This window comes from Vicia villosa, linkage group LG4 (assembly GCF_029867415.1).
Source record: "Vicia villosa cultivar HV-30 ecotype Madison, WI linkage group LG4, Vvil1.0, whole genome shotgun sequence".
Lineage (NCBI taxonomy): Eukaryota > Viridiplantae > Streptophyta > Magnoliopsida > Fabales > Fabaceae > Vicia > Vicia villosa.
The window spans coordinates 153,552,067-153,696,245 of NC_081183.1; the positions used below are offsets into that span (position 1 = coordinate 153,552,067).

General features: G+C 34.6%; 6 protein-coding genes and 3 long non-coding RNA genes across 14 annotated transcripts; 4 read left to right on the forward strand and 5 right to left on the reverse strand.

Annotated features, from left to right (window-relative positions):
- The first annotated feature begins 6,909 nt into the window (after positions 1–6,909).
- LOC131599983 (uncharacterized) lies at positions 6,910–8,269 on the forward strand. The gene has a single exon (XM_058872215.1). It carries the CDS (start codon positions 7,293–7,295, stop codon positions 8,091–8,093), a length of 801 nt encoding a protein of 266 aa, XP_058728198.1. The 5' UTR covers positions 6,910–7,292; the 3' UTR covers positions 8,094–8,269.
- Positions 8,270–9,901: 1,632 nt separating this feature from the next.
- Positions 9,902–12,708, forward strand: LOC131599985 (protease Do-like 5, chloroplastic). Its single transcript, XM_058872216.1, has 8 exons — positions 9,902–10,229; positions 10,353–10,502; positions 10,747–10,809; positions 10,901–10,990; positions 11,885–12,007; positions 12,151–12,238; positions 12,311–12,385; positions 12,475–12,708. The coding sequence occupies exons 1-8, from the start codon at positions 10,005–10,007 to the stop codon at positions 12,579–12,581; spliced, it is 921 nt and encodes a 306-aa protein (XP_058728199.1). The 5' UTR covers positions 9,902–10,004; the 3' UTR covers positions 12,582–12,708.
- Positions 12,709–53,530: 40,822 nt separating this feature from the next.
- LOC131595556 (polyribonucleotide nucleotidyltransferase 2, mitochondrial) lies at positions 53,531–61,609 on the forward strand. The gene is made up of 16 exons (XM_058867923.1): positions 53,531–53,978; positions 54,366–54,521; positions 54,599–54,769; positions 55,052–55,177; positions 55,255–55,416; positions 55,522–55,641; positions 56,666–56,803; positions 56,917–57,079; positions 57,271–57,396; positions 57,663–57,793; positions 58,088–58,307; positions 58,420–58,503; positions 59,515–59,594; positions 59,912–60,055; positions 60,134–60,835; positions 61,031–61,609. Exons 1-16 carry the CDS (start codon positions 53,703–53,705, stop codon positions 61,133–61,135), a joined length of 2,904 nt encoding a protein of 967 aa, XP_058723906.1. The 5' UTR covers positions 53,531–53,702; the 3' UTR covers positions 61,136–61,609.
- A 550-nt stretch (positions 61,610–62,159) lies between these two features.
- On the reverse strand, positions 62,160–64,662 carry LOC131599986 (sirohydrochlorin ferrochelatase, chloroplastic-like). Of its 5 annotated transcripts, none has more exons than XM_058872219.1 (7): positions 64,592–64,662; positions 64,247–64,298; positions 63,929–64,116; positions 63,781–63,842; positions 63,067–63,177; positions 62,835–62,927; positions 62,160–62,603 (listed from the first exon to the last, which is right to left on the reverse strand). In XM_058872219.1, the coding sequence occupies exons 2-7, from the start codon at positions 64,288–64,290 to the stop codon at positions 62,499–62,501; spliced, it is 603 nt and encodes a 200-aa protein (XP_058728202.1). In that variant the 5' UTR covers positions 64,291–64,298; positions 64,592–64,662; the 3' UTR covers positions 62,160–62,498. The 5 variants fall into 5 exon arrangements, with proteins under 5 accessions (XP_058728202.1, XP_058728201.1, XP_058728203.1 ...); XM_058872218.1 differs by lacking the exon at positions 64,592–64,662 and adding an exon at positions 64,498–64,560 and having other exon boundaries at positions 63,929–64,149; XM_058872220.1 differs by lacking the exon at positions 64,592–64,662 and adding an exon at positions 64,498–64,515.
- An 8,575-nt stretch (positions 64,663–73,237) lies between these two features.
- Positions 73,238–75,623, reverse strand: LOC131599987 (uncharacterized). Of its 2 annotated transcripts, XR_009282973.1 has the most exons (6): positions 75,316–75,623; positions 75,188–75,245; positions 74,597–74,709; positions 74,204–74,403; positions 73,620–73,686; positions 73,238–73,540 (listed from the first exon to the last, which is right to left on the reverse strand). It is a non-coding gene; the product is annotated as an uncharacterized LOC131599987 (long non-coding RNA). The 2 variants fall into 2 exon arrangements; XR_009282974.1 differs by lacking the exon at positions 73,620–73,686.
- Positions 75,624–86,193: 10,570 nt separating this feature from the next.
- Positions 86,194–87,284, reverse strand: LOC131599988 (uncharacterized). The gene is made up of 2 exons (XM_058872222.1): positions 87,128–87,284; positions 86,194–86,824 (listed from the first exon to the last, which is right to left on the reverse strand). The coding sequence occupies exon 2, from the start codon at positions 86,803–86,805 to the stop codon at positions 86,455–86,457; it is 351 nt and encodes a 116-aa protein (XP_058728205.1). The 5' UTR covers positions 86,806–86,824; positions 87,128–87,284; the 3' UTR covers positions 86,194–86,454.
- Positions 87,285–91,262: 3,978 nt separating this feature from the next.
- On the forward strand, positions 91,263–97,447 carry LOC131595557 (KH domain-containing protein At4g18375-like). Its single transcript, XM_058867924.1, has 8 exons — positions 91,263–91,416; positions 91,810–92,429; positions 93,105–93,596; positions 94,638–94,877; positions 94,961–95,230; positions 95,971–96,026; positions 96,168–96,270; positions 96,953–97,447. The coding sequence occupies exons 2-8, from the start codon at positions 91,833–91,835 to the stop codon at positions 97,082–97,084; spliced, it is 1,890 nt and encodes a 629-aa protein (XP_058723907.1). The 5' UTR covers positions 91,263–91,416; positions 91,810–91,832; the 3' UTR covers positions 97,085–97,447.
- Positions 97,448–107,939: 10,492 nt separating this feature from the next.
- Positions 107,940–108,658, reverse strand: LOC131595559 (uncharacterized). The gene is made up of 2 exons (XR_009281945.1): positions 108,519–108,658; positions 107,940–108,414 (listed from the first exon to the last, which is right to left on the reverse strand). It is a non-coding gene; the product is annotated as an uncharacterized LOC131595559 (long non-coding RNA).
- Positions 108,659–120,463: 11,805 nt separating this feature from the next.
- Positions 120,464–121,182, reverse strand: LOC131595558 (uncharacterized). The gene is made up of 2 exons (XR_009281944.1): positions 121,043–121,182; positions 120,464–120,938 (listed from the first exon to the last, which is right to left on the reverse strand). It is a non-coding gene; the product is annotated as an uncharacterized LOC131595558 (long non-coding RNA).
- Positions 121,183–144,179: the final 22,997 nt, after the last annotated feature.

Here is a 144,179-nt window from a genome sequence, read left to right on the forward strand (position 1 = left end):
ATCAATAATTTGAATGGTTGTATTTGTTTAGTGAGGTGTATGGAAAAACAAGCAATCTACTATTATATAAAAACTCAGAGTACTTTCCACAATGGTTATTTGTTGTAAATGTGGTGAATTGTTAATTATATTCCAAATAAATTGTTGTAGCTGGGTTGCAACTCCATGATATATATATATATATATATATATATATATATATATATATATATATATATATATATATATATATATATATATATATATATATATATATATATCACAACGGTTATTTAGTGTAACTGTTTTGATAAGTAGCGCACTACAAGACTTATTATCACGGTCGTGCGACCGTGATGGGAAGCACCAGACATACAACCACTCTTTACCTCACAACGGTTGATCAGGCATTATGGTATCCATTTTCCAACTGTTGTGGTATGACTTTTTCGTAGTTGTGGGAGAGCAGGTAGTGAAATGTTCCGGTGACAAGAAAATATTTAATGCTTATGTTCCTTACAACCTTTTTAACTCACTCCAATCATTTCATTTTCTATTCACCCGGACAACATCTTTGGAGGCCGGCAGAATGATTAAAACCTTCCTCGGCTCTTTTAATGCCCGACAAAGCCTTGGTGGTAACTATTCTAGATCAGGCCAGGACCTAAATAGCAAAGGTTTAATTCATGCCAAATTCACTCTATTGGATCCAAGGTATAAAATCAATTCACACAGAAGGCAGGGTACACTCTATGATTCGTGAACGGAATAAAAGTAATTAAAGATGAGGTATAATTACTCTATGATGATACATTTGTTGTAATTACTAGAAGATGAGGTCTAATTACTCTATGATGATACATATGTTGTAATTACCAGAGGATCCAATTTCTCAACCCCTTAATTTCCAAGCTTTCTGTTGGCTCAAACACTTGATGGATACGAAAAACTACTTCATCAATACATGTCAATACAACACTAGTCATATTTACAATATCCTATCATTACAATAATAATGATTTTAAAATGATTCATATTAAGTATATCATACACACAAACACTAGTCATATTTACAACATCCTATCATTACAATAATAATGATTTTAAAATGATTCATATTAAGTATATCATACACACAAGCACTTTAGCAAAGAAAAAAATGGAAATCCGTCAAAAATATAAAATGACTTAGAGTAAGAAAATAATAATTAGTATAATTTTGTATTGGCGTGAAATGTATTCAGATATCCGAATGAGAAATCAATAAAAGTTCATCTAACAAGTTACAAATTAAACTAATAGATCCAAATCTTAAGAAAAAAATGAATATATTAACGAAAAATAGGAAAAAATGCTTTAAAGTCGCACTTGATTGACTTTATGAATACAACCCACATGCCTTTTTTGATAATCTTATTTTCAAACATAAAGTAGAAAATCAACCTTTATTTTCAAGAATCATAATTTCAACCCTAATTTGTATAAATTAGAAGCGAAAATAAATTTGCAGTTACCTTTGATTAAAGCATAAATGACTCCCTACTCAAATTGGTCGACTCCATTGATTTAAAATGGTCCAATTTTATAAATTTGCATGTTCAATTGTTTTGGTTAATATGCATCGTTTCAAATTCACTGAAACTAAAAATATACAAAGCATTGCTCATCATATTCAACCTCTCTCTATTCATACACACAACAATTACACATAATTATTTTTGTTGGGTACCATATAAATTTAGATTGATAAGGTCCAATTTAGGATTGTTGTAATTAAAATTGGGTTGAGAATTCTTTGGAGGTTTCTAGATATATCCAATTGGGGTTTTCCTCTAAGATCAATGATTGATTTGGGGGTTTTTCCACAAGATTATGCAATTTGGATTCACTCGAGTGAAATCTTTGAAGAAATACGTTTCTATCAAAGGAGTAATGGTAACCAGATGACCACTTTGGTAATCTTGGGTCACGATACGTTCTCAATTTGGGTTTAGCCGGGTGAAAGCTTTAAAGAAAAGGGTTATGTCGAAGGAGTAATGCATATTTGGTCTTTTCAATAACGGTTTGGGATAGACGATTTTTAATCTGGGATTGTTTTTGCACGCCATAGTCAAACACTTTTCAAAATAGAATTTTAATAAAAAAAAATTCATTTGCACTATATTCACCCCCTCAAAATCGTAGACTATCTTCTAATATAAGTTAAAGGCCATTTTTATTATTATTTTAAAAGTTTACATAACATTATAGAAAAATAAGCACAAGAAGTGTTTATCTAAGAAAAATTCATGAATGACATCGATCTATCAAAAAGGTCGATTAAAGAAAAAGATATACAATATGATTGATTTAAGTGTAAGTGGTTAGTTTTACATTGACTATGAATAAATTGAATATTGAATATATATATATATATATATATATATATATATATATATATATATATATATATATATATATATATATATATATATATATATATATATATATATATATATATATGGGACATATCAAATGAGAATTTTAGTTATTATAAGAACTGAGAACTTTTAATAATAACCCTACGATTTAAAATCAATACTCAGATTTGCATTTATGTGATATATATTTAAACTAGAATCTATCTATTAATTATTGTCTCTCAAAATCTAAAGGAAATCTGAGGCATTGATTTTAAATCGTATGGTTATTATTAAAAGTTCTCAGTTTTCATAATAACTAAAATTCTCATTTGATACGAGAAATGAGAACAATGAATCACAACCATTAAATTTTGATTTTGTTGATTTTAATGGATATGATTGGTTTCTCTTTCTATGTTTTAATTAAATTAAATATTAAGGATCATATATATATATGACATATCTAGTGAGAATGGATAAATTATATGAGAATGTGAAAATGAATCTGAACCATTAAATTTGAAAATAAATGGTGGAGATTATGTGTCACTTTTTTTCTTTCTCCTCCATCATTTATTTTAATAATGGATGAGAGAGAAAAAAAGAATGACACATTATCTCAGCCATTTATTTTAAAATCGATTGGTTCAAATTCATTCTCATATTCTCATATAACTTACTCATTCTCATAATATATATATCTTATGCCTTGAGGTTTTAGTTATGATGTATCTCTCTATTGTGGTCATGGAGCATTCATTCCTAATGTTCCCGTGGCATCCAATCAAGTGTTATCAAATTCTTGGTTCGGCTTGGTAGGGAGCAAAAGTATACTCTAATATTGGATCTTATTATATGAGGCTTAGTGTGGATTCAAACCGAATCTAAGTCATTTGCGAATATTCGGTTCGGTGGCTTATAGACATGTGTCGGGTCAACTAAGAAAGAAGTTGGACGACAAAGGAGAGGAAATGATATTCGTTGGATATCACTCTACAGGCGGTTACAAACTGTTCGATGCGAGAAATCGGAAGATTCTGATTAGTCGGGATGTTATTTTTGAAGAAAATAACAGCAGCAGTCACAGCGTAACCGGTTACGGCCAGCCAGTACAAACTGGCGTAACCAGTTACAGACAGGAAAAACAGAGCATGAATTCTGCAGAGAACAGCGTAATCGGTTACGGCCAGCCAGTTCAAACAGGCGTAACCGGTTACGAGCAGAACATAATCCCAACTGCTATGTTTTTTGATGATCCAATCAGTCCCGAAACAGTTCCGCAGCCCCCGAATGATGTTCAAACTGAAGAAAATCGTAGAAGATCAACAAGGCAAAGGGTGTTGCCCTCTAGACTCCAAGAATGCGAGAGATTCCAAGATAATGAAGTTAATAATGAAGGTGATTTCGTCCATTTTGCGCTTATGGCCGAATCCGAACCGGTGAATACGGAGAAGGCTCTAAGGGATCCAAAATGGATTTGTGCAATGAAAGAGGAGCTGGAATCAATCGAGAAAAATGGTACTTGGGAGCTAGTTGATCTACCTCATGGTAAAAAGCCGATTGGTGTACGTTGGGTCTATAAAGTGAAAGCAAATCCGAAGGGCGAGATAATCAAGTATAAGGCTCGATTAGTAGCAAAAGGATTTTTGCAACGTGAAGGAATAGACTTTGAGGAGGTGTTTGCTCCTGTAGCTAGGCTTGAGACCATCCGGTTGGTTGTTGGTATTGCAAACAACAACAATTGGAGCGTTTATCAAATGGATGTCAAATCTTCATTTTTGAACGGTCCACTTGATGAGGAGGTTTATGTTGGACAGCCACCCGGTTTTGTAGTGAAGAATCAAGAGATGAGATACTACAAGTTGCATAAAGCCTTGTATGGTTTGAAACAAGCTCCAAGAGCTTGGAACAAACGCATAGATGGTTTTCTTGTCGACATTAACTTCAAGCGTTGTGTGTCCGAACATGGCGTGTATGTGAGATCGAATGCTAAGGATGGTGTGATAATTCTTTGCCTATATGTGGACGATCTCTTGATTACCGGCAGCTATGAGGAGAGTATTTCAAGGTTCAAGAAGGAACTCATGAGTGAGTTTGAGATGACGGACCTTGGCATCATGAAATACTTCCTTGGGATAGAGTTCCAAAAGTCAAAAATGGGACTGCTCATGCACCAAAGGAAGTACGCACTTGATATCTTGAAGAGGTGTGAAATGGAGCATTGTAATGTTGTCATTACACCATGTGAGGCAAGACTATAGTTGTCCAAGAGTGAGGATGAGCAAGATGTTGATCCAACTCAATATCGAAGATTGATTGGATCATTGTGGTATTTGTGCAATATGCGACCGGACTTGGCATCTAGTGTCGGTATTGCGAGTAGATTCATGGAGAGACCAAAGGTATCTCATATGGAAGCTGTCAAGAGGATCCTTAGATATATTAAAGGGACTCTTGGTTGTGGAATTCTCTTTCCGGCATCGGATACGGGCCGAAAGTGTGATTTACTTGGTTTCACCGATTCCAATTGGTGTGGTGATAAGGATGATAGAAAGTCAACGGCTGGATACATCTTTATGCTAGGTAGAACCCCAATCTCTTGGTGTTCGAAAAAGGAACCGGTGGTAGCACTCTCATCTTGTGAGGCCGAGTATATTGTGGCATCGTTGTGTGCTTACCAAGCCATGTGGCTTATGAATCTATTGAAGGAGCTTAATAGTAGTGAGGGTGAGGCTATTACTCTCCTTGTTGATAATGTTTCTGCGATTAAGCTTGCGAAGAATCCGATTGCACACGGAAGGAGAAAGCATATAGAGATGCGGTTTCATTATTTGAGGGAGTTAGTGAGCGATGGAAAGTTACGATTGGGATATTGTCGAAGCGAAGATCAAGTGGCTGACTTGTTGACCAAGGGGGTGACAAATGAAGTGTTCAAGAGGCTGAGAATGAAGCTGAGCATGCTTGATTTGGACCAACTGAAGTGAGGTGGTGTGTTGAAACTGCTGTTTTTACCACTTCAGTTGGCGTAACCGGTTACGGTGGTTGTCGTAACCGGTTACGAACCCGTGAAACAGAGTTACTGGAGGTGTTGAAGTTGCGTAACCGGTTACGCTGTTTGCCGTAACCGGTACACTGAAGCTTAACTGTTTTTCTGTTTCTGTTTTGGGTGTTTTAATTCATTTCAATCATTTTGTAATGTGTACTATATAAAGAGCTCACTACTCCTATTTGTTGTTAATGCCAATTTATCATCTCACCCTTAATTACTCTCTCTCTCTCTCTCTCTCTCTTATTTTACTCTCTATTCTCTAAACTTCATCTTCTTCAATTCATCATTTTCTCCATTAAAGAAACCTTAATTTGATTCGTATGTTCCAACAACTCGTGTAGAGAATGTTGGGCTTAAGTGTGAGTTATTAAGTATTGCATCGACAATGAATTAAATAAATTGGATAGATAAATAGATAACTCATATATCTAATGATATGAGTATTGGTTCTTTGTTGCTCTGGACACGCTTCTTTACTCCCCTAACAAGTGGTATTAAAGCTCTAGTTCGATTTGATGATGAAGAGGGAGGGATCCTAATAATAGATCCTGTAATAGGATATGGGAAAGTTTCACTTGTGAGAGAGATTTTTTAGTTCAAGTATAGATTGTTAGCCTTACATCGACTACTAATGAGTTGAAAGTTTAATATATAAGAGATATTATTTATATACTTAATGTCTTAAAAATTTTCTTAAAAATGATAGTGTCTCTCCCTTGTGATCCTATATATTGGTCTGTTTTTGTCCCCGACGTTTATCCATGCTCTTCAACCACATAATGATACTTGAACACAAATACATGTGTCTAACGGTTAAATACAGCAATATAGCAAGCTTCCATTAACACCTAACTAAGAGGATTATTAATTATCATCGCAATCAAATCTTCTATCTTTATACTTGAGTTATAAGTTATAGCTAAAATGGTAAATTGATTTTTATATCAGACAAAGTTATAATAACACAAAAAATATAATACACAACCGTGAGAGGCAAGATTAAAACTTTTGATATTTATTTTAACTTAACAATATCTTCTTTTTGCAATTGTGTTAAGATTTATAGATGATATATCAATCTTAATAACTTAAGAAATTAATTTTATGCTTTCCGTTTAGAAATGTAGGTTTGGTGGCCTTGTTGGCGCATGAATGTGTTTGAGAAATTATTAGTAAATTGAATTATTTATTTAATTAATGACAATCATTAGAGCTTAATCAAGACTTGGCAGACACTTTGCTCCGCAAAACAATACCAACTTATAATGACATTTATCATATTCTATTTTGACTTCACCATTGTTTCCTTTTCTTTTCACTTTCATGCATATAATAATAATCTTTACTTGTTACATATCTATCATTGTAAAATAATTGAGAAAAGGTAGCAAAAAAATAGACACCTAAAAGTAACCTTTAATCATGTTCCAATTATTATGCATATAATTTATCTTCCTTGTTATTTTATATATAGTTATATTAATTATCACATTCATTTCCATAACATATGGCTAAAATAATTAACATAGTTATCATATTCTTGTGGTCTAGCAATAGGAAAACTCCAACAAAATATAGTAGAATCGAAGATATGTTCAACTCAAACACATCATAGATTTTAATTATTCACCATGTTATATAGGTGGCATATTTTTAATTCATTGGATCATTATTCAAATGACATGAGAAGGAAAACTTGCCACAAGAGAGAGAGAAGAGGGTATATTAGTAAATGCATAGTATCAATTATTTGACATATACTCAATCAAACTACATATATAAGCTCTATTTCATAACTTATTTTCTACTCCCACCAAACCTCAATCTTCATAGATACACTCTCATTCTTCTAGCCTTAAATTATGGCCAAATCACCATATCTAGAGGAAGATTGTATGAAAAACAACAAATTAAAAAATCATAGTAGTAGCCATAATAAGGCAAAGAATTTATCTTTTTTTGCTTCTATATTCTCTCTTTTCATCTACATATGTATCTTCTATATCTTCAACCTTTCTCCTTCTTCTCTCTTAAACAACAATATCTTTTGGTTTATCATTTCCAACACCTTAATCCTCATCATAGCTATTGACTATGAAGCATTCTCTTCATCAAAACAAAAACAAGAACATCTTCATGAAGAGTATGTAAAACATAGTCATGAAACTAGATACTATGCCTCATCAATTCCAACATATGTTCAAGTTGAACAAGTTGATAAACAATGCATTATCAATCCAAAACAAGAGCTAGAACATGTTAAGAAAGACACAATTGTCCCTCAAAGTGTGTTGGAAAGTGTGTTACAAAATCAACCAAAGAAAAGTACTAATGATGATAGTACAAATGAGAAGAAGAATTCAATACTTCACTTGCAAGTAGATGATGATGATGGTCATGAGAAACATGAAGAGAAAGTAAAACCTCCTACAAGATCAATTTTCAGAAGAAGTAAATCTTATAGACACAATAGAGCCAAACATGTTGTGATTGATGAAAGAAGGAATTCAGTGAGAAGGTTAGATTCTATGAAGATAGAACCAAAAGTAGAAGAAGAAAATGAGTTTTCTATGATGTCAAATGAGGATCTTAATAAGAGAGTGGAAGAGTTTATTCAGAAATTCAATAAGCAGATTAGACTTCAAGCATCAAGTATAAATTGATGTCTATATCAAATTAAGATGGTCTTTTCAGTGTTAGAAAGAATCAAAGACTGTTCCTAACTTTTTGATGTCTTGTAGCTTGTGTACTTGTTTAATTAATGTTGCACTTTGATATAGAAGTTCTTAGTCCTATCTTTTTCTTAAAGTGTTTCACTTGTCTATTTTCTATGGATTTTATGCATGCACCATAATGTTCCCTTTCATCCTTTTAACTTTTTTCTTATTAGACAAATTGAAAAATTGAGACATTCTTTTTTAAGGGAAAGAAGTGTTAATTAAAATATTAGTTACTAACTTTGTAAATTATGAGTTTTTTTAATCTTTTCCTTCCAATTTTAAAGAAAATAATTGTTTAAAGTTCAATTGAAAAATATATAAAATTTGATTAATTATTGTTTAAATTATATGTTTAATTCAAGTTCTTTCAAATAATTTGTGGGGGAGATGGCCATGTGGGTCAGCTTCCACAATGCATGGTAGAGCGGGGCCAAGCTAGCCAAATTTGAGGAAAAAGACTTAAGACTCTAAGGGTTTCACTAGATCTAAAGGGCTATTATACTTACTCTAGGGTTAAATCAAGAGAGATCACATTCACAAATCATTAATGAGAGAACTCATTTGTGGTGAGAAATAAAAAATAATAATAGAAATAAATTGTATTGATTAATGTACTTGTTAAAAGTACAATACAGAACAACCTCTAATAATTAAGAGGTGGCTGAAGCTTTTAGGATTTATCGTGAGGTTTAGAGCTAGTTCATGCGAGGAGATGAAAAACTCTGTACATGGTATCTACGTAAATGAGATTGATCCCCTCAGACTCTCAGGAAGTAGCAATCACTTCTAGGAGCATGGAAAAAGGGATAGTTAGCCCTTATTATTCAGGATAACGTAATTAATTCTCCTTGACTCATTCTTCGCATCGTTGTAGGTTAGGACACATCAGTTCTCAAGTTAATTCTCACGCGTCGGGCGAATCATTTAGGGAGTGAACAATATATTTGAGAAATAAGTATCACATCCAAATAATAGACGCTTGATCTAGTAGACGGATGATCACAAAGTTGTTGGGGCGATGTGTTACAACATTCTCCTTTCACGTTGCCCCTTATAAAACTTTTGCTAATATATCAATATAATGGAATATATCAAATTTGCATTTATTAGAATCAACATAGAATTTTGAATTAAAAGATTAAAGATACAAGATTTAATATCAAAGTTTACTTGACAATTAATGTCAAAAGATCCTAACTTTATATTGAATCGTTTTAATAGACCAAATGAATTTAACCATATATAAGTCAAATTCAATTCATTTATTTTATCAACTTAGATTTAGACTCAAAATACAACTTATTTAATCGATGAATTAAGGGTGCGTTTGATTTGCAAAATATAAAGTATTGGATAGAACAGTACTAGAGAATACAAGACACCTTTTTGTATTGTACTCTGTTTGATGGTTACTATTATACTAGACAATTTTTTTTGATAATTTGTATTCCGAATAAAAAGTTGTTCTATAATTTAGTGGGACTAGAATTCATGGTTTTGTCAAATCTCTTGTCATATTTTTTTTCCAATATTATAATTAGTTTCTTCATCATACCGAATATAAAAAAATTATTCTCTCCAGATACCTCATTTTTCAACAAATCAAATGCACCCTAAATTCAACAAGTTAAGTTAATTATTGGTCACGAATGCTTGGATGCTGAATTTTTTTTACTTCAGAAATATGGGTCAGACATATATTTACGGGGAGAAAAGAAATACATATTTAATCATAATTTAAATTATTACAACGGTTAAGATAGAAACATTCGAGAAAAAGGAATGGCTATCTCGTTTTCTCCCTAATCAACACGAATCCGAAGAAAAAAGCTTGGGACAATCGCAACCATAACAATGTTTTCTCTCCAAATGAACCTCTTTCCCTCACCAATGCTACCAACGCAATCCTCAACAAAAACCCTTCCCACCACCACCACCACCAGGCGACGAGCAATACTCTTCAATTCAAGCCTCGTAGTTGCCTCATGGCTCAATCTCCTCAATCCCACTTCATCACTATCACAGCAGCTGCAAGATGAACTTCAACAACAAGAAGACCACCTTGTGCAACTTTTTCAGGTCTTTCACTTTTATTGTTAACGTATCGTTGGTTGTGGTGAAAATGGAAATAAATTTTAAATTTTTTTGCTTTTCTTCATGTGTAATCAATCACATTTGGCAATTGAATTGGGGTTGTTACAGGAAACTTCACCATCAGTTGTTTCCATTAAAGATATTGAATTGGCCAAAGACCCCAAGAACCCTTCTAATTTCGCCGTGCTAGATGACGATGAAGATGCGAAAGTGGAAGGCACTGGTTCAGGCTTCATTTGGGATAAATTTGGTCACATAGTAAGAAATAAAAACAAATCAGAAAGGGGAATTTTTTTTTGTCTCACTTAATTTGATTATGAGATGACACTAACACGTGTAATTACATTCAAACGCTTATATTTTCTTCAATTATTATCGATATTTACATATCAGTGTCTAAGTCAGTGTTTCATGGAAGCGTAACTATAGTCTTTGATTGCACAGGTTACCAAAATTTCAAACTTTGAAAGTAGTCATTTGGTTTTTCATTTTTTATGGACAGGTTACAAATTACCATGTTGTAGCTAAACTGGCTACTGATACGAGTGGTTTACAACGTTGTAAGGTTTTTTCTTGTGCTGTTAATTCTGTTAAAAGTTTTTTATTTTAGATGGGAGAAATATATTTTATATTGGAATGTATACTTCTATCTGCAGGTTTTCCTAGTTGATGCTAAAGGGAATAGATTTTCAAGGGAAGGGAAAATAGTTGGTTTTGATCCATCATATGATCTAGCTGTTTTGAAGGTATAACATTCCAATTATCTATTTTTCTATTGATTATTTTTCTCTCAGAAGATTTTGATTTCTATGTTACTCGTATGGGATTTTTCTATATGCTCTCAATCATAATTGTCGCACTTTCCACTTGAACACAAGCATTTTTTATTTATCTAAGGTTTTGAAGGTCATTAATAGGGACTATCATCAAAATCTTAAAATCAATCTTATCGCTGCTAGTACAAAGTTTCTTTTGAGCATGTTGATTTGTGCAAGAATTCATGGCTATCAGTATGAATATCTAGTGTCTATCTATTAAGACTTGTAACGTTTCCTGAATCCTGATTCATTCGAATGAACTACTATTTTAAGACCTTAGATAATTTAGGAGGAAACTTTGGTTAAGAGCTGTCTCCATAGGACACGACCAATTGAGCTAACATGGGGTTTTAGAGCTCCTCTTTTCAAGGAGACTCCTCCACCTGGGCCATTTTAATATGATGAGGATAAGACGAGCCGCCACGCATGGCTTCTGTGTCACCTGACACTACACCTCACTTGCTCCGTCCAAGAAGCTGTCTAACCTTATGTAACTATTTGGAAAATAGGTTGTAACACGGGATATTTTGCATTAGTTGATGCAACTCTGACTAAAGTGGTCTGGATATGATATTGACCATAATACGGATCTCCCGTTATGTATGTCTCATCTTATGAGTTATGATATTGACACAGATCATTACTTCTTACAATACTCTTGGTATACTCTACTAGAGACTAGCAAAAGTTAAAAGACACTAAGATTTATCACCTTCCCAATGACAACATGTATTACGGGTCGTGAAGTATTTAATTTTTGCATTCTTTTTTTATCTCACTATAGGCCACCGGAGAAATGCATGACACTTGGTCTATTTGCAGGTTGATGTTGATGGATACGAAATAAATCCTGTTCTTCTTGGTGAATCTAAGAATTTACTTGTCGGGCAGAGTTGCTTTGCCATTGGGAATCCTTATGGATATGAGAATACTCTCACAACAGGGGTAATTAATCTCTTTTAATAAATTGAATCTAACATGGTAAACCTTTAGAAAGCCTCTGAATCTTCTAAGACCTCTATCTAATCATGCTAAATAGAAATTTCTAATTTACCAAAACTGTTATGCGATCGTTGTGTATTATGCAGGTGGTCAGTGGTTTAGGCCGCGAGATACCTTCCCCGAACGGAGGGGCTATCAAAGGAGCTATTCAAACAGACGCAGCTATTAATGCAGGTAAGATACACCCTTAATCGAGATTGGTTGTGTTAGTATATTGATCTTACGTGCTTGCGTGAATGTGAACAGGAAATTCGGGTGGACCATTGATTGACTCTCATGGCCATGTTGTTGGAGTAAACACTGCCACCTTCACAAGGAAAGGTAGTATGAAATCTAGAAGTTGAGATAAAAAAAACCCTTCTGTCTACTGCATTAACTTTAAAGAATGTTTTGTTTTGGATTTATTTCAGGGACTGGAGCTTCATCAGGTGTTAACTTTGCAATTCCCATAGACAGTGTAATCAGAAGTGTACCATACCTTATTGTATATGGAACACCTTATAGTAATAGGTTTTGAATGTCCATGTGTAATCAACTTTTTTGTGGAACACCTTAGAGAAACTCTTGATCTCATCATATTCACATTCAAGTTTTACATAGTATATATGCAATAAAATTCACTTACATGCTTTTCAAAAATATGTATTGTAGACAAACAAATAATAGTTTTGCATAGCTTACATGTTTTGGTCCTTCATTCATATGTTTGGTAAGACCAAAAAAAGAACTTTACAATGGTTGAACTAAGACCACGAACATTATGTATCTAACCCTTGCACAAGGTAAAATGAATGAGTGTCATTATTTAGGTGTCTATTAGCTCTGCTATTGAGAAATTGAAGCATGACTTTCCTATTCATACAATTTTGATTCTCATTTGAATGGGCATGCTCTAAAAGATCAACTGGTGCAATTTATTGTTATTTAGCAAAATCATGGTGGCACTGTGATTTGCAAGTGCACTATAGCTTGTAGACTTTTTTTTATGCTTTTAGTCTAGAATCAATTGATATAAGAAATGGATTAGTGATCATAAACCATGTGGTTAATTAACTTATTATTTTGAATGGTTATACTAGTTGCTGAAAAGAGTTTCAGTCAATAATTCACTTTATTTCTATTAGTGTGATTGATGACAGTGTATTCATCTTTAACAAACAAAATGTAATAAGTGTGTTCAACCAATTGAATCAAATCTAAACCAGTTGGATACCATCCAATTAAGGTTTTATCGAGAAAACGATTGCGACAGAATGATATAGAAAGTCTCTATTACATATTTTTCTTGTTTTTGAAGAGTGAAAAAATTGTGTCTTGAACAAACAAAATAAGTGTGTTCAACCAAACCAATTGAATCAAAATAAGTGAACTTGTGTTCAACCAATTGATAGTGTCTTCATCTTTAACAAACAAAACATAAAAAGTGTGTCCAACCAATTGAATCAGAATTAAAACAGAAGAATTTGTTAAACCAATTAAAGTAACAAAATACACTCATTCAATTTGTACATGCTCAATTGCATCACCATAGTCCATAATACAAGCCCCATAAACAAAACACATTCAAACACCTGAGAAAATACATCAAAACTATCAATATCTTAAAATCTCAATTCTACACTAACAACAACAAGCTACACAGTAAAAATCTTTCACCAATTTTACACAATGAACATAAAAAAATTTTCAAGATTAAATGTGGAAAATATTTTTTTTAGAATATATAAAGAAATTGATTCCGGTTTAAAAAAAAAAACTAAACACTTTAAATAATCTCCTTTATTTTTCTTTCCTTCTCTCTATCTCTTAATTTCATTCTCTCTTGATTATATTTTATTTTTTAAATGATGAGTGAGAGTGAGATTAAGAGAGATAAAAAAGATGGAGAGAAAAGAAAAGAAAAATAAAAGAGAGGATACAAGTCGTAAACTAAGGATGTGTTTGGTTTTGGGTATATGGGGAGAGGGGGGAAATTTATAATTAATTATGTTTGATTCAAATTTTATGAGGGGAAGGGAGGGGAGCAAAATCCCCCCAAAACATATATTTGCATCCCTCCGAATTGAAGGATTTGGAAGGGATGAGAGGGAATTTGAGTTTAAAATATTATTATATTTACTAAAATATCTTCAGTTAAATTCTAGTATTGTAAAATGGTATTGCTTCTCTTCTATGTAACTTTTTTTCAATTGTTTCCATCTACTTATTGTTCTCCACCTTCAAATTATTTTTGAATTTTTGTACTTAATATAAATCATAATTATTATATTTTTTTTATAATTTTGTTATTTTTATTTATGTTGATATTTTTCTTCTTATTTTGTTATGTATCCTATTATATTTCTTTTATATCAATTTTTCACCCATTTATTTTATTTTTTATTTATTTTATTAAAAAATGTAAACTATTAATATTTAATAATAAATTATTTTATGTATTTGTTTTGTTAAATGATTCATCACGATTTAAAAGTTGTTATCAGCATATAATTTAGTTTCAAGTGTCCTCAATTTTTTAACTTATGTGATAAATTATAACTTATTTTATCACTCAATATTATAAATTTTATAACTAAAAAAATATGTATGAAATTTTCACATTTGATATTGTATCACTTATATAAGACTATATGGATAAAAATGTAAATTATTAATAAAACACCTCTCTTCCTTTTTGAACCAAACATATTTTTAATTAAATTACCTCCCCTCCTCTCTTTCAAACCAAATAATTCTCTTATTAAAATAATTTCTCCCCTCCCTTTCCCTTCCCTTTCCTCCATTAAAATTTCTCTCTCCTCCCTTCGTTTGAATAAAACACACCCAAAAACAGTAAAAAAATTGAAAATGTGGGCAGAGGGCGGGAAGATCAGAGATGATGTGGAGAGAGGTTTGCAAGATTAGAGAACAAGACAGAGAGAATTAAACAATAACAAAAAAAATTAAAAGAAAAATATATTAATTTTAAGGTGACGTCTAGAATGAGGGATCAATTAAATCCCTCTTCGATGAAGATTTGTGATAAAGCAATTCAGAGTATAAAAAAAACTGTCACCTAATTGATTAACCTTATTCCCGTTTCCTTCTCCCATGCTTAGGCTAGAATTCACGTATATCAAGCTTCGTTACCGGTATCATACTTAATATGGCAAATTGACACTAAGGTATTAACAAAGTATGTTTCCTTCTCCTATGCTTAGGCTAGAACTCACATATATCAAGCTTCGATACCGGTATCATACTTAATATGGCAAATTGATACTAAGGTATTAACAAAGTATGGCAATTCGGAAATCAAAACAACAAAAATCATTCAAGCTATCATTACCGATTAATACACACCATATTATTTCAAAAGTCAAAAATCTATGCCAAGAGTATGGCCTATGTCAAAATACCCTGTACTAAATTCTATGAGTAAATCAATCAAACACTTTGAGTGCTAAGCTTGTATGCTAAAATTTAATGTCCACAATCACAACACAACTCTCTTGCACAGTAACACAGACACTTTGTATGTAAGAGTTAACACAAGATTCTACATCCTAATTATACTAATCAATTCACCAATTCTTGTTAGATCTAACAATATTAACAAAACAATAAGAACGAGTTGAATTGTTAAAAATTTTGAATTCGAACTTTGGACCAATAGTTTCTTTAACTCAGTTAACATCCACTCCATATAAATTTCCAGGAAATCATTGTTTCCTTTTTCTTTTACTTTTATTTTCATTAAAATTCTATATTTATTGGCGGTGCCACTTTGTTAGAAGTATTTGTATAAACCGTTAATATTTAGCATGACATTATGGATTTTATTTTTGTTAATTTGATTGAGTAATACCTTTTAAACTTTTGTTGAATAGTTTGACGGATAAAAAATTAGATTCATTGTGTAAAATGTGAAGAGAAGTTTGATAATTCCATTTTGTAAATTTTGGATGCAAATTTTTTGATTTGGGGTAGTACTAGTGTCATCATTTTAAATTTAACAAATCTCACCCATAAATATAATCCAAAGATTTAATTTAAATGAATCACCCATGAGATACTTACTAGGTGGAACATCTTAGATATCACTTAATTTTAAAACATAAATTATATTTGTGTCCCTTACTTTTTACTTTTTAAAAAATATATATTTTTTGTCCTAATAAAAATATTTTAATTACTAAAATAGACATTCATAAAAATGAATATATATATATATATATATATATATATATATATATATATATATATATATATATATATATATATATATATATATATATATATATATATATATATATATATAGAGGAGGGATTATAGATTAAGCTCAAACTTTATAGGTATGATCTATATGATATTATGTTTCAATCCAACGGTTGAATTTAAAAAATATCATTTCGAGATGTAGTTATTGAACGAGTGTAACTCGTGGTGTAACTCTTCGGGTGTAATTTGATCCCTCATATATATATATATATATATATATATATATATATATATATATATATATATATATATATATATATATATATATATATATATATATATATAAGGAGGGATCAAATTACACCCGAAGAGTTACACCACGAGTTACACTCGTTCAATAACTACATCTCGAAATGATATTTTTTAAATTCAACCGTTGAATTGAAACATAATATCATATAGATCATACCTATAAAGTTTGAGCTTAATCTATAATGATTTACTATATCATCAAGATATCCAAAGATTAACGTCAAAATGAGCTTTCATATAACGTTAATTTTGATGTTATTCAATGACATAGTAAATCATTATAGATTAAGCTCAAACTTTATAGGAATGATCTATATGATATTATGTTTCAATCCAACGGTTGAATTTAAAAAATATTATTTCGAGATGTAGTTATTGAACGAGTGTAACTCGTGGTGTAACTCTTCGGGTGTAATTTGATCCCTCCTTATATATATATATATATATATATATATATATATATATATATATATATATATATATATATATATATATATATATATATATATATATATATATATATATATATATATATATATATATATTCGCATTAACCTACGAAATGATGGAATGTTTAATTTTTTTTAGTAACATTCAAATTACATACTTCATGATGAATTTTGAGATAGTGTTGATAATTTTCAAGTTAGTGAAAGACCGGGAGGGATCAAGAAGATCAATCAAAATGAAAGAAATTCATATAACTGAATTCAAAATTACAAAATTATTATTTCATGTATCTCATTAAAATTTTATATATAAGTTTTTAGTATATTTTTGTTAAATAAAAATTAATTTAATTTAATAATATAATAAGATAATAAAATCACTAATTTTTTAATTAAGAATGTCTTTTTTTAAAATAATTTGCTAATTTTCTCAAACAATATATTCAAATTGCATTTACTATTTTATGAATCATGCTTTTATTATTGTTGAAATTGATAGTTGTATCGTTGGTGTTTGTTTGAAATTCCACGTTATTTAAGTTTTCGAGCGGCTGAATGCATAAATATGTGAGAGCTTAATTAATGTGTCTTGCTTTTTTTTCTATTTTATTTCATTCCTAATTTTATTAGTTTATTAATCATTATCTATATTATTTTTGTAGATGTAGTTTTTTTTTTTTGTACAAGGGAGGGCCTAGGCCCAAAAAGCAAGAAAACTAAACAGGAATAGTCCTAACACCAGAGACACCATTATTATCCCTATCCATAAGATGAAGCATCCAAGGAGGAGCATTACTATAGAAAATGAATTCTTCTTTCAACTTCTTACCCTCAAGCGCAAGAAGGTTAGTACACCCATTAGCCTCTCGATAAATATGATAGATCTCCACTTTGTCTAACCGGAGCATCAAATTCCTAATGTTATTAATCAAGCTTCCCATAGTCACGTTGTTATTGTTGCCCTTGATAACACGATCAACAACTTTGTGAGAATCGGACTCAATGACAAATTTTTTAAAACCAAGATCAATAGTCATTTTAGTGCCAGTGTAAATGCCCCATATTTCTGCCATTAGGGTACTGCAATAACCGATCTTCTTGGAAAAACCACCTAGCCAGTCGCTTGATTGTTCCTAAGAATCCCTCCACAACCAGAAATACCATTATTACCACGGGTTCCATCCACATTAAGCTTCACAAAGGGAGTAACTGGGGCACTCCAACGAACGAGTTGTTGCTCCATATTTCTCTCCATGACTTTAATCCTCATGAGCATAGCCTGCTTGTATTGGAAAACTTTGTCGTATATCACCTCTCGAGCCATTGAAGGTCTTGCATAGTTTCTATCATGGACTTCTTTGTTTCTCCAAGACCATAGAGTATGGCAACTAGTAGCCCAAACATTGCACTAGTTGGGATACTCAACAGGATTACTGAAAATATTAAGCTTGATCCAGTCGGGGCAACCTGCATTAAAGAAATCATACGTTAGTGAAAAAGGGATAATACTATCCCAAAAGCCCTTCACAATGGAGCAGTCCCGCAATGTATGCATGGATGTATCGCTAACAGCTCCACTCAAAGGACAACCATCTAGCCCAAAACCGGAGGCATTGATACGGTGGTTGGTGAGTAAACGGTCATGTTGAAGGATCCACACAAAGATCCTGACTCTTTTAGGCACCTCTAATTTCTAGACTTTCTTCCACATCTTACAATTAGATTCATCCCCTATGTCATCCAGCATCTTGAACATACGGCTGATAGAGAAAGTACCATCGTCATCGTTTGCAACAACAAACTTATCACTGCTATTGTCCACCATTGGAGGCAGCACAGCAGCAATCTTCAAATGCACATTATAAGGAAGCCAGCTCAAGAGATTCCAGTTCCATCCTCCTGAACCATCAATTAAATCACTAGGTATAACATCCACCGAATCAGCAATAATCAAGCCTTTCTCGATCCAGTATTGCTTCCACGAATTGGTAGAAGCACCATCTCCTATTCTCCAAATGCCAAGGTCCATTAAATGAGTAGAAGTCCTTACAATCTCCTTCCAAAGTTGAGAATCTGACTGCTTAGCATGAATGCTGCCACTGTTATTACTAGTCAGGTATTTACTTCTCATAACAGTGCACCACAAGTCTTCCTCTCCATTAACGATTTTGCAGCCAAGCTTCAAAATGCAAACTTTGTTCATTGTGTTAAGGTCCCTAATCCCAAGGCCTCCATCGCATTTGGCTCTGGTAACCTTCTCCCAGCTAACAGCATGGAATTTCCTTTTGTCATCAGTGTCACCCCAGATAAAAGCTCTCTGAATCTTTTGGATATCCTTGATACAAGCTTTAGGGAGAGAGTTCGTCATCATAGGATAAACAGGGATGGCTTCGATGACGCTTTTTGCTAAAGTCACCCTACCAGCAAAGGACATGGTTCTTGCTTTCCAACCAGAAAGTTTACTGGCCACTTGATCAATAACATATTGGAAATCATGCTTCTTATTGGCCTTTCCTTTGAGAGGAATTCCTAAATACTTTCCAAAAGTATGAGTCTCTCTAAAGCCGAGAGAAGAACCAACTTACTCCTCACGTTACGAGAAACATTTTCTGAAAATAGAATGTTTGATTTCTCCTTACTAATCTCCTGCTCCGACATACTACAAAACTGATCAAGAATTCTCTTCACATAATTCACCTGGGCTTCACTTGCTTCTCCAAATATTAACAAGTCATCAACAAACATGAGATGTGAAATATAGGTTTGACTTCTACCAATCTGAAAGGGCTTCCAGTGCTTCATTTAGATAGCATACTCGATTAGGTGAGTTAACTTATCCATGCAAAGAACAAAGAGGTAAGGAGATATAGGATCTCCTTGTCTGATTCCTCGTTGCGGACGAAAGAACTCATTTTTGTTCCCATTCCAGTTTACATTAGTTTCAACGCTTGTCACTCCATGCATAATATCCTTTGGCAGCTCTATTTCCTCAAGACTTCTCCAAATGAACTCCCAATTCAGCTTATCATATGCTTTCAAAAGATCTATTTTAATGACAAAATAACCTTTCCTCCCTTTCTTCTTTTGCATGGAATGCATGACTTCCTTAGTTATGATGATATTTTCATGTATAGATCTGCCTGGGACAAATCCTGTTTGGAGAGGGGACACCAGCTGGGACATGAGTGGTTTAAGTCTAGCAACAACCACTTTACTAATAACTTTATACATCGTGTTACACAAGGAAATAGGACGGAACTCTGTCACAGAACTGGGTTGCTCAACTTTAGGAATAAGACAAATATCTTTTTTGTTGAACTCTGACATTATACTAGGGTTCTTCCAAACATCTCGAACAAAACGGATCAAATCTGAGCCTAAAGTTTTCCAGGACTTTTGATAAAACCCCGGAGGAAACCCATCAGGGCCAGGAGCTTTCCATGGCTTCATGGAGAAAAAAGCTTGTTTAACTTCCATATCTCTAATGTCTCCCTTTAGAGGCTGCTAGTTCTCATCAGTAAGCTTAGGGAATGTGATAGGCATTTGACTCCAGCTACACCAACTATGAGGACAAGAAAATAAGTTTTTATAGAACATAATAACATGCATTTTTAGCTCTTCATGATCAGTAATCCAGTTTCTATTATCATCTTTGAGTGTCACTATTTTATTCTTTCTTCTTCTATTTAAGGTTTTCATATGGTAATATTTAGTGTTACGATCACCGTCGGCTAACCACATTGTTTGAGAACGCTGAAACCGCATCATTTCTTCTTTACTCAAAATATCGCTTAATTCCTTGTGTAGCTGTTTCTCAAGTTTCCTCATGCCACCATAATTATCCTTACACTAAAGCTTAACTTGTACACCTTCTAGACGTCTCATCAAACTCTTCTTTTTTTCTTTTAACTTGATTAAATGATTCAAATTTCCACTTATCAATACCTTTGACCACATTACTGAGATTATGTGTGAGGGACTGATCCTTTTGCCAAACTTCTTGCATCATGTGTTGATAAGAGTCATGCATGAGCCAAGCACTTTCAAACCTAAAAGGCCTCTTCTGAAATTGATGATGATTATCTTGCAGATGAATGAGAATAGGATGATGATCTGAGAAATCAACACGCACCAAGACCTGGACGAAAGCATCAGGGAACTGAAATTTCCATTCATCATTGCTCAGGGCTCTATCTAGTTTTTCATAAATTCGTTGTCCACCATGGTAAATCAGACCTCTCCACGTGAATTTAGGACCACGGGCCTCCATATTATTCAACTTGCAATCCTCCATTATGTCCCTCATCTTTTGACATCTGAGAATAGAAGCGGGCAAACCACCTTTCTTGTCTTGAATCGCATCAATATCGTTAAAATCACCAGCAACCATCCAACCACCAATTAAGTTCCTCGATAAAGTCTTCAACTCCTCCCAAAGCATCTTCTTATAATTATCATTTGGGCTAGCATAAACGACCGTTAACCACCACTCCTCCATATGATTCATCTGCACTTTAGAGTGAATGAATTGATTGTGTGTCTTGTGAATCTGTATACTAATGTTATTAGACTTCCAAGCTATAACAATACCACCAGCAAACCCCAAATTCTGTGAATATTCCATAGAATTAAAACCCAGCTTCACTAACACCTTAATTTTAATAGGATCGCACCTTGTCTCCATGATTATTAACACACTAGGATTATGATTATCCAAGTACTGTTTACAATATCTATAAAAAGCTTTACCTGCAGCTCCTCTACAGTTCCAACACATAATATTAATGTTTGTACTCATCATAAAAACAAATCTGCAAGGTGAATAAAAGATCCCAGCTTAGCAAGGAGTCTATTTGATAATCTCAATATCCTCATCATATCCAACTGGTTCATCAACAATAGTATCCCCATCAGCCTCTTTTGAGTGCTCCCTAGAAGGAGGATCCGCAAAAGGAAAGGAGGAAATGCTACGAACATTTTTGTTAATGTCTGGGGGTTTATCAATTGCAATATCTTCTTCTTCTATTGCATGGTTATCCGCCACAACATGCATGCCACTTGTTCCTATTACTTCTCTGTTCTCTCTCCTCTTTAAGCTAAAAAGTCATATTTATTTGTCTCGATAGCATCACCAGATAAAAGGTTTCCAAGAATTTCCTCCTCCCTTGATCTACTAACTCCACTAGCTTTCTCCTTCAGTTGTTTTCTTACTTTTAGCATTCAGCTTTTGCTTTCTGTTACCGATTCTATGTCCCATGTTACCATTTAATGCTTCTCCGACCCCACCACTTATTCCCATATTCGTTAGCGAATCTAGGATATCTTGTTAGAACAAGATTTGTTCTTATCAATTATCTTAGTTTTGATGATAACAATAATATGAATTTTGCTTAAGATAATATGGTACTCTAATCCAATGCAATTTCCCTTTCAGGAAATATATATAAAGAGTACGCATAATTCAGCGCTCAGAAGTTGTGTCTCAAATGGTTCAGCATGCAACATCAGAACATGGTCTGGCAAGACATCAGAAGATGGTCGAAGCAGAATCAGAACATGGGTCTATGGAAGCATCAGAAGAACATGAGATCAGAAGCACTGAAGATCAGAAGATGGTATCACGCAACAGAAGCACTTCAAGATCAGAAGATGCTATGCACCAAGCTGTTTTGACTCTGATGATATTCAAACGTCGTATTCACAAACATCAGATCAGAAGGAAGTACAGGTGGCAGACTACGCTGACTGACAAAAGGAACGTTAAAGCTACTAAAGGCAACGTCAGTAGACACAGCGTGAACAAGGCTCGAGGTAGTTGACAAAAGCGTATAACATTAAATGCAATGCTGTACGGAACACGCAAAGCATTAAATACATTCAACGGTCATCTTCTCCAACGCCTATAAATATGAAGTTCTGATGAGAAGCAAAGTTAACGATCCTGAACAATATAATTCAAATTAACTTGCTGAAACTCTGTTCAAATCAAAACTCAGAATCTTCATCTTCATCAAAGCTCACTACATTGCTGTTGTAATATATTAGTGAGATTAAGCTTAAACGATTAAGAGAAATATCACAGTTGTGATTATCGCTTTTAAGAAGCATTTGTAATACTCTTAGATTGATTACATTAAGTTGTAAGGAACTAGAGTGATCGTGTGATCAGTATACTCTAGGAAGTCTTGGCAGTTGGCTGAGCAGTTTGTAACTAGAGTGATCAGGTTGATCAGTAGACTCTAGAAAAGTCTTAGGAGTGAACTAAGCAGTTGTTCCTGGAGTGATCAAGTTGTGATCAGAATACTCTGGAAGACTTAGTCGTGGACTAAGTGGAAAACCATTGTAATCCGTGCGATTAGTGGATTAAATCCTCAGTTGAGGTAAATCATCTCTGCGGGGGTGGACTGGAGTAGCTTCGTTAACAGCGAACCAGGATAAAAATAATTGTGCAATTTATTTTTATCGTCCAAGATTTAAAGTCACACTTATTCAATCCCCCCCTTTCTAAGTGTTTTTCTATCCTTCAATTGGCATCAGAGCGCCGGTTCTAAGGTGCAAGCACTTAACCGTGTTTAGAAAAGATTCAGGAAGAGAAAAACGCTTCATTTAAAAGATGGCTGGTGAAACTCCGACAAATCCACCTGCATCTACATCTGGCTCTGCTGAGCAATACAACGGTAACAATGGTTATACAAGACCGCCGGTATTTGAGGGTGAAAACTTTGAATACTGGAAAGATAAACTGGAAAGTTACTTTCTTGGTCTAGATGGTGATCTATGGGATCTTCTGATGGATGGTTACAAACATCCAGTAAATGCCAGTGGCGTAAAGCTGACAAGGCAAGAAATGAATGATGATCAAAAGAAGCATTTCAGGAATCATCATAAATGCAGAACTGTTTTGCTGAATGCTATTTCTCATGTTGAGTATGAGAAAATATCAAACAGGGAAACAGCCTATGATATATATGAGTCCTTGAAAATGACTCATGAAGGAAATGCTCAAGTCAAGGAGACAAAAGCTCTTGCCTTAATCCAGAAGTATGAAGCCTTCAAGATGGAGGATGATGAAGACATTGAAAAGATGTTTTCGAGATTTCAAACTCTGACTGCTGGATTGAGAGTTCTTGACAAAGGATACACCAAGGCTGATCATGTGAAGAAGATCATCAGAAGCTTACCCAGAAGATGGGGTCCTATGGTGACTGCATTCAAGATTGCAAAGAATCTGAATGAAGTTTCTCTGGAAGAGCTGATCAGTGCCTTGAGAAGCCATGAGATTGAGCTGGATGCAAATGAGCCTCAAAAGAAAAGTAAATCTATTGCATTAAAATCTAATATCAAGAAATGCACTAACGCTTTTCAGGCCAAAGAAGAAGATCCTGAAGAATCAGAATCTGAAGAAGAAGATGAACTGTCCATGATTTCCAGAAGGGTAAATCAACTCTGGAAGAGCAAGCAAAGGAAGTTCAGAGGCTTCAGAAGTTCAAAGAGATTTGAACATGGAGAATCTTCTGATGACAGAAGATCTGACAAGAAGAAGGTCATGTGCTATGAATGCAATGAACCAGGACACTTCAGGAATGAATGTCCAAATCTTCAGAAGGAGAATCCCAAGAAGAAGTTTCATAAGAAGAAAGGTTTTATGGCAACCTGGGATGAGTCAGAAGATGATTCAGAAGATGAGCAGGCTAACTGTGCGCTGATGGCGACAGAAGATGACGGATCAGAATCTACATCAGAATCAGATTCTGAAGAGGTATTTTCTGAACTTACTAGAGATGAGTTAGTTTCCGGATTAACTGAACTTCTGGAATCCAAGTCTCAGATTTGTATTAAATACAAAAAGCTGAAAAAGCTATTTGAATTTGAAACAAAGAGGCTTGAATTGGAAAATTCTGAATTGAAAGATAAACTTTTAAAATTATCCAATGATGTTGGATCTCCTTCTAATTCAGAAAAATCCACTCCTAGTCTAAACCATATTCTGAAAGAATATGATTTAAGTTTCAGGAAGTTCTTATCTAGAAGTATTGGCAGAAGTCAGCTAGCTTCTATGATATATGCCGTATCTGGAAACAAAAGAGTTGGCATTGGTTATGAGGGTGAAACCCCATACAAACTTGAACCTGTTGATGAAATGAAACTCACATACAAGCCATTGTATGATCAGTTCAAGTATGGCCACTCTCATGATATTAGGCACACTTCACATGCACAAAGTTTTCACATAACACACACCAAGAAGCATGTGACACAACCTAGGAAATATCATGAAACTCATATTAAAAATTATCATGCTGTTCCTCCCATTGCTTATAATGTCAAACCCAAGTTCAATCAGAACTTGAGAAAATCTAACAAGAAAGGACCCAAGAAAATGTGGGTACCTTGTCGCACCCCAATTTTTGACCCATATATTTCATTCATTTGATTATCGCATTCGCATTTCATGTGCATCCAATCATCGCATTTGGCATATCTTGAAAAAAATTGACTTTTTATTAAAGTCAACAAAAAATAATTTTAGATAGTTTAGATTAATTTAAGTTTTAACATTATCTTATTTTTAATTTAGATTTAATTTAAATTATTTTTATTTCATTATTTATTTATTATTATTATTAACTTTTTTTGTTATTATCATTATTATTATTGCCTTTTTTTTTTTTTATTCAAATGGTTGTATATATAAAAAAATAGTAAGAATTACAAATAAGGAGGCTTTGTGTGTTTAGGCCCATTGATCATTTTGGTTAAAGCCCATTTACTATTTATTTTTGTTATTACACCAAACAAGTCAAAAACATGACAGAAAAAAATAATAGCAAAGTTTGTCTTCACATCTCTGCTATCCCATGCCAAACACTACCCTCCAAACTGCTGCCATGCCATGTCCCTTTCACCTCTATGCACCATAATCAGGCCAAAACTCTGCTACTATAAACTGCTCAACCTGCACATAACAAACCAACATTTGCACCAACTTGATCAAGTCAAAACCTGCATAATAAAGGCCACAAATCAGCATACCAATGTGTTCAAATTGACCCCAATTTCCCCCCAAAACCTCTCAAATTCATCTATAAAAAGACAGCAATGATACAATGAAAGGGGGAGGAAGAAAAAGCTATAAAAAATTCTGCAAAATATTGAGAAAACTTCCTCCATTTTGATTCATTCACATAACCTTCAAAACCATCACGTCCCAACAAAACAACCCTCTATAAACCACCATATTCGTCTCTCAAAACCACAAAGTCCTCACAGAAGCTCCATAACCTTTGTTGAAATATCACACGAAAAAACAACCGGGAAATCACCACTCAAAACCTCTGCCAAAGTTTATCGAACAAACCATCACAACCTTCATACCACACACAAATCACCAACCTCACAACCTTCATCAAATCACTTCATCTGCAAATCCATTCTCCATAAACCTTCACTTCATCCCTCAACATACACAAACAGAGTAACAACAGAACAACACAACACCACTCGTCTGCCACTCATCATCACTGGGACGTTTAACGCAACTCAGCATCATCGTTACCACATCAACGACACGCGCACGGAGCTTCATGAGTATGCAACATCAACTCGGCGAAGTTGAAACAGAAATTTGAAGGAAGAGGGAAGAGATATTCGGACAACACACCTGAGTAATTATTACAAAAGCTGCCTCTCCGAATCAGGTTTCTTCGATCATCTCATGATTTTTATCGTTGTTGAAATCAATTCCTCGGTTAATTGTGTTGTGGATCCCAATCTATGCTTGAAAATGTGTAACCTGTGTTGATTTCCCTCTTTTATATGTGTGATTGTTGTGCGTTTTGTTGTTCGTTCATGGTGACCGATAGATGAAATCGAGAGAAGTAGAGAGGACCGAGAGAGCAATTTCGAGAGAGAACGATTGTGAGGTCATTGTGTTTTTACGCCATTGTTATTGTTGTTTCGTTTGGTTGATTTGAGTAGATGAGGGAGTATTTGAGATTAGGAATCGTGAAAGCAAGAACAGGGGAGTATTTCACGTGAAAATTGGTGGGAGGCGGTACACTCCAACTTTTGTTTTAGGGTTTTTGTCAATCTTAGTTGTGGGCCTCTTACCCCATCCAGAGCCCAACGTTTCACTTACCCTGTACACCCAATTTCCAGCGATTTTACCCATGTGGACTGTTTCCATATAATTTTATCTCGGGCCTTTACCTTTTGGGCTCAGCATTTTCCTTTATTTGCTCATTCCTGTTTAATATTTTTTTTTTTTGTTAGCCTTTTTGCTATTTGTTAATTTGATAATATATAAAAATACAAAAAAATATGTCTTAAGTTTAATTTTTTTATTTATTTTCCTTTTAACATCTAAAAACCCCAAAAAATAAGTTCTCATTCAATAATTTCTCGATCCAATGTCGATTTTTCTTCTTTACAAAAATTCTTTAAACCATACCGAAAGATCGAGTGACAAGAAGTGTACACCTCTTGAATACCTCGATTCTTTTGGATTAACACCTTTTTTTTAAACCTTTTTTAATCAAATCAAAACGATCAAGTGACAAGAAGTGAACACCTCTTGAATACCTTGATCTTTTGAATTAAAATACACTAATAAAAACAAAGCGATCAAGTGACAAGAAGTGAACACCTCTTGAATACCTTGATCCTTTGAATCAAAATACATTAATCAAATCAAGAGATTAAGTGACAAGGGGTGCACACCTCTTGAATACCTTAATCTTTTGAATTAAAACACCTTAATCAAATCAAAGTGATCAAGTGACAAGAAGTGAACACCTCTTGAATACCTTCGATCCTTTGAATCAAACAATAAAAAGCTTCTTTAATCAAACCAAAAGGTTAAGTGACAAGGGGTGCACACCTCTTGAATACCTTGATCTTTTGAAACTAAAACACATTAATCAAACCGAAAGATCCTGTGACAAGAAGTGTACACCTCTTGAATACCTTGATCTTTCGAATCTTTTTTAATCAAATCAAAAGATTAAGTGACAAGGGGTGCACACCTCTTGAATACCTTGATCTTTTGAATTAAAACACTTTAAGCAAACCAAGAGGTTAAGTGACAAGGGGTGCACACCTCTTGAATACCTTGATCTTTTGAATACATTAATTAACAAGGACAACAAGTGACAATGGGGCTCGCTCCTGTTCAATACCTTGGGTAAAGACGCGCTAGGTGCACACCTATGCTCAAACCTTTGCTAAATGTCCCCTTTAAAACACATCTCAATTTCATTCAAACATTTTTGCCTCATGGCTTTTAAAACTCTTTTCATAAACGAGACACTTATCCAATTTTCAATACGAACATACCTCCACATGTGAAGATCGAATATCTTCCACTCGAATGCGATGATGGCCAAAATCATGTCTTATCTTGATTTAGTCATCCATTCTTGTAGTGATCTCATATCCATGTGCGCATAGTATTTCCATTTGAAAGCGATCGAGTACCTCTCGCTAAAATCAATTAACAAACTTTCGTGGTTCTTAGCCCGAACTACGATTGCTCTGACTTTCCCATTGCACTAGGGAATACGTAGGCACAAGATACAAACGTCTTGGCGAGCATAATAATAAAAAATCTTTTCTTTTTCCTTCATAATAATAAAAAACCCTAAAAAACATTTCTTTCATCTTTTCTCGATTAATAAAGCATAAGAACACAAGAACGCAAACAAAAACACTAACACTCAAACACAAAACTAACTAAATGGGTCCCATCGAGTACGATGGAGGTGAGGGGTGCTAACACCTTCCCCTTGCTTAACCGACTCCCGAACCCTAATTTGGTTGCGATGACCATCTTATCCATTTTTCTTTATCTCGTGGGTTTTATCGATATTTTCCCTTTCCTTCTTGGAATAAATAAAGTTCGGTGGCGACTCTGTTGTACTTCGAATGCGCGAAAGCGCGTCGAGTCACATTTTTACCGCTACAGAAAGTGGCGACTCTGCTGGGGACTACAATCCTAAGAGGGTCAACCCTAGTTTAGTTTGATTTATGTTTGAGTGTTTTCTTTTGTTTGTTTATTCTTGTGTTCTTTATGTTTAATCTTGTGCTATTTATGTTTCTCTACTCTTGCTTTACTGCTTTTTATTTATTTCTGTATATATTCATTTGTGGATATGGGAATGATACTTGAGTGAAGCTCGCAACCCGAGCTTTGAAAAACAAGAGAAAAACATAAGTTAGGTGGTGGTTGTGTAGTGCTAGTCCCCAAGGTGAACACCTTGAATGGCTAATACGAGAACCCCACTTGGAGGAGACTTAGTCATGAAATTTGTCATAAGATGGTTCGCCCATCGCATGGCAGAAATCTGATTTCGTCGCTAACTCCAAGGACCTTTAGAACCCGTTCCATCTATGGTGATGTAGACATCTCTACTATCAAAAACCTTAGAGCTAACCTTGTGAGTGGATTTTTGGGTAAAGAACTTAGAACTATCCTAACTTAAGGAGCCTTCCTATAGGTTGTTTTGTTATCATGCTTTGCATTGCATGGCATTGCATATCATTTGCATCATGCATGTTGTCCAAGTACCTCATTCCAACTGTCTCTTTCACACAGTTATCTGTCATCTGTCAAACTGGTTCCTCCACACGAGTACGAGACTAGAGCCAACGTCAGACGAAGAATGGCGGACCAAGAACAACACAATGCTGAAGTTAGAATGGAGATTGAAGATTTGAAGTCAGGAATGACTAAGCTCACCGAGATGTTGCAAGTTCTGATTGCTAGAGGAGAACCACCTCAAAGGACTGTCATTCAAGAGGTCGCCGACGATGTTGAAGACCCTATTCCTGTTCAGAGGCCCGCCACTACATGGCCTGAGTTTGGTTTACCTCCTGATTATTCTCCACCTCACGCTACTACTGCTATGTTGGGCCAACCTTCGCGACCAATGTTCCAAGCTCCGATCATGACCGAGTCTCAGCCAATTGTGCACGCTGCTGCCCAAACTACTTATGGGAATCCTCTCTTTGAGTACCATGCTGGAGATCATCAAAGTGAAAGTCAAAAAGAAGCTGGTGACATCGATGAAGTCAAAGAACAATATCAAATCCTGGAGAAAAGACTAAGAGCCATGGAAGGTGCTGGTTATTTTGGGGTTGCTGCTGAGAATATGTGTTTGGTTTCTGACCTGGTTATACCTGCAAAGTTTAAAACTCCTGAGTTTGAAAAGTACAAAGGGTACACTTGTCCAAGAAGTCATTTGACTATGTACTACCGCAAGATGGCTGCTTATACCAAGAACGACAAATTGCTGATTCACTGCTTTCAAGATAGCCTAACTGGTGCTTCTCTGAAGTGGTATATGGGACTGGAGAAGAGTCGTATCCATTGCTTCCAAGATCTGACTGATGCTTTCATGAAGCAATACAAGTACAATCTGGACATGGCACCTGATCGCCGACAACTACAAAACATGTCTCAGAAAGAAAGAGAATCCTTCAAGGAGTATGCTCAACGTTGGAGAGAGCTAGCTTCTCAAGTGGAACCTCCTTTGGCTGAAAAAGAATTAACCGGAATGTTCATGGATACTCTCTCACCTTTCTATTGGGAGAAGATGATTGGAAGTGTGTCCTCCAACTTTACTGACTTGGTGACCATTGGTCAAAGGCTAGAGGAAGGAATTAAGAATGGCAAGGTTGCCAATGCTGCTGAATCCTCCAATGGGGCAAGAAAGTCTTTTGGAAACTTCTATAAGAAAAAGGAAGGAGAAACAAATGCTGTGAGTGATGAAGGAAGAAGACCTCGTCAAAGGACTAATAACTATGATCCACCAATCGTAGTTACAGTTGCTCCTGTGACCAAGGCTCCACAAGTTCAAGCTCCTCAACCTCAAGTTGCTAATCAGAATCAGAACCGTACTGACACCCGCTTTGATCCTATTCCTATGTCGTACACTGAATTGTATCCTGCGTTGGTTCATAAAGGGTTGATAACGACTAGGGCTCCACCTCCGCTTCGAGATCCTCCTCCAAGAGGATTCCGATCTGACCTTCGTTGTGAATTTCATCAAGGTTGTATAGGACATGACTTGGAAGGTTGCTATGCACTGAAGACTAGAGTACAAGAGCTGATTAATGCAAAGATTCTTTCTTTCAAGGATATCAATCCCAATGTTGTCAAGAATCCGTTGCCCGAGCACAACAAAAGTGGCTGAAGACCGAGCAAGCTGTGTTATTTCCTAAAGCCAAGTGTTTCAGACAGGATAGCTCCTCCTCGTCATTGATTAGTCACTAGGCCTTGTTTCCTTCTGTTTGCAATTTCCTTATTTTATTTTGTGTACTGCATTGAACTTTGTTTGTTCCTGAATGTTAATTTTAATGAAATGAGCATTACATATTTGAATCAATCCATTTACATCCATTGTGTTTATCTTTATACTTTATCTTTCAAAAAAAAACAAAAATATATACCTTGCTCACTTTCTTTATCAAACTTGTGTTTTATGCAAAGATTGGAGGGAGGATGATGACAACGAAATACCCAAGTTGTTGAATTGTATGCTTTCAAATAAAACTTTGCTGATGATGTACAAGCATTTTTTCCATCCCTAAACACTGGAGAAATAAGGAAGTTAATCCCTAGTCAACCCTCTTTGAGCCTTTGAAGTCGGAATTTCTTTTTTTAAAACGAAAAAAAACCGCAATTTTAACCTGGGGCAGGGTAGTTCTCAGTAAATTTGGTCATGCATTCAATTTCAAAAGAATCATTCAAGACACCTTTGAATAAGGGTTTCAATCAAAAGTGACCAAGATGGTTATCGTTGATCATTATCAAGGCAGTCACTATCTTTCCAAGATGAAAAAATTTCAATGAAAAAGCCTGCTAAGTCAAAACCTACGAAGGAGACTTAGGCAAAATTGGGGCATCCCGCTGACTGTGATCTCGAATGGAATAGTTCAGGCAAAAGTTAGGGATAATAGAAATCAAAAAAGAGAAGTCAATAAATTCCTGGAACAACAATAAGACGTTGTAACTATCAAAAGGAAGAAGTGATTGCCATCTCAAGGTTTCCCTTGGCCTTTAAACTGTCATCATGAATAGGTGCAATTCCAAAAACCTCTTGGAGCCTGAATGCATAATTTGAGTTAACTGAGCGTAGGATTGGAGATCATCACGAAGAATGGGGTGGGTACAAATATACTTTGAGCCTATATCTTTTGTTTTTGAAACCGTGAACCAAACCACGTTACAACCTTCAAAAGACCTAATTGAAGTAAGGTTTATTTTGAAAGCATACTACAACAAGGTTGCGTTAACCTGACTCCTAAATATCTTTGCAAATTGTTTGTTTTACCTTACATTTTTCTTTAGCCATCACTTTGAGTTCATTTTCTTTACATCAACAATATCATTCTTACAATGATTTTGATTTCAAAATATGCTTTGAGCACTGCATTAAAATTACCATTTTTAAATGAACATTTTATCTGCAAGTACTCATCTTTCAAGGAGGTTCAAACAGTCAAGAAACTTGATCAGTGATCCTATCAGGGGCACGTTACTTCAAGATCCTGTTGTTCAAGATTTATACTGGGGCAAGTGTTCCCGACATTCATTTTAAAGACTAAAACAACGATCAGGTAACAATCAGCCAGTCAGGGGCATTCTTCTCTAACGATCCCCAAGCAGTTTAGCAGTCCTTCCCAGAAGGAGCATCGATGTTACAAAACCATGTTGGCAATGTGCTTGTGTTGAGGAATCAGAATTCCAATCTTCCCTCACAAAAGAGTCTACCTCAGCTCTCATAACCGATTGCATTACATTCATCATTCACATATCATGCATAGAAAATTCAAAAATCATGCATCTAAACAAAATTCATACTCATTTACATCTTTACCTTGAGATCAAAGCCCAACTTACTTGGCATCTACCAAATGTTGTTTGTCCTTTCATTCAAAGCTAGTCATTGGATTCATAATCTTTCTTTCGTCTGAAGCCTGTTATCAGATGACATAAATCTTCATTGCCATCCAAAGCCTGTTATCGGATGTCATAATCTTTCATTGCCATCCAAAGCCTGTTATTGGATGTCATAACCTTTCATTGCCATCTAAAGCCTGTTATTGGATGTCATAACCTTTCATTGCCATCCGAAGCCTGTTATCGGATGTCATAACCTTTCATTGTCATTCGAAGCCTGTTATCGGATGTCATAATCTTTCACCGCCATCCGAAGCCTGTTATCGGATGTCATAACCTTTCATTGCCATCCAAAGCCTGTTATTGGATGTCATAACCTTTCATTGCCATCCGAAGCCTGTTATCGGATGTCATAATCTTTCACCGCCATCCGAAGCCTGTTATTGGATGTCATAACCTTTCATTGCCATCCAAAGCCTGTTATTGGATGTCATAATCTTTCATCGCCATCTGAGGCCTGTTATCAGATGTCATAATCTTTCATTGCCATCTGAGGCCTGTTATCAGATGTCATAAACCTTCATTGTCATCCAAAGCCTGTTATCGGATGTCATAATCTTTCTTTCATCCAAAGCCTGTTATTGGATGTCATTGCCATCTGAAGCCTGTTATCAGATGTCATAATCTTTCTTTCATCCAAAGCCTGTTATTGGATGTCATAATCTCTCCTTCATCTGAAGCCTGTTATCGGATGTCATAATTCTTCATTGCCATCCGAAGCCTGTTATCGGATGTCATAATCCTTGTTGTCGTCCAAAAGCAAGTAATTGAATGTCACAATCCTCAGTAAAGTGTTTTCACCTCATTCAACGCCACTCTCGAATTCATCTGATTATCGATGTCGTCTAATGCCACCCTTAGACGTTCATGCTATCTTTTTACTCAGAGTTTTATCCCTCTTTTCCAAGTCTCTCCATCAATAGTTAATCTCCTGTGGCGCTAGTTTCCCACAGAGATTTGAGTCTGTCTCACATCATATTGCATTCAAAATAACAAAAGAGTCCATGCATTGCATTTCATTTGCATATGAAGGACAAAAATTGTGTACTTTGTATTTAAGTCTCTTCACATCTTCGATAGAAGAAACTTAAATAGGGGCATCTGTCGCACCCCAATTTTTGACCCATATATTTCATTCATTTGATTATCGCATTCGCATTTCATGTGCATCCAATCATCGCATTTGGCATATCTTGAAAAAAATTGACTTTTTATTAAAGTCAACAAAAAATAATTTTAGATAGTTTAGATTAATTTAAGTTTTAACATTATCTTATTTTTAATTTAGATTTAATTTAAATTATTTTTATTTCATTATTTATTTATTATTATTATTAACTTTTTTGTTATTATCATTATTATTATTGCCTTTTTTTTTTTTTATTCAAATGGTTGTATATATAAAAAAATAGTAAGAATTACAAATAAGGAGGCTTTGTGTGTTTAGGCCCATTGATCATTTTGGTTAAAGCCCATTTACTATTTATTTTTGTTATTACACCAAACAAGTCAAAAACATGACAGAAAAAAATAATAGCAAAGTTTGTCTTCACATCTCTGCTATCCCATGCCAAACACTACCCTCCAAACTGCTGCCATGCCATGTCCCTTTCACCTCTATGCACCATAATCAGGCCAAAACTCTGCTACTATAAACTGCTCAACCTGCACATAACAAACCAACATTTGCACCAACTTGATCAAGTCAAAACCTGCATAATAAAGGCCACAAATCAGCATACCAATGTGTTCAAATTGACCCCAATTTCCCCCCAAAACCTCTCAAATTCATCTATAAAAAGACAGCAATGATACAATGAAAGGGGGAGGAAGAAAAAGCTATAAAAAATTCTGCAAAATATTGAGAAAACTTCCTCCATTTTGATTCATTCACATAACCTTCAAAACCATCACGTCCCAACAAAACAACCCTCTATAAACCACCATATTCGTCTCTCAAAACCACAAAGTCCTCACAGAAGCTCCATAACCTTTGTTGAAATATCACACGAAAAAACAACCGGGAAATCACCACTCAAAACCTCTGCCAAAGTTTATCGAACAAACCATCACAACCTTCATACCACACACAAATCACCAACCTCACAACCTTCATCAAATCACTTCATCTGCAAATCCATTCTCCATAAACCTTCACTTCATCCCTCAACATACACAAACAGAGTAACAACAGAACAACACAACACCACTCGTCTGCCACTCATCATCACTGGGACGTTTAACGCAACTCAGCATCATCGTTACCACATCAACGACACGCGCACGGAGCTTCATGAGTATGCAACATCAACTCGGCGAAGTTGAAACAGAAATTTGAAGGAAGAGGGAAGAGATATTCGGACAACACACCTGAGTAATTATTACAAAAGCTGCCTCTCCGAATCAGGTTTCTTCGATCATCTCATGATTTTTATCGTTGTTGAAATCAATTCCTCGGTTAATTGTGTTGTGGATCCCAATCTATGCTTGAAAATGTGTAACCTGTGTTGATTTCCCTCTTTTATATGTGTGATTGTTGTGCGTTTTGTTGTTCGTTCATGGTGACCGATAGATGAAATCGAGAGAAGTAGAGAGGACCGAGAGAGCAATTTCGAGAGAGAACGATTGTGAGGTCATTGTGTTTTTACGCCATTGTTATTGTTGTTTCGTTTGGTTGATTTGAGTAGATGAGGGAGTATTTGAGATTAGGAATCGTGAAAGCAAGAACAGGGGAGTATTTCACGTGAAAATTGGTGGGAGGCGGTACACTCCAACTTTTGTTTTAGGGTTTTTGTCAATCTTAGTTGTGGGCCTCTTACCCCATCCAGAGCCCAACGTTTCACTTACCCTGTACACCCAATTTCCAGCGATTTTACCCATGTGGACTGTTTCCATATAATTTTATCTCGGGCCTTTACCTTTTGGGCTCAGCATTTTCCTTTATTTGCTCATTCCTGTTTAATATTTTTTTTTTTTGTTAGCCTTTTTGCTATTTGTTAATTTGATAATATATAAAAATACAAAAAAATATGTCTTAAGTTTAATTTTTTTATTTATTTTCCTTTTAACATCTAAAAACCCCAAAAAATAAGTTCTCATTCAATAATTTCTCGATCCAATGTCGATTTTTCTTCTTTACAAAAATTCTTTAAACCATACCGAAAGATCGAGTGACAAGAAGTGTACACCTCTTGAATACCTCGATTCTTTTGGATTAACACCTTTTTTTTAAACCTTTTTTAATCAAATCAAAACGATCAAGTGACAAGAAGTGAACACCTCTTGAATACCTTGATCTTTTGAATTAAAATACACTAATAAAAACAAAGCGATCAAGTGACAAGAAGTGAACACCTCTTGAATACCTTGATCCTTTGAATCAAAATACATTAATCAAATCAAGAGATTAAGTGACAAGGGGTGCACACCTCTTGAATACCTTAATCTTTTGAATTAAAACACCTTAATCAAATCAAAGTGATCAAGTGACAAGAAGTGAACACCTCTTGAATACCTTCGATCCTTTGAATCAAACAATAAAAAGCTTCTTTAATCAAACCAAAAGGTTAAGTGACAAGGGGTGCACACCTCTTGAATACCTTGATCTTTTGAAACTAAAACACATTAATCAAACCGAAAGATCCTGTGACAAGAAGTGTACACCTCTTGAATACCTTGATCTTTCGAATCTTTTTTAATCAAATCAAAAGATTAAGTGACAAGGGGTGCACACCTCTTGAATACCTTGATCTTTTGAATTAAAACACTTTAAGCAAACCAAGAGGTTAAGTGACAAGGGGTGCACACCTCTTGAATACCTTGATCTTTTGAATACATTAATTAACAAGGACAACAAGTGACAATGGGGCTCGCTCCTGTTCAATACCTTGGGTAAAGACGCGCTAGGTGCACACCTATGCTCAAACCTTTGCTAAATGTCCCCTTTAAAACACATCTCAATTTCATTCAAACATTTTTGCCTCATGGCTTTTAAAACTCTTTTCATAAACGAGACACTTATCCAATTTTCAATACGAACATACCTCCACATGTGAAGATCGAATATCTTCCACTCGAATGCGATGATGGCCAAAATCATGTCTTATCTTGATTTAGTCATCCATTCTTGTAGTGATCTCATATCCATGTGCGCATAGTATTTCCATTTGAAAGCGATCGAGTACCTCTCGCTAAAATCAATTAACAAACTTTCGTGGTTCTTAGCCCGAACTACGATTGCTCTGACTTTCCCATTGCACTAGGGAATACGTAGGCACAAGATACAAACGTCTTGGCGAGCATAATAATAAAAAATCTTTTCTTTTTCCTTCATAATAATAAAAAACCCTAAAAAACATTTCTTTCATCTTTTCTCGATTAATAAAGCATAAGAACACAAGAACGCAAACAAAAACACTAACACTCAAACACAAAACTAACTAAATGGGTCCCATCGAGTACGATGGAGGTGAGGGGTGCTAACACCTTCCCCTTGCTTAACCGACTCCCGAACCCTAATTTGGTTGCGATGACCATCTTATCCATTTTTCTTTATCTCGTGGGTTTTATCGATATTTTCCCTTTCCTTCTTGGAATAAATAAAGTTCGGTGGCGACTCTGTTGTACTTCGAATGCGCGAAAGCGCGTCGAGTCACATTTTTACCGCTACATACCTAAGGATAAGATTATTCCTATTGCAGATATCCTTGGCTGCAAGAAGGACAAAGCACAACATGTCATGGTACCTGGACTCTGGATGCTCACGACACATGACAGGAAGAAGGTCTATGTTCCAAGACCTGGTGCTTAAGTCTGGAGGAGAAGTCAAGTTTGGAGGAGATCAGAAGGGCAAGATAATTGGCTCTGGAACTATAAAGTCTGGTAACTCTCCTTCCATTTCTAATGTACTTCTTGTAGAAGGATTAACTCATAACCTCTTATCTATCAGTCAATTAAGTGACAATGGTTATGATATAATCTTCAATCAAAAGTCTTGCAAGGCTGTAAATCAGAAGGATGGCTCAATCCTATTTACAGGCAAGAGGAAGAACAACATTTATAAGACAGATCTGCAAGATCTTATGAGTCAGAAGGTGACTTGTCTTATGTCTGTTTCTGAAGAGCAGTGGGTCTGGCACAGGAGATTAGGTCATGCTAGTTTGAGAAAGATCTCTCAGATTAACAAACTGAATCTTGTCAGAGGACTCCCTAATCTGAAATTCAAATCAGATGCTCTTTGTGAAGCATGTCAGAAGGGCAAGTTCTCCAAACCTGCATTCAAGTCTAAGAATGTTGTTTCTACCTCAAGGCCATTAGAACTCTTGCACATTGATCTGTTTGGACCAGTCAAAACAGCATCTGTCAGAGGAAAGAAATATGGATTAGTCATCGTAGATGATTATAGTCGCTGGACGTGGGTAAAATTCTTGAAACACAAGGATGAGACTCATTCAGTGTTCTTTGATTTCTGCATTCAGATTCAATCTGAAAAAGAGTGTAAAATCATAAAGGTCAGAAGTGATCATGGTGGTGAATTTGAGAACGGATCCTTTGAAGAATTCTTCAAAGAGAACGGTATTGCCCATGATTTCTCTTGTCCTAGAACTCCACAACAAAATGGAGTTGTAGAGCGAAAGAATAGGACTCTGCAAGAAATGGCCAGAACCATGATCAATGAAACCAATATGGCTAAGCATTTCTGGGCAGAAGCAATAAACACTGCATGCTATATTCAGAATAGAATCTCTATCAGACCTATTCTAAATAAGACTCCCTATGAATTGTGGAAGAATAAAAGGCCCAACATTTCATATTTCCATCCTTTTGGATGTGTATGTTTTATTCTGAACACTAAAGATCGTCTTGGTAAGTTTGATTCCAAAGCTCAAAAATGTTTTCTTCTTGGATATTCTGAACGCTCAAAAGGCTACAGAGTATACAATACTGAAACATTAATTGTGGAAGAATCAATCAATATCAGATTTGATGATAAGCTTGGTTCTGAAAAACCAAAGCAGGTTGATAATTTTGCAGGTTATGATATTGACATATCAGAAGTTGTTGAGCCAAGAAGCAATGCATCAGAAGCAGAGCTTCTCAGAAGCAAAGAATCTGAAGATCAAGTATCAGCTTCTCTGGAGGATCTAAGTATTTCTGAAGAACCATCTGTCAGAAGATCATCTAGACTCATCTCTGGTCATTCAGAAGATGTCATTCTTGGAAAGAAGGATGATCCAATCAGAACAAGAGCATTCCTTAAGAACAATGCAGACTGTCAATTAGGTCTTGTATCTTTGATCGAGCCAACTTCTGTTGATCATGCTCTAGAAGATCCAGACTGGATAATTGCTATGCAAGAAGAACTGAATCAGTTTACAAGGAATGATGTTTGGGATCTTGTTCCTAGACCAGATGGATTCAATATAATTGGTACAAAATGGGTCTTCAGAAACAAGCTCAGTGAGAAAGGTGAAGTGGTAAGGAACAAAGCCAGACTGGTGGCTCAGGGTTATAGTCAGCAAGAAGGGATTGATTATACAGAAACCTTTGCACCAGTGGCCAGGTTAGAATCTATTCGTCTATTAATTTCATTTGCCACTCAGCATAACATCACTCTTTATCAGATGGATGTCAAGAGTGCCTTCTTAAATGGTTATATAGATGAAGAAGTTTATGTCCATCAACCTCCTGGTTTTGAAGACTCTATGTCTCCTAATCATGTTTTTAAACTTAAGAAATCATTGTATGGATTGAAACAGGCTCCCAGAGCTTGGTATGAACGCTTAAGTTCTTTCCTTCTAGATAATGGTTTCACTAGAGGAAAAGTGGACACTACTCTCTTTTGTAAAACCTTTGAAAAGGATATTTTAATCTGTCAAATATATGTAGATGATATTATTTTTGGAACATCTAATGCTACACTTGGAAAGTGAAGGATAGAAAAACACTTAGAAAGGGGGGGATTGAATAAGTGTGACTTTAAATCTTGGACGATAAAAATAAATTGCACAATTATTTTTATCCTGGTTCGCTGTTAACGAAGCTACTCCAGTCCACCCCCGCAGAGATGATTTACCTCAACTGAGGATTTAATCCACTAATCGCACGGATTACAATGGTTTTCCACTTAGTCCACGACTAAGTCTTCCAGAGTATTCTGATCACAACTTGATCACTCCAGGAACAACTGCTTAGTTCACTCCTAAGACTTTTCTAGAGTCTACTGATCAACCTGATCACTCTAGTTACAAACTGCTCAGCCAACTGCCAAGACTTCCTAGAGTATACTGATCACACGATCACTCTAGTTCCTTACAACTTAATGTAATCTATTCAAGAGTTTTACAAATGCTTCTTAAAAGCGATAATCACAACTGTGATATTTCTCTTAACGTTTAAGCTTAATCTCACTAATATATTACAACAGCAATGTAGTGAGTTGATGAAGATTCTGAGTTTAGATTTGAACAGAGTTTCAGCAAGTTTGATATAAGTTGTTTTGGTGCAGAATCGTTAACCTTGCTTCTCATCAGAACTTCATATTTATAGGCGTTGAGAAGATGACCGTTGAGTGCATTTAATGCTTTGCGTGTTCCGTACAGCATTGCATTTAATGTTATACGCTTTTGTCAACTACCTCGAGCCTTGTTCACGCTGTGTCTACTGACGTTGCCTTTAGTAGCTTTAACGTTCCTTTTGTCAGTCAGCGTAGTCTGCCACGTGTACTTCCTTCTGATCTGATGTTTGTGAGTATAACGTTTGAATATCATCAGAGTCAAACAGCTTGGTGCATAGCATCTTCTGATCTTCTGATCTTGAAGTGCTTCTGTTGCGTGATACCATCTTCTGATCTTCAGTGCTTCTGATCTCTTGTTCTTCTGATGCTTCCATAGACCCATGTTCTGATTCTGCTTCGACCATCTTCTGATGTCTTGCCAGACCATGTTCTGATGTTGCATGCTGAACCATTTGAGACACATCTTCTGAGCGCTGAATTATGCGTACTCTTTATATATTTCCTGAAAGGGAAATTGCATTGGATTAGAGTACCATATTATCTTAAGCAAAATTCATATTATTGTTATCATCAAAACTAAGATAATTGATAAGAACAAATCTTGTTCTAACAATCTCCCCCTTTTTGATGATGACAAAAACATATATAAATGATATGAATTTGCGATCAGAAAGAGTAGACGGCAAAAGACAAATTACACAGCTATAGCATAAGCATATGAATATGTCTCCCCCTGAGATTAACAATCTCCCCCTGAGATAAATAATCTCCCCCTGAAATAAATACTCGAAGAACTTTGATAAAAGACTTCCCTGATTATTTCGGTAGAGACGATCATATAAGCTTCTGTCTTCAGAGAATTCATAGCTTCTGACTTCTGCTTCCATTGGACAGCTTCAGAACTTGAATTTCTTTAGATCCTTAGAACACTCACAGCTTCTGATTCCTGCTTCCATCTAGGACAGCTTCAGAACTTGAATTTCTTTGATCTTCAGAACATTCACAGCTTCTGACTTCTGCTTCCATTCAGGACAGCTTTAGAACTTGAGTTTTCTGGATCTTTTAGAACATTCACTTCTTCTGATTTCTGCTTCCCTCGGATAGTTTCAGAACTTTGAATGTCTACCAACATCACTTCATGCTAGATTTGTATCAGAACATTGTTGAATGTACCAGAGCATCATCAGAGCATCTCTACATCCTGAAATGTTACAGAACAAAAACTAAACGACAAAAGTCAGCATGAACGAGTTAGAACATAAAATGTATATTCAAATACATGATATGTATCAGAGCCAAATGTATCAAAGCATTTAGGCTAAAACGTGTATCAGAGCAAATAATGTATCAGAGCCATAACATTATATGTATCAGAGCAAATAGAATTTTGTCAGAACAGGATAGACAATGATATTCAAATTCTATTATCAGTGCTTCTGATTCATTCTTCTTTCTTGCTTCTGATCTCTGAAGCTTGACAGCACTCAGCTTGCTTCAGTTTCCATGGTTTTGCTTCTTGTGTTTGCTTCTGAAGATTCACTTCACTTCTGTACCTGCAAAACACTTAAACCATATAGAACTTGCAGTTCTTGTTAGTGAATGCAACTGATTAAATCAAATCATTTATCACAGTATTTCTCCCCCTTTTTGTCATATCATCAAAAAATAGAAAAGATTCAGATGAATAAAACAGAACACATGGAGGAAGAAGATGATTTCATTAAGGTTCAACCAATGGGTACAAAAGTACAGGATGAAAAGATCAGATGCACAGAAACAAAACAGATGCAAAGAAAAGAAAGAAACAACACAGACTCAATCTAAGATGGCCCTAGTCTTGACAAGATCTTGGCCAGCATCTCTTTAACATCTTTGTTGTGTCCTTCTTGCCTTTCAATGAAAGCATCATACTTGTCATTGAGTGAGCTTTGCTCATCCTGTCTCCTCTGAATCGCTTCTAGAGTCCTTGCAAGACGAGAAGGTTCATCAGAAGAAGCTTCACCGCTTTCAACCACAGGAATGGCATGTTGATCTGCAGCTTCCATAGAAGTATCATTTGCTGGGATATCCTCAACAGGGTCTGATTTAGCAACATGATCTTCAGCATCTGCTTCTTGCATAGAAGCATCTCCATACTCTGCAGCAGGAATTTCAGAGTCTCCATTCTCTAGAGCCTGAAGAATGGCAGCTAGATTCCTTGGAGCAGAAGGACCTTCAACTTCTGGTGGGTCAACAACTTCTGGAATGACCAAGCTAGGGTCTTTCTTAGAAGGGTTTTCCCTCAGAAAGTCAAATAAGGTCTTGAAGTCTCCAAGCAGAACAGGATACTCAGGAATCCAGAGAACCATGTCCCTGCATGGGTTTGCTTCCATTGCAGCAGCCAGTCTCAACTGTTCCATCTCATCCACAAAGGGCTTCTCTTCCAACAGATATCTACCTTTGAGACGGGCAAACCAGAAGTCTTCATAGTTTCTCAGAATTTCACGAGGACGTGGGGCAGCAGCTGCACAGACTTCCTGAAGTTCTAGAAGCAGAGCATCTGATTCTGTGCGAAAGATCCTCTAGAGGTTCCGCATAGCAACATCACTCAATTCAGAACTTTCAGCAATTCTGAGAGTATCAAATATGCTTCTGAGATTCCTCTTTGCTTTTTCAAAAAATTCACCAATAGGGTACCTTGAAAAGATAGGGTTGGGAAAGAAGTACGGTTGAGGATCTCTATTCAACTTATAAGAGGATTCTGCTTCAGTATCAGAATCTAACACTACCACTTCAGTGTCAGGTCGAGACCTGGGAGTGTAGTTGCAATCACGGAGCAACCGCTCATGTGATGCAGAAGTTGGAAGAATAGAGTCACTAAGGTTATTTTGGGAGGTGGAAGGGACAGGATTATAGTTGGCAGGTGAAGGTGAATCCATTCGAAGCAATGTTGTCTGGAAATTATTCTAGACGAGTGTTTCATCCTCCTGGTGAAAGACCTCCATCATCTCCATCTTCTTCCTCATCTTTCGACCTTCAAGACTCAGCTTCCTCTTCATCTAACCTTTCCTCTCCCTTAGTCTCTTCTGAAGAAATCTCTTCATCGTCACCTGCTGGGAATGCTGTCTCTGGTAAAGATGGTGGAAGATCTGCATCAGAACCAAGTCTCCCTGACTCCTCGCCTGAAAGCCCGAGAAGCAGTCAATGAAGCGTTTCACTCCTTCATGGCATGCTGGCACAGACGTTGTCTTAGCTAGGGTCCTAGGATTTGGTCTTTGTAGTTTTCTTTTCCTTGTTGCTTCTGCTTGTTAAACATAGGAATTTCTTGTAAACCTTTTTGATTATCAATGAAAAAGTTTCTTTGATTTACATTCCAGTGAGTCTATTTGTCGTTTTTTTTTTTGCATCTGAATTTTTTTTAAATATTCTTTTTGATGTTATGACAAAAAGGGGGAGAAGATAAATGATAAATGATTTGATTAAATCTATCAGTTGCTGGGTAAAGGCTCCCACACATTCACTAACAAGAACTGCAAGTTCTATATGGTTTAAGTGTTTTGCAGGTACAGAGAAGTGAAGTGAATCTTCAGAAGCAAACACTAGAAGCAAAACCATAAGAAGCGTTATTCTGTAAAAGGAATAAGCTCTTGGAAACTGAAGCAAGCTGAGTGCTGTCAAGCTTCAGAGATCAGAAGCGAGAAAAAAAGAATGAATCAGAAGCACTGATAATAGAATTTGAATGTCATTGTCTATCCTGTTCTGACAAAATTCTATTTGCTCTGATACATATAATGTTATGGCTCTGATACATTATTTGCTCTGATACATTATTTCAGCCTATATGGCTCTGATACATATAATGTGTTCAAACATACATTTTATGTTCTAACTCGTTCATGCTGACTTTTGTCGTTTAGTTTTTGTTCTGTAACATTTCAGGATGTAGAGATGCTCTGATGATGCTCTGGTACATTCAACAATGTTCTGATACAAATCTAGCATGAAGTGATGATTGGTAGACATTCAAAGTTCTGAAGCTATCCGAGGGAAGCAGAAATCAGAAGATGTGAATGTTCTAAAAGATCCAGAAAACTCAAGTTCTGAAGCTGTCCTGAATGGAAGCAGAAGTCAGAAGCTGTGAATGTTCTGAAGATCAAAGAAATTCAAGTTCTGAAGCTGTCCACGATGGAAGCAGGAATCAGAAGCTGTGAGTGTTCTAAGGATCTAAAGAAATTCAAGTTCTGAAGCTGTCCAATGGAAGCAGAAGTCAGAAGCTATGAATTCTCTGAAGGCAGAAGCTTATATGATCGTCTCTACCGAAATAATCAGGGAAGTCTTTTATTAAAGTTCTTCGAGTATTTATTTCAGGGGGAGATTATTTATCTCAGGGGGAGATTGTTAATCTCAGGGGGAGACATATTCATATGCTTATGCTATAGCTGTGTAATTTGTCTTTTGCCGTCTACTCTTTCTGATCGCAAATTCATATCATTTATATATGTTTTTGTCATCATCAAAAAGGGGGAGATTGTTAGAACAAGATTTGTTCTTATCAATTATCTTAGTTTTGATGATAACAATAATATGAATTTTGCTTAAGATAATATGGTACTCTAATCCAATGCAATTTCCCTTTCAGGAAATATATATAAAGAGTACGCATAATTCAGCGCTCAGAAGTTGTGTCTCAAATGGTTCAGCATGCAACATCAGAACATGGTCTGGCAAGACATCAGAAGATGGTCGAAGCAAAATCAGAACATGGGTCTATGGAAGCATCAGAAGAACATGAGATCAGAAGCACTGAAGATCAGAAGATGGTATCACGCAACAGAAGCACTTCAAGATCAGAAGATCAGAAGATGCTATGCACCAAGCTGTTTTGACTCTGATGATATTCAAACGTCGTATTCACAAACATCAGATCAGAAGGAAGTACAGGTGGCAGACTACGCTGACTGACAAAAGGAACGTTAAAGCTACTAAAGGCAACGTCAGTAGACACAGCGTGAACAAGGCTCGAGGTAGTTGACAAAAGCGTATAACATTAAATGCAATGCTGTACGGAACACGCAAAGCATTAAATGCATTCAACGGTCATCTTCTCCAACGCCTATAAATATGAAGTTCTGATGAGAAGCAAAGTTAACGATCCTGAACAATATAATTCAAATTAACTTGCTGAAACTCTGTTCAAATCAAAACTCAGAATCTTCATCTTCATCAAAGCTCACTACATTGCTGTTGTAATATATTAGTGAGATTAAGCTTAAACGATTAAGAGAAATATCACAGTTGTGATTATCGCTTTTAAGAAGCATTTGTAATACTCTTAGATTGATTACATTAAGTTGTAAGGAACTAGAGTGATCGTGTGATCAGTATACTCTAGGAAGTCTTAGCAGTTGGCTGAGCAGTTTGTAACTAGAGTGATCAGGTTGATCAGTAGACTCTAGAAAAGTCTTAGAAGTTGTCTAAGCAGTTGTTCCTGGAGTGATCAAGTTGTGATCAGAATACTCTAGAAGACTTAGTCGTGGACTAAGTGGAAAACCATTGTAATCCGTGCGATTAGTGGATTAAATCCTCAGTTGAGGTAAATCATCTCTGCGGGGGTGGACTGGAGTAGCTTCGTTAACAGCGAACCAGGATAAAAATAATTGTGCAATTTATTTTTATCGTCCAAGATTTAAAGTCACACTTATTCAATCCCCCCCTTTCTAAGTGTTTTTCTATCCTTCATATCTTCCTTATTATTATTCCCTGCATTAATTCCTTCTTTACGTGCACACTTGCCACTTGTATTGCCATTTAAAACCTCATCTAATTTAGGAAAATTAGGAACCACTGTTTCTATCTTGTCCTTTTCCAAATCAAGAAAATTCTTCTCATTATTCTTATTATGCTCACCAATAAATGTTTGCTCATCATTTCCTAAAATATGAAAACGTGATCCTCCCATATTAACTCCACCATTAACGTTCCCCGGAGCAATGTTTTTACGGCTATCTCCCATCTTCCTCACCCTTTCTATTTCTGGATTATTCTCCAAGGGCCCTCTTCTACCCCACATCCTCCTTGACTACCATTCACAACATTCATCGTCTCATTGCAATTTCTTCCACCATTACTACTACTTTCACCCACTACTTGTTTTCCTTTTATTATTATAAGGCAACTTTCCTTATAATGGCCATATCGACCACATGCCAAGCAAAGTAAGTGCAACCCTTCATACTCAATCTTATAGCTGCTACCTTGTATTCTTAGCATAGCTAGCAGAGGTTTGGAAAGATTAATAGTGACACAAATACGAGCATACTTGCCTCTCTCCTGCTTGATGGTAGTCTTATCCACCTTCACCGTACGCCCTATACGATCACCAAACACGAAGAGCGCCCTAGGGTCATAATACTCGATCGGGAGTCCCGATATTCTAACACACACCGCCACTTCATTAATAGTATCAATCTCCGGCTGGAAATTTGGCCTCCAATCTTTCACTGTCTGATAGTGATCATAGATGAACCACAGACCATTCGTCATTGCCGCTTTCTTATCCTCATCGTGAGAAAATGCCACAAGATAGTGGTCATTGCTGAGATCAATGATGCTAATGATTCCTTTACGCACCCACAATTGATTTAATCTATTCTCCAGTGCTTTATAACTGATTCTTTTCCCCAGTAACTTTACTATAACACCTCTCTTCCATGGTCTCTTGATTCGCTTTTCCTCCTTCTCCGAAAAGATGAAGTTAGGGAACTCATACCCACCTATTAATTCTTCCTCCACTGTGATTTCCCCAAACTCGCCGTCTGGATCTCCCACATCCCCTTGGTTGCTACCATGATCCTCTTCCATCTCATCTCTACCCCTTCCAGCGATGATATCCCGAAACGAGATACCTTCCTCAAGCAAACTCGTCATTCCGTCCTTAACTTTCTTTGTGCTTCTCTCCTGCAAATCAACTTCAGCCGTGCTCTTCTCCCTGTCAGCCGGAGATGAAATTCCAAGCGTTGTACCGGATTGACTCACAAACCCTAGCAGAGGATTTGAAGCCATTCGTCGTAGATGTAGGTTTTAATGAATTACAATATATATATATATATATATATATATATATATATATATATATATATATATATATATATATATATATATATATATATATTAATAAAATTGTTATTGAGGCTATATATGAGGGTGAGATGAAAAATAAATGGAAGTATTGGTTGTCAGAAAAGTATTAAAGTTTTATATTTAAAACATGTTAATATTATTTTTTATGTTGATTGCATTTATAAAAAAAATTATGAATAATTTAATAGTTTGTATTTTTAGTATAGTTTAAAAATTGAGAAAAATATAAGGTATAATTAGTCATCCAGTCCCTTGGCTTAATTTAATGTTTCGTTATAGTTTTTAACTAAAAAAATGTTACGCTTTGGTCATTAAAATTTGTTATGTTATTATTATTGGTTTCTTCCGTTAAACTTTCTAAAAAAATCCTTAAGTCATACTTATGTGACATGAGAAAAGTCAAAATAGTGAGTCAGCACTTTAAACAATTTAAGTATAAGACTAAATTAAAACCATATAATTAGTTAAGGGGGAAAAACATATTTAACCAAACTCTCATTAAAGTGTTTTTGTAACCTATAAATTAAGATTTTAGATTAACAAGGATGAAGCTTTTCATAAAAATAATTGTTCAATCAATGTAAAGAAGTTAGTTTCAAAATGCTAACAAAATATGAAGTAGCCTTCGTCTAACCAAATATTTATGTAATAAAAATATGAGGAAAAAAATTAAATTTCACTTCAAACTTAACTTCAATCAATATACACGGTTAACTATGCTTCACTACCCATCATTTACTATTAAAATATATTACAACTATATTATAGAGAAAATTATTGACATGGAATGAATGATCATGTTCTTGCTCTTCTTTTTTTCCAAGTACTTCTTCTTGTTGATCTGTCTCGTTGAAACTGCTGCTAACTATTACTTCCTCTGCTTGTTTCTGACCCAACATTGTTATGTCTTAAAACTTTATGGATCTCAAACATATAAAAAACACAAAACACGAACAATTTTACCAAGAAAAAAACACCAAACCTAGATCCAAAAACTAAAAAAAATCTCAACATTAACACAAAAATGAAAAATCCAAACCAAAATATTAAATACAGAAAAAAGGAAATCGGTTTGTAAACCAATTCACAATATGGTAGGCAATATATTGGTTGAGTTTCATTGGATCCAATTTGGTCTTTTTCACAAATGGATCATTTAACCTCATCACAATTGATTTTGAATCATCTACAATAAATACTACCCAGAAATCATCCCAATAAATACTACCAAGTTGTTTGTGATATATATGCAATCAAATACTAGATCCTATGGACTAAAAATAATCTAAGTATAGAGTGAAAAAAGTGAAAAGGACACTACAATATTGAATATATTGTACCACAATTTCAGAATTTCATAGAAAACTCTAATAAAATGCAAATGCTACAAAGTTCTAAGGACTATCACAGTAACATTGACATTTCATTTACACATGGTTCATAACCACAGTAGAAAAAAGAACACCAAGAATGAAGTGTAAGTAAACAACGAGAGTTTCAATTTAGTTACTGATCAACTGCCATTGCTTCTGACCCACCGCTTGTGTCTTCTATCCCATTCTACTGAGATCTCATTTCAACTTCAATCAATTGACCCATACCAAACACCATAAAGTGTTCTCCTCAAAAGTCATCATTTTTTTATCTGGGCCAATACTGATGCTCATAGTTTGGTGGGCATTGGGAAGTCGGTTGGCTCTCGTACTTGGTTAGGTGTTATCCCTCGTGGCTAGGAGTCTCTGTAGTTTCGGCTAATTTAGCCTTCTATTAATATACTAGTATCTATGTTTTTCCATACAAAAAAAAATCACATGGGTCGTTGTAATTTTCTTCTATTGATGAGATAATCATTTGGGTCTCTCTTTGATGGCATAAAGAAAGAGTTTTTATTGAAAAGGTTTGAATGGATTTTTTGATGAGACATGGATGAGCATGTAGCAGCTTTGCACATTGCTACTAGGAAGGGGTTTTAGTGTTAATTTTGATACTAGGTTGCTTTATTGTAAAGGGGTTTCAGGTTCTCGGGTGATTGAGATTGATGAACAATATTAAAGGGATTTGTGTTTGTATGATGAGGTTGTATGATTTGGATCTTCAAAGAAAAGAGGAGAAAATATGGAGAGCGAAGAGAACGAAGGAGAAAGAGAAGAAATAAGGATTAAAAAATGAGTAATGCTATTTAGTACGAAAGCATTTGAATAAGAAACACAAGAATGTACATGTGTCATTAATTTAGTGGATATTTTTAAATTTTTATTTTTAATTTAATTTCCTTTTTAATAGGAATCATGAGGTGGTTGTGATATTGAATGATTGAGATTTATTCTTGCCTTTCTTGTTTTAATATTTTCTTAACATTAAGCATTTTTCTTAAAAAAAAGAAGGTGATTGTTGCAAATTTCATTAAAGAGTCGGTTAAAATTTATTTCAAATAATGAAATGTGAAATATATTATAAATGTAAATAAGTGAAAAAAAAGTGAAATATATTAAAAATGAAAAAATGCATTACTAAAATTTAAAAATGCCAAATAAAAAGTTATGTAGATTTTTTTTAATCAAAAGGATATATTAATTCAAAAAACTATTTACTCAAGGAGATCGTAAACGATCCAGCCCTAAGGACAAAACTACAAAGGAAGACACAAGCTAGCCTCTAGACCATAAGCATGGCTAGATGCTTCCCAATTCTCCTATTCTCCCACACTATACACAAAAGTATAGATAATATCTTTCACTATACTATTGCTATTACTCTCCTTCCCAAAAACCTTCGCATTCCTGTAATTCTAAATGGAGTAAATGGTTTCCGTAGCGGCACACTTGAGAATCAAGCTTTTCCATCCTCTCCTTTTGCATCTTTTGACAAATCAATTCAGCTCCTCCTTCTAGTTGGAAGGATTGTGCATAACCTGGATCCAATTGAGGATACTACTCCATATATGTTTTGTACCTGGACAAGCAAAAAACAGATACTGAGTAGTCTCCACTACCTGGCAGAAAACACAATTAGTGTTATATATCATCTTGAATCTATGTAATCTTTCCTTCGTGGCCAACCTATCATGACACGCTAGCCAAAGAATAAATTGGACACGAGGCCTCACCATATTATTCCACAGCATTTTACACCAGTGCACTTTAGGTTCCCCATTTTTTATACCAAGGTAGGCATCCTTCATTCTGAATTTGTCACTCTGCATAGCATTCAACACTTGGTGGTACTCCTCCCTTTGCTTGAGAATCTTCTTCATCAGCCAAGAGTAACTCTCCCTACTGTTCATGTGCTTCACATTTTCCTTCTTGATATAATACGCATGGATCCATTTGATCTAGAGGTTGTCAGTCTTTCTATTGATGTTCCAAAGCATCTTCATAAGCTGGACCCTGTTCCAAATAGATAAATCAATTAAATTAAAACCACCAATTTTCTTAGGGCTACACATTCTATGCCAAGCAACTGGGGATTTTCTAGTCATAGTCTTCCCCCCAGACCAAATAAAGCTTCTGCAAATAGCATCAATTCTATGGATGATTGCCTTAGGGAGTGGAAGGCATTGCATCCAGAAGTTCACAGTTGCAAATATCACACTTTGAACCAGTTGGATTCTACCAACATATGTGAGAAGCTTAGCACTCCTATGAGTAATTCTGTCAACAATTCTTTCAATCAAGGGTATATATTGTTTGATAGCCAGCTTCTTATCAACTATAGGGATACCTAAATATCTAAAAGGGAATTTACCTTCACTGAAACCAGTCTGATTCAAGATCCCAGCTTTAGTGCTCTCCTCTACAACATCAAAATAAATGGAGCATTTATTGGCATTCACCCTCAAACCTGTTGATTTAGAAAATTTGTTGAAACAGTACAACATGAGTTCAATAGATTTACTGTCACCACGGGCAAACAACAGTAGATCATCTCCAAAGCTGAGGCTAGTGATTTTTAACCTTTCACAATTGGAATGAAAGTTAAAATTAGGAATTTTCTCCAAAGTCTGCAAGTATCTTGTCAAGTACTTCATCATCAAGACAAAGAGAAGGGGAGATATGGGATCTCCTTGTCTAATACTCATTTTAGCATCCATTATGGAAGTGTATATACCATTCACATTGAACCTGTATGTAACATTTCTAACAGCAGTCATTACCCAATCAATGAATCTATTAGGAAATCCCAACTCCTTCATAATTTGCTCCAAAGCATCCCACTCAACCATATCATAAGCCTTTTGCATATCAATCTATAACATGCACTTTGGGGTGCTGCACTTCCTACCATAACCTCTCATTAACTCAAAAGCAAGAAGGACATGATCATGAAGATGATGCCCATGTATGAAGGTTTCCTAGTTCTTATTGACAATGCTGCTAGTGACTTTCCCTAACCTACTAGTTAGAATTTTAGATATGACTTTGTAAATAGTATTGCAGTAGGAAATGGGTCTATAATCCTTCAAAGTTTTAGCACCTTCAACCTTTAGAATGAGAGATACTATAGTACAGTTAAGATATTTATAAATTCGACTATACACGAAGAACTTTTTGACAGCTTCACACACCTCCTTGTTGACAATATGCCAAGCTACCTTAAAGAACTCAACACCATATCCATCAATTCCAGGAGTTTTATTATCTTTAATGCCATCCAAAGCTAGCTTGATCTCAGTGTCAGTTACAGGTGAAATAAGGGAATCCAACTGATCCTGATTAATCTGAGGCCCACTCCTCATGACAGCAGTGTTAATACCCTCAAACCTATTCTCCTTATGGCCCATCAGAGCACCATAGAAACTAAGTACCTCCTTCTCAATGTCTTACTGCTTATGCACCATACTATCTTCATGTCTAGTAATACTACTCATGTACTTCGTCCTATTCTTGTTTTTGACAGAGGCATGGAAGTAGGCATTATTCCCATCCTCTAGCCTTAACCAATCAATTTTTGCTTTCTTGCTGATATCAATCTCATCCAACTCATTCCACTTCAGAACCTCGGTTGTCCACTTCTCCACCTGATCAGTCTTCTCTTTGTTCATTCTATCTGTAGCAAGCACCATTTGAGCCTTAAGGAGCTCATGTCTAGCCTCAATTATTTTTATCTTCAATCCTTACAAAGGTCTACTCATCCTTTTGATCATAGGGGTTAGCCTTCTCAACTTATGCCAAAGAACACTCATGGACCTGCCTTGCATAGGTTTGCACCAACTCTCAGAAACAACTTAAAGGAAGCCTTCCATTCTAGTAAGACAATTACTAAATTTAAAATGGTACCTATTCAGGGGCTTCTGACCTTGTTCCTTAAGACACAAAAGGTCATGGTCAGAAACACTAGGAGCCATTATAGTAAGGGTGGAGGTGTCATGTTTCTGCATCCAATTAAGATTACCTAGAATCCTGTCAATTCTAGAGTAAGCCATTAATTAGAGGTCATGACAAGTTGACAACCTATTTAGTTTTTAATTTAGTAATGTCATTTTTAATTTAAATATTTATTATTTAATTCATCCATTTAGTATTCATTTTAAAATTACAAATAAATTAATATAAATTAAATTATTAAAATGGAATTAAAATTAGTATTGAAAATTTATATGAACTAAAATTTAAAAGAAATTTCTAAATGAGTTAAAAACAAAAAATATATAGACAGAGAGAATCTTAAATTAAAAATTGATTGATTTCATCTATCAATTAAAAATAAAAATCTGATGTATTTAAAACGATAAAAATATATTTAAACAAAAATATAAAATTGAATTATCAATCACATAATTACTGAGATTTGATTTCATAATAATTAATTTCCATTTATTTTTATAAATTATTAAAATAATTAGTATATTTATTGGAATAGTTTATAATCCAAAGGCCATTAATTGGCTGCAACATTACTCACTGCCGAGGATCCTAATGCGAGATTTACACGGAGAGACAGCAAAAACTAAATGTCGTGCATAAATATAAAATGGGAAGATAAACCCTGAATCATTTTAAGTTAAACCCTAAACCCTGGCGCGAAGATTCTCAGCTCCAGAGTGATACCGAGGCATTTTCCGGTGAACCTTACTTCCTCCAATGTCTATTGCATTGCGGATGAGAAATGCAAAGCCACTTCTCCACGCATTACGCGGCCATCTCTCCTTCCACCGCACCATTAGTTCAGCAACAAAGTTTCTGGAAACTTTCACCGAGGAATTCGAAATCGGCAACCGCCTCGTCACTCTCGAAACCGGTAAAATTGCTAGGTTTGCTAATGGAGCTGTGGTTCTGTCAATGGAAGATACTAAAGTCCTTTCCACGGTGACTTCCTCTAAAGCCGACACTGCTCGCGCCGATTTCTTGCCTCTCACTGTAAGTTCTTCTATCTTCTCATAGCTTTAAGATTTATCAGCTCGAAATTGTAATTGCTTATGGTTGAATAAGGTGTTGTTACAGTTTCACGAGTTTATTGTAAAATGCTGTAATGAGTAGCCTTGAAGCTTTCTCAACTTGCAATTGCATTAATTCTGGTTGAATTAGGCATTATGTTATATAAGTTTAACTGTAAAATGCTGTTATTAGTATCTTTGAGCTTTCTTAGAGGTTTTAGAAAACAGTCGCGGCTTTTGCAATTTCGATCCGTACAGGTTGCGGTCGCGGTGTGAATTAACCACACTTTGTTACCAATACCGTTTTGGCAGTCACAGACGATTTTTTGAAACCTCGGCTTGTAATTGCAATCATTTTTGGTTGATTTAGGTTGATTATCAAGAGAAGCAATTTGCGCAAGGTGTGATTCCGACTACGTATATGAGGAGGGAAGGTGCTCCTAAAGAACGGGAACTTCTGTGTGCTAGAATCATTGACCGTCCTATTCGACCTCTTTTTCCACATGGATTTTATCATGAAGTTCAGGTATGATACTAAACTGTTGTCTAGTTGTATATTTTGTTTTGTTGATTTGTGGTTGATTTTTGTTGTTGATTTATTAGGTGATGGCTAGTGTTCTTTCCTCGGATGGAAAACAAGATCCAGATGTGTTGGCGGCTAATGCGACTTCTGCTGCGCTTATGCTATCAGATATTCCTTGGGGTGGCCCTATAGGAATGATTCGAATTGGTAGGATTTGTGGGCAGTTTGTGGTGAATCCTACCATGGATGAGGTAATTTATCATGCAGTTTCATCGATTCCTCCATATTACAATATCCTTTAGCTGCTTAGGGGACGCTTGAAAGAACTTTTATGTAGCTTACACGACCAGTGTTGGTCAATGGCAGTCATGGTGTGGCTGAATTTCTGGATTCTCGATCAGAACTAAAGTCGAAATATAGTTTGAAACTTTAATCCGATTATTTTTTTTTGCTAAAAAATGGTAGACCATGGTTTTGTTTGGTTGAATAGCGTTCTTCTCCATTCTCTGATTATTTGCATTGCAACATTGCAGCTCAGCTTAAGTGATCTTAACTTGATATATGCCTGCACAAAGGACAAAACTTTGATGATTGATGTACAAGCCCGTGAGATATCTGAAAAAGATTTGCAAGCAGGGTTAAGATTGGCTCATCCGGAGGTGACTTTATTATTTTTTACTTGTCTGACACCGTTCATAATTGAATGCTTTTGAGATGTGTTTCTCTTATTATTCAGGCGGTAAAGTATATTGAACCTCAAATTAGATTTGCCGCTAAAGCGGGCAAGTCCAAAAAAGAATACAAACTGTCTATGCTCTCTGACAAAACACTGGAGAAAGTCAGTAATTTGGCCGAAGCACCTATTATAGACGTTTTTACTGATCCTTCTTATGGAAAGGTGCTCTTATTCTCTATCTCTTATTCCATCACTTTTATTGGATTGAGAATGTTTGATAATTTACTCTCGTTATATTTATCAAATTTTTGTTATAATTATTTCTAGTTTGAACGTGGAGAAGCATTAGAAAATATCACACAAGATGTAAAGAAAGTGCTTGAAGAAGAAGATGATGAAGAAAGCCTCAAGGCTTTGTCAAAGACAGTAGACACAGTGAGGAAGAAGGTGGGGAGCATTCTGATTTATAAGTTTGAAAGAGATTATGGTTCTTACTTATTATTTCCTAAAAAAATATAATCCTTAATTATTTACTATTAAAAGTCTTGCCATTTTTTACGAAACCTTAGCTGGTTGTAAAATCACTTTCTGTCCCTAGATACCAGAGTAGGTATTTCACAGTAAAGATTAATACTTGAGAGAAAGTGAGTGAGAAAGAGAGAGGAGATCATAATCGAGAGAGTTTGAGATGATCCTAAACTTAAGTCTTTTATTATTAGTATGAAAAAGGTAATTGATTCCAAGTTCCAACCATGATTAATCTATTTACTTAGACAGTTACTAACTAATAATCTAACTAACACGTGGCAACTAGCATTAGAACCTAACACAACCTTGCTTTTCAAATCTTTGAATGCTTAGCTCAGCCAGGCATAACGTAAGAACTAAGTTTTATATTTATTCCTTGTATATTTCAATATACATGATACACCATAATCAAGAGACTGTGAATAAATTGAATAAAAAAAGAGATTGTGAATAAAAAACTCACATGTTGAAGAATATAGCAGCATCCTTAGTATTCTTGTGATGGAATTTTGGTCTAATTCATCATCTTTTAAGGATTACAAAGAATTAAATAGACAAAACTGTTTTGGTCATTAAGTTTTTAAAGGTAAACTTGAAATATTAGAAAGAATGCTGAAGGGAAACTTATAGTTATATTATTTTAGTTTAATCCTTCTGAAGTTACCCTTCAAACTTGTATCAGCAAATACTTAGTCACTAAAATACTTCAAGAAAATCGATGATGAAATATATTGTTATATGTATATTTTGTGTATCCCGACCATATAGAATTGTTCTGTTCTGTTTTCTAGCCATATTCTTGCGGCTGTAACGCAATCTATCAGATTTTTGCCTTGTAATTTGCATATTTCAGTCAATAATAAACTTGCATATCTACTTGTCATGTTGATTTTTTATGTGCTTTTCGAACATTTGTGTTCATTTATATTTTCAAATAATGTAGGTGGTCCGGAAAAGAATTATTAGTGAAGGATCCAGAGTTGATGGAAGACAGTTAGATGAAGTAAGACCCTTGTATTGTGAAGCTGGATATGTTCCCATGCTGCATGGATCTGCACTTTTTTCCCGTGGAGAAACACAGGTCAAACACGTTCCATGTTTTTCTGTTTTGGATTGGTGAAAGTTAAATAATTGTAGTGGCATGAAACAATTATTGTTTAAAACTGAAGTGATTTGTTTTGATGTCATGGGCAGGTCCTATGTACAGTAACACTTGGAGCACCTACAGACGCTCAGCGCTTAGACTCTTTAGTTGGACCTCCGTTGAAGCGGTTTATGCTTCACTACAGTTTTCCACCATTCTGCATTAATGAAGTTGGTAAACGTGGTGGTCTAAATAGGCGTGAAGTTGGTCATGGTAAATGAGTACCTTGCTAAGACTATGCATAATACTATTTGAACATTGTCTTTACATTTTGGTTCATGGATAAACTATATAAAGATCAAAGAGAATCTAAGAGTGAAAAACAAGAATATAAGTAATTGGAATTTGCATTCACATAGCTTCATTAGCTAAAGAGGTTGCTTTTTGTTGTTTTACTTTTGTAGGGACACTTGCTGAAAAGGCTCTTCTTGCTGTTTTGCCTCCTGAAGATGTTTTTCCATATACTGTTCGTGTCAATTCCGAAGTCATGGCTTCGGACGGTTCAACATCAATGGCAACTGTATGTGGAGGTATTTTTTTAACCCTCAATAGCTGCATTTAATGCCATTTTATGAACTTCACAATTAAGCTTTGGAAAATTGATTCCTTTTCTTGCGACGAATGTTAAATTGATAGAAGGTTAAAATACAAGTATAATGTAAGCTATAACCTATACAAACAGAAAACAAGGACAAGAAAAGCATGACATATTATGTAATCTGACCGACATCACTGCACAGACCTAGCCTATGTTCTAAATTGAGAGAAAATTTACTATGGATCTTTCTGTTTGTAGGGAGTATGGCTTTGATGGATGCTGGCATTCCAGTAAGGGAACATGTTGCTGGTGTTTCGGTGGGTCTTGTTAGTGAACTTGATCCATGCACAGGCGAAATAGTGGACTATCGTATACTGACTGATATTTTGGTATTTTTCTTAAACTTATTGAGTTATATATCATGCTGTGCAGTGTCGGTCTGTTTGATCAATATCCAATTATAAAATGATATGTTTTACTTATCAACCACCTCTAGGTTTGAATATCTACTATCTGTTTTAACGATTACATAGTTGTACTTTTGTTCTCTGCTTTTCATGGTATCCCGGTTCCTGATGTGATCAAGTGTTTCTATATTAACAAGCAGATAGATAGCTATAAAACAAACAGGGATTATTGATTATTGATTTCACGCAGAAGTTTTAAATTTTAATTTTTCTAAGGGCTTGGAAGACCATTTGGGTGACATAGACTTCAAGATTGCTGGAACTCGAAATGGAGTTACCGCCATTCAGTTGGATATGAAACCAGCTGGAATTCCACTAGATATCATATGTGAATGTTTAGAACCTGCACATAAAGCCCGGCTACAAATTATTGATCACATGGAACAGGAAATTAAAGCACCACGCACCAAGGATGGCATTTCTTCTCCACGACTAGGTTTAGATCTTACACTTTTTTTTTTCATTTCATTTGTTATGTAACTTTTTAAGTTAGATTCCTTGATATTTTAAGATACACTAATGTTTAAGATTTATTGTTGATGATGCAGTCACGTTAAAGTACAACAATGATGCTCTTCGTCGCTTAATTGGACCAATGGGTTCTCTAAAAAGAAAAATAGAATTGGAAACAGGTCACTTTTACTTATATTTGCTTAAACTGTGTTTTAACAATTTGTTTTTCATGTGTGAGGATCAAATTCTACCTTAATACTATTTGCTTAAACTGTGTTTTAACAATTTGTTTTTCATGTGTGAGGATCTAATTCTACCGTAATACTATTTTTTGTTCTCCTATTTTGGTTGATGATTGTCATGTTTGTAAAGGGGGTATAAGTGAAATATGGTTTGTAAGAGGGGTTAGTTTCAATTGGTAATGTAAGATGGTAAAAGTGATATGTGGTTTGTATAGTGTAAAGGAGGTTAGTTCAACATGATTAGGTTTGATTCTTATTACCAATACCAACAATTCTCTTAATAAAAGATATGTAAGTATCATACTGAGCTCCTACCAATACTTGTGGCACGCCTTGGCCTTGGAATAGGGTGGCCTCCCATATTCCTCCGAAAAAATTCTCCAAAAAGAGAAACGTTTCTTTTGTACTGATAAATGGGCTTGGGCTTGGATCTCACTTTCAAAGGCTAACTCATAAAACGAGGGTGCCCATGCTCTAGGATATATATTTATACACAATGTACAACCCATAAATCTTTACGATGTGAGACTCAAATACAACTTCCATACCCTCAATCCCACTTTGTCGGGGTCTGCGTCCAATTCCCACATGTTTCACAAAATCTGGCTCGGACATCATCTGTGTTTGGGCTACCATCATGGGCTGATATTTTTAGTCTTGTGGAGTGAAAGACATGTTCTCATACCCAAATATCTCAATATGTGCTTGTTTGCTGTTTATAGAACGCAAGTGATGAATATAGATACTGGTGATAGTGATGAAGTCAAATATCATTGTAGTAGGAAGTCAAATGTTAGCTACTGGTGATGAAGTCAAATCTCAATATTGTCCATTTTTGGCTTCTAAAACATGAACAGTGTCTTTGCTTGCTCTAGTATATATATATTTTGCAGAACAGCATAAAATTTTAATATTTCCTACTGAGCTGTTATTGTTTTCTACACTCAGGTGCGCGGATGTCTGTTGGTGATGGAACACTTACAATAGTTGCTAAGAATCAATCTGTAATGGATAAAATACTAGATAAGGTAGTTCTTACTTGTTGAACTATTAATTTTTAATTTGATCATGTTTTTTTTATGTTATTATTATTATTATTATTATTATTATTATTATTATTATTATTATTATTATTTAAATTGCATTCTTGCAGTCGTAAGTGAGACAAATTGTCTCGGTCCTAATGTGATGATAATGTCATGCAGGAATGTTTTCCTTACATATTTCTCTTTTAAACTACTTTGATGTTTTCCTGTACATAGCTTAATAACAGAAATTCACGTTTCGAAATTTTATCAGTCCTTTTATAAGCTGTTATTCTAAGTTTAACGTTCTTGTTTGTCAGATTGATTTTATAGTTGGCCGTGAAATAGAAGTTGGAGGTGTTTACAAAGGTGTTGTCACCACTATAAAAGAATACGGAGCTTTTGTCGAGTTTAATGGTGGCCAGCAGGGCCTTCTCCATATTTCTGAGTTGTCACATGAACCAGTATGTATCTGTTTTACTATTGACAGCATAAACTCTTTTATACAATAGTGTATTTAACGAACTCTATCCTTTCCTCAGGTTTCCCGAATTTCAGATGTAGTCTCTATTGGCCAGCAAATTACGTTGATGTGCATTGGCCAAGATGTTCATGGTAACATTAAATTGTCCCTCAAAGCGACTTTGCGTGGACGTGGAGGATCAGACAATAATGGTATAGCTGTAGGATCTGCCGCATCTGCAAAAGAAACTGCCAACATTTGGGCACCAGTTTCGAATGCGTCTAATACTACACAAGAACAAAATTCTGCTTCCGAGTTGTGTATAGAAAAAAATGAGGTGGCTGAAACAAAACCCTCAGCCTCCCAAACACCAGTAATTTTAATACGCAGTGCTGAAGAATGTGATGAGGAGGAGAAATCTCTCAGCTCGAATCACAATCAAACTTCAAATGGTCCTCTTATTGATGATGGGGTACAATTGGATCACAAGTCAAAGTCTCTGTCCAAGTCAAAACCTCGTAAATCTCAAGATACAATTGATTCTCCATCTCATTCAGGTCCCTTGCCATATAAATCTGCTAAGAAGCCAAAGCTTTCAACGCAAAAAGAGTCAAAATCTGATACTCAAAGGGAAGAAAGGAATGAGAAGGAAGGTAAAGACAATTCAACTACAAAAGATTTGATACTTGGAAAAGAAGTTACTGCCAAAGTTTATCAAATTCGTGCACATGGGTTAGTATTGGATTTGGGTGGTGGAGTTCGAGGAATGTACCGTTTTGAGGTAGACTTATTGCTACAAATAATCAATTTCATTTTAGCATCTAAAACAACATTAACTTCTTAAATCTATATATTTGTTCTGTGCCGGTCATTAAATTGCATTCTTCTTGCTTCCTCCCGGTCACTTAACCATTTTTTATTATATGCAGCATGAGACATCTATCACTTGCTGACCTATTTTTGTTTTGTATCGCAGGAAAATAGCAAAAAGAACTTTAACATAGGCGAAGAGATGCAAGTAGTCTGCTCAAGCTTTTCTAGCAAGGGAATTCCAGTAATGTCTGCTGTGGATGACAACTAACTTTGAAATAGCTATTACTTTCATGAAAGAGAGTTCATAGATGTATACTGCCAAGATGCTTGTTTGGATGCATATATGTGCTTGGGCACCCTCATCTTTGAGCTCATTTTTGAGATTGAGATGTCCATTTTAAGAATACGCGCATCCCTTCAACAAAAGAGAATATGGGCATGATCAAGGCTTACAAATGACAAGGAGCTTGTTTATAGTTCACTGCCAAAATAGAGAAAGTTAACATTGTGGTGATACTACTTCAATTTTGTCACATTCATAGTCTTGAACCATATAATAAGCAATTATTTTGTAAACAATATTTTAGAAATTGTATTTTAAATATAATTTACATGATGCTATAATTAGAAGTACCAGTCTAATTTCACAACACGAGAATTACAAAGAGATGAACTTGTTGATCACATTAGAAGACCTTAAAGAATAAAGAATAAGTTTTTTAAAGTGTAATCCAGTTGTAATAAGAATCGGATTCAAACTCTAATACCAAGTCCCCCTACCCCTGATATTTGCCTATCAAAATGAAATTCAGCATAAAACTTGTAAGCCTTAAAAATGGCCACAACATAAAAATCTGCCAAATAGGTAGAGATATAAACATTGGTAATAAACAGATACTTGACACGGTTAATTGCCCAATAAATGGATACTTCTGTAAATTTATATAATACTACATTTTATGTTTTATATTACTATGTAAAAATAAAAATAAAAATGTCTCCTTATAAGGAACTTATGAAACTAAATCTTATTTATTATTGATTTAATAAACAATTTAATTAAGTATTTAATATAAACATTTTCATGTAAAAGTTTATGAATGGGTTATTTTTATTGCAAAAGTTAAAATAAAATTTAAAAAATTTCTTTAAAGTTGTTTTTATAAACTATCTTAATAAACAAACTTATAAAAATAAATTAAAAGTAATTTATAAAAATACCATAAGTTATTTTCACAACCTCTATCAAACAATTTTATAAATATTTATGTCAGTAAATTAGTTCAAATAAATGAATTAAAACCAATCCCACATTTTCAATTTGGATTTTCTAAGAGATCAGTTATACACCAGGATTAAATTAATACAAATTTGACAGTTATCATGATTCACATTGCAAATATATGCTCAATACATTATCCATCCAAACAAACACAAGGCAATTGCATGAGGTAATATATTTGATGATTTGAAGCACACATAAAGTTTATCTATGAGAATCAATCTGTTGCTTGAAGTTGTGGCTTTGGAACAGTTACAGCTCAACAAATTTACACATTCCTTTGACTTTAAGGTTCATCTCATCCTCATCAACCTTCTAAAACGAGCACCCAACTATTTAGTATCATAAGTTATTGATTAAGTATGCATTTTCCAGTCCCAGCACAAACTGAACACTCATCTGCGTCTCCAGCTACATGCTTCAAGCAATAATTGATCCTATCATTCACGACATCCTGCAACACAAGGTTTGCTTCAAGTTCAAAATGACAGATATGATGCAAAATATAGCCGCAATTTGATATTTTAGAGTGTGTTGGGTCAATGTGTTTAAAAGGGACGCAATAATGGACAATAAAAATGACTAAAATGCACTTGAACTTAAAATGTTAAAACAGAACAGCTGTTACTTAAATCGGAATAGGTGAGTTGACGTAAAAAGAAATGAAATAAGAGAAAACTTATACCACAAGTAGCTCATGGAGTCCAAGGGGCGCAGTAACAATGTATGATACACCAGGGTGTTGCTTTGCTGCCTCTGCACTCAAGGCAGGAATATCCTGCATATGATGTGGCCTAATTAGGACTAAGTTTGAGCTTTTGAGATATTATCAATGAGTTTGATTTTGATACTGCCAGTTTACAAATAATCACATTGACAACTGTAGAAAGGTAGAACTTAGTTATATGCAATTCTACCTTACTCCAATGCTTTCCAGGACCGAGGAAAAAGGGACTGATAATAACACGGTGTGCCCCTTGCTGAACGCAAGATTGAAAAGCATCTCCAATTGATGGTTCTGCTAGTTCCTGAAAACTTATAAATATTACTATACGGAGTATGAAGAATTTGCTCTATGGCTATGCACCTATGTCATAAAATGCAAAAGCAAAGATGAAGCAAGATGCGCCAAGAAAATTCTGTTACTGCAATTGTTATTTCTACAAGCCAAATATAGCGTCGAGATCAGAAAATGATGACAAATATGTTCAATTGTGCTTGTGCATACCAAACAACACAAGGATATGTCAATAATCATACAATAATGCCAAACTAGGTCACGTGCTAGCAAAAAAAATTTAAAAAAAAAGTTGTATCCACCCAATTTTCTAAAAGCTATATAGATACTGTTTTAAATCATGACATCAGTAGTATTGTGATCCTTGATATCGATGAAAATTGTTGTCAAATGTAGCCAGTGCAGCCTCGACTTTGGTCACATTACAGAAGATGAAAAAAAGTTAACTGATGTCACAAAACCAAATCAGAGTCATGAATGTGATTGATGCAGACTATTACGGTCGTGTTGGGGAGACATAAAAACCTAGACGTCAAGGTCCAAACCGCAGCCACACACTCAAGCATCTATGTATCTAACATGAAGAAAAAATCAACAAATTGAAGAAAATTACCATGTGAGCAGGCTCCACAATCTTGTATCCAGTTTTGTTTCTAAACATCTCCACAAACTCATCTAACATTCAAAACAAAACAACTTTATAAAAATCAAAAACTAAAACATTCCCAATTGAATATACAATTTCTGTAAACTATTCTTACTAAGCATTAGATTGGACTCTTTGCGACGTGACCCATGATCCACAATTATGACTGCATCATCGTGACCAACCCCAGATGAGTTTTGAGTGCTTTTACGCAAAAATTGAAGCTTTGAAGAAAAACCGAGAGAATTCGAGGATTTCGAGGGTGCCCATCTTTGGTTTGTTCCAATTTCACTTGCAGAAAAACTAACAGCAATCAGAAAGAAAAAAACAACACCACTGGAAAAACAAAAAAACAAAAATAAACAAAAGGGTAGAAAGTGAGATGAGTAATTTGAGGTATAGAATGAGAAATTGGGTAAAGAAAAAATTGAACCTTGGGAAGAGATTTGAAGGAAATGAGAGAGACTTCACAAGCATAGTTGATCCTGCTTATAGGAGATATAGAAGAAAAGGAATTTAACATATATATAGTTTTCAGATTTGGTACAGCTCTAAGAGGAATTTTCACAAACACCACATATGCAGAAAAAATTGACAACAACATGAACAAGCACTATAAAGTATCACAATTCACAACACCAAAACTTCATATAGCACAAGCACAAATCGACAAATTACACTTACACCTAACATCATTCAACCAAACCAATTACAATCAATTTTGATTCATTTTATATAAACATGCTAGAGAGGAATCAGTAAGTGAGGAAATGGTCACCTTGACTAAGAGAATCCCCAAAGATGGAAAAAATATAATATCTTTGTGAAAGTGGTAGTGTGAGGATGTCACAGTTTGTATTCTTTATACAAAATTTAACTATAGTTCTTTATCAAAAAAAGAAAAAAAAATTTAAATAACAAGGTTTAAAAAAAAAATTACCAAAAAAACAAGTTTTTCAAAAAATTTACTAAAGTGTCTAGGTTTTGAAGACCCCATGGAGTATGCGCCAAATGAATTGGCGCATTAGTACAAAAATTAGGAGTATGCGCCATATGGTTTGGCGCAAATGTGGAAATATTTTTTTTTTTTTACTTTTCATAACACATATACGCCAATTCATTTGGCTAATTCAAAAAATTTTATACTAATGCGCCAAATGGTTTGGCGCATACTCTAAGGGGTCCCGCAAAACCTAGACATTTTGGTAAAATTTCTGAAAACCTTGTTTTTTATGTAATTTTTTTTATAAACATTGTTATTTAAATTTTTTCATCTCAAAAAAATACTATATATTAATTATAGTTACTAATAAATAGTATAGTATAAATAGGTATGGGAAAATTACTAATTCTTTATCAAAATAATTCTCAATTAACCATAATTTTTCACTAATTCCTAAAGTTCAAAAACAAATTTGTCAAGACAAAGGCGACAATGTACAATGATATTGGGGACGACAATTCATGGGCACATGAATATACATGTTGATAGGGAACTTAAGACCATCTCCAATGGTAGTTTCTTCTATTTATTTTTTTTTGAAGAGGCAAAATTTATTAAAAACCAGCATAAGGAATGTTGTATGAAACGTTACAAAGTCTGGGGGCCAAGAGAAAAAAATAGAACCAGATTATACATAACCACCTTACATAATTCTATACCAATATATCACCCTTAATGCATAAATCCCCCAAACCATACAAATGATACAGAGCCAAGCTAAGATTCCATGGTGTTACAAAGTAAATGACTCAGCAGAGGCTGAGAGTACGATTGCACAGCGGCGCCGCCAAGAGTGAGAGGAACGATGCATCTGGAGCGCCTCGGCAGCGGAAATGAACCTGGTGGGAAAGAACCAAAGAGATAACGGCCTATCCAAGAATGATTCTTGGGTTCAAGAACCATTGGGATTGATTGCAAGTTGCTGCTTTGTGTTTGATACTCAACCAATTCCAGGATTGTCTTTGAATATCTTCGAATAATTGCTCAACAGATGTGACCTTGTTCTTGAAGATTATGTTATTGCGAGCTTTCCAGATACTCCAAATGCAAGCAAACCATATAACTCTGACTCTTGTAACAGCTTTACTGCTTCCATCCATAAGAGCTCCAAACTGTTCAAAGTGGTCCCAGCAGTCTTTAGGGAACACCGCCAGCAGACTAAACCACCTCATGACTAAGTACCATACACCTGCAAAATAAGGACACTCAAAGAACAAATGTGAGGCCGATTCGTCTTGACCGCAACCACCTACACACTGACGGTTATCCTGATTTATAATGCCTCTTCTTAGAAGGTTGTCTCTAGTAGGGAGTCTGTTATGAAATAGCCTCCACACTAGGCACGATACTTTTGAAGGTACTGATTTATGCCACACACTGGACCAGGACCTAGACGACCCTATCCTATCTTCCGCTCTCAGCAGCTTATACATTTCCTTCACTGAATATACTTCTGACTGTTCACGATCTCCTATATCTAAGATACAGATATCCCTCTACCATAACGAGCTATTGGCGTCGCTCATTCTATTGACTCCTCCATTTCCACCGTATCTATCATTCAGAATTTTATACCATAACCCCGTTCTTTCATTCCTAATTTTCCACACCCACTTGCCTAGTAATGCTAAGTTGAATACTCTCAAATTCTTAATATCCACACCACCCTCCTCTAATGGTCTGCAGACTATATCCCATTTGACCCAACTAACTTTTCTCGCCGCTTCATTGCCCCCCCAAAGAAAGTGTTTAAATAGAGATTCGAGTTCAGCGAGGATACCTGAAGGGGCTTTGAAGATGGATAAGAAATAAACTGGGATGGATGACAAGACAGATTTTAACATAACCACTCTACCTCCGATCGAAAGGTGTTTGTGCTTCCAACTGGACAGTCTTGATCTCACAACCTCCAACACCGGTTGCCATGTCGATCTTGGATTGGCTCCTATGGGGATCCCCAAGTATACAAATGGTAACGAGCCCACCTTACAGTTTAAGACTTTTGCTGCTTCTCGGAGCCAGTAAGGGCAGACGTTAACACCAAAAATACAGCTTTTCTGAAAATTGACTTTCAGCCCCGACATCAATTCAAATAGTAACAGGTTTGCCTTTATGCTTCTAATATTTCCCCAATTCTTTCCTCCAATGATTAGCGTGTCGTCCGCATACTGGAGGTGTGTGATATTTTCCTTTCCTTTTTCAAATTTGAAACCAGAATAATTTCCATGTTCGACTGCTCTGTTCATGAGAAGATTAAAACCTTCTGCCACCATTAAGAATAAGAAAGGGGATAAAGGGTCTCCTTGCCTCAATCCTCTCTCTGCCTTGAATTCTTTTGTCGGGCTTCCGTTTACCAACACTGAGATCATTGAGGTTTTCAGGCATTCTGAAATCCATCTTCTCCATCTCTCATGGAAGCCCATTCTAGCCATCACGAATTCTAAAAAATCCCAATCAACTGAGTCATATGCCTTTGCAAAATCCACCTTAAACAGAATAGCTTCTTTTTTCTTTCGTCTTGCTTCGTCCACCACTTCGTTTGCGATTAATATACCCTCCAGAATTTGTCTCCCCGTTATGAAGGCGGTTTGAGTTTCTGATATGATTGATCCCATCACTTTTCTCAATCTGTTTGCTAGCACCTTAGCAATTACCTTGTATATACACCCGATCAGAGAAATAGGTCTGAAGTCATCCAGATTTGAAGGGTTCCTCTTCTTTGGGATTAACACAATGAAGGAAGAGTTTGCTCCTTTAACCATCCTCCCATGTCTATGGAAATCTTGAAAGACTCTAATAAAGTCTCCTTTGATCTCAAGCCAGAATTCCTTAACAAAGCCTAAGTTCACGCCATCGGGACCTGGGCTTTTTGAACTGTCGCAATCCCACACTGCTCGTCGTATTTCTTCTTCTGTGAATTCTTTGACAAGTTCCTCCTTCTCTGCCTGGGTAATTTGTTTGAAGTTTAAATTTGCTTCTATACTTCCAATATTCCTTGCCGAGAATCGATTTTGGAAATGATCGAATATAACCTTCTTCATTTCCTCCGCATCTTCTACCTTTTCTCTGTTGATATCAAGGTATATTATTTCATTATTCCTTCTCCTCCTGTTTATGCACCCATGGAAGTATTTAGAATTCGCATCTCCTTCTCTTAACCACTTGATTCTTGATTTTTGCCACTGAATGTTGCAGTTTAGATTTGAAGTCTTGTATAAGTCAGCCGCTTTCTCCCTTTTTTCCTTAATTTCCTCTGTCGACAAGCCCACCAATTCTTCTTTGATTTCCAGTTTGTTTAAATCTTCTTTGAACTTTTTGATTTTTTCTTCCAGATTTTGGGAGTGGCATCTATGCCACTCTTTTAACTTGTCCTTTATTTGCTTGAACTTCTCTTTTAATATGAACATTCCCCAGCCTTCCACTGTTATGTTTCCCCACTGCTCCTTGACAGATTTGTGGTATCCGTCAATATCTCGCCAACATGATAACATTCGGAACGGTTTGGGGCCCCAGTTCTGGTTTGATTCTCTTAGAATAATAGGACAGTGATCTGAGAGTCCTTTGTCTATGCTTCTTTGTTTGATGTCTGGCCACTTTCTGAACCAAGCTTCTGACACTAAAAATCTGTCTATCCTGCTCATGCTTGTTCCTCCAGTCCTCGACCAGGTATATCTTCTTCCATGTAGTGGGAGGTCTATTAAGTTTGTCTCTGTGATGAATTCATCAAATTCTTCCATCTCCTTCATTCTTAAGTTTTCACTACTTCCTTTTCTTTCAGAAGCGTTCCTGGTTGCGTTGAAATCCCCGGCGACGCACCACTTATCTTCATACTTTGCTTGAATCTCTGTTTTTAGATCATGCCACAGTAATCTTTTTCTAGTAGCTTCGCATGGTGCATATACATTTACGATGTTGACTTGGACCTTCGTCTCGCCCCATTCTCCTATCAGCCAAATATAGTGATCTTTAGTAATTTTCTTTGTTACACTGAATTCCTTTATGTCCCATATGATGAGAATACCTCCGGATCTGCCGACGGAAGGCTTGAAGTGGAAATCACACTCTGCAGACCCCCAAAGCCAAGAACAGAGGCTCCTCTCTATAACTTCCATCTTTGTTTCTTGGAGACATAACACCTTAGGTTTGTGTGTTTGAATCAACTTCTGGATTTCATGTTTCTTCGCTAAACCACCCAGGCCCCTTATATTGTAGCTTATCAGATTCAACATGAATTACTAAAGTTGTACTCCCTGGTAAGGCTTTGTTGCCTTAACGTTTACCTTCTGCCCCTTTTAACCTAACTTCCATTTCCTGAAGGATTTCTCCTTCTTCTCCTTTGTGGACTATTCCATATTCCTTTCCTAAATCCCAAATATCTTTTGCAACTTCCTTAGCGCCCTTATGGAGCAGAACCCAATTCCTCCTTTCACTCTCATTATCGAGCAATAAAATGTCAGTTTTAGATGTGACCTGATCGGATTGATGATGTCTGAGGCTACAATTGCAACTTGTGTTCACCTTCTTTCCTCTCTTCAAATTCTTCCTTTTCTCTTTCATTATTAGCAGTCTTCTTTTCCTTCTATCTTTGAACGATTGGGCCGGATCCTTTATTAGTGATGTTGAGTCTTTTGGTCCTCTATTTTTGGTCTCTGGGTTCTCCTTCGATTCTCCAATTCTCCTATTGTGGTTTTCGTGTTGGCTGTACGATGAGTTTTTGTGTTCTGCTCCTTGGTCTTCTTGGGTTCTTGTGCAGCCTGTTTGACTATGGCCATTGGGCTCCGGGTTTGAAGTGAGGTTTGGCCCCGATGTGCTATCTAGATTTTGGCATTGGGTTACCGTCGTATTATTTGGGTACTTGATATGTGGCCCAATCTGTTCATGTTGAATAGAGTCTGTTACTTCTTGGGCTTGCTTTAATCCAATGAATTTAGGTTGTAAGGGTGGCCCAGAGGTATTTGGTCCAGTCTTCACCAGCTTTTTATTGCTATTTGGTGTCATTTTTTCCATTCTATCAATGCTTTCCACTTCTCTCTCCATTTCTCTCTCCTCATTTAATCCGCCGCCTTCATTTGGTTTTCTCGAAGTCATCTGTCCCTCTTGTTCTGACCGATGCGCCGTTTCTTCGTCTTCACTCTTTTGTTGATGATATCCTCCATCCGCAGCAATCAATGCGTCTGGTTTTTTGTTGCTCTGCATTAATTGCGCTAGGATTTCTTCGATATTCTGGATGTTCTCTTCAGGTTCCGATTCCACCGGCGATGGCGGAATGAATGACCCTTCTGAATCCGACGATTCCTCACCTTCGTATTCTGTTGGTTCGGTCTCGCTAATGTGAGTGTCATACTCAGTATGACAATCGCATACTTCCTCGGTAATCCGGACACGATAGTGTTCTTTGTTTATTTGTATTGTGATAATTTTGTTTATTGCTTCCAATATTGGTGTTCTGATTAATAATCTCGCCACATCTAGTCTCATCATGTCTTCAGTTGCTTGATCTAACTTGATTAACCTGCCGAATGAATGAGATAATGCTGAGAACGTCTTCCTTCTCCAAGCGTGGACTGGAACCCCGAGGACTTTGACCCATGTGTATCGCACTCCTCCAACGTCTCTGGGTTCCCATTCTCTGACAATGCTAAATTCTTCTTGGAAGAAAGCTTCTGAATCTTTCATCAGGCTCTTGAAGTCCTCATTTTCATCCACTTTTAAGAAGACTTTTTCGCCTCCAAGAGGAATGACCTTTATCGATGTGATACCTGATTCAATCATCCGACTCTGTAAATAACTTATCTCTTCTGCCTTTTTGAGGATACCGGTGTACCCCGATCTTGCCCACTCCATCTCCGAATCCTTGACTGTTAGTGATAGGCCTACCGTTTCATTGTCCTTAGTGCCCCTGTTATTTTCCTTCTGTATCCAGACTTGTTGATCGTTTAGTTCTAAGGATATGACTGCTTCTGCATAGCTTCTACCTTCGGTTCTAAATCTGCGGTGTCTCATGAGCTTGGATGCCTCGTTGTTATTGTTGCCGCCAAGCGCCTCCCTTGTTGTTGCTGTTTCGCCTTTTCTCCTGTTGCTATTCGATGGGATTGTTTTTTTGTTTGGTTTCCCAAATTTGGAGATGTTCACCCATGTTTTGTATGATCCAAACCAAATGTTTTTTAGTTGTTCTTCCAGCCAGCTCTCGTTTGTAATATCTGCATATCTGACGAAGCCAAAAATCCATCCCCTTTTGTTTCTCTTCTTTGCAATATATACGTCTGTTACTTTTCCCCACCTTTCAAACACCCGCGCTACTTCTCTGTCGCTGATATCTTCTGGGAGATTGTTGACATAACATGTGGTTGTATTGTTATAATCTGTCTTGTCTTGATCCTGCTTGTTTCTTCTCCATCTTCTTGAGCTCACTAGTGTCCATCTGCCTGTCTCTCTCTCGTTGTCTCTCATTCTTCTATTGAGTTCTCCACATGTATCATTAATTTAATAATTAAATATTTAAAAAATTTGCCATGTCATAATAGAGTTGGATTGCAATGCAACAACTAAAAGATTGTAGTACCCAATCAAGTCAAGTTATGAGGTAAATTTGTGGGACCCATATCATATTTTTATTAAAGTTAAAATTAAATAAATTCTTTTAATATGATGTGGCTTAGTGGGTCCCATAAAGAACTCAAATGTAAGTTGAACCATTGGAGATGCTCTAATAGAATAATTTATTATTAGTTTTATTAGTATTTTAATGTATTAGATGTTATTATATTTTCTAGAATATTTTTAAGACATTTTGGGCTTTTAATAACTTTTGAGCTTTTAGTTAATTATCCATTAGGAACATTATATATGTAGTGTCTTTTGACACATTTTAGAGTATCAATCAAAGAAATAAAATTTATCTTTATTCCTTTTATTTTATCTTCTTCATAGTTTATCTACTTAATATAAATGTAAGGTTGTCATGATGACAACCCTAGACAAAAACCCTAGACAAAAACCCTAGCATTTGCTTATGTGTCATCTTCACATAACATTTGCTTATGTGTCATTTTCACATAACCTCATGCTTATGTGTCATCCTCACAAAATTCTACCTCCCAAAAAACTACAAATCTAAAGAAGTAACTAGTAAGAGACCCGTGCTTCCGCACGGGTAATTTAATTATAATAATGTCTAAATAATTAAAAAAATATATAATAATATAATTATGAAATTAAAAAAATAACAATTTAACAAATCGTTAATGTGATAACATATGAATGAGTATTAGTCTTATAACACTTAGATGATATTAAATACAAATGTAAAATTTTATATATAAATACACAATTTGAAATGATTTATATTTTAAGTGAACAGTAATCATATAAATTTAATTATAATAAATAAAATAGGTAATCTATTGATAGTGACCCGTAAAATAAAGCCGAATAACATGCAATTGTTATATAGGCTAATTATTTCATTTAGAGACCAATTAATTACTCATCTAATTACTCATTAATATATATAGTGTTGTAATTATCATAATAATATTTTATGTTTTAGTTACAATAATCATAAATGAACTCATTAATTTATTTAAAAACTTATAAATGAAACAACAAATTGATTTAAACTATTTTAAATAAAAACTATTATAAACCAATAAAGACTATAAATGAAATAACAAATTGATTTAAGCTATTGTAAATAAATATTAAAACTCATAATATTTTTAGTTAAATTTAAAATTGTAATTAAGTAATAAAATGTATAATTTTATGAAATCATCACAACATGATAAGCGAAAGCATTGAAATGGATTGAATTAACTTTGACATGAAAAATAAAATATAATTGTACATATTTTTTGACATGGATTTAGTTTTAGTTTTCCCAGCCGAATTAGAAGTTCATGTCTGTTGGCAGGGTTATGAAACATTTGTAGTCAAATTCCTTGCTAGATGTGGTCGTCCCAATAGTTTTCGAGGCCTGCCACGTAGTGGTTTACCAATATTTCTGGTCACGTGTAAACAATTTGAATCAATTCTCATATGGATAATAAATTTTTAGTATTATTCAATGAGATAAAATATAATTTTTATTTTATTAAAGATAAATAGATTAATTATTTGACCCGTGATATAAATAAATTTTTAATTGTAAAAAATAATCATTTACCATGAAGATAATAGCTCATTCTGCTGAGAGCTGTTGTCATCCGTTGGTCAAATTATAGGATAAAAACCGATAAGAACAATCAAAGCAATATAAAAATTAACTGAAGCAGCAAGATTTAAATACTAAGAAATATATATACTATAACTGAAGCAATCAAACATTGTCATTTGATGATCATGCAAGCAATGGCCAAAATGAGTTAAAAGTAATGTAGATAATATGAAGTTAAGAATATAATGACGGAATATATGGGCAATATTTCAGCTCCGAAATGATTTATGCCGAAGTACTTTAATAGGACCCAAAAATCAAAATTAGAAATTGACAACACTAATACTAAGTTACTGACATTCTAATGTAAGGAAAATACTTTAATAGCAACACAAGAAATACTCAAGTTGGTGATGTATTTCTGATGTATTTATGCAAGTTAATTAACAACTTAAGCGAGATATTATCACATAAATTGGAGACTTCAAATTATGTAACATCTATATCAAAGAAGTCTTCAGTTGGTTTTGGATTGACATGTTTGAACAGGGCAGATTACCTTCTGAAAGCTGCAAGCAAAAAAAACTGTTTAAGAACAAATACCAAATGAAAAAGAAGATGAAGAAAGAGAAAAATAGCAACAATTACATTCATATCTTATCTCACTACATCATTGGGTCATAATGATGTTGATTACCTTCTGGACATCATCATTCTGTCTCCAAAAAACAATATTTTAAAATATCTCCTAAATCTCAAGAAAGGTTGTATCCAGTTATGAAACATTAAGAGAGAAAAAAACTCAAGAAAGGTAGAAGAAGTTTACATAGCCAGAAGTACTCTACTCAAGTTCATCTTAGAAGTCAAATATATAATTGTACAAATGTAATGAAGAAAGAAAAAACAAAAAACCACTACTAATTCACCATTAAGAACACGTAATATCCCAATCAAGCCGGTCTGTATGCACATCAACCCACTATTATCCTCCCCAAGGACATATACCTCATCTGTTAACCACAACAATATAAAATACAACCTAAATCTACAATAAATAAATCCAAAATAGTAATGGATAATCGTTGTGTCATGTGTGATTTGAGGAGGAAAAGAAGAATTATTCTAGTAACTGACTGACAACCATGATTCAAGTCATTGACTCAAAATCTTCAAGTTTGGCTATAAAATGTACTAAAACAGTCCTCACAATATAAGGTGCAGAGTATCCTCACCTCTACTCTTAAATGACAACCCAATGCATATTGTGCATCAGCATCACCCATATCTGCCGCTTCTACCAATAATGCTGCCTCATCCATCATTAGTAGTCCTTTGTGCACAACTTCTTTGTGTGCTTGTAGTCCTTGAGTTTCAGCTTACAGATATTGCATCTTTTTTTGCTTTACAAAATCAGGATTCAAGGGCGGCATACCTGGGATGCAACAAATTGAAATCAGGATTTGAGGGCGGCATACAAGAAATGAATGCACTTGATACATGATTTTCGCTCTCACCAATTCATTGAAACATAACCAACAACAATAACCCTCATATCATTGGATTAATCAGAAGTGAAAACAATTGAATCAGAAAAGGAAGAAGTGAGGCAGAGAATTCGTTCTCACCAATTCATTAAATTGCCATTGCAAATCCGATGTTAGAAGTCAGATCACCTCTCCAAATTCGACGGAATCAGCCACTACGCACAAACCTCCACGTTTCAAGGAACTGTAACTGTCTATAACATTATGCATATATCATTATCAAACCTTAAGAAGGAAAGGTGATTAGGTAATCTACAAGAAGTTATCATTTTTCCTTTACCCTAGTTAAAAGGGTTTGAACAAAATATTAACAAATCAAAACAATGAAAATCAATTGTTGATTGCTTAAACTTATGAAAATCTTGAGGAAGAACCCAGTGAATTCATCAAGTATAATGGTAAGGTTCAAAAAATTCATCAAAAGTTGAGACTTTAAACTTACTTATGAAAATCTTGAGGAAGAACATACCTTGAGTTTGATGTTGAATGAGGAAAAATTAAATCTTTGCAAGAAAAAAGTAACAGTGTTGAAGACAAAACAGAGAAATATTAGAAAAATCAAAAGCCTAAAATTGAAATTCAGAAAAAATCTAAAACCAACAAAATCAACATAAACAACAACAACAAAAATACAGAACCAACAAAAAATAACCATGGTAGCTATGAATCCACCTTTGTTTCTCTTCCATTGAGCAAGAAGCTTGAGTTCTTCAATTTCCTCTTTATTTGCCTGTAAAAAGAAAAAGCAAGCAATAAAAAAAACTCAGAAAGGTTGATTCTTTAGTGAAAATACCACATACCTAACTTTCTCATGTTAATAGGAATATAAACAGGTTGGAGAAGGAGAAATGATGTCCGTTCTTAACGAACCCGTCGGAGATGGAGTAACACGGTCGACATCGAGGTTGTTCGAAATAAAATTTCAATCGGTTCATTAGAAAGACCGTGGGATGAGGAGTATGAAAATGGCTTAGATTTTTTTATTGGAGGTGGTGGTCGTAGATAATGTGAAGAAAGGGGACAGCGGCGGCGGCAAGACTTAGGGTTTGAAGAGAAAAGAGAGAGCAAATCAAAAATAGGAAAGAGAAGAGGAGAGGAGAGAAAGAGAGAAACGGGGGTTTGGTAAAGTGTTTTGGCAAAGTACAAAAATTGAATAAATTGACCAATGGAAGGTGAACAAATGGCATGGATGAATATTGAATTTGTTAATTACATGAAAGACCTTTTGGTAGTGTAAAAAATATTTGTTGTAAGGGCTAATTAGTCATTTTGGGCTACATTTTAGTATTGGGTAGATAGTTGATAGTTGATGATGGCAACCCTATACAAAATTCTATTGATTAATTCTAATATATACATAAATAAAAAACCTATTTTTTTATTAATATAGTTTTTGTATTAGTAATTTTTATTATTAATCTATTCAAATTTCTCATTTTTGTTAATTAAATATGTATTATCATTCCAATTGAAATAGTCGAGCAGTAAGTACAAACATGAATTTGAGAAATAACTTATTTATGTAAAAATAAACTAAACATTTCCTTAAAAATATATTTAAAACCTTAAATAACTTTTATATAATTAATTTATAATAGAGAAAAAAATATATAAATACGATTTTAATTTATTTGCGGCAAATCATTTCTTATTTGAGTGTTTCCTAAATTTTAAATCAATTTTATTTTATATTAAGTATATTTATCTGTTACAATTAAAACTTCTAAAATATTTTGACCCATTACTATATTTTGTTATTGTGCATGTCTCACGTTTGCTGCAAGTGAATTAAAAAGTCATTTTGTTCAAATTAATGTGTTGTTTTTTATTATTATTCATATTCTATTATACTATTTATTAAGAGACAAATGCATTTAATAAATTAATTTCAATTTTATATTTTATAACATAACACTACATATTCCATTCTATTATATTGATTTTATTAGATTTTATTAAAATTTATAAGTTTTGAATGACAAAATCAGTTATATTTTGAATTCATTGCTATCCAATTAATTTTTTCATATCAAATAAAATACTATATATATTTAGCCTTTGTTACTAATTCATTCACCAATTTGTCGCTATTTTTTCTCATTATAGTCTATGTTCTTTTAAATATCATTCACATTTTATATTTTTTTCATTTTAAATTTTTTTATGTATCATTTTATTTCATTATTTATTGTTTTAACAATTTTGCAATTTTTATAAAATTGCAGTGTTCACATGGAAATTCAATCCCTACATTATAATTTATTTCTTAAGACACTTATAAAAGGTGATTGTATATGATATAAATTTCTAAATATTTTTTTTTTGTAATTTTGATATTGTAAAATTTTTTGGTTTTTTTTTTATCTATGATCATCTTTTTTGTTACAGGAATTAAAACAATATCAATTAGCAATTTTAAGGCAGCCATCTGGGAATCAAAAGATCAATGTTTGCAGAATGTTTAGTTTTGCAATGAAATTAATACTTTTATTTTCTCTCCAAATGATGTGTAAACACAAATTTTCATAAAAAATATTTAAAATACTCTACATAACTACGGTATTTTTATAATACTTAGTTAATTTTGATCATCTAACCAATCTATTAAAATAGTGTCAAACAATCAATTTTAAAAAATTATGGTTTAGATGTTTTAAAAAAAATAACATAGCCGTTTCAAAAAATAAAACCATTATGAAAATTGAAATGGTCCACTCTTAATCTGACTTTTTATTTAAGCATGCAAATTTTTCTGTTCACATATTTATTTTTCTAATTAAAAATTGATTGGTGAGATGTTTTATTCTTCAATTTAATATAATTTATATTCAATTTTTAAAATTTTATATTAAAATTAATTTTATCACTCTTTAATTCTCATTTATCAAATTCCAATGAATTTTTTAAAATACATAATTAACAATCCCCGTTATCATTTAGCCGTTTCAAAATACAAAACTATTAAATTGTCTATTCTTTATTCTTTTTAAGAAAACCTTTCATTTGAGCATGCAAACCTTTCTATTAACATATTTATTCTTTTAATTAAAAATCAAATGGTGTAATATTTATTCTTTAATTTAATAAATAATTTGTTCATGTTTTCATGCTTTTATACTATCTTCTCTTATTCTTATTGGAGTAATGACTATTAAGTACAAATATGGAATTGAAGTCCTTTGTATTATAGGAAAAGTTTATCTATCAAAGGTAAAAAAAGTCTAGCATAACGTTGGTCATTTTTAAATAGCTAATTGTCTTTACATTTTATAACCCATCATTTTATGAGTTGCTATATTTCTCCTATTCACATATATTTCTCCAATTCGTTTTTTCTCTCAATTTATTTTATCTAATAAATATGTCATTACCAATACTTTCGATAATAAAATTTTTTATTATCTTTATACTATATATATATATATATATATATATCCAATTATATTATTCAATACACCATATTATTTTTCTAAAATTTATCTTTTATGCGGGTGAAAACACATACATGTTTTAGAGTTATATCTTCATAATACACCATATGTATTATGGAAATTTCTTTTTATTTGTGTTTAATTCATCCATTTTAACATATATTCTAATAAGTCATGACTATTAAAATAATAGATGACCTATAAATTAAATTGTATATATTATCATATAATTTTTTTTTATAAATTCTCTAAGCAAATATTAAATATAATCATACTATATTATAAAACACATTCGATATATAATTATGAGATTTCGTATAATTATCCCTTTCATATTCTATTTAATGATTATAATAACTCATTAACTTTAGTTATAAAAATTAATATTACTTTTTAATATTTTTGTAGTCCAATTAAATAAAATAAATAAATAATTATTTTAACTATGAATGAGAAAAGATATTTACATGATTTTTTTATAGTTTTGTAACAACGAAAATATACTTATACTACTGATAAAAATTTGAAAATAATTTAGTATTTTTTAAATAAATCTTTAAACTAAAAACACAATGACATTACTAATAGTAGATAAGAGTTATATCATAAAAATTTACAATATTTTAAAACTTTTGCTAAATTATTATCAACTATGGATAATATATAATTCAATTCAATACCGATAATGGTGCATAATATCTAATTCAATTTATTGAATGCTATATATATATATATATATATATATATATATATATATATATATATATATATATATATATATATATATATATATATATATATATATATATATATATATATATATATATAATTTGATATTTAATTTTGATGAAGATTTATTGTTATTGCTTGAATGTGACTTCATCAAGATCATTTATCACATCCAATGGTTAATATTTAATCCTCTTATATATTATTTAAAATACTTTAATAAATTTTATAAATATGCAAATGCAAACAAATGCGCATCGCGCGAGTCACAAGCTAGTATTTTTAAGCTTTTAGTAGTTTTGTTAGGGTTCTTATTTAGCATCCTAAGAATTGGTGCTTTCATTCTTGAACATCAAATCCTCCCATGGCATACCAATTTCACTCCACCATAGACACCACTCCTACCACACCATCATTTCCATGGGAAATTTTTACACCTTATTATTCTCACACTCATGTTACATCATCATCTCCAAATTTATATTTAAATCATGGATATTCACCAACTACACCTTATAACCCATATCCATCTCATTCACATGTTTCCTCGACCTGCTATAACAATTTTTACGAACAAGCACCCATTTCCCCCATAGCAACATCACACACACACCCTAACTCCACCAACATCAATTTCCATACCTTTCAAAACCAATCATATGACCCTCACACACATATCTACCACCAAAAAAGATCCAATGATGTCAATACTCCTTACCAGTATCACATCCACCATTCACCCACTCAAATTCCAGTCAATAATCCTTACCAGTATCACACCCACCATTCACCCACTCCAATTCCAAAAAAAAAGCAACCATTCACTCAACAACAAATTCAAACTTATCCAAATAATTTTCAAGAGCTTTTCCAAAAGTTGCATCTAGCTGAAGAAAAATATAAGAACAAAAAGAAAGCTATTGATGAGAAATATCATGCCTCTATTCTATCTTTCAAGAAAAGATCTCAAATATATTCTCAAGAAATTTCTGATGCACACAAAATTCACAAAGAAAAATATCAAACGAAGTCACTTCCGGCGACTTTTATGAGTACGACGACGGTTCCAGCATCTTCTGTGGTGTCATCTCCGACATTTATACCGGAACCACCAGATCTGCAAGCGGAACTACTAGCTTTCCATCCGGAAAATCCAGTTGATGAACAAGAAACATTAGCTGTAGGAAAGTTGGATTTGAATTCACGGGCTTCTCAGCTACCACCACTGAAACCACCGTGGAAACCACCATACAATATTTTTTTGGCAATACCTTTACCACCTTTAAATTTCTTAAGGAAAATTACCAAATCCAATTCAAAGCATCCTTCATTTTTTACTTGTTATTTTTGCAGTACTCACCCACCATACGATTGTTAAGAGCCACTTTGTCCCGAGAAAAGTTGATTTCCTGCCAGAATAAATCTCAACCGTCCTACAAAAGCACAATCTGCGTGAACACTAGTCATCCAACCATTGTGTGCCATGTGTTTTATTTTAACCATTTCATATCATCTCACATTCATCCCACTCTCCATAATATTAGGCAAAGGTGGTCCCCACACATAAAATTGACGTTACAAACCTTTACTACCTCATTTAATGTTTTGGTTACCATTACCTTTGTCTTTGTATTTTTTCTCGAGGACACTGCATGCCTTGTTCCTGTTGCTGGTGGAAACTATGCACTAAAGCTGAAACAATCAATACAAGATATTTTATATGAGATTTCCAAAGAATTTCTTAATTTTTCTCTTTATGTAGATGCATTCAAACAATGGGATCCTGGAATAATTCTTTCAACTATTATTTTTACAACCTTGAGGACAAGATTATTTTTGAAGGGGTGGGTAATGATAGGGAACTTAATAGAATAATTCATTATTAGTTTTATTAGTATTTTGATGTATTAGATGTTATTATATTTTCTAGAATATTCTTAAGACATTTTGGGTTTTTAATAGTTTTTGGGCTTTTAGTTAATTATCCATTTGGACCATTATATATGTAGTGTCTTTTGACACATTTTAGAGTATCAATCAAAGAAATGAAATTTATCTTTATTCCTTTTATTTTATCTTCTTCATAGTTTATATTTTTAAGATTTTAGTACTTTTGTTAGAGTTCTTATTTAGCATCCTAACACATGTATTATTTACATTTATAATAATAATAATAATAATAATAATAATAATAATAATAATAATAATAATAATAAATCGATTAATTATAAAATATTTTATTATTTTAAGTTTCTTTAACATTAAATTTTTTTTGTTGAATTATAAAATAAACAAATAATTATATTAAATTACAAAATAATTTAAAATTTTAAAATTAAGAGACATCAATCTTTATATATAAGGATAAAATTAAAACATAAATATTATTGACAAATAGAAAAAATAAAGTATTATACAACAGTAATAAATAACACATTTTATTTGACTATGAACTCAAGCTACAATTACTGGCCAAAGGAAAATTGCGATAAAATGCATCACATAAAATACACACAAAAAAAAACTCTCTTTAATAGATCTTTACGAATAGTTATGAATTGGGAACCGACTGATTATCTCTTATATTGCAGAACATTTTTTTACTATCAAAATAGATTGTTCATTAGCACATCACAAACGGTGGCGCCTCTACTTAGGTCACACGAACAAAATTTGCAACAAGAGGGGATGGGGGTTGTCAAATTTCAACACTATTCTATATATTTTTACCTTCCTAGTCCAAACAAAGTTTACTATATCATTAATATATTCCTCCATAGTTGAGTGAAATGCTAAAAATAACAATGGGGAGAAGAATGACACTGCCTCAAACAAAATCGCCCTCAATGATACACCCAAATAAAAGAAGTTATCATCGATGATTTAACATGGGGCATCTAACTACATATCACATAGAACATAGATATGTGAAAAAGATAAAGAAGAAGAACATAGTTTGATTAGAAAGTTCAAAATGCACACAATGATGATGAATTAGAGTCAATAGAGAGATATAAATGCCAAGCAATTTTTTTTGAAGAAGTCATCTAGAAAAAGTAAAGACCTAGAGCTAAAAATAAGCACAAAAAAGAAATTGTAAAGTAATATGTTGACCAAATAACTCTAAACACGAGAGGAGGTTATTTTTGGTTTTTAAAATCTTCAGTTTATAAAAACTTTTGAAGCTTAAAATATTTATTTTTATAATAATTAATAAAGCAAAGATAAAGCAAGAAAGATAAATAAGGGGAAGACATAGAGATATACAAAGAGGAATAATGAAAAAGATAAATAAGAACTAGAAATTATAACTAATTAAAAATAAAGAGAGAAATAATAAAAGAATTACAACAAAAAAATTATACTGGTTCTTCCCAAACACTTGGCAACCTCTAGTTCTCAAGAGTTTCCTTTTGATATTTATAATAAAACCAACATTAAACCTTTTACAGGATCCGTCAAAAAAAAATCATAAAACTTGGAATTTTTATAGGACCTTCTAAAAAAACTTCTACAAAAATACCTAACTTTTTACGAGCACAGCTCAAAACTAAAACCACGACTTTTTACAAGCTTAACTCAAAACCTACATCAGTGCTTTTCATAAGCTTAACTCAAAATCTAAAACTAAACTTCTAGCATGTTTAGCTTGCAACCTTCAAATTCAATACAAATACATCACAAGATAGCATCACTCTTGAACAAGCACTTTTTGCACACACCAATTCAACAACTCTTAAAAGAAACTTTTCACCCTTTTAGCACTAAGAAAATTTTGGTAAACTGGTTCGTCCCAACAACCTTCCACAAATAAACAAAACTTTTAAACGGGCTCAGCTCAAAACCTAAACTATAATTTCCACATGCTTAGCTCAAAACCTACAATAGTGTTTTTCACAAGCTTAGCTCAAGACCTAAAACAAAACTTTAAAAATGTAGTTTGCAACCTTCAAATTCAATACAAATATATCATAAGATAACAACACTCTTGAACAAACACTTTTAGCACGCGTCAATACAACAACTTTGTGTAGGAACTTTTCACCCTTTTGGCACTAAGAAACTTTGGTAAAAAAAGCAAGTTTATAAATAAATAAGAGAAGCAAATGGTAGAAGAGTTTATACTCATAAAATTAATGTCAAACAGAATGAAAATAAACTCCTATATATAAAAAAAATTTGACTCAAAAAGAAAAGAATTCATGTTCTATTTTAATGAGTTAATCAATTAAAATTATGTGTGAATCGATTAACCAGGTTAAATTAAGAAAGTTTAAAAAATACTGCACATAAATACATAATCGATTATCAACCTCCTTAATTTAATAGTAGTGTTATACTTTGCTTATAATCAATTAGATGGACATTTTAATCAATTATACAATTTATAATACCTTTCTAATTGATTAAGCAAATCTTCAATCAACTTAGCGCTTGCCTGAACTGTTTTTCAGAAGATTCGGTAAAAGAGAAAAGGTTTTAAAAAAATTGAGTGTGTGATTTTCTTAAAATCTCAAGACCTGCTCTTGTTCCTTTTACAATAAATTGATCAATACTAGAGAAAAACCTTAAGTATGGGACAAAACGAGATTTCACACTTTCACACCTTCAAGCCTTCATGCTTCAAGACCATGACTTCAAGTGTTCAAGTTCCTTTGATTAATTCAACAATGTTCGACATTGAACTTGATCTCTTTAACTGATGAGGTTTGAGATCTTTCTTCTTTGATTGAATTCCATCACTAGGAACCATTTGAAAAGACATTGTGATGAAAATCAGATTGTTAGATGTCATTAACATACTTGGAAATTGTTATAATTAAAACCAAGTGTTGATATCATCAAAAGCACAATGATATATTTACATCACATAGAACCATATTTTTCGCCCTTTCAATGATGATAACACATCTCTTAAGGATGTGGTATTACATAAATGGTAGATAAAATAGTTAGAGTGGTTAAATTTTTTCTCATAGATAAAAAAAATATATACTTTACTCTTTCGGAGAATATACTTCTTCCTTTTGAAATTATTAAAAAAAAGGAAGAGAAAAATCATACAAGGGTTGCAAGCATACAACGATGAATATATTTTTATCCTCTCCCCTGGAAATATTTGTGCTTCATATACCGTTTTATAAATTCTAGGATTTTAAGAATGATTTTGTCAATGTTTGTTGGTTTATGACATTGAAATAACATAAGAGTAAATTGAAATTTGGTTTTAATAGTTGAGAAAACTTGTCGGGGTAAAATTTCATTGACTTATCCTCATGTATGACTTTGACCAGTAATATGAATTTCTAAAAAGCTCTTAATATTACCACCCATCGCTTTGCATCGTAGCTCATGACTGAGTCAACAAATTGAAATTAATTGTATTGTCTAATAGACAATTTCTCAACATATTAACCAATTCGGTAGAATTAAGCATTGATAGTTTATGCAGATATTAAACTTAAAATATTCACACAAATATTTTATCTTCTTTTTATAAGAAATTGGGAGATTATTCATGTGATTACTTGTGATCTAAGTTAATAAGTGTTTATGCATTTTAAGTAACTTTGACACTTATCAACTCTCCTTGACTTATCTTTTTTGTTTGTCCTACAAAAAATCAATACAAATGTCATATGGTTCATTCATTCCATGTGCATACTTCATATGAGGTCTATGACTTAATCAAAAACTTTTGAAAAATCATTGTATTTGACGTAATTTTGTTAAATGAAATTTCAAAGTCAATATCACAGTCACCCAAAAATCATAGCAAGAAGATAAAATTCTTATTTAACCAAGGTATAATTTCAAACAAGTTTAGATCAACAATCAATCATGACATCACTCAATTGGTTGGTGTTTTCCTCAATTTTTTAAAAATGAATAAACTACAAATCAATCTTGCATTTCATCTAAACAATATCACAAAGTATACAATCAATCATGGATCACTAAGGTCTTTATTTAAGTTGTAATATTGGCGAAGTACAAAAAAAAATTAATTTTTCTTGGATTCAAATGTACTTAGAAAATAAGAGAGCATAAATTCATTTGTATCCAATTTGTTTCAAACTTTCTCTTTCTTTCCACTTACAACTTTTTTTGGTGAATTTTCTTTTCTTTGACATACTGTTTTTCTTTTTGTTTTGTCAAAATATCATTCTTTCCTCATTTTTCATTTGATCACCAAATTTTCACTACTCGGTATCTTGGTATCTTTTTAAAACAATCATTTTCTCCCCAAATTACTTTTTATGATACCCTTATATATTTAATGTTGATCATTTTATAATAAATTGATCAAGACCGAGGAAAAATCCTTGTCGTACTCTTGCTCATTTTACAATAAACCTAATCAAGACTCAAGAAAAATCTTAAGTGCGAGATCATGCGAACCTTAAGATCATGACTTCAAGTCTTCAAATTGCTTTGCTTGATCCAACAGTATATGACACTGAATTTGAACTCTTTGATTGATAAGGCTTGATATATTTTTTTATTGAATGCCCACCATTATGAACCATTTAAAAAGTCCTCTTAATCAAAACCACATTGACAAGTGTCATCAACATACTTTAGAGTTCTTCTCATCAAAACCATAATGTTGACATTATCAAAATCATAATGATTCATGCACAACGCAAAGAACAAAATAATGTTCTCCTATTTATAAAGGGACTCTTGAACCGTGAAGCTCAAAAAACGTGAAAAAGCCTCAAATTGCAAAAACACAAAGACAAGTAACCAACGACCACATGGATACTCCATGGAGATGTTCCCCATATTTTAAATTGTCATGTAACTTTTCTATATGTTGTAATCATCACATTTAGGGGAAAACATTAAATGCATTCCAAATCTATTATTCCTAAAGATATTCCTAATAGTCACGCGGCAAGCTGAAAGACACCAAAAGTCAAAGACAAATTAGTCACGATATCCTTCATCAAAGTATAGGATATGAAGTCAAGAAAAGGCGATATCACCAATGTAAGAACACATATCACTTGAATCGTGCGACAGTTTAAAATGACCAATGAAATTAAGCTGACAATGTTTGTCAAAACTCGAAGGAAAACATATATGAAGATTACAACTCAGGTCCAACTCTCAAGAGATCGAAAACAAACCACAATTTAGCTTTGGGGGCTAGAGTTTTGGCTTGGAGTCAAGGCCCAACTGGTCGTGACTCAGCCCAATATGGAACCCCATGGAGAGGTAGCAATGAAGGGTACATAAATCTTCGAATTCAAGAATTGGAGAATACTAACATCATCATGCTAGCGTCATATTAGGTACATATTATTCTAACCCTAAACACCTTTCACTTTCGACCATCCCTAATTTGAGTATCTGAGTGTTTGCAAGTATCCCATCCCACCACCATACAAAAGCACCACCAGGACACGGCTCTTACACGACTGTTTCATATGGTTCATATTCACCACCTCATTTGTATACCTAAGTGATCTTCTCAATATGGTTCACTAGTAATATTTTGTAGATACTTGATAGATCAAACTCAACATCTCAATTACAATACAAGCAACCTGAAGTCTAGGATGCTTACAAATTACAATATAATATTTGAGGGCAGAAGAAGGCATTGGCATGAATGAAGCAACAACAATATAGAGAACCTATGTAATGTCAGAAACATGCTTTTATTTTTACCTCCACACAAATGAACCAGAACACCTATGTAATGTCAAAAACATGGTTTTATCTATAATGACTGAAAAACTAAGCAACTGCCACATGACAGTGAAACAACTAAAGTACTGATTTTTCATTAAGTGATAGAAGTGACAATTGTTCATCTATAGAGGCATCGACATGACAGGAAGTCCGGCAAGAAGAAGGAATGAGAATAAGACCAATGCACCTTTGTTCCATAGGAGAAGGCGAGGAACGTCGAGTGCTACGATACTCCACGGTATCCTGAAGAATAATATTCCCTTGCTTGTCAATGCAATAGAAGTTACCCAAGAAGAATCTCCCATCTTTGATCCCAATCAGCATTCGGCGAAACAGAAGCTTCCTTACCCGACTAACTAGTTCTGATTCCGAACCGTCTGAACTCCCTCCTTGAACTTGAACAGATTTTTCTGCTTCTTGTTCCATCTTCGCACTTAAATATCAACTGCAAAAGAATAACACATATCATTTACACAAGAGGATTAAAGCTTCTCTATGAACACTCACATTCCTAATTATGAATGATATATGTATTGACATTAATCCAAGAGGAAATTCCTTTCGAAATCCAATACGATTGTTTAAATTATTTTGACACAGGACTAAGCACAAACACTTGGTGTGCATGATTTATGGATTCTAATGTGTAAATAAAAATACCTTCAATTCATATATTGAATAAAAACCATATAATTGGATCTAAGATATCAGTTAGTTAACGATGGAGGGAAGAAAGTAAAGAACATACCTGTGACCGCCGAGAAACGAGGGCGACGCGAAGGAAAAACGGAGGGCGGCACAGGGAGAAAAGCAATGGAGGTTGTGGCGCTGGGAAGGAGAGCAAGAGAGTTAGACTGTTTGAGTTCTCTAACTTAGATCGGTTAATTTCTAATGTTTTTAATTTTTAATTTTTAAAAACATTTTTAAAACCACCACATTTATTTATTTATTACTCCATAAACAAAAAGATATATTGAAATGAACATTGGGGTTGTTAAAGGTGTTCGCGGTGTGTTTTAGATCACTTTTGAGATATAAATTTATAGGGAAAAGCTAACATGTGCCCCAAGGGCACAAGTTAATGAGATATTTATAGAAATTTTTTATTGAAACGCGTGTATTCAATGTATCGAAACTTTAAATTTGACTTTATTACATTTAATTACATTTAACTTTTTCTAATTATAGTATCCTTAACATGTGCCCTAAGGGCACATGTTAGCATGACCCAAATTTATATAACATGTGCTATATTAAAATTAATATTAAAAAATAAGGTGGATTGATATGGTTGAAACAAATGAAATAATAAAAATAAATAGGTTAATAAATGAAATAATAAAATAAATAGGTTAAATTAGACTAATAAATATTATTTAAAAAATAAGTATCATTGAATAATAACTTAACACAATATATTATATTAATTAATAAAAATAAATAAATATAAAAATATATTTACGCGATTCGGTTTGGTTTGGATCGGTTTTAAAAAATCAATCTGAAATACGATCCGAAACAAGCGGTTTTTACAAAATAACATGTAAACACATCCAAAAATATTCAATTTTTTTTGCAATTTTTAATTTTTTGGATCAGTTTGCGGTTTTTATTTGGATCAGTTTAGATTTGAACACCCCTACAAAGGGGAAAGAAAGAAGAAATAAGAGGGACCTAACTCAAGCCTACCCGATGAAAGCAAAGGATTGGATTAGAACTCAAATTCGCAAAATTACTACTACAACTAATCTCAAATAAATCTCACGACAACGATTTAACAAGAGAAAAAACATCGTTTACAGCCACAATATCACCTTTAAAAAGTATTGCATTCATCAAAAGCCAAATAGTCCAACCACAACAAACCAAAACAGACCCTTGTACCTCTTTTTGATCCTTCCTATTAAAAGAGAATCGAAGAATACAAATCAATCTAACAATAACACAAATGAAGAAAACACATATTACCCTAACCAACTCAGCAGACCTGTCCAAATCTGAGATGGCAGATAGAGGTGAGAAATTGATTCATCGTCTTTAAAACATATAGGGCCTGCTATGTTATGAGGGCCAATAAGAGTTCTTTTTTTGTATAATTCACCCTTGTAGGAAGGCGATTAAGCAAAAGCCTCTAAGCAAAGAATCTAATATTTGAAGGAGCAGAAAATTTTCAAATCTCTGTAAAGACGCATGAAGAAATCAAATTATGGACAGAGCCTGCAATAGCTATTGTAAGAATCCTTTGAATAAGCACTCTTAACCGAAAAACCATCTGCAACCTGCCACCATCGGCATTGTCATTAAATTTCGGGAAATGATGTAATTCAGCTACAATGGAAAGAAGAACTTCAAACTTAGAAGTGGTCTCCCCAGTCAAAAAATCAGAGCAAAAATTGAATTCCCAGCTCCATATACCATCAATCAAAGATCCCAAGGAGTTAATGCTAACTCTACTGCTGCCAATTGATTCGAACACAGAAGGAAAAGAAATTTGAAACGGTTTATGGCCAACCCACTTATGCCGCCTATAATCGATAAATGTTCTGTCTCTAAGTTTACAAGATACATTGCTTACAAACCAATTACTATCAGCCTCCAATTTCTCGGTAATTGCTATTAAATCCCTCCACCACAAAGAAGATTAAGGATTAACAACAGAGCGAGAGGGCTCAAGAATCAAACTTTTAATATCTTCGTAACAAAATATAAGGATGGGTACCCAAAAAGATGAATGATCCGCTAAAATATTCCAAACCCATTTCGATAGAAGTTCCATGTTGAATAACTCGCAATTTTTTATGCCCAACCCACCATCAATTTTGGGCCTGCAAATATTCGACCAAGAAGCCCAATTAATCTTATGTGTTGTTCCTTTTGATTGGTTGTATTATGCAACACAACATGGAGTGTACAAAATATTTTGATGAAGAAAGGAAACATGTGGGACACAATGTTCCAGCATGTGTGCAACATCTGGCCCTTGTCAGCAGGCCAATGTTGTTGTTGTTGTTCTGAGCGTATTTTATAGATGTGTGCAATGAGATTTATGGTTATCTTGTAGCAATTTGTTACTTAGATTTGTTTGATATGATTGAATGAGATTAAATCTATTTAGTTTAAGATTAAAATTCGAATCAAAACAAATCAAATATTTTGTTGGAGGTTTTTGGAAAAACAAATCAAAATAGAATCCTCTACAAATCTGGACGTGATCAATTTTTATGTCAATTGGAGAAAAGCCCAAAAGTTACATTGATATTAAGAATACTCAAACCTAAATTTTATGCCCAATGATTTCTATTTTGAGTCTTTATTTGTGTTATTGTTTGAGCACCACTCTAGCATTTGCATTCATATATAAAGGCATAGAGAATAGTTTGTTAGTTGAGTTTTAATTCAAAATTCTCTAAATTGATTATTGTATTGATCCCTAAGGTTAATGGTTGAGAGAAAGTGAGAGGGGTCACATATTTAGGGGGAGTCCTAAATAGAAATACATGAGTAGAATTAAGAAGATGGGCATTGAACAAAAGTTGTTCATCTAAGACATTTTGTACTAATTCTATTGAGAGTAGATTTCTTTTCTTGGGTTGGAAGCTCCCCAGATGTAGGTGACGTTGCACCGAACTAGGTTAACAATCATTTATGTTCTTTATTGCTTTTTGGTATATTTCATAGCTGCTGTAAAACTGTTATCATTCAGTTGTGCACAATTGTCCTAGCTATTGTGTCCAACATCTGTCTCCATAAGAAAAGAATTTCAATTGACATTAGAGCAGACACCCTGTTCTGTTTGGGTAAGCTCTAGGGGAAGTATATTCTGTTCAAATAGACACTACTAAGGATGAGGGATCATTCAATAGACCATCTGTCTTGGATGACACCAACTATAATTATTGGAAAGCTAAAATGGCTGTCTTTTTGAAAATCCAAGGATAACTAAACATAGAAGGTTGTTATAAAAGATTGGAAACACCCTGTGACTACATCTAAAGATGGAACATCAATCCTAAAGCCTGAAGCTAATTGGACAAATGCTGAAGATGAAGAAGCTCTTAGAAACTTCAAGGCCTTTAATGCTATTTTCAATGGTGTGGATATGAACATGTTTAGATCGACCAACACATGTACTGAAGTCAGAGAAGCATCGCAGATTCTCAAAATTGCACATAAAAGCAGATCCAAAGTTCGTATGTCAAGGTTGTAGCTCCTCACAACAAATTTTAAGAATTTGAGAATGAATGAAGATGAAACTATCTTTGAATTCAACATCAGACTATGTGACATTGCCAACACTTCTTTTTCTTTAAGAGAGAAGACATATGAATAAAACTGGCCAGGAAAATCCTCAGATCACTACCTAAGAAGTTTGATATGAAAGTTACAACTATTGAAGAAGCATAAGACTTAAGCAACATCAAAGTAGATGAACTCATTGGTTCTCTACAAATCTTTGAGATGACTATAAATAACATGTCTGAAAAGAAGAACAAGAGTACGACCTTTGTATCCAACACTGAATAGGATGAAAATCAAGGTGAAAGTCAAAAAAGTATCAGATATTATGGCATTATGGCTTTTCTTAGTAGAAAGTTTAACAATTTGTTTCTATGATGATAAACTAGTTTAGTCCATCTTCCATCTTCATCATCTTTTTCAATGAAACGACTCTTATACATATTCTAGATTATATTACTAGGTCGTAAATGGCTATCCTACAAAATTAAAATAACTCCATTCAAATTAATTCAGTCTAAAAAAATTCACTCTTAGAGACGTTTAACTCAATTTATTTATTTAATTAATTCAGTCTAAGAAAATTCACCCTTAGAGACATTTAGCTCAATTTATTTATTCGTTTATTAATTAAATAAATTCGAAAATAAATAAACAATAATTCAAGCAATTAAACAACTTGAAGAAAAAGAAAAATGACGTAAAAAAATAAAATAAAATCACCTAGATTGAGTTAGGATCAGAAGCGATTCCTTTTCTACTTCTCACGTTAGGGTTTTAACTTCATCTTCTTCCCACCAGGTATGTATCTAAAGTAACTACAGGATTCAACTGTTTTTGACAATTCACACATATATATTCATTTCCTTCGCATTCGCATCAACTCTCGCTTATTAGGTTTAAGAAATTTCATTTTTTTTAATTTATAGTTTCAATTTGGGAATTTTCAATTTTATTCGCCAATTATCCCTTCAAGCTGTTTTAGTTTCGTAAGAATATTGAATTATTTGTAAAGCTTAATTTTTTATTGCAATATCACTGACTTGACTTTTCTAATTTCACTGAATTGACTTTTTATTGCATAGTTGAATTTGAATTATGATCTGTGATTATGTAATGTTTTTGTTAAAAAAAATTGGTTAAATTTGATACTTTTGAAGTTTTTTTTTATTGTTTGCTGTTTTTTATTTTCAGGAACTGTTGCAGTGATTTGTAGAATGGGTGAGGTCGGTAAAAGAAATCGTCCGCAGAGAGACCGTGGGGACCGTAACGGAGACAATAAAAATCAAAAGAGGCGTGTGAATGACAAAGATGAAAGGGACAGAGGCGAGTTGGTTGTGTATAGGATACTTTGTCCCGATGGAGTTATTGGGAGTGTTATTGGTAAGAGTGGAAAAGTTATAAATTCTATAAGGCAAGAGACCAGGGCGAAAGTCAAGGTTGTGGATCCGTTTCCTGGTGCCAAGAATCGAGTTATAACTATCTATTGTCATGTTAAGGATAAGGAAGAAATTGACGCTGAAGATGAATTTGACAATGATAAGCCTTTGTGTGCTGCCCAAGATGCTCTTATCAAGGTTCATTCTGCTATTTCGAATGCTACGGAAGCTGCTGGTGATTCTGAGAAGAAACGAAAGAGTAAAGAGGAATGTCAAATCCTTGTTCCGTCAAGCCAGTCTGCCATTCTGATTGGGAAAGCCGGGGCTACCATTAAACGAATGAGAGTTAAGACGAAGACTAATATCAAGGTTATTTCAAAGGATGCAGCTGACCCTGAGCACTCGTGTGCTATGGAATTTGACAATTTTGTGGTGGTAGGTGTATATTTACTACTATTATCATACATATTAAAATTATCATAAATTTTTTGTCTGCAATGGTATCACTACAGTATCTTTACTGATGGTTTTCCATACATTGATTTTTTCGACTTTTCCTGCATTTATTTTCACTTGTTACTGTTCTTATCTCTTCATGAATATTTGTTGCCTAGAACTTATGGTGTTATAAACTGATGTTTTCTGTTGTTGAAACACATGCTTTAATTTATTTATTCTCTTACCATGTTATATGTTTGTTTAGACAGTAAATGAACTTGTGGCTCTAAATGGGTGTAGTTATTAGGCGAGGTTATGTTTCATTTGCACTTCCTTTCCTCTCTATTGTTGCAAATTTCTTTCATGCAAATATGCAATACATTAACCTCCATTTTTGTAACTTGTGTGTTGCATTTTTTTCCTTTCCGATAGAGAGTAATGCCTCCCTAACTATTGCTTTATGTCTCTCTCCTCTATCTCTAGAGGGGGATTCAGTCGTACCAACATATAGGAATCTTGCCTCTGTTGCTGCATGTGGTGATTTAGTTTTGGAGAAATTCTTACAATTTTTATACTTTAAATTAGTACTTTTATACAAATATTTTCTGGCTATTGAAATAATTCCTTTGCAGTGAACTTCTATCTTATTATGTGCTTGTTTTCATTGATTAGATTACAGGTGAACCGGAAGCCATAAAAAGAGCATTATTTGCAGTTTCAACTATTATGTACAAATTCTCCCCTAAGGAGGAAATTCCTCTTGATACGTCTTTACCGGAAACCCCTCATAGTATTATCTTTCCTTCTGAAGTTCCTATTTACCCTCCTGGTGGACTTTATCCAGCTTCAGATCCTCTTATTCAACCTAGATCTTTTCCTCAAGTTATTGGTGCTACAACTGTGCAAGATCTGCATGGTTATGCAGATACAGGAAATGCATGGTCTCTGTACTCATCTTCCCTTCCAGTAGTTTCCAGCCTAGGTGCTTCTCAATCTGAAGAATTAATTATCAGAATGCTGTGCCCCTCTGGCAAAATTGGACATGTAATTGGGAAGGGAGGGGGTACTATTAAACGAATGAGGCAAACTAGTGGTGCTCGTATTGAGGTTGATGATTCCAAAGCTCGTCATGATGATTGCTTAATCTCCATAACTGCAACAGAGGTGAATATCTGTGTTTCTTCCATTTGTTCACATCTAATTGTATTTATTCTCAAACTGGGGTTAACTTGGTATTTATTCTATTCACATGGAAAAGCTTTGACACTTAGAACTTTTGAACATTCTATTTTTGGTGGGGGTGGGAGGGAGTCATTGTTATAAGATTTAGTATCAAGTATATGCAAGGATAACAAAATGAAAAATCATGCAAAACTTGATTATTGATTTGAGAACTTGATTTTTTTTCGCATTAGGAACTTAATATGATTAGATGTTACTCTTCAACTTATACTTGTCTGGATTTTTAAGTTAAAATTTATAGCTTGATATTTTGTTTCTTTATTCTTCTTTCTATGAAGTTTTCTCTAGTCAAAATTATGGGGAGATAAATTTCATACTATATTTAGTTTTAAATATTGATTTGTCTTAAATATTTCTTGGCTGGATCACCGTGCACTTGTTTGCTTTTATGCTTTCTTATTTTCTTTTATTGATAATGCCCTCATTGTTTTCTTTTCTTTTCTTTCCTGGCTGTATTTCATTCATGCCTTCCAAGTTCCATTTAAATTTTAAGCTGATCTGTTCCTTGGTTGAAGGAAATATTTTTGAAGTCGATACCAATTAATTGTCGTGGACTCTTTAAATGATTATGTGTCAATGCCACCCCTTGTAACAATGAAAATTCGTAACTAAGTGGAGTCAGCTACTTGTTAAGTAAGGTACCTGTTAGGAATAAGTTTCCACATGTCTCCATACTAGGAAGGAGGTAATTATTTGTAACTTTATTTATAAAGTGGTTAATCTATATGTGTAACTGCAGATAAACTTGGTGCTTTGCATTTGTTTCACAAACAAACTTCTTCAAATAATTGAATTTCATGATCAACTTTATGCTTGGCTTATCTTGTTGGGTTTTGGTGTCTCCCATTTTGTCCATATTCTATACTTTACATGTAGTAGAGTAGCCTTTTCATATTCTGTTTAAACCGGTGCTTTTCTTCTATCATAAGAATTGATTTCTCATGTAGTATGCGTGTTTTGTAGTCTTCAACTGATCTGAAATCCATAGCTGTTGAAGCTGTTCTACTGCTGCAAGAAAAGATAAATGATGAGGATGATACCCCGGTTTCAATCCGGCTCCTAGTTCCATCTAAAGTGATTGGGTGTATTATAGGGAGAAGTGGTTCAATCATAAATGAAATCCGGAAGAGAACTAAGGCTGATATTCAAATCTCAAGAAGTAATAAGCCCAAATATGCAGATGACAATGATGAACTTGTTGAGGTTTGAATTATTTTCCACTTCAATTTTTCTCTTTAATTTGTGTATCTATTTTATTCAATTTGTTTTTTCATTTTATGATTTAGGTGGTAGGTGAAGTTGATTGTGTGAGAGATGCGCTAATTCAGATAGTCTTGAGACTAAGGGAGGATGTATTGAGAAAAAGGGACGTTGACCAAAAACCTCCCATTGGTGCCGAATCATTGTACGCAGGCAGTTCTGTTCTTTCAGCACCATCTATGCTGCCTTCAGTTCCTGCTGCAGCACTAGCTTATGATCATAGGACTGGAAGTGCAACTGGAACTGGACTGGGCATGCACTCTTCTAGCAGCCGTTATGGATACGATTCTTACTCGGTATGGTGATATATTCGTTTTCATCTAAAAATGTTTGCTTCAAGGTTCAAACATTTGACAGAATATTTTTATTCACTGTGAAGTTCCACATTTCTACTCAAGTCTATGTTAGGGGTGAAATTCTTACGACTATAAAGTATTAACATGTCTGTCTGGTCTTGTTTGTTGTTGGTAAATGTTACACTTACACTCTTACGTAATATTAGTTTCTTGGAACATCTTATGCCCAATGCATATGCTCACTAATTATACTCTTTTAAACTAATTCTAATTTTAGACATTTTCATTGAAATTAGGTGCAGCAAATAGCATAATTTTCTTTTTCATATGAATAAGGATGTTTTCACGGTTGTACAAATATTAAACTGGAAAATCTTGTAGCAATGCAAATTATTAGCAATGGAAAGCTTATCATATCATCTTGTTTTCGTAGTCATATTTGGGTTTGAATATAGTTGTTATGAAGTAATGACTTACGAGAGTACTGCTATAAATATAATGAAGCAGTTAAAGTAGTGAATGAATGCTCATGGCATTTAGCTATCATTTCTTCATCATTAGCTTTCTTTTCTTCATCATTTTTTCAGCACTGTCTAAAGTCTATATTTTTTAGTATAATATATAGAAACTTGCATTTTGCTCTATCTTTATTTTCTCTTTTGTTGTAACAATCCATTTCTATTTTCAATTCTTTATCACATTGAACTGATATTTTCTCTTTTTTGCATCTTTGTAAAAAGATGGCAGACAATGGTTATGGATCTATGTCTTCATATGCCTCCAAGATGTATGAAGGGTTAGTGTATATTGTTATCAAAGTTATATTTGTTCTACAATTTGCAATTGAGTTGGTCTTTTTGTTTCTCCCCATCTCTTTCCTTAGTCCTATGATGAGCTGATTAGGTATTTTCAATTAATGTTTCTGTGCCTTTATTAGACATAGTTTGCCTCCCCTGTCAACGTCGGAGATGTTGATTCCTGCTAATGCTGTTGGCAAAGTGATGGGTAAAGGTGGGGCAAATCTAGCCAATATCAGAAAGGTTAGTTCTCACATTCTAATTTACTTTCCTTTTACTCTATGGAATAGGGAAATAATTTGTGGTTTAAAAGAGATTTTTTTATTGGTTATCTTAAATTAATGTCAGATTTGTTTACGTTTAATTCTTAGTTTTTGGGATTCTTCGATTGCTCACCTAATTACAGTCGAAGACAATAATTAATGGTCAAGCTTAATTGTTAATTCTTAACCTTTTGTACTACTAGATCACTCCCTTAGCTGCATTGTGGCATTATGCATCTTCTGTGTACAACCATGTGTAGTAATGAAAAAGATAGACATCCGACATTTTTATTCTCCCTGTCGAGTGATTTTGTCATAAGATGGAAACAGCGGGTTGGTGCACTAACTATTCAATAAAAAACATATGAAGAGACCGTTGGTCAAGATAAGAGAAACATGATATGATAAGTTATCATATTCTGCCTTACTCTAGTGTTTCTGGAGCCAACAAGATAGGATAACTCCATCTTGTCTCTTATCTTTAACAAAGATACACTAAAAGGGAGAGACCTGTTCTTTTGAATGTCAATGGCCAAGGTTTCTGACATACTCACGTTTATACATCTTTGACATAGCATTGACTGCTAATTTGTTAATATTTCATATCCATTACCCATGTACTTCACTGAATGTGTATTTTATTCCCGGTTGTTTCAATTCAGATTTCAGGAGCAACAGTAGAGATATCCGAGTCCAAATCTTACCGGGGTGAACGGGTTGCTCTTATTTCTGGCACATCTGAAGAAAAGCGCGCAGCTGAAAACTTGATCCAGGCTTTTATAATGGCTACATAAGTTTTCAGAGTTATTTCCAGGTGTCTTGAAGGTGAAAATTTAATTTTCAATTCATCTATCATTCCTCTTCTTACTCCGTCTATGTTGGTCTCGAGAGAATATCCTCTAGCGTTCTTTGACCAGACTCCTGCTTCTTCCATAAGTGACTAGCAAGATTATGACCGAGCATCCATTGCTGGTTTTGTATTTAGGAGTTGTACTTACTTTCTTTTCCTTTTCTTAATCTACTCTTCATCTGTGATTTCTCTTAGAACTGTAGGATCTTTCTTTCCATTCATGCTGTTTTTCCATTGATTAGTGTGGAATCATCTTTATCTCCATGAAAATTATCTGAGAACCATGAAGCAGTGTTTATGTTGTTGACTTGTTTCTTCTGGTTCAACCTTTTATTCTCCTTTCTTGCTGAAACTTTCTGTTCTAAAGATGCAAATTAATACAAGATTCTCTAGCAATTTCCTCTTTCAAGTATCTACGACTTTTGAGCTCTTCAGTCTAAAGCGTGGAAATTGCCTTGTAAAATTGAAAATCTGCAGATCTTTTTCTTCCTCCTTGCTATTTATATTTTCTTCCTCCTTGCTATTTATATCAGTAATTCAGTGTAAGTGACGGCAGTTGGCAATATGACCAATGGCACTTCATTATACGCCTGCCTGTAAATCTGAAAAACCATTGGAATATATTTTGTAAAACGTGTGGTCTTGATTTTGACTTCTCAATATCTTATGATGATACCACTCACAAGGAAATGCTTGCTGCAGCATTTTATCGTAGCCACCGTTCCCCTCTTCAACTGTGGTTCAAAATAATTTTATTAGATCCTCTTCAATTCTATCAAGTGAAGTTCTTGTTATGATCTTTATATCTGCTACTTGCAGAGTATAAACTATCTTGATTGCAACTTGACATATATTTAATTGAAAATCTCACAAATTCTCTCAATTGGCATTCTTGTTTTGATCTCTCTCTGCTGTCTGCCGCTTATCTTTTGTATCACTGTTAACCAAATTTTGGCTACCAAGATATTAAACTGATCTAATTGTAGTAATTTTCCCGAAATGAGAGGTTCGAACTCAAGATTTTCCACTTCTTCACACTTAAAATGTGTGATTTTTGTCACTCGGATATTTGACTAAAGTAAATAAATATCTTGATACCAATAGGTTAGGCTATCTGCCTCATAGCTGTACTCCCCACCAAAAACAATCCAGAGTAACTGATGCCATACTTTTAACATTGTCTATTTAACATCAATGTGCTTCAATCTTTCCTCCCTTGCCATATGTAACTGACCCCTCTCAAGCTTTATTTGTAGGGTTTTAAATATGTATTTAGTGAATGTCTCAACCTAAAAAAAGGTTTTCTGTCTTAGTCTGGAACAAATTGAAAATATCTCGCTTGTCTCATGTTGATCTATAAGTGTTTCTATGCTATACAATTATGGACATGGCAATAGGGTTCTTGTATTATATAGGAAGGACAATAAAGACCATTTACTATAATCTTCTATTATCATTATACCTTTATCTATTCCATGACAACAATGACCATTTACTATGTTCTTCTATTATCATTATACCTTTATCTATTCCATAACTCCAAGTTCGACCGGATAATGATAATGCACCTCTTGTCAAAGATCTCCTTCATCCAGGCTTGTCAAAGATCTCATTCATCAAGGCTGCCAACACTAACCAAACCCGCCTTTCTTTCACATTGTCACTCCCAAATTTCACTTAAGCAGAGCTATTCATAAACACCTACATGGAAACCTGATCACTCTAATTACTTGTATTTTAGGCTAAAATATCTTAGTCCAAGGTCTTATCTAGGTTCTCATTTGAAGCTATGGTGTCATAGACCAACTTTAAAATAAACATCACAACAAATTAGCTTTATTCCACTAAGTGTAGTTGGGTACATGGATTTCACTATGCCATAATGTTATATTACAAAATATGTTTTTCCAACTCATCAGTTTCAAAATTTGTTTTTATACTTTTAAAATTTTTTTTTTATGTCTTTCTCTATCTCTAACAATTTGACTACTCTTTCCAATACAATTAATTTGTCTTCTCTCTACACGCACAAACGATTCTAAGCCTAATTTCCATCACATTTTCCACTATATGTGTTACATCAACACTATCTTTAATATTGTCATCTTTGATTTCAACTTGTTTGATCTTTTCCACTATATGTGCTACATCAACACTATCTTTAATATTGTCATCTTTGATTTCAACTTGTTTGATCTTAACACATCTCTAAGGCAACATCTTCATACATCCTACACTTATTTTTTTTTTCCGCTTTGGTTCTTTTGGTGGTACTTTCATATAACACGAGACTCCTCCATTTCAACCACCTATCTTGAATTCTACGGGTTATACTTTTTTCTATTTCTCCATCATTTTGTATTACAGACTCTAAATATTTCAACAACATAACTTGTGATATGATATGATATTTAACTTTCACCTCACATCTAAGTTAGAAATAATTCTCTTTTTGTTAAACGTACTTTTCATATACTTCGTTTTACTTCCATTGAGGCAAAAATCATACACTTCTAAGGCTTGTCTCTAGCCTCATTTAATTCTTTTATTAACTTTCCAAGTGAATATGCAAAACTAAAAGAAAAGGGTAAGAACTTAGGGTTGAACTTTGATGCAATCTTATTGTAATAGAAAAATTGTCCCTCTCTCTACCCTAAGTTCTCACACTAGTCAAAACTCGTACATGTCCTGAATAGTATGAATATAGAAAATCGTAACTCTTTGTCTCTAGGACTTTCCACTAAATTAGACATTATAACACACCCATTCCAAATCGTTGAAAATTAAATAAACTCTTGTTAATCTAGCAGATAACAGATAACGGTCCACCACACATCGAAATAGTAAATAGATCACTTTCATCGTTGACCTCCCATACAAATAATTAGATTGGTTATCAGTTATTTAGCATCTCTTAATCTCCGTTCAATCACTCTTCTTTCTAAGTTTACGATATGACTCCTAAGTTTAATCATCTTATAATTTATTTGCACAGCATTTTATGTCCCTCTTGTTCTCACAATCCAACTTAAAAATAATTATATCTAAATTCAAGTTGTTATGGGAGATATCAGCGATTAGTGATTAGCGATCGATAATTTCCTGACAATTTGTTTCATTGTGGATGATGTGTTACAAACCTCGCTAATATTGAAAGACACATTCTGCAGTGGTACATTATGCGGTGGTGCAGTGGTACGTGAAGGAAAGTGTCAAATTAATGTGCTTGATGTGGGTTTTTTTTTCTTGTCAAAGCCTAACATGCCCATAATTTATGGCGTGTTTGTTTTAGTTTTAAAAAAGTAGATTTTTTTTTTTTATAAATGATTTTTATAAAAACAATTTTTAAAATATTATAAATTTTTTTACATTTGTTTTTTTTTTCTTCTAAATTGAAAGACTAATTTTGACATTCTATAACATAAACATATATTATTGATAAACATACATTATTGAAGATCATAACATAGTCGAAATTACTTTTTTTTAGTTGTATTTCAAAAATGATTTTTATAATATCTATTTGAAATAGCTTCAAAATTAAGTGATTTTTTAAAATTTTAATATTAAAAAAAGTTTTAAAAAATAATAAAATATTTAAAATAACATTTTAAGAATAGTTATTCAAATTAAATTTTTATTTGAAATTTTTATGAAAAGTTTATAATTCTTTTTTTCACATATGTTTTATATATGAAGCTTGTAATTCAATGTTCAATTTTGAGCTTCATGAAATATAGAAAAGGGAAAATCTACTTGGAAAAGATGTCTCATAGTCATTAAATTTGCATATTCTAATTTGATCCTCTTTATATTTGAGAACAAACCATCACGAGGGAAAAAAAAAAGGAAGAACCGAAGCATAGTCCATGATTTTGAGTGAAGCAATACCACCTCTACAATGTATCTCCTTTGGTTTTATGGTCTTCTTTCTTGCTCCAATAGGAAACATTAAGACTAGTAGGTTGGTGTTATAAAAATTTAGTGTACTATTGTTAGTCACATATCAATGCCACACTGAATTTGGTACACTTTGGTATGAAATTGTATGGTGATGATGGATTTTTTTGCCAATTTATCCATGTTGGAGTTATACAAATTGGAAAACTTTTTTTTTTTATGCATAGTAAAAATCCATAAATAGGGATCAATTATGAAGTTTGGCAATTTTTTTGTTGAGTGATAAAAAGCATAAACATGGATTGTAGTACTTTTATTTATTTGAAAACTCTAAAATAAATATTGTAAAAAGAGAGTCATTCAAGAATTGTTAATACAATAAATTTATAATTTATTATGATATTTAGAATCTGTTTGATTCTGCCTTTGCACACACCAAACGTTATTTGAATTTGTTGGAAAGATATTTGGATTCTGTTTTATTTTCTGACAGTAACACGGCATATATATAATTTACCTTTTATGTATCAAACTAATGTTATGAAAAAAAAATCAAATTAACACATTAAAAAAATATAAAAATATTTTATTGCAAAAATATTAAATTAAAACATCATAATAATGTTGTTGAGATAAGATTTAGAGCATATTTGCTTCAATTTAATTTAGGAAAAACTTTGATACAATTTATTAGATACAATTTATTATGTGTGATTTTTATTATTTTTCGATAAAAATTTGACAAGTGTACTTAAATATCATTTGAGTGAAAATAAGAGAAAAATTATATATATGTAGGAGAATATTATATACTTATTATATTTTTATTAGAAAATAGTAAAATCACGCTTAAATAATTGTATCTAAATTTTCTCCTTAATTTATCATATTAGCGGAGTCCAGTCCAAAGTATTGCTGGATCCAAATAAATAATGTATATAGTTTACTGGAAAAGTCGTTGGCGAATTGACAAGAGTTTAGTCCAAAGTATTACTGTAAATTACAATAAGAATTTATTTGAATTAAATCAAACAATTTTAATTTACTGACCAAACTAAATCAAAATTATAGGTTTTGTATAGCGTTTTGAAATTTCAAATTATATCGTATCGTTAGAAGACAGTTTTTTTTAAATCGAACAATTTATTATTTTTCATTTTCAATTTTGGTTTGGTTTGAGTTTCAGTTTTGTTTTAGTTTCAGTTCGGTTTTGGAATTATTTGTACAATATGGTTTATTCCACTAATCAAACATAGTGGTACAATTATTTTAATTTTAGTTCGATTTGGTTAGACGGTTTGATTCAGTTCATGACATGTACTCACATTTTTGTCCAAAGAAAATAAAAAAATGGTAAGGTTTTTGATAAAAATGTTTGGAAATCTCTTATCTCACCCCTTGGAGTTATTAGGCACCATGTGCGTTTCTAAAAGTACCTCTTATTTTCGTAGATGTATCTCTAGATGCACCTTTTTCTTAATCAACGTCAAAATTCTCCGTAGATGCATATACGAAATCTGTCCGTATGTATATTTACGGAAGAAATCTAGAAACAGAAAACTAGAAAATCAACATTGCAACGACAAAAACGACATTCGTAAATTAAAACCGAAATTACATTGATGATTTCAACATAAAATTAAATATTACATTTCAATAGTCTGGTAGATGCTTGCACATCGCTAAGATTTGCTCGACCGTTCTTCGTACCGTCACTATCAACTCCAGCGGGATTTTCTCTTCAAACTCGAAGTTGCTGTAAACGGAGTTCCCTTCGTTGTCAACTGAAGGTGAACGATACTCGAGCTTCACAACCTTTCGTTTGTCTCCGCAAGGTAGGCGATAGTGGATTTCGTCCACGATATCGCCGAGTGAGGTGTAATCGTTGAGTTTCAACGTCCGCTCGGGTGTTTTGTCGTCGGAGTAGGAGATACTTGCGACATACCAACGGGTGCTGATATCAAATTGAGACATTTTTGTGTTTGTGAGAAGGAAAAAAAAAAGAAATCCTAAATTTATAGAAAACCTAGGTGAACATGGATCACCCATTTTCTGTCACACAATATTCCGTAGCTATATCCATGGAAAGAACATAGATATTTTTGTTCTGCATGTATATCTGCAGAAAATACTCAGGGACCGCATCTTAAGAAGCTTCAGTAGATTCATCTCGAATTGGTCCTTCAAAAGTGAACGACACACCTCTAATGTGCATATAAAATTGTCTTCTCAATAGATGTAACACCAACCATCTCAAATAATGGAAGTCGATACTTACTGGTCTTACAAGTAGAATCGAGAATGAGCATTGTCGAGAACGTGTTGGACAACTTTATTGAATTCAGATGAGTCCAAAAAATATCTCGGACAGTAACTCTATCGTCACAAGTTCTGTACCAGGACACGTAACTGTTATCATCCAACAATTTCAACAGTTGTTGCATCTCATTTCTATCTCACCTAATCGCCTTGTTTGTGTGGTACCAAATGTTGTACACTTGCCTTATATTTAATACATTGTCGGGTTCCATCCGTTTCAATGTGGCAAGTATATTTTTCGGTTAGACAAGATTCAAGGTCACGTCACTAATACATGCCTTCTCTTCCGGTTTGAGCCGACATACACTAGAATGATCTTGTAACTTTGAACATAAATCATGGTTATGCAAACCACAAATAACACTAAATTTTCACTTCTTGGCAACTAATATATAACCACGAATTTTAAAAGGACATCACATTTTCTACTATTTGTGTCGTCTCTTTTAAACTGTCTTAGAGGAGTATGGTATTTCCCGCTTCTTTCGCACAACATTGTTACAAAAGCGTTTCTTCTTTTTGAACCATTACTCGATCTTCGTATGACCACACCAAAACCAAGTCTAGTTGCAGTCTTACGAATCCATGTGAGTATGCTATCACGATCATCAAACTCTTGCTTGTTATTGAAGTCAGCGCTGACATCTACCGCCTTTACGACAACCCCTTGAACATTCTGAGAAACATCGTATGTAGAAAATAATTCTTTTGAGATATTAACAGGGTGCATCATACTTATTTGTAAACAATAACATAAAATTACAAAACTGCTCTAAAAAAACAACATAGACATGTTCCGAAGATCTACCTACGGAAGCAATGTTACCTCTTTTTCTTTTTTACAAAAACTTCATGATTAATGTGAGCAATGTAATGGACAAAGATGAATCTTTACTTAAAATTCAGTCTTTTCTTGCTCTCTTTGATTTGTTGCACAAAAAATTTGAAGCTTTAGAGTGAAAAATGATATTGATGAAGTAGGATTTTTTTGGTTGGTGAAGGTGAGTGTTGAAGAATAAAAACAACAGTGAGGAATGAACATGCTGGTTCAAAATATAGCAGAAAGTTCCGGAGCTATATCTACGGAATATTATGGCGCTAAGACGTTCCATAGATGCAGCTACGGAAGATTTCCGAAACTGAATTATTATGATTTCTTTCTCAACGTTTACCAATTTAAAATACTTCCGCAGATGTAGCTTCAGAAAAAACTAAATTTTAACAAAAAAAAAATGCTTCTTGATATGTATCTCTGAAATCAAGGGATATAAATGAAATTGCACTAGGTGTCTAAGTGTATCACGAAATGGATTAAAATGCATTGGCCAACTTCGGTCATCTAACAATAAACACAACGTGATATATCTAATTTTTTATAAGAATAATCATTGTATGTAGGGGTGGAAAAACGGGCCGGGCCCGCCGGGTCGCCCGCACACCTGCCAAAAAATGGCGGGTTGGATTGGGATTTTAGGGTCGCCGCTCGTCAAAGCCCTCCCCGTCAAAATTCGCCGCCCGCCATACCCGCCCCGCCAAAGTCCGATCCTCCTCCAAAACTCACTATTTTTTTTAGTTAATTCTAGTAATTCCAATTTTTGATGGTTTATTTTATATATTTATTTATAAATATATGTAATATTTTTTAAGTAAATTTGTTAAAAAATTACTTTTATAAAAAAATGTTTTAAAAAATAAGTGAAAAGTTTAATTAAAAGGTAAAATAAAGCCTATTAATCTATTAAAAAATATAAATAAAAATAGGCGGGTAAGCCCGCCGCCCGTCAGCCCGCCATCTTGGCGGGGCGGGCATGACTTTTATGCCCATTTTACTTGGCGGGCATGCCCGCCCCGCTCATTTTTTAGCGGGCATAAGGCAGGGCGGGCGGAGCGGACGGTCCGTTTTGCCACCCTAATTGTATGGTGTGGCCATGTCCCAACAGGGTGGAATGGTTGTCTTTTATGTTATATGTGGTGATTTTACAAACTACAATTTTCATTATACTCAATTGTTTTTGAGGATGTTCAATGCGAACTACCAAGGCTAAAAAACATGGTATATAAATAGGAAATTTCTTTGGCCACCTCCCAACCTTCTAGTTCACCTCTGGTGAAAAACCCAAACTACCCCTGACTTCGGAAATGCATTTCCGAAATGCAAGAAAAAGGTGTTTTCAGAGATGCATCTCCGAAAGCGCCTATTTTTTAAAAAAATTTGACTTATTTCGGAAATGCATTTCCGAAAACACCATTTTGGAAGTTCATTTCCGAAATATTGCGCGTTTTGCAGATTAAGCAAAACAGCCCCCCTCCCCCCAAATCATTTACCCTAAACCAATATCAAACTCAACTCCTCTGAGATTTTCTGCAAACCCACTTCCAAGGCTGCATCAAAGGCTCCAATCACCTTGCTATACTACATTCAAAAGCCCTCCAATCACTCAATTTGTAAGTTTTATATTTGTTAGATCCATATTTCAAATGCATGTTAGGGTTGTTTTCAATTGCATAAATGATATAGGGGTAGGTTGTTAGTAGTATTTAGGTTGTTTAGAAGCATTATGGGTTGTTTTGAAGTTTGATTTTGGGGTCTGCCATTGGAGGTTGCAGAGAAGTTCTGCGCATGGGTGTTTCGGAAGTTCATTTCCGAAAACACCTCCATCCCAGTTTCGGAAATGAACTTCCGAATTGTATCAAAAGTGCAATTTTTTAGTTTTTTCTTTTGTCTCGCATATTAATCGATTTCAATTGTTTACAGGAACATGTCAGACAACCAACCAGCACGCATCAGACAGGGTAGAGAGACCCAGACTGCGTCGGCTAGACGCGAGCGGGCGGCGGCGCAGCTGGCATCGACACAGGGACGGGGGCAGGGCCGGGGACGACGTGTGCGAGTTCCCGTGGACGTGGGAGAAGGTACCTCTTCATATGGATCTAGGAGTCGGCTGGCTCGAGTATCTTCTTCCCGCCAGCGAGAGGAGGAGGAGGAGGAGTGGCAGTGCCATACCACGAGCCGGAGGGGGAGGAGGAGGAGGAGCAGGAGGAGGAGTGGCAGTGCCATACCACAAGCCGGAGGGGGTACCGGATGTTGACCCTCCATTCGGGGAGGAGGATGAGCAGGAGGACAGCTACCCGGGAGGGCCCTTTGACACTTCCGTCCTGATATCCTACCGCGATCACGTCGCTCGGCGTATCTGGGAGGGAGAGGTATTTTTTTTAATTTAACCGTTTATAATTTAGACGTTTATTCGATATTCTCTTAACGGTCTATTTAACATATGCTTTTATTTGTTTTTTTTGTAACAGGAGAGAGATCCTTTGAAAATAGTGAACCACGCCCGGAAGATTTTCAGTCTGTTTAAACCAGCAGCTGAGTAGTTTAACGACGCGGTGCGAGGTTCAGGGCTTAGCGGGCTCTGCATGACGGGGTACACCACCATCAGCCACGGCATGCAGGGGGCATTTGTGGAGCGCTGGCACAAGGAGACGTCTTCTTTCCACTTGCTGGTTGGGGAGATGACGATCACCTTGCATGATGTGCAGTGTCTTCTCCACCTGCCCATCAGGGGGCCGCTGTTGACCCACTGCCGGATCTAGAGGGTCGAGGCCAGTCAGTGGATGGCGCTCTATTTGGGCATGGAGCCCGAAGTTGCTGACTTCGAGTGCATCATAACAAATGAGCCTCATATCCGGTTCACCATACTGAGCCGCTATTTCGAGCACCACCTGGACGCGGCGGCCGATGCCGAGGAGGCGGGTGACGATCTATTCACACAGTATCACCGTGGCTGCTGTTGCACCCCAAAATTTGCCCTCTTTCTCCGTGCTATAAGTTATGAAGGACGTTTATTTCGTCATTCGAAAATCATGAAAAATTAAAGAGTTTCCATTGTTTCGAGATCATTAAGTCAAGAAGCTTATGGTATGAATTGCAAGGTATTGAGTCATTGTACGAGGTTATGAAGGCGCCGCTATACTTTCAATATATTGATGGCTTATCGTACAAGTTTGGTTTGAATTAAGGAATTAAGATTGAATTAGGGTCCCAATGATTAGAGGGTGAATTCGATTTGATGGTCTAATTGGTCCTATTATTCGAATCTCGTTCAAGGCATTTTGTTCATCAAGAACTTAATTCAAGCTAAGATGCATGATGCAAAAAAAAATGAGGTTGTGGATTGTTCTTGATCGAGGGATTATCATGTTGCTCAATTGTTTGTTGATTGCAATACAAGGTGAATTGTTTGGAAATTGATTTTAAGTTCATTTGAGAATTAAGATGGGATTCAAATACCATTCATTCAAAGTCAAGGTTTAAGACTATTTGGCTCAAGATTCAAGATTCAAATTCAAGTTCTTTTATGTCCATTTAAAGATACAAACATCCGATTTCTACATGTTCAAGTTCATCATTCAAGATCATTCACCAAACTTACAAAAATTCATACAATCCATTACAAAAAAATCTCAAAGTCCAAGCCCTTTGTTAATTACAACCCATGTTCAAATTACAAAAGCCATAACATCATTCCAAAATCCATACATTCTAATATCCAAATTTCCTTTTAAATATCCATTACACATTCATTCAAAAGTTCCAAATATTCAATACCCATATTATACAAAAGTTCATGTCCATTACAAAAAACCTATATCATATTCATTACAATCCATTAACTTGCAAATACAAACATTCAAGACAAAATCCAATTCAAAGGTGAACAAAGGTCACCGACCCTGCATTTCAAAGCCCATGAATCGGTTCAAGAAGTTTGACAAGAACCGAGCTGCACCGCAAAAACTCTCGCAAACCGGTTCAAACCTGCAACTATAATCAAAACTACAGCAAGAGGAAAAGGTTGAACCGCTTCGGTGAACCACAACTAAACCGACCCTACACTTCTCCAAAAAACGGTAGCAGCAATAGATTCAAGAGATCCCTGCATAACAAAAAGAAATGGAATCCATAACAAACTCTCGCTGAATCTTCACTCTCTTCTCCAATCTTCATCACCTCTTCAACCTCTTGAAGATTCTCTCAGAAAATATCGATTCTCTCTGCAATTCATACACAAAAAAAAAAAAAACTCAGAAAAAGAGATTCTCAGTAAAAGTTCACAACGGAATCGATAACAAAAGGAGAAGCAAAAAACGTAACAAACTTTTCCTCGAGTCTTCATCTTCATCCTCTCTTCAACCTACAACGTAACAACCAGGACCTTCACCGTCTTCAATCATCATCTTCCTCAGAACCTTCAATTTCGCAGAATCTTCATAACCAATCTTCATCATAATAACAGAAAATCCCTAATCTCCATTCAATCTTCGATCTCTGGAGATTCATAAACCTTCACTCTCAATATTCATCACTATCACTCACAAGAAACTCACAGAAAATCAATCAACAAAAATCTTCATCTTCTTATCAGTTCTGCGTCAATCACCAGTATCGATCTTCATCGCACATCTTCGCACCTCGCAACAGTCACGCAACGCTGCATCCTCGAGAACTCTTCACATACATCAATTTTTCGTCTTCGACAGCAATTCAATCACTCTTCAAATACTCTCTGCAACGTCTTCATTACCGCTGTATAAGGTCACGCATCACGTTCTTCACACATCAAGTTCACGGAAACTTCATCTTCACGAGCTTCACGCAACTTAATCATTAGCCGGCATCAGGTTTCGCATCCAACAACAACGACGTAACAGGGAGGAATTTAGAAACGCAAAGGAAGAGACTTAATTCGGAGGAGACGGAGCGTAAGACTCGAAGACGCAAACCTGAGCAACAACCTCCGATCTTCTTTTGCTTCTCACCGCAATCGAAGCCGCGTGGGACGGTCTCCGATAGGAAAGTCTCCATCGCCGTTTTGCCTTTTATCATGTTGCTTGAATCGATATCGGAAAGGAGGACAAGATAAAACAGAGACGAAGAGACGAGAGAATCGTTGTCTCGCGGTCGTTTCGTGGCGGTGACTGGGAGGTTGATCGGAGAAGTTTATCTTCGCCGCCGTCGTGAGAGAGGGAGAGAGGATTTGTTCACGTGAGAGCTCAATAGCCACAAGTTTGTAACCCTAATTTTTCCCCTTTTCATTTAATCTTTCCATTAACATTGCTTTAACTGATTTCATTAGCATTAATTGGAATTACATCGAGATTTGATTTGTGATTAAGGAAAAAATCTGAATAATAATAACTTGGATCAATTTTGGACTTAGAAAAATCTGAATAATCATAATTGGATCTACCTTGGGCCACACGAGTTCCTCATTCACACCCCCCTTAGCCCAATTCACACGTTTTTGTGTGTACAGAAACTGAAAAAAGGAACTTTGGGCCTTGATTCCTCAGCCATGCTCCCAACTGCTAGCCTGTACCTTATTTCTCACTTTTTACCCCCTGAGTCCATTTCAATTTCATGTTAGAGCTAGATTTTCACATAGTTTTCTTCTTATTTTTTCTTAAGAAATAAAATGACATAAAAACAATTACGTTTGTTAGATTTTTAGCATTTATAAAAAGATAATAAAAACATGTACTATTTTCCGTGTTAGATTTAATATTTTGTACATAATTTTGTTCTATTGTCTTAGATAAAAACACCATGAAAAATAATATTCTTGTTAGATTTTGTTCTTAGAATTTAATTAGAATTTTACCTCTATTTTGTTTCATAATTCGATTAAGCAACTTTGTTCGCCTTTCCTTGTTATTTCTAATAAGTGTGATAGCTTGTGCAAGGTACTTTGAGAAAGTTCGATTGGGATTCCATTGCGTTGTGTTCCACTTTATTTGTGGGACACAAACTTATTATTGATCTCTCATCCATCAAGATGTATTCCTGTATTGTCTGGATTGTATTTCTTGCAGGTTGCTTGTGTGGTTGTGTTTGATACGCACCACATAGTGGTTGTGATTTATTTTCACACTGCATCGCTTTGACGCTTATGCTGGACTCCTGGCTCTGCTGGATGTTAGATTACGTGAAGTTTCTTAGTTCTGCTTGCGTTGCTAGCTCACTGCGGATTTGCTATCCGCTCGGTATCCCCTTTGTCCTTTTTACTCTTCTGCGCGTCATATGATGCCATGAGAAGTAGGGTAGGCATGCAACATCATTCTTAACATGAGAAGTAGGGTAGACATTCATCTGGCCAAGCCCTCGAAAGAGGCTCTGTTTTTGTTTGTTTATTATTCCCTGTTTCTTTCTTTTTTACTTTCCGCCTGTCTCGGGTGGCTTTCCCCGTTGACAATAGCTTCGGGTGGCTTTCCCCGTTAGCTAACAGTCTGTGGTGTCCCTGTCTCGGGTGGCTTTCCTCGTTGACAGTAGCTTCGGGTGGCTTTCCCCGTTAGCTAACAGTCTGTGGCGTGTTTATCTCGGGTGGCTTTCCCCGTTGATAGTAGCTTCGGGTGGCTTTCCCCGTTAGCTAAGAGTCTGTAGTGTATCTATCTCGGGTGGCTTTCCCCGTTGATAGCGGCTTCGGGTGGCTTTCCCCGCTAGCTAAAGCACTTCCCCTGTCCCCAGGTCACTACTTCGGTAGTTTGCTTGCTTTACGAGTTGAGCTCGTTTGTGTGGTGCATTTGCATTGTTTACTACTTCGATAGTTTGTTTGCTTCTCGAGCAGAGCTCGATTGTATGATATCTTTGTGACGTTTGTTCATTATTTTTGTATCTGCTATGCCTGTTAGTATGATATCTTTGTGATGCTTGTTCACTATCTTCTTATCTGCTATGCCTGTTAGTATGATATCTTTGCGATGCATGTTCGCATTTTTATTTGTGATGCTTGTTCACACACTTGCACATGTATGCCTGTTACATGTTGTTTGCGATGCCTGTTCGCATTATCATTTGTGATGCTTGTTCACACACTTGCACATGTATGCCTGTTACATGTTGTTTGCGATGCCTGTTCGCATTATCATTTGTGATGCCTGTTCACACACTCACATTCGTGTATGCCTGTTACATGATTGTCTTTCTATCTGCGATGCCTGTTCGTATGATATCTTTGCGATGCCTGTTCGCCTGTTCTTATCTGTGATGCCTGTTCACATGCCATGTTTGCTAGGATCTTTGTGACGCTCCTTGTTTGCATGCTCCCTTAGGGTGCTCGGTTCCGTTTCTCTAGGAGACGCGAATCGAGATAGAAACAGAAACTTTTGGGCCGAACTACGGCGCTCTGATTTCTCCACTGCACATTGGAGGTACGTAGGCACAGGGTACGAACACCCTAGCGAGCGAACTTTTCTCTTTTCCTTTATTTTGTTCGAACTTTTCTCTTTTCCTTTATTTTGTTCGATCTTTTCTCTTTTCCTTTATTTTGTTCGGCCTTTTCTTCTTATCTTATTTTCCTATTATTTGCATGTTTCCTTTTATTTGTATATCTTCCATTGCATGTTTCCCTTTACACATAGCATGATACACACACACACACCCTTATATTAGAAAACTAGCAAGAATGGATCCTGTGGAGTACCACAGACGTGAGGGGTGCTAATACCTTCCCCTCACGTAACAGACACCCTTACCCTTTCTCTGAGACCATTGCTTGTTATTTGGTTTTCTTCGATATTTTCCATTCCTGTATGTAGGATAAATAGATGTTCGATGGCGACTTCATTGTTTTGTTTCGATGAGTTTTCCAGTTGCGTCAGCTGGCGACTTCACTGGGGACTTATCCGAGTGTCGTTCCTAGTTCTTGCTTGATTTCCTTTCTGTGGTTGTTTGTGTGTTTACTGCTAGGATCATTGTATATACTGCTTGCATGCATTTGCATTTATGTGTTTACCGCTTTCTCTTCTGTGGTTGTTTGTGTGTTTATTACTCGCATCATTTGTATATACTGCTTGCATGCATTTGCATCTATGTGTTTACCGCTTTCCATATTCTGGATATACTGTTGTGCTGGCTGGTTGTTTTCCTTGGCGGGCGGGATGTTACTATGAGGTAAAAGGTCCATTACCCAGACCAAGTACACATTTAGATTAGAGTGGATAGTTATGTTGGCTCTCGTGGCGCCTGGCACGTAGAGTTGGCATAACATACCACAACCAGGAGAGAACTCGGTGAGGCGATCCTTGTCCGGCATGCTTATTGCCGTAGGCAGGCGCTCTCATTGCTTGTTCGAAATTCCTGGCGACCATTAGGGACATCCTGTGTGTGTTTAGGTTTCCTACCTGTGAGGTTTGGGATGGGACAGGAAACCGTGGCTCCTACATACCATTTACTTCTCCAGATTTGGGGTCGGACCTTTATTTGGTCTGTTCTCATTGTGCCCGATATTTTGGTATTCTGAAACGACGGCGGAGCTTTGATCCTATTACTTTTGGTTCTATTCAGACGTGGTACAACAGGAGTGGTTCTATCAGCGGTTAATTGGTCCTTGGTGTCCTGAAACTACGCCGAACCTTTGAGTCTGAGCAGTGTGATTTTGCAGCAGTGCAACTACATCCAGTATTGTGGTTCCCACAACCTTGCATCATTGCATATTTACTTTCCAAAAAAATGATGTACAAAAATAATAGCATACATGTTCCTTCCATTTCCAAGGAATCATATCTTTAAGCCTCGTGCCGAGCTTTTCCATCTCTTTGTTGCCAAAAATCAAAACACGAGGATTCCTTGGAAATTGAATGAACATGGCATTGCACTCATATCATGCATCCCATACATATCATGCATAACAGGTGTTCAGGCTTACGGATCTCTTATCCAGACTTGGTATTCTCTCCAGACTCAGATTTGACTTGTTCCTATTGTGTGCCCAAAGATCAATCGTGAAACAACTTTGTGAGGTCACCCAGATGAAAGCTCAGTTGAGGTTGTTTATGAAGGCATGCAAGTTATGACTCGTGCTCAAGGACTCTTATTAAGAAAAACTCAAGGATCACTTCGTGGATCTCTTCCACAACCTTGCAGTTTCTGAAGCTTCTAGTCAGCGGCTAATCTCTTTTCTCTCATGAATTCAAGGGGTATGCTCCGTCTGATTCTCATGTCTTATGCCCAGTGGCTTCAATGCTTGCTTTATTTGCAACTGGTTAAGCTCCGTACGGTGTGGATATCTACAAATTCTCTGCTTGAGGACGATGAAACTAGGTGTGAATTCTATTCTAGGGCGCCTGGTCATGATGTTAATATCTACAAGTCTTTGAAATTGCTTGGGGCTCCCGCACGAGGGATAAGCAAGACATTGTCTATCTTGAGCATTGCACCATTTGCATTGCTCGAATCCCTAAAGTACTTACAAATTCCGTGTGACTTCGTCAGAATCTTCTGCCAGACAGTAATCAAGAGTGATCTGCAAAGAGACACCTCTCATTCTCAAGGTTCTGCTTTATATTCCGAGTCACCTCCTCTTTTGGAGTTTCCTTTTCAGTATCATTTGCTTGTCAACAGAGACAGAAAGAATATGAGAAACAAGCTAATGTAATCCTAATGCCTGGTGTTCAGTTTCTTTCCTGTTTGATGGAATTCCAATCGGTTAAGATTCGTTGCTTTGGGTGTTTCTCACCACAAATAGCTCTCCTAATTCCGATGACTATACTAGGTGTGTTCCATGCTGGGGAACTTGATCATAATGTCAAGCCTTACAAGGTGTTGAAGTACGAAGAGTCCAGAACTTGCTCGATACAAAGATGTTTGAGTTTACTCATAATGGTTTCTATTGGTCAATCCCATGTCGTCTGCTGCAAGTAGAATGTTTGTTCTTCCTCGAGGAAGTAACTCATGAGAATCACTTGCAATTTGTACTGCCAGAGGTTTCCTTCACAACAACTGTTGTGTGTTCCAAGTAATGACTTTGGTGGCCAAGCGTCAGAGATTATTGTTGTTCACCGATAGCAATACAAGTTTCCTCCATTCATAATGGTGTTTTCTGTTTCAGCAGCTATATTTAGGGCTCCCGACCGAGGGATAAGCAAGACTCCGTGTTCTTGAGTTTGCATCATTGGCAGCTCAAATCCCTAAAGCATTCACGAACTCCAGTCTCTATTTTTGGGGCTCCTGACCGAGGGATAAGCAAGACGCCTTGTATCTTGAGTTTGTGCACCACTGGCACAGCTCAAATCCCTAAAGCTGAGCACTTATAACTATTGTATGGCCTCGCCGAAATCTTCTTCCGGGAAGTAATCTAAAGGTTCTGCAGGAACATATGTTGATGCTTGGTGTGTTCTCCATGCTGGGGCACCTGGTTATCTGATTGAGGATTGTCATCCGTTCAAAGACAAGGTTCAAGACCTGATTGATTCAAAGGCTGTCACATTTGCACCTGAAGGCCAGAATTGAAATTCTCCTCTATCTCACTGGATCTTCTGAAGCAATAAGTCCATACGGAGAGGATCTCCTCAACATTGGCAACTCCTAATTCATCATGCATGTTCATGTTTAAGCTTTCTTGTTTTGTTCAATACTGTTTGTATGTAAAACTTGTTTATTTTTGAACTATAATCATAATGCATTGGCTATGTTTGTCTTAAAAAAAAATTCCTTTCGCTTTTGCTCTTATATGATTTTCTATGCTTTTTGTGATACTTAACTCTTGCTACACAAAGCATGATAACTCCGAAGGGGGAATGATGAGCATAATACCAATAACCTCAAATGGTATGCTTTTGAGTAGAACCCTGTTGATGATGTACAGGCATTGTTTCAAATTCCCAAACACTGGAGATATAAGGGAGTGAAACCTTCGTTAACCCCTCTGAGCCTTCGAAGTAGGAGTTTCTTTTCTATTAAAAAAACCCTTATTTTTAACCCAGGGGCCGGGTAGTGTTCAGTTAACCTGGTTGAGCATTCAAAATTCATCAGGAGTGTGCACCTAAGGATACAATAATGGCTATCTTTCAAATTGAGGAAAGTCAAATCTACAACGGTTATCCCTCACCTCTGGAGGTCGAGACATCAAATTTATCCCTCACATCAGGAGGTCGAGACCAACATCAAAACCGCAGTGGTTTATCCCTCACATCAGGAGGTCAAAATATGACGATACCACAATGGTAATTCTTCATCAATCAAAGACTCAGGCAGTCACAATCACGTCCAAAAAATCCGAGATACAGGATCACACGACTTGTTAAAAAAAAAAAGAATGAATCATGAAAAAAAAGAGAAGAAAAGCCCGCTAAGTCAACAACTTGAAAACATGTGACTTAGGCAAAAATTAGGGCATCCCGCTGGACATCCAAATCAAAATTCAAAAGAATTTGTCCAGGCAAAAGTTAGGGAAATAAAAAGAAAAGCAAAAGTGAAAAACAAGGATTACAAAATAAGAATCCTCATCAAAAGAACAAAGTCGTGTGATCATACACCAAAAACAAAAGGTAAAGTGACTGCCGTGTCCAGAAGACCTCTTTGATTCCTCAATCATCTCAACCTCCTCTTGAAAGATGAATGCTCGTGTCAAGTTAACTGAACTTAGGACTGGAGAACATCACGAAGGGGGTGGGCACCAAATATTTTTGAGCCTAAAAATATTTTTTTCTCAAACCGTGAACCTGGCCACGTTACAACCCTTAAAAGTCCTAACTGAAGCAGGGTTAATTCGAAAGTGGACTATACATGAGAATACGGTAAGCTGACTCCTAGGAGATCCGCTAAATGCTTGAGTTGGTATCACACCATCTTTTCTTTCTTTCATAAAAACTCGATGTTACGGCATCCTTTCATAAAGTTTCTTTAAACTTCAAGACAAGCATACTCTTTGCATTAGAATTATATTTCTCATAATAAACATTCTTTGCATGTGAACAAGTGCTTAACATCAAGAAAGTTTCCATCATGAACTTCAGATGAAAAGTTTATTCCTCCCGAAGGGCAAGTTGTCTTTAGAACTCCGTTGAGTTGAAGCAAGAATATTTCAAAGTTTGATCACCCTCAGGGGCACAAGAAGCGTTTGAATACTCTATCGAGTAAGTTTTCAATCAATCTGAGGCAATCAGGTCAAGATTCAAAAAATCTCTCAAATGCTAAGCAATCAGGGGCATTCACCCAAGCGTAGCTGAACCTACCTACAATACAAGTCAGGCAAGGGCATGGTTCCAAAGTTCATGATACTGGGGCAAGTCAGTTTGATATGAGCAGATATCAGAAAGTCCTTACGAGACGAATCTCTTCAAAGTCCTTACAGGCTGGGGCAAGACACTATGCATTGGAATTTTATCCTCATCAAGAGGTGTTCAGTTTAAAGTTCAGGTGTGAGCTAAACAACTTATGAACTTGAGAACTATCAGGGTCGTCATCCTCAATGATCAGAGGCTGAAAGTCCAATCTTTGGTGGCATCTCTTTGCATTTCAGTGCAATTTTCAAATCTCTTCCAGAGGTTGCAACCGTTGGTTATCGGTATCCCTCAACTAGAGTCATGTCATGTGGACATCAAAGTCCTTTCCTTTCCGACCCTCGCGTCGTGAGTTTATCTCCTTTCCGACCCTCGCGTCGTGAGTTTATCTCCTTTCCGACCCTCGCGTCGTGAGTTTATCTCTTTTCCGACCCTCGCGTCGTGAGTTTATCTCCTTTCCGACCCTCGAGTCGTGAGTTTACCTCCTTTCCGACCCTCGTGTCGTGAGTTTATTTCCTTTCCGACCCTCGTGTCGTGAGTTTGATTCCTTTCCGACCCTCGCGTCGTGAGTTTGATTCCTTTCCGACCCTCGCGTCGTGAGTTCGATTCCTTTCCGACCCTCGTGTCGTGAGTTTGATTCCTTTCCGACCCTCGCGTCGTGGATTTCCAACAATTGCGGATAGTTGTCATATACACCCTAATGTGTCTATAAGCCCATAACTTGATTGGCATCCTTACAATCAATACGAATATGCAGAACGCTATGAAAGCCAATGCCTGTTTGGTCCCTTTGAAGTCAACACTTGCTTGACCCCTTAAGCTCACTTTCTGGTGGAATTCTCTTGGAGAACCAATGCCTGTTTGATGCTATACTTGTTTGGTGTTCTAATCACTGCTTGCTTGTTAACTCGTGAATCCATTGCTTGTTTGGAAAGTTTCAAGCTCATATGTGTGACAATCTGTTTGTTCTTGCATTTGCCCACTGCGGGTGAGCATCACTATCCTCTTCCATGTGAGGAAACCCCGTGACGTCATGCCATATCCTGGGGCATTCTTATCTGTTCATCTCACAGGTACATCCTTTCGAGTACACCATGTCAGCACATCGGCGGATCTAGCCGAGTGAAAGATTCTCACTCCCCAGCTGAGTACTTTCAGATGAGACTTTCTTTGCTCCAGGATTCTCATATCCTCAGTAAAGCACATCTTAATGCATTCTCTATGCTCCAGAAGCCTTATTCCCGACGGAATGCTTTCTCCCCAGCTGAATCATGATGGAATGGTGTCTGATTCCCCAGCTAGCTCTTAATGAGGTTCCTTGCCCGAGTTCCTCGTTCTCCCCAGTAGAGCGTTTCTCTCCCCAACGGATTGACCCGTTTTCTCCAGGAGAGTAATCTTATTCCCCAGTGGAGTGATCTTAGCAAAAGATTCTTATGCCGGATTCCTTATCCCCAACGGATTCCTCATCTCATCAGTGGATCTTTGTGCAGAAGTATTCATCTTCCCCACCGAGTCTTTCCTCAGCAGAGATTCGCATGCATCCTCAGCAGAATCTGTTTCCTTCAAGGATTTTCCCAGAGGAATGCGTTCTACACAAGCAAGTCGGTTACTCCCCATCAGAGTTATCTCCACGACTTGCTCTTATCTCTTCATCCCCAGTATGTCGAGAATTTGCTTCTCCAATGAAGTTGCCAGGGTATTCCCCAAGCGGTCAATTGTAATGTTCATAATCCCCAAGCAGGATTTATTCCCCAAGCAGAGCTCGCATCTAGATTTGATCATCTCCAGCAGATTCCTGATCCATCTTTGCAAGCTCACAATGATGACCCTTGGTCACTCATCTTGTCCTCCCCACAGAGTTCCATATTCTCTCCAGGACTTCTTCAGCAATTCAGTGCTCCTCCGTTGTCTCCCCAAGCAACGTTCGAATCATGCATCATTTGCATTGCATTCTCAAAAGCGTATATCGTCTTCCTTCTCGGAAACGTTATTCCATAAACATTCATACATGCATCATGCATAAATCATATCATATCTGTTTCTTTCTGCAGGAAAGTTATCCAGATTCAAATGCTCCCAGAGAGCAATATTCGCCTAGTCATTGCAGGCGCTTATCCTGATGTTTTGAATCAGAAGAGGATTGTTCTACTTATTTTCTGGCATAGCTCAGATCAGTTCAAAGACATTCCTATTCCCGATGCCCCCAGATCGGTGGAAGATATTTGTTCCCATTCCTGATAAATCAGACTTTCAGTTGAAGGAACCGCCTCCGGATCTCCCAAGATCTTCCGAAGGAGCAAGCCTTCTGATACATCAGATCAGTTGGAAATATCTACTCCCTGACGATTTAGTTCGTTCAGAAGAAGAAACTCGTTTGCCCAGTCCTGATACCTTACTATCAGTTGAGGACGTTTTCTTTACCCGGCGTACACAGTTCGGAAGAGATATCTGTTCCTATCCTAATATCCAGTTTCAGATTAGTTGAAGGAACCGCCTCCGGATCTCCCAAGGTCTTACGAAGGAGCAAGCCACTGATATCATCAGATCAGATGGAGATATCTGCCTGATTGACTTTTTCATTCAGATGAAGATTGTCCTACTTATTTTCTGGCATCATGTCCAGATCAGTTTAAAGGCATTCTTTCCCCGGCGTACACAGTTCGGAAGAGATATTGTTCCTATCCTGATTTCCAGTTCAGTTGAAGGAACCGCCTCCGGATCCCCGTGGTCTTACGAAGGAGCTAGCCGCTAATTCCCAGATTAGTTGGAATATCTACCTGATGATTTAATTGCATCAGAAGAGATGTCTGCCCAGATTCCCAGATCATGATTCCCAGATCAGAGATACCTATCACCAGTTGATGTCCGATTCAACCGATGTATCTCCTTCGATTCCCAGATCGACTTAAGACATCTATCCCGATGCATGTTCGGAGACATCTGCTACGCCTGATACTCAGATCAGTCGAGATGTTCCTTCTCTTGATGCCCAGATCATTTGAAGTGTTTCCCCTGCCTGTGGGTGCCCGTTCCTTCTTATCACAAGTTGGAGCATATTTATTTGTCCAGATCAATTGAAGTTTTTTCTCCCTGCTTGCGGGGTGGTACATTCCTTCTTATTGCAAGATGGAATCTTCTTTTGATCAAGAGTGCAAATTTTCGAGTTCATTCTGGTATTCAATCTCCTTCCACCTCAACGGTTCGAAACCTTCGTTTCTCACTCGTCAGGTTTAAGAAGTTTGAATAGGGGCAGCTGTTGCACCCCAAAATTTGCCCTCTTTCTCCGTGCTATAAGTTATGAAGGACGTTTATTTCGTCATTCGAAAATCATGAAAAATTAAAGAGTTTCCATTGTTTCGAGATCATTAAGTCAAGAAGCTTATGGTATGAATTGCAAGGTATTGAGTCATTGTACGAGGTTATGAAGGCGCCGCTATACTTTCAATATATTGATGGCTTATCGTACAAGTTTGGTTTGAATTAAGGAATTAAGATTGAATTAGGGTCCCAATGATTAGAGGGTGAATTCGATTTGATGGTCTAATTGGTCCTATTATTTGAATCTCGTTCAAGGCATTTTGTTCATCAAGAACTTAATTCAAGCTAAGATGCATGATGCAAAAAAAAATGAGGTTGTGGATTGTTCTTGATCGAGGGATTATCATGTTGCTCAATTGTTTGTTGATTGCAATACAAGGTGAATTGTTTGGAAATTGATTTTAAGTTCATTTGAGAATTAAGATGGGATTCAAATACCATTCATTCAAAGTCAAGGTTTAAGACTATTTGGCTCAAGATTCAAGATTCAAATTCAAGTTCTTTTATGTCCATTTAAAGATACAAACATCCGATTTCTACATGTTCAAGTTCATCATTCAAGATCATTCACCAAACTTACAAAAATTCATACAATCCATTACAAAAAAATCTCAAAGTCCAAGCCCTTTGTTAATTACAACCCATGTTCAAATTACAAAAGCCATAACATCATTCCAAAATCCATACATTCTAATATCCAAATTTCCTTTTAAATATCCATTACACATTCATTCAAAAGTTCCAAATATTCAATACCCATATTATACAAAAGTTCATGTCCATTACAAAAAACCTATATCATATTCATTACAATCCATTAACTTGCAAATACAAACATTCAAGACAAAATCCAATTCAAAGGTGAACAAAGGTCACCGACCCTGCATTTCAAAGCCCATGAATCGGTTCAAGAAGTTTGACAAGAACCGAGCTGCACCGCAAAAACTCTCGCAAACCGGTTCAAACCTGCAACTATAATCAAAACTACAGCAAGAGGAAAAGGTTGAACCGCTTCGGTGAACCACAACTAAACCGACCCTACACTTCTCCAAAAAACGGTAGCAGCAATAGATTCAAGAGATCCCTGCATAACAAAAAGAAATGGAATCCATAACAAACTCTCGCTGAATCTTCACTCTCTTCTCCAATCTTCATCACCTCTTCAACCTCTTGAAGATTCTCTCAGAAAATATCGATTCTCTCTGCAATTCATACACAAAAAAAAAAAAAACTCAGAAAAAGAGATTCTCAGTAAAAGTTCACAACGGAATCGATAACAAAAGGAGAAGCAAAAAACGTAACAAACTTTTCCTCGAGTCTTCATCTTCATCCTCTCTTCAACCTACAACGTAACAACCAGGACCTTCACCGTCTTCAATCATCATCTTCCTCAGAACCTTCAATTTCGCAGAATCTTCATAACCAATCTTCATCATAATAACAGAAAATCCCTAATCTCCATTCAATCTTCGATCTCTGGAGATTCATAAACCTTCACTCTCAATATTCATCACTATCACTCACAAGAAACTCACAGAAAATCAATCAACAAAAATCTTCATCTTCTTATCAGTTCTGCGTCAATCACCAGTATCGATCTTCATCGCACATCTTCGCACCTCGCAACAGTCACGCAACGCTGCATCCTCGAGAACTCTTCACATACATCAATTTTTCGTCTTCGACAGCAATTCAATCACTCTTCAAATACTCTCTGCAACGTCTTCATTACCGCTGTATAAGGTCACGCATCACGTTCTTCACACATCAAGTTCACGGAAACTTCATCTTCACGAGCTTCACGCAACTTAATCATTAGCCGGCATCAGGTTTCGCATCCAACAACAACGACGTAACAGGGAGGAATTTAGAAACGCAAAGGAAGAGACTTAATTCGGAGGAGACGGAGCGTAAGACTCGAAGACGCAAACCTGAGCAACAACCTCCGATCTTCTTTTGCTTCTCACCGCAATCGAAGCCGCGTGGGACGGTCTCCGATAGGAAAGTCTCCATCGCCGTTTTGCCTTTTATCATGTTGCTTGAATCGATATCGGAAAGGAGGACAAGATAAAACAGAGACGAAGAGACGAGAGAATCGTTGTCTCGCGGTCGTTTCGTGGCGGTGACTGGGAGGTTGATCGGAGAAGTTTATCTTCGCCGCCGTCGTGAGAGAGGGAGAGAGGATTTGTTCACGTGAGAGCTCAATAGCCACAAGTTTGTAACCCTAATTTTTCCCCTTTTCATTTAATCTTTCCATTAACATTGCTTTAACTGATTTCATTAGCATTAATTGGAATTACATCGAGATTTGATTTGTGATTAAGGAAAAAATCTGAATAATAATAACTTGGATCAATTTTGGACTTAGAAAAATCTGAATAATCATAATTGGATCTACCTTGGGCCACACGAGTTCCTCATTCACACCCCCCTTAGCCCAATTCACACGTTTTTGTGTGTACAGAAACTGAAAAAAGGAACTTTGGGCCTTGATTCCTCAGCCATGCTCCCAACTGCTAGCCTGTACCTTATTTCTCACTTTTTACCCCCTGAGTCCATTTCAATTTCATGTTAGAGCTAGATTTTCACATAGTTTTCTTCTTATTTTTTCTTAAGAAATAAAATGACATAAAAACAATTACGTTTGTTAGATTTTTAGCATTTATAAAAAGATAATAAAAACATGTACTATTTTCCGTGTTAGATTTAATATTTTGTACATAATTTTGTTCTATTGTCTTAGATAAAAACACCATGAAAAATAATATTCTTGTTAGATTTTGTTCTTAGAATTTAATTAGAATTTTACCTCTATTTTGTTTCATAATTCGATTAAGCAACTTTGTTCGCCTTTCCTTGTTATTTCTAATAAGTGTGATAGCTTGTGCAAGGTACTTTGAGAAAGTTCGATTGGGATTCCATTGCGTTGTGTTCCACTTTATTTGTGGGACACAAACTTATTATTGATCTCTCATCCATCAAGATGTATTCCTGTATTGTCTGGATTGTATTTCTTGCAGGTTGCTTGTGTGGTTGTGTTTGATACGCACCACATAGTGGTTGTGATTTATTTTCACACTGCATCGCTTTGACGCTTATGCTGGACTCCTGGCTCTGCTGGATGTTAGATTACGTGAAGTTTCTTAGTTCTGCTTGCGTTGCTAGCTCACTGCGGATTTGCTATCCGCTCGGTATCCCCTTTGTCCTTTTTACTCTTCTGCGCGTCATATGATGCCATGAGAAGTAGGGTAGGCATGCAACATCATTCTTAACATGAGAAGTAGGGTAGACATTCATCTGGCCAAGCCCTCGAAAGAGGCTCTGTTTTTGTTTGTTTATTATTCCCTGTTTCTTTCTTTTTTACTTTCCGCCTGTCTCGGGTGGCTTTCCCCGTTGACAATAGCTTCGGGTGGCTTTCCCCGTTAGCTAACAGTCTGTGGTGTCCCTGTCTCGGGTGGCTTTCCTCGTTGACAGTAGCTTCGGGTGGCTTTCCCCGTTAGCTAACAGTCTGTGGCGTGTTTATCTCGGGTGGCTTTCCCCGTTGATAGTAGCTTCGGGTGGCTTTCCCCGTTAGCTAAGAGTCTGTAGTGTATCTATCTCGGGTGGCTTTCCCCGTTGATAGCGGCTTCGGGTGGCTTTCCCCGCTAGCTAAAGCACTTCCCCTGTCCCCAGGTCACTACTTCGGTAGTTTGCTTGCTTTACGAGTTGAGCTCGTTTGTGTGGTGCATTTGCATTGTTTACTACTTCGATAGTTTGTTTGCTTCTCGAGCAGAGCTCGATTGTATGATATCTTTGTGACGTTTGTTCATTATTTTTGTATCTGCTATGCCTGTTAGTATGATATCTTTGTGATGCTTGTTCACTATCTTCTTATCTGCTATGCCTGTTAGTATGATATCTTTGCGATGCATGTTCGCATTTTTATTTGTGATGCTTGTTCACACACTTGCACATGTATGCCTGTTACATGTTGTTTGCGATGCCTGTTCGCATTATCATTTGTGATGCTTGTTCACACACTTGCACATGTATGCCTGTTACATGTTGTTTGTGATGCCTGTTCGCATTATCATTTGTGATGCCTGTTCACACACTCACATTCGTGTATGCCTGTTACATGATTGTCTTTCTATCTGCGATGCCTGTTCGTATGATATCTTTGCGATGCCTGTTCGCCTGTTCTTATCTGTGATGCCTGTTCACATGCCATGTTTGCTAGGATCTTTGTGACGCTCCTTGTTTGCATGCTCCCTTAGGGTGCTCGGTTCCGTTTCTCTAGGAGACGCGAATCGAGATAGAAACAGAAACTTTTGGGCCGAACTACGGCGCTCTGATTTCTCCACTGCACATTGGAGGTACGTAGGCACAGGGTACGAACACCCTAGCGAGCGAACTTTTCTCTTTTCCTTTATTTTGTTCGAACTTTTCTCTTTTCCTTTATTTTGTTCGATCTTTTCTCTTTTCCTTTATTTTGTTCGGCCTTTTCTTCTTATCTTATTTTCCTATTATTTGCATGTTTCCTTTTATTTGTATATCTTCCATTGCATGTTTCCCTTTACACATAGCATGATACACACACACACACCCTTATATTAGAAAACTAGCAAGAATGGATCCTGTGGAGTACCACAGACGTGAGGGGTGCTAATACCTTCCCCTCACGTAACAGACACCCTTACCCTTTCTCTGAGACCATTGCTTGTTATTTGGTTTTCTTCGATATTTTCCATTCCTGTATGTAGGATAAATAGATGTTCGATGGCGACTTCATTGTTTTGTTTCGATGAGTTTTCCAGTTGCGTCAGCTGCGCTCTCCGGTGCTGGTACATGTTTGTTGTAGGCGCTGCATGCTTTATGGACAAGAGTGCAAGGTACGTCGACGTGACCTACCTCCGCTACTTCATGGACCTGGATACCGTTCACCAGTGGAACTGGGGGGCAGCTACTCTGGCATACCTCTACCAGTAGCTGAATGAGGCCTCCAACTGGAGGACGAGGCAGTTGGTCGGATCCTGCACACTACTTACGGTACGTTTCATTTTAATTGTTTCGTATTTATTTATGTTTCGTATTTATTTATAATACATTATCGTGTTTCTGTTTCAGAGCTGGATCATCTCCTACTTCTCCCACATCCACGGCTTCCACATCGATCCTGTGTACATTGACGCCATGCCCAGGGCCGCCAGATACGTTCTCCAGAGGGGGAACAATGCGGTGGGATCATACCGTGGATACCTGGACCGCACGATGCACGACGACGTCACCTGGAGGCCATTCAGCGACTACGCTCAGGTTGTCCCCTTCGACGACATTGCTTTATATTCAGGCTGGTTGGCATGCGGGACCAGCATCATGGTCCGGTATCTCTCTGAGCGGTGCATGCGTCAGTTCGGATTCGTGCAGCAGATACCCAGGTCACCCTTTGAGGCTGCTCCCGACACAGTGACCCGAGTGCAGCTCACTGCTATATGGGAGGACTGGCAGCATCATGTGGTACCGCAGGAGTACCGTCGCACTCGGGTCACACAGGACTGGCACAGTGTGGAGGGATACGTCACATGGTTCTACCGGGTGTCACATCCTCTGCTGAGACCCGACGTTCCCGGCGCTCCTAGGCCAGCACACGAGGAGATCCTGGAGAACCAGCAGGCCGAGGATGACCACGCCATTGATCTCATGCCGATCTGCCAGCGGATAGAGATGCTTGGGCGGGACGCGTTGGATCGAGGTGTCGTTCATCAGGGTGGTCCAGAGGCAGTCGCCATGATGGAGATGATCGTCACTGATGCGGGCCGTGCGGCGACATACAGGCGGCAAAGGAGGTCCCAGGGAGAGAGGGTTAGGCACACCCAGTAGTGGTCGGGTTTATTTATTTTTTGTTTTCGGATTGTATCTTTAGCACATTATTTTTATTTGGATTTGGATCGGCTTGTATATATTACTTTTTTTATCATATTAGTTTTTTCTGTTTATATACTTATTTTATTTCCCGGTTTCCTTTAATTAAAAATACGAGACTGTTAAGAAAAACATAAAAAAAACACAATTTCTGCATAATTCGGAAGTTCATTTCCGAAACCCCCCAAAATCTGAACAAAGGTGTTTTCGGAAGTTCATCTCCGAAAACACCCCCCATGAGGTGTTTTCGGATATGCAATTCCGAATTGTAGAAATTTTTTTTTAAAAAAAATGCTTCGGAAGTTCATCCGAAGCAGGGGTAATTTGGGTTTTTCGCTGGGGGTGACCCCCATAGGGAGGTGGCTAAAGAAATTTTCTATAAATAATCAATTCTTTGTTATGTTCTAGCAGCTTTGACAAAGAAGAGTCTTAATAATTTATTTTTTGAATGTGATTTTTTTAATCACATTTGTTTTGATATTCTCAAGTCGTTAAACATTGTTATTTTTAATTGCACCCATGAACATGCTATTCAATTTTGTTATTTTCATTCATATGTTTCGCAAAGTGATTTATAATTGTACATTTGATTTAGTGAGTGTTTGGATCCGTGTTTTTTTATGTCAATCTTACATTCTAATGCATTTCTAACGTGAATTTTAAGAAGCTCCAATTGGGAACTTTGGTCCAGACACACGTATTTTGTATGTCTGACGTCAAAGTAAACAGACACTTAGTTTATTGTATGTTAGATCATTTGAAGAGAGCATAATTTAGATATATTTTTGCGATAAAGAATATTTTTAGATATAAGTGAGAGACTAATTAAAATTTTGATTTGGTGATGACTTAAGGGAAAGAAGCAAAACTTGATATATGATTTTTATGGGTCTAAAATAGACTACTTAAATATGATTTATTTATTTTTAAACAACTTGTTACACTACACAATCCACAAGAACTTGGACCACACCGCAAACATTAAAGTGTAGTACCACATCCAAAACAGCTTTTCATGATTGTTATTTTAGTGTAATGGATATCATGGATATGGGATTTTTCTTCAATAGATAAGCATGATAATTATTATTCCAACTTTTTTTAAGTGGCAATTCATAAAGCTTTTTTTTTTTTGGCTTTATACCACCGGTTTAGTCCGGTTCGGGGGCGAGTTCTGGCATCAAGTGGTTCCATCCCCCTCCCGATCGCAGTTGCGGGGGATCGAACCGTGGTTCTCCCTACCAAGTCCAGCGCCAATCACCACTGGACCAACTAACGATTGGTAATTCATAAAGCTTTTGAAGTGCGTTTGTTTTGTTTTAAGTGGAAATATAACTTATCCCCCTTCTTCTCATCACTTTTGGAATTACTACTTTTTCAAAACATATTTTCAAACATAGAATCACTTTTTGTTACAAAATCCAAAACAATTTTCATTTATATTTTTTTTTTGATGTATAAAATATAACATTCATCAACACTAGTGATTAAATTCAAGAGAATGATTTAATTTTGGTCTTTGAAATTGTAAAGATTTATGTCGGTATAAATAGACAAAATTAGGGTCGATTTCTTAGAGATTGTCCATATTTGTTTTCCTTTAAAAGAATAATACACTTTTTACTGATTTTTTTGAAAAGAGTGTAAGGCCTTCAATAATGTAAAAGCAATATCTAACCTTTTTAAAAAAATTTGATGTTAAATAAAGTATACTCTATATACAAATATATGTTTTCAAAGCACCTATCAACATAACTTCCATAATCTGTCAGAAAAACAACATACTTCCTTAAAAAAGTGGAACGGATAATATTTTTTAGACAAATGTTATATATATATATATATATATATATATATATATATATATATATATATATATATATATATATATATATATATATATATATATGCGTGAAACGTGATATGAGGTAGTCTAAAAGACCAGTTCACGGGAGATGAGAGATTTTGTTGATGGCCATCGATGCTTGGTAATCGGAGGACAGTTATGTCAGTCGTATGTGTTAAGATGGTAACGAGCGTGGAGCACTTTGAGTGTATGGGAAGTGTATATGACTTAGAGTCTGTCCTTTTTCTCCTTTAGGGAGAGGTATTTATACATAAAGAAAAGTCGCTAGAGAAAAGACTACAACTTCGATGTGGAAAAAACTTGAATCTTTGTGTATTATCAAATCTGTGGGTTATAGATTATCTCTGAAACAATAACTCTACTAATTCAAAATGATAGAGAACAAATTCATAATGGAGCAGTTGGCAAAATTCCACAAGATCATTGATGATCTCTAGATAAGCATGAAACAAATTCCATAGTAAAGTTTTTGAAAACATTTAGGTGAAAATTGATGATAACGACAAAACCCTACTCTTGTTAAGCTCATTACCTAGATCTTTTAATCACTTTAAATATGTCATTCTTTATGGTAAGGAATATAATATTACTTTGAGTGACTATTTTCTTGTAACTCTTTTGCAATTTATTTTAACTATCCATGAAAGTATATTTTGGGTCGTCTTAAGTTTTCAAAAGTCTTGTGTATGCTTATTATAATTTAACTGTGGAAAAAACAAATAGAGTCCTATTTTGTCTGATTTAACTATGACATATTTTTTATGATGTCATATTTAGCCACAATTTAACTAAGATAAATTTTGAGTCTTGTTAGTCTGTATTGTACGTCCTCAAAGACAATCTTGAACATAATGATTAAAAAACTTTTCATTTACTTTAGAGTTGATCGGTTTGATCGAATTGTAAAAACAAATATATTTTGTGTTCTTGTCTTTTATATTATTCTGATTTGTTGTGTATTTGTCTTCATTTTTAACCTATTATTTAGTTGTTTGAAGCCATATATTTTGTGTGTTATTGTTCTCAAGGTTGTTAAAATCTCGATTTAAAACCTAAACTCTATAGATTTCGCGTTTCTAGGTCAGCATTTCGTGTTAAATCGTAGATAAAAACCTTTTTAGGGTAAAATCGTATTCTGGAACGATTTTACGTGATTTAAATCTTTCTAAAATCGATGAAATCGTGTAAAATCATGTAAAATCGTTGGATTTTACTCTTTGACCTGATTTTACTTTTTTTTTTTTGCCAAAGTTAAAAATCACATGTTATATTTTGGCCCATAAAATTTCTCTATGGATTTTTAATTTTATTCACATTTATATCTTGGTTATAATATTAAAGAATTTTTAACATTTGGAGATGGATTTAATAAAGTCGAATATGAATGTTCTATTTAATGGAGATGATGTTGTAGAAGGATTGAACTTTTGATTAAGTTGAAGAAGAAGATGAAAAGATTTGTTTTTTTGAACTTGAAAAGATTTGTTTTTTTGAAAAACTTATGAAACTATTGTTTTTTTTATAATCTTTGGATGTTACATTTTATGATTTGGTGGACAATTTATGTAGTTTGATACATGTTTGTGAATATTACACTTTATTATGATGATATAGTATATTTTTGTTTTATAATTAAGTTAAAATTTTAAATAATAAATGTATTTAGAATATTATATTAGTATATATATGTCGTATATATAAATTTAATATAATTTTAATATGAGGTAAACTCTATGATTTTACCTTTCGATTTTACCTAGGTAAAACGAGTTAAGGTAAAAACTTGATTCTGACAACCTTGATTGTTGTTTATTCATACACATCAATGTTTTTGAGTGTATTTCAACTCAATAACTTTACTTGCGTTATAAATTATTCTATCAATTTTTTACACTAATATATGTGATCTACTTTCTGTCCCTAATTTCGTTAAAGTATTTATTGATTAATTTCACTTTTTGATTTCTGTAGTTTGGTTAGTTATCAACATGTTAACTAAGTTATCACATGTGAATGACGTGATAACCAATGGTTTTATGAATCCAATCAAAATGGGCGTTGACCATATTTTGATGCCAAAGTTGAAAGTGGTAAAGTAAGTTATGAATATAAGTTGCGTGTTTTGTGTTTGTACTTAATTCTACACACGTACGGAAATTGTAATCTGAATCATCGTGGAACATAGTGTGTTCACAAAGTAAATATATTGATTCTCATGGATGCACATGCCACAACGTGTGCATGTATTCTTATTTTGTAGGTTATTTCTTGGGCTCAAATTTAAATTATGAGAACAATGTTAAGATGCACATGGCATTTGATTGAGATTTTGTTCTAACATCCCAATTATATATTTGGCATTTTCATTAGTTATATTTTTAATGTTATTTTCTTGATAATTTTTAGGGTTAAATATGTTTGTGGTCCTTATAAATATTTCAATTTTTGCTTTTTTTTTTTTTGACAAATTCAATTTTTGCTTTTTGTCCTTCTAAAATTTTCTTTTAAACAATGATCCTCATAAAATTTTCCATCCACAATTTTCGTCCCTGCCGTTAACTTTCGTTAGCGGAAGCTGACGTGGCACGCTACGTGGAAAACAATTTAGCAAAAATCTGAAAACATTTAAAATTGCGGGGGTTTTAAACCTCCTCTAAACAAACCCAAAAAATTTTAAGAACAAAGTTCTTATAGACATTTCATCAAACACCTTAGATATACCATTTTAAATTGCAACAATCATGTTTTCTATGTCATGTTTATACACAATGCTACCTACACCATCCACGTTTTCTACAGATTTAATTGTTTTAACAACCTTCAATACACACATCCTTCAATAGTTGATTGGAAATTTACCTAAGCTTTCAACAGGTTCTAACATGAAGTAATGGCCTCCCTGCCTTCCTTGAGCAAAATTCTGGTTTAATATTAATCTTAACATTTCAACAGATGCATCCTTTTAAGGCTTTGTATGGTGGACAAGACACACCTTTGATAGTTAAGAGAACTACAATATCATCCAAAATAATAGGCTAACTCAACAGAGGGACACTTTACTAGTTGATTTAAAAGCTAATTTGTTAATAACTCTAGATCAATTGTGGAAACATGCCAAAATAAAGAGCAAGGAAGTCACTTTAGAGAAGTAGCTCTCCACTACCTATCGGTGCCAAGAACTTGAAGAATATAAGGATGTCTTAATTTTCCAATAAACAAGAAGGGAAGTTAATAACTTACAGTGTTGTTGAAAGAAGAGATAGCAACTTCTACATCCTCATCTGATGAAAATGTAACAAAACCAAAACCGCTGGATTTTGAAGTCCCAGGAACTCGTGAAACCTTGGCACTAAGAGCTTTTCCTTTTTCAGAGAAATTGTTTTTAAGGATACCAGATGTTACATTTTTATCCAAATTTACCACATATAACCTTGTAGGGACTGTTAACAAATTGGAATTCCTCAGTCTGAAGTGACAAACCTCCTGCTGTTGTTAAAGGTTTTTCGGTTATATTCACTTTAATCTCACGCCCTCCAATTTGCTGTCACAAAAACACGAAGTTCATAAGTCCTTTGAGAAACCTATATCATTGAATGAACATTAGTAATAAATCTTTAAATGTTTTTTTTCCTAAATCTATTCTAATCTTTCTAGTTGCTAGTACTGATGTTGTCATTGGTGAAACAACTTTGATTATGATTGGGAATAATGTTGCAATTTTAAATGGTGCATTTAAGGTATTTGATGAAATATCTATTAGAACTTTGTTCCTACAACTTTTTGCGGTTGTTTAGAGGAGGTTTAAAACTCCCGCAATTTCAAGTGTTTTTAGATTTTTGTCAAGCTGTCTTCCACGTGGTGTGTCACGTCAGCTTCCGTTAATGAAAGTTGACGGCAGGGACCAAAATTATGGATGGAAAACTTTATGAGGACATTGTTTGAAGGAAAATTTTAGAGAGACTAGCGAAAATTAGAATATTTATAAGGACCACAAACATATTTAACCCTAATTTTTAATGATGCTTTTTATCAATTACATAACAAGTGTTATTGGTTCAAATTATGTGGAAAGAAAAGTCTCAATTTTTTTGGAAAATCATGAAAAATTGAGAATTTATGTGCATGATTTGAATCATGTACATATCCTGACTCGAATAGAATCAAATTGAACAGAGACAAATCAAACTTTTTTAAACACTCTGACACGAATCATACTTTTGACTTGATTCGAATCAGGCAGCTATGTGATTCGAATCACAAGTTGCACTTGATTTGAATCAAGCTGATCTAGGCCACCTCTACTTCATTTAATTTGAATTAGACTTTACACCTGATTGAAACCAGCCAGTTTTTCACATTTCTCTTTTGGCTCTATTCAAATTAATTTGAATCAGTCTTTTCACTTTATTCAAATCATGGGCTTTCTAAATCGAATAAAACTTTGTACTTGATTCGAATCACACGAGAAATGAGTCAAAATCTTTATGTTTTCTTGTTTTACTTCACTTGCTCATTTGACTCAAATCATAAAATGTTCTTGACTCAAATTTAACTAATTTTTTCCACATTTTGTGCTTAATCTCAGGCACATATAAATTTATTTTGTCATCTCATTTTCAATATCAACTTTGAAGCGAATTTCATAATCTACATTTTGATTTTTGTGAAATCAACATCCTCTCACTTTTGAAAGTTCAAAAACTCTTGCAAACGAATTGCTTTCATCTTCAACCTCTAGTTTAGATTTCAGATCTTGATCATGAGAGATTTATAACTGATTGACGTTGTGTTGAAACTAATAGTTCTAGAATGTTTGGTTAAGATTTTCAGGAAGCTTGCAAGATTGAGGTTGTTGTCATTGGTGTTGACAAATTCCAGGGAAAAGAAGGAGATTCTTCTCTCGAGGTGACCTTGGTAGTCACTATGTGGAAGGATACAAACAAGGTGGAGTTCTTCTCATATCTTCAAACATTTCATTACTCAAGAAATCAGTGGGATCAAGAGGTGATTGCCACACATGAAGACTGAGAGCAGATTGGTGAAGTCGAAAGATTCAAGAAGCGTGAATCGAGTAAAGATTATGCAGAAGAGTTTAGCATTATGATGTATACAAGTCAAGATCCAGATAGGAGATTTATTTTTTCTCAGCATTGTTATGGGTTACTGATTGCATGAAGGTTTACCTTGACAAACCCTAATGACTACATCTTTTGTTGTTCCAATGTAGCAGTAACTTCTGCTACAATCAAGGTCTTCAATCTGTTAGTTTCCAAGAATATCTCTATAATTAGAAACTATTTAATCTTCAATATTCTAATTTGGTTCGCCTGAATGATTCTTCAAATCTTCATATTGATTCTTCAGACTTGTCATACAATATATCACGCCTTTATTTGATTTGCACAATATCCCTGAATATCCTGCAATCTTTTGTTGTAATAAAATCACATAGATTTAATTCATGACTTTAGCTAGGCATGACGTCGTAACATCCCATGTGACATGTTATCCCAGATGTTGAATTGCTCCAACATAACATGTTCTATCATTCCAGTGGGATTCTTTGTTGTACCTGTTGTTCTTATATATTTATGTATACAAGTTCTTTTATTTGTTTTACAAAAATTAAGCCAACTCTAAAACCAGAGAACTAACAACATCATAACGAACAAAAAACAATAACACCATGCTTTTTATCAGTGGATTGTGCTCATGCTAACAAATTAGCCCGGGAGAAAAATATATGTTATTTACAATATATATAATGAATGAATTATTTAAGTGAGAGATACCCAAAACCTTTAAATTTTGCTGAAGTTAAAAATAAAACATGTAAGTAAAACATACTACGTACCTCAGTGGTGAAGAACTGCATAAATATGTATAGGAACCATCTATCTCAAGAGCGCACAAAGAAAGCATCATGAATTGAATTATTAGTTTCTCACATTGGGCTAAAAATATGGTATACTGAAATTTTTAATAAAAAATCCAAAAGTTTCCTATTTCTTTAAGGATATCCGATAATGTTGTTGCTTATTAGATTTTTCAAAAAAAATCGGTTAAAAAATAACGGTCTTTTCAATAAATACGGTGGGATAAATACACCAGATTCTTAAAAAATTATGTGAAAACACATACATGCGGTAAAAATGAAAATTTTTAACCAATTTCTATTAAATTGATACCATGTTTTTTTCTACCACTATATGAAAATTTAAAAATTACAGTTTCAATCAGAGTGAATTATTTTGACCAACTATAATTTTTGGGATGAGTAAATAGTAAGGACATTTTGACCAATACAAAAATTAGAGGGTGCCAGGTAATTTTTTTGGTGTGGGAGAACAAAATATTCATTTAATCTATAAATTTAAATGACACTTATGTCAAAACCGGACCAATCATCCGATCGGTGTGACTGAGAACTGGTTATGATCATCCAGTTTAGGGGTGAGAATAGGTCAAAACAACTAACAAGAGCCTACGACCTAGCCTATATAGGCCTAAGTCAGGTCAGACTTTTTTTAAAATAAAAAAGGCATAGGCTTTTTTGTAAGTCTATTTAGCTAAAAAGATTAGGCCACTGGCCATAAAAAAAAGTCTTTAAAGTCTTTCAGATTGGCCTATTCAAATAAATATGAATAACTTTATTATTTTTATTATATTATATTTTGTACTTTTAATTAGGATACAAAAATAAACCTTAGTTATCTTGAACAACTTATGAAAATAAGTTAAAAAAAACCTTATGAAAAATGTTATATGTTGTTTTAATAAGTTCTCTCAAATAAATAGTATCACAAAAGGTATGTTATTATGTAAATTTGAATAAGTCAATGAAAACAATCATTGATCTTTTAATCTTTTTAGTATATTGAAACACTAATATAATTATTTATTTATAAATGTTCAAATGAAATAAGTTTTTAAGTAGACTAATAGACTAATCACACCTTAAAAAAGATCAGACTTAAGTTTAATAATAAGCCTACAATAGACTATAGATCAGACTTAGACATTAAATTTTTTTGCAGACAAGACTCAAATTTAGTAAAATCTAAATCGATCTAACTTATTCTCACCCATACTCTTGTTTAGGGCTGGACAAGGACCCGAAAACCGACCCAACCCGCATTAACCGATTGCAGAAAAACGAATTGGGCCGGATGTACTCGGTTGGCCGGTTCTGCGGGCTCAATACACGGTTTCATATGGGTACAAGTGGGCGGGTGCGGTTCAACAAATTGAAACCGTGGGTAACCATACCCGCCCGGCTATAAGCATATACTCCTTAAACGGCGGCGTTTCTATTCTCAATACCTTACTACTTTCCATCTTCAGTACCCTAGAACGCAGATATCTATTCTCAAAATCTCGTTCTCTCTTTTCTCATCATGTTACGAACCCTAAATACGAACGTTCCGTTCCATTTTGCGCTGCCGTAGATTCACTTCTATTTTGCACCGTCGTAGATTCACTTCCATTTTGGTTGTTCATGAAGTTTCGTTCGTCACACACGGGTAAGTACCATTGTCATTTGCAGTTTTGTGTTTTCATTTTGAATCAAGTGTTGTTCATTTTCATTTTTGTTTTGAATCATGCTATTTTCTTGAACAAACTATCTATAGTCACCCTTTCTATGTTCTGAAGAACATAAGATTAGGGTTTAGAACTTCACTGAGTTAGGGGTCCAAGTAACGAGCAATGATAAATTGATTACTATTAGTGGATTCATCGTTTGTTGAATGTTCCAGTGAAGTAGATAGGTAATGATGGTTGGTGACAAGGAAAATGACCCTGATGACCGTCAAACTATAGAATCTTAAAATCTTAATCATGTTCTTTCGTATCTTTCATCTATTTGGTGCAATAAATTTATGATCATTCATGTGTTGTAGTCTAGGCTGGATATGATACATTTGTCGGTATGCCACGGCCTGTTTACCGCACTGTTGTAGTCTCGGCTGGCTATGATCATTCATAGCACGCACGCTTGGGACTGCAGACCCCACAACAAATGCAGGTGGATTTCATCAATTGATTTCCCTATATCAACTGAGTTGCACCCAATTTCTTTCTGCTGGCTTATTAATCAGGAATTGTAAATGATGTGCAATAACTGACAGGTGATGTCTGTTTGTTTAACAAAAACTGAAATTATCCGGGGAAGTTTTAATGAAACTGTTCGAACATTTGATATTCGTATCGGCAGGTTTGTTACATTATATATAAAAAGAGTGACTGAAACATGGTTATATTGTATTTATGCAACTCAGGTTTGTTTGTTTCTGTTATCATAAGTCAATTCTTCTTTTGCTAGCTTCTGGAACTTGAATATAATGCTTTCTTGTAGGGAAGTTTTAAGTTATGATGATAAACAATGTGTATTGGTTATTGCTGGCTTGTCTGCACTACAACAAGTGCACTGTCGATTTTGGGTATTGATACAAGCAAGTGCACAGTATCAACAGTTCTGGGTGAGGCTTTTGTATTAGCCTGTCAACTTTTTTAGAATTCTACAACTAGTGCATTGTTTAATCCTCGGAAATATGTCTTGCTTAGAAGAAATGAAACTCATTCCAACATTTAGATTTTATTAGGATTTAGATACAAACTTGTTTTTCGGAATTTCAGGTTAATAACCATTTGATTGTTTTATAGTTTTATTTAATTTAGACATTGATTCTTATGAAAGATAATAATTTGGTGAAACGTGATTCTAGTTTACTTTATTCTCTTGCTAGTGTGGTAGATAGTGATTCTAGTTTATTCTCTTGCTAGTGTGGTAGATAGCTTGGTTTTATAATAGGATATTTGGAAATAGCATACTATATTAAATTACATTCTGTTTCACTACTATTGGTCTATTTTGGAAATTGTTGGATCAGAAAATTGTTCCAAATTTGTATGCCATTTGATATACTTGAATTCAAATTTTTTGGTTTTGCTAATTTATGTCATTATAAAAAAAAAGAAAGCATCTCAACACTTATCTCTTAATTATTTAACAACATTTTTGTGCTGTATTTTCAGGGTACAGGGATATATATGATCAACAAAGCAGGATATCATGTAGATGCTGATGTTGATACAAGATTCAGGAGAAGCTAATACAGAAATTAGTATGTATAATGGCAAAGTTGTGATTAGTTTATGTGGTGATTAGTTTGTCAAACACCAACATTAAATCATGAATAATGCAAAAGTTGCATGTTAGGGACTATGTATTTAATCAGTATTTAATCGGTATGTATTAAAGCAGTCTAAATTTTTTTGGGCTTAAATATTGAATCATTACATTAACCCGAAATACCCGTCCGCATTAACCCAAACCCGTTGAAACCGAACCCGTCTAAACCGATTCTTGAATTGGGCGAAAATGGGTTTGCTATTGCTACCCGCGGTTTGGGCTGGGTGGAGGTTTTGCTATTGAAACCGTGTATTGAGCCCGCAGAACCGGCCAACCGAGTACATCCGGCCCAATTCGTTTTTCTGCAATCGGTTAATGCGGGTTGGGTCGGTTTTCGGGTCCTTGTCCAGCCCTACTGAAATGATAAGATTTCCTTATGTGTAAAGTACTCATTAGTTCCAATTCACTGCGGTTCACACTTTTTCTTTCATTTTTATGGCATTAACACTTATGTCTATTTGATTAAGCTACCATCATGTGTCAATTATCTGTTAATAATATTGATTCTCAAGTTCTATTCCTTATATATTTTACTCTATAAGACAATTTACAATTGGGGTGTTGAATAATTTATTCAATAGTTGAATAGCTATAATGGTGTGTTGAATCATATGTTTAATGTGATGTGGATTAATTGGTGTTGAATACTTTCAACATGTTGAATAAGAAAAGAGTGGGGGCCACCTAAAGTATGTGACAAAATATTATTGATTGTTGTGTATGTTTAGATTTTTATTTCATACTCCCTCCGTTTTTTATTATAAGTCGTTTTGGAAAAAAAATTGTATTTAAATATAAGTCGCTTTACAATTCCAATGAATAATTAATGCTATTTTTCCTATTATATCCTTAAATATTTAATATTCTCTCTCCTTTCAATTATATAAATTTATCTTCCACATGTCATTAATGAAGGATAATTTTGTAAAAACCTTCATAATTTCTCATTTTCATACAACAATTATTATTTTTCTTAAACTGTGTGAAAAGTCTAAAACGACTTATAATAAAAAACGGAGGGAGTAATAATTATTTAATGTAAATTATTTTTTAGTAAATCAATTTTTTATTTATTTTTATTTTCACTAAAATTCATCTTTTTTTTCTATAAATAGAGACTTGTTTCATTTGATTTGGACACAAAAAAAAATCACTTTTTTCTCTCAGTTTTTTCTATTTAGCCTTCAAAAAATTAAAAATATATAATTGGAAGAAAAAAAATTAAAAAAATTACTAAATTAGAACAAATTAAAATAAAATATTTAAATCTTAATTATTTTAATTTAGTTTCAATTGATAATTGAGATGTAGAAATATATAATCATAAAAACAAATATATAAAAGAAAATAAGAATAAGAAATAAAAGTAGTGGGGTAGGGTGTTGAATTTTATCAAACAAAACTATTGTAGTGAGTAAAATTTGAATGTGTGTTGAATGATGAGGTGGAAGAGAGAGAAGATGATGTGGAACATAAAAAGTGAAAAAGTATGGTGTTGAATAACTAAACCATTGTACATAGTCTAATTTAACAAAATCTTATCATGTCGACCAAGTTCATAATAAGATATACTAGGTTGTCTGCCCGTCCCCGTGGTCTGCACGGGTATATTAAAATAAAACTACATTATTTTATAATAGTTTATATTAAAAAATTTATTTGCATATAAAATTACTTTATAATCCATTTAAATTATGTTTGGAATTATACTTTTAATTTTTTAATGAGAAACAATAATACAAAAAGTGTTTATATTATTGTTTTTTCTAAGTTATCAGAAGATCTACTATATATGGTTGTATTTATATATTAAAATAAGTAAATTATTTTAAAACATTATGAGTATATATTACTATTTGAACTATAATAAGTTTAACATTTAATTTATAATTTAAATTAATTTTAGTACAATTAAATATAATTGTAACAATCGTAATGTTGTAGAAATAAAAAAATATTAGAATTAAAATAAATGTATTTATGTCAACAACAATCTCATATTTATAGGAAATATACGATAAATATCAAATTTGAGAAAAAATAATTTTCACTACTGGAGTAAAAAATATTTAGCTGTTAAAATTTCAAAAGCACAATTATGAAATTATGTTGTAGTAAATCATGTTATTCTATATATAAACATTTACATGTAATAAATCTATATAATATACAAATGGTTAACTATGCAATTATTAATTTTATTTTATTAATTAGATATTTATTAAATAAATATTTTATTTATTAGCATTATTATTGATTTTATTTTATTAATTAGATCATATAACTTATTAAATAAATATTTTATTTATTAGTGTTATTATTAATTTTTAAACATTACAATTTCGAATACCAATTAATTGGAATAATAAAAGGCAAATTTGACGATTTTGCTTTGAAACAATAATTCACTTTAACTATATTGAAAATAAAAGGACATATCAATTGCACAACATGCTTGCAAATCCCAATTTTTCTGATTTTACTCATTTTGGTTCGACTCCACCACTCTCTCCAATGTCGCTCTAATGTCGTTGTCATTCCTTGTCGTATCTAAACAACATTAGATCCAAAAAAACATAAGGAAAAAAATGAAAATGAAAATTCATCAAAACCAAAACAATAACAAACAAACAACATCAATGAACCACATATCATCATCACACTTATCATTGTATAATTTATATATTCTCCTTTCTTTTGAACATTCAAATCATGTAAAAATTTGCATTTGAAGCCCTTAACACACTGACCCAATTTAAAAAACTCACATAATATAGACTTGGGATCAACCCGTAACAAAATTCAGATACATTAGTTCCAGCACCACTGAATAACACAAACTTATTAAGAAAAGAGTATGAAAAAGATAGAGAAAGAATAAAAGAAAGCTGATGGAGAGAATATGAGTTTTGATGGAAACCCTAGCAAAGTGATTTGGAAACCCAATTTGTACTTTTTTTTCTCTTGTCAAAGTTGAAGAGAACTGAATGAAGTTGATAAGCAAACATATCTAAATCCAAATATATCGGTGGGAGTGTGTAGAAGAAAAAAGTCGATTTAGATCTGCAAATGAAGTTATTAGATTTAGGGTTATTTATGGGATGCGTAACGATTGTGAAGTAATGGTTGTGGGAACCATTTTTTTTTTTTGCATAAGGAAGATAAAATATTTTGTAACCACTATAGAAGGAGAAGGATGCACTAAATGCGAAACTGTCGTATAAGTTGGAAGAAGAAATATCACGTTGAATATTTTACCGATTAATAACAAATAGTAACCGATAAACAAAAATAAAGTATTGTATTAAAATAATAATTTTTATGGCACCTTTAGTGAATAGTTAAAGAGATGAAAAAAAAAACTAAAAATTAAAAAGTTGTAGGTGGTGATGAAATAGAAAAGGTATTTATATATATTTATAATAATTTACACCAAAATATGTTATTACTATTAGAATTAGAGTAATATTAAAAAAAACTAAAAAATATAGAAATATAAATATAATATAATATAAATGTATATTTTAAAATTAAACAATGAATGCATCAATTAAAATTAAATTTTATTATAACAATGGTAAAATGCAACTGAGTTTAAAATAATAATATCTTTATAACTGTTATTATTATTTTATTAGATATGATTAATAATTGAAATAGAAATTTAAATATTTTTATAAGGCTTAATATTTCAATTTATAATTGGAATTGGGATAGAAATAGAATAATAATAATAATAATAATAATAATAATAATAATAATAATAATAATAAAAAAGATATTTATTAATATTTATTATAATAAATAAAAAATTATTTGATAAACTAATTTTCAAAAACAGTTTAAAAGTTAAAAAAATTAGTAATTTGAACTTTAAGAATTATCGTACTAACTTATATAAATGAAAAATACCTTTTATTGAATATCATGATTAAAATTTGAATTATATAGAATTAAATATATGATTTAGCCCCAATATAAAATTGAGACAAATTCAGTTTTTATGGCATCTTTAATGTATAGTTAAAGAGAAAAAAAATTAAAATTATAATAATTTACACAAAAATATATTATAAACAAATCTATTTTTGTATATATTTATAATAATTTACACAAAAATATATTATTACTATTCAAATTAGAGTAATATTAAAAAAGTCATTTGATAAATTATTTTTCAAAAAACAGTGTTAAAATTAAAAATAAGTTTGTTAATTTAAATTTTAAAAATTATTGTTCTAATTTATATAAATGAAATTTTTTTATATTATATTTCATAATTTACTTTTGAATTATATAAAATTAAATATATAATTTAGTCACTAATTAATAGTTTATATAAAAATATGAATAAAGTTTTAAATAATTTTATTCTTACTTGATTTCTTTTATTTTAAATTTTTGCTGAGTAGTAATTATTAATATATTATTTTTTGTTTGTTACTTTTTATATTATCATAATTGTAGTATATTAGTTATAATTTAAGTGATTATTAAAATGAATTTTATTAAATACTTTTTATTTTTTGAATTATAATAAAAAAATGAAGAGTTTTATTTTATATATTTAATTTATAAGTGAATTGGAATAGGAATGAGTTTTAATATATTTTTTTTAATTTATATATTAGATTTTTTATCCAATGTTACTATGAAGATGACATGTTAGCATTTGATTACTATAAAGATGACATGTCAACATTAGGGTTAGGATTGTGTTTAAGGTTGTCATGATGTCAACCTTGGATTTATATTAAGTAGATAGCATAAAAATTTAAAAGCCAAAGATAACAAATACCACTAATATTCACATGAATAATATTTGTCTGTCATTTTAATTTCACCCAAACTAAAAATTCAAAATAAATAGCTACAGCGAAAATTCAAAATTTACATAACAAACTAAGCACAAAAATTTTCCGGTTGAAATTTGCAATCTCCAAATACGGCATCAAAAATTTGAAGTCAATTCTAATTAATGTTCTAGTCTCGTTAAAATAATAAATAAAATTTGTTTCCACAAAAATTGCGAATTTTAACAAGGTAACTATGTGCGAATTAAGTAAATTATAAAGGACGAGTTTCAATGGTGATTTGGTTTGCAAATAAATGAGAAAATACTTGGAATACAATTCAAAAACTAGAGACGATTAGATCTTCTTTCGACTCACCTACTCATACATGTTGATGAACTGTGCATTAATCAAATTTATAATATGTTAAAAGTATTACAACAAATTAACACGACCATTGCACCTAATTCCTTAGTGTACATCTCACTAATCTACACAATAATTTTCTAATTCCTTAGGTCAACTCAGAGTTAAACTAGGTGTTCTAAATTTGTTAATTCAAAATCCACAACTTATAATTACCTATTCCTAGTTAATTACTAAGTATAATAGTTGCCTTAGATCAGACCGGTAGAATAACAGTCAGAAATCTCTACTCATATGATATTAATTCATGCATTCGCCATTACTTAAAAAGCATTAAGATCAAAAACAATTAATTAATAACAATAACATAAAACAATTCAATTAACATTAAACAACCATATGATCCAACAAATACAAGAAGGTTTGTCTAAAAAGACCTAATCTAAGGAATCTAGCTACTCATAGTGAACATAACAATTACAATGATTTTAGATGGAGAGAACATGAAAATCAATTAAGATAAAGGTCTTCATTGACTTCCAAAACCCTCAAAATCGTCACTCTGGTATCCTAAGCCATCAATTAAGATAAAGGTCTTCATTGGAACCTTTAAAAAGTAGTCAACATCCTCTATTTAAAGTTGCAAAAAGTGTCAGGATTTGTCGTCTAATCGCGCCACGATAGGAAGCATCACGCCTCGATGAACCTTTCATCGCGACACAATGGAATGCATCACGTGCACGTGAAATTTAGAAGCAAACGTGTCTTTTTCTTCACCTTTTTTATCATAATTTTTCTAAAACCACTTTCTTCACTCTTTTTCAATTTTGTTCAATTCCTCAAATTTCGTCGAAATTTGCTAGTAAAAATCACGTAATTACGACTGTCATCACCTGTCCCCAATAGATCATCGAGAGATTTAAAATTGGCTTATCCCCCCAATTAAAAGAGATATTTTCCATTATTTGAACTCATGAACCGAATTGAGTTTTAAAGGCTGATCTCAATAACCAAACAAAATTTTACGAGGCTGAGTTCTATAACCTAATAGAGATTTTGCAAATTATTGATCTCAAGAACCAAACCCAAATATTCGAGAGTATTGATCTCTTGAAAATAACAGTAGTGGTACCACACCATTACAACTCTTTCCTCATAAGTAGTTTTACTCACAAGGCACTAAGGCAACTTTGGTGAAAGAAAATGTTTAGTGAGAGAGAGAGAGAGAAGAGAGAGATAAATTATAATGAATTAGGAAAACTATGAATTCTTGTGTGAAGTGAAGTGAGGAGAGATATCCTTTATAGAGGAAAAATTGGCTCAAAATGAAAAAAAATCATGGGCCGAATTAATGGCCTAATCGATTAGCTAATCGATTAGGTGCTTTCAATAATTAATTATTTTGACCCAAAATGGAAGGTTTTGATATAGATCTGTTACCAATCATTAAGAGACTGACATAATCGATTATGGACTTGATCAAACATCATCTAACTGATTAGGCACATAATCTAATCGATTAGACAATTTAAAAAATTATCCTAATCAAGTAGACAATGCCCTTATCAACTAACTATACCATGAAAATAATTTTTAGGTGATTTTGTTAAGTAAAGAGAGGACATAATGATGTTTGAAGTGTGTTTGTATGAGTTTCCTTAGTATATTAAAAAGTTACTCTCCTACTTTTACAAGACACTGGTCATATAGACAGACACGAACAAAGAAAGCTTTCTCTTTCATAACTCTGAAGCTTTCAAGTTCATTTACTAGCGTTGCTCTTATAAGCACTTTACTAGAACCTTGAATCTTATACTTGATGTGGTTTGAAATATCTTCAAGTTAATTACCATCATCAAATATTTGAAATGATATCATCGTCGACTTCAACATTCATTAATGTTGTCGTCATCAAAATAGTTGGTATGTGTCAGCAGGATCATCAACTTCATACATACAAGAACATAGATCCACATTCTCCCCCTTTTTGATGATGACAGTGCATCTCTCACGGGAGATGGTAAAAGAAAATAGAAGGGTAAATTTGTGTAATGGTTACGCTCCCCTTTTCATGAGTAAATAGTATACTCTACTCCTTTTAAGAGTACACTTCTCTCCCTTTGGCATAATAAAAAAGGATGGAAATAAACACAACACAAAAATCATAAAACATTAATCACAATCACAAAATATAAATCACATAAATCACATAATCATACTAATTCATGCATGATTTTTTTAAGATCCCTAGTTCAGTCTTTGTGGAAAAGAAAATTTCTTTAGGAAGGAGTTTTGTATAAATATTTGTGATTTGATTAGATGA

What these genes read in the sequence shown, in the direction of transcription:
- LOC131599983 (XM_058872215.1), top strand. Translation starts at nt 7,293, where the DNA reads ATGGCCAAATCACCATATCTAGAGGAAGATTGTATGAAAAACAACAAA.
- LOC131599985 (XM_058872216.1), top strand. Translation starts at nt 10,005, where the DNA reads ATGTTTTCTCTCCAAATGAACCTCTTTCCCTCACCAATGCTACCAACG. An exon ending in GTGGTTTACAACGTTGTAAG is followed by an intron (nt 10,810 to 10,900) that starts GTTTTTTCTTGT and finishes TTCTATCTGCAG; the next exon opens with GTTTTCCTAGTTGATGCTAA. An exon ending in AGACGCAGCTATTAATGCAG is followed by an intron (nt 12,239 to 12,310) that starts GTAAGATACACC and finishes GAATGTGAACAG; the next exon opens with GAAATTCGGGTGGACCATTG.
- LOC131595556 (XM_058867923.1), top strand. Translation starts at nt 53,703, where the DNA reads ATGTCTATTGCATTGCGGATGAGAAATGCAAAGCCACTTCTCCACGCA. An exon ending in TAAGATTGGCTCATCCGGAG is followed by an intron (nt 55,178 to 55,254) that starts GTGACTTTATTA and finishes CTTATTATTCAG; the next exon opens with GCGGTAAAGTATATTGAACC. An exon ending in AAAAATAGAATTGGAAACAG is followed by an intron (nt 58,504 to 59,514) that starts GTCACTTTTACT and finishes TTCTACACTCAG; the next exon opens with GTGCGCGGATGTCTGTTGGT.
- LOC131599986 (XM_058872218.1), bottom strand. Translation starts at nt 64,290, where the DNA reads ATGCTTGTGAAGTCTCTCTCATTTCCTTCAAATCTCTTCCCAAG. An exon ending in AGAGTCCAATCTAATGCTTA is followed by an intron (nt 63,843 to 63,928) that starts GTAAGAATAGTT and finishes TTTGAATGTTAG; the next exon opens with ATGAGTTTGTGGAGATGTTT. An exon ending in CTGGAAAGCATTGGAGTAAG is followed by an intron (nt 62,928 to 63,066) that starts GTAGAATTGCAT and finishes CATCATATGCAG; the next exon opens with GATATTCCTGCCTTGAGTGC.
- LOC131599988 (XM_058872222.1), bottom strand. Translation starts at nt 86,805, where the DNA reads ATGGAACAAGAAGCAGAAAAATCTGTTCAAGTTCAAGGAGGGAGTTCA.
- LOC131595557 (XM_058867924.1), top strand. Translation starts at nt 91,833, where the DNA reads ATGGGTGAGGTCGGTAAAAGAAATCGTCCGCAGAGAGACCGTGGGGAC. An exon ending in TCTCCATAACTGCAACAGAG is followed by an intron (nt 93,597 to 94,637) that starts GTGAATATCTGT and finishes CGTGTTTTGTAG; the next exon opens with TCTTCAACTGATCTGAAATC. An exon ending in ATCTAGCCAATATCAGAAAG is followed by an intron (nt 96,271 to 96,952) that starts GTTAGTTCTCAC and finishes GTTTCAATTCAG; the next exon opens with ATTTCAGGAGCAACAGTAGA.